Source organism: Magnolia sinica, chromosome 2 (assembly GCF_029962835.1).
Source record: "Magnolia sinica isolate HGM2019 chromosome 2, MsV1, whole genome shotgun sequence".
Lineage (NCBI taxonomy): Eukaryota > Viridiplantae > Streptophyta > Magnoliopsida > Magnoliales > Magnoliaceae > Magnolia > Magnolia sinica.
In genome coordinates this window covers 75,477,925-75,622,103 of record NC_080574.1, presented here as the reverse complement: position 1 = coordinate 75,622,103, position 144,179 = coordinate 75,477,925, and the positions used below count along the sequence as shown (strand labels likewise).

General features: G+C 41.1%; 2 protein-coding genes and 1 non-coding gene across 5 annotated transcripts; 1 reads left to right on the top strand and 2 right to left on the bottom strand.

Moving 5' to 3' along the window:
* Positions 1 to 41,427: 41,427 nt before the first annotated feature.
* LOC131237201 (phospholipase D delta-like) lies at positions 41,428 to 131,390 on the bottom strand. 3 transcript variants are annotated; one of them, XM_058234873.1, is made up of 10 exons: positions 130,195 to 131,388; positions 129,155 to 129,271; positions 126,220 to 126,414; positions 112,106 to 112,387; positions 111,943 to 112,011; positions 111,611 to 111,758; positions 95,207 to 95,355; positions 82,312 to 82,479; positions 77,108 to 77,308; positions 41,428 to 41,924 (listed from the first exon to the last, which is right to left on the bottom strand). In XM_058234873.1, the coding sequence occupies exons 1-10, from the start codon at positions 131,143 to 131,145 to the stop codon at positions 41,631 to 41,633; spliced, it is 2,574 nt and encodes an 857-aa protein (XP_058090856.1). In that variant the 5' UTR covers positions 131,146 to 131,388; the 3' UTR covers positions 41,428 to 41,630. The 3 variants fall into 3 exon arrangements, with proteins under 3 accessions (XP_058090856.1, XP_058090857.1, XP_058090858.1); XM_058234874.1 differs by lacking the exon at positions 126,220 to 126,414 and having other exon boundaries at positions 130,195 to 131,390; XM_058234875.1 differs by lacking the exon at positions 77,108 to 77,308 and having other exon boundaries at positions 130,195 to 131,389.
* Positions 48,326 to 49,832, top strand: LOC131237202 (uncharacterized). Its single transcript, XM_058234876.1, has 2 exons — positions 48,326 to 48,926; positions 49,011 to 49,832. Exons 1-2 carry the CDS (start codon positions 48,659 to 48,661, stop codon positions 49,382 to 49,384), a joined length of 642 nt encoding a protein of 213 aa, XP_058090859.1. The 5' UTR covers positions 48,326 to 48,658; the 3' UTR covers positions 49,385 to 49,832.
* LOC131238223 (small nucleolar RNA R71) lies at positions 86,804 to 86,910 on the bottom strand. Its single transcript, XR_009167631.1, has one exon. It is a non-coding gene; the product is annotated as a small nucleolar RNA R71 (small nucleolar RNA).
* Positions 131,391 to 144,179: the final 12,789 nt, after the last annotated feature.

The following is a 144,179-nucleotide window of genomic DNA, read 5'->3' as shown; positions in this document are numbered from 1 at the left end:
CGAAAGGATAGCCACCCGTTGATGATCTGTCATTAGTGGATGGATCATCCTCTTCATATGATTAGAAATCATACCGTTGTGTGTTCATCTCCATCATTCGATCAGAGACATCCATCTGCTTGCTCATAGCCTCAGATGTTCATCCAGATAGCTGGATTTTAGCCATGCAATCCAAATTTAAGCATATTGCCTCAAAAACTCATTTGCTCGGGCAACCAAGCCATAACTAATCCCATGGATTAGTTTCCTTTAAACCCTCTAGAATAGGGTTAGGAAGGCCTATAAGATGCTATTTTTAGGGCAGTCTCTTACCAAAAATAGAAAGTGAAAAAGAATGAGAGAATGTTGGCTATCTTACACTGCACTGAATTAAGTCGAGCCAGGTGCGCCCGAGCGAGTTCAGATCTATTCTCCCTTAGCTGAAAAGGAGAGGAAGAAGAAAATGAAAAGACATAGAGAGGCGGAAGAAAGGAGGAGAAGAAGAAAGAGAGGGGTGAGTGTTGTCGGATCAAAGCACCAGTTACACACCTCCTAGCTTAGTCGACTCGGTCATTTTCTCATTAGGACAGGGTTAAGTGGGACCATTTGAATCAGGCACGGGACTCCACTCTCTTGTTGTGGCTGAAACACATCTCTTAGTTGTTGTTTTAGTTGGGTTCAAGCCGTGCAACTCATTCCCAAGTTAACTCAGTTTGGACACATAATGGTGGAAGCATTCCCAGAGGAAGGAAGGAAGTAGTGGAGGGAAGTGCACTGTCGTTCTCCCTTCCTCAAGTGAGACTGTCAAGTAGGCAGATCAACTCAGTTGCTAAGTTGGTAATAGGTTGACTCAACTCGTTCCATTAGGTCCAGTAGCGAGTGGATCTGTACGTGTAACGCTCCAGTTTTTGGAACCCGAGTATATGACTCATTCTCCAAAAACGTGAACGTTGGCCTATAAAATTTAGTGTAAATTTAAACCGCTTGTCATTAATCAGATTTAATAGCAACGAAGCTAGAATAAATCATGCATTGAATAAAAATATTCTGATCATCACCAAATTTCCAAATGTGTCACCCATACAGGACTTATACAATCCCAAATACGAAGTTCATTAATAATAAAAACAGGAACCTATCATCTAATGGTGGAGCTCAATATGAGCCGCAGAGACCCCATCTAGCTCCTTAGCTACCCGATCTACTCTACCAACCCGGTGAACAACATCGGCTCACTCTACACCTGCATCAATTGTTATGGTTTGATATCATCAATGGCTATCGCAGTGAGGAGCATCCTCTAAGATTACGCACTCATCATTCATAATCCAATATAGCTCGCAAGTTATGAAAATGGATATATTTTTCAAACAGGGCATTTCGTAATCATACTCAGATATTCAAAGATTAAGCCAATCAATAGAACTTCATCAAAGAAAAGTGTAAATAGCAATCGCAATATAAGGGAATATGTCTAGATAATCAAATAATCAATCATACGACTTTCTATTGCACCCGAAATCACATTGTACGTGAACTACACAAGATGGCTAGAAAATTGATAAACGAACTTCAGCTCCACTAGAAAATCATGGGACAAGCAAAATCAATAAGGTGAATAGAAAATCAACCTTTAAACCTCTACTTCACCTGAGAATCGCATCGTATGTGAACTCCGCAGGATGGTTAGAAAATCAATAAACGAACTTCAGCTCCACCCGAAAATCACTATACGACTGAACACCACAAGATGAAGAGAGTACCAACTTAGGAACCTCGATGTCATTCGGAAATCATATGAACTCTGCAAGATGGCTAGAAAATTGACAAGCGAACTTCCGCATAATGACCCAGAAATCAATAAGATGTGTAAATATAACCAATAAGCCAAGAAAGGGCACCAATAACCCATCAAAGCCACATGGGGCAAATAAACTATCTAAGCCACGTAGGGCAATTATGTGATCCAAGCCATATAAGGCAATGTGCAGTTCAAGCCATATGAGGCAAATGTGCGATCCAAGACGCGTAGGTTAAATATGGACTGCAAGGTAGTAAGATCACGACAAGTTCCATTCAATCCATCAAATGATCGCAAATGACACTCTCGCAATTAACTAACATGTGTATAACTAAAGAAAGCATACCATTATCAATCATTATGATTACAAAACTAGAGCGACATGTTCATTAACTATCACGGGAATCAAGTGCACAACAAATTATCATATTCATATAATAAGATGAATATTTCATTGAGAGGAATCAAGGCATCATATATGTTTAGATTAATGAACTTAAGTGTGAAGCTCAAAGAGTGACTCCTCACCTTATGGATGAATCACCAACACTCGATCTAGTGTGGAGTCAAGGTGAGATTAAAAGTGGGATTTCGTAGAGCGACCCCTATATTTAAACAAAGATGTTAAAGAAAATAATTAAATTTTAATTAGGATAACGATGGAAGTTTTAAGAGGCACATACCCAACGATTCAGTTCTAACTTGTCTTAGCTAATTTTCGAAATCCAATAGGGATGTTGGAAAGCTTCTAATTCCTTCTTCAGAGTAAATCTCGTCTTGTAAGCTTGATTGGTGCTTTAACTGAGTCAACTCAGAACTCTCCTTCCTTCCTTCTTCTTTTCTTTTATTCTTTCTTTTACTCCCTCACACCCACCTTTTGCTGGAATATCCAGCTAGGTTTAGACCAGCCCCAGTCAGACCCGGCTCCAACCGAGTCGACTCGATTCCAACTCAGTAGCCTAAGCTTTCTTCTCTCTCTTTTCTCCCCTTTTTCTTCTTCCTTTCTTTCTCCCTTTCTTCCTTTTTTTCTTCTTCTCTTCTTGTTTATTCTTGCTAGGCATCCAGACAGTGTGGCTGGACCTGATTCAGCAACTTAGCTGGTTCAGAACCTAGCTACCGAGCCAGCCAAATCTAGCGTTGCAATAGCGGCAACTCGGCCTGGCTTGAACTTCCTCTCACTCTCCTTTTTCTCACCTATCTTTCTCTCTTCTCTATTTTTTTCTTTCCTGTGGCAACTCTAACAGAAAAACTGGCTAGCAGTGCCTGAGTTGTGCTCGACTTAATTGTGTTGGGCAGCCACTGACCCGACTCTCCCTCTCTATCTCTCTCTCTCTCTCTCTCTCTCTCTCTCTCTCTCCCGTTCCTCTTTCTCCCTTCCCTCTCTATCTTGTTAGCAAACTCGCACCTAGTGAGTCGCTGTGAAACATGGCGTGGCAGTGTGCCAGTTGAAAGAAAGAAGGAAACGGCGCCGTCTCTCTCTCTCGGTCGCTTTCTATTTTTCTTTTTTTCCTTCCCTTTTTGGATGGCTGCCCTAAAAGGAGGGCTTTTATAAGCCACGTTAGCAACCTTTTGGGGTTTAGAATGCTAATCCGGGATTAGCTATAGTTTGCATTTTCACCCCAACTAAACGCCCTCGAGGAATACTGATCATGTGGAATCCCTTGTGCCTAGTTATAGGGCATCCATGCAGATGGGTTTCTGGCAGAATGGTCCACCTGAAGGACGTCTCAGATATGCAAAAGGGCCTCACCACCTGCTTATGAGTTCTTTGATCGGATGGAGAAGATGACTTCGTTGTCAATGGCAGATTGCCATTGGATGGTGGATTGCCTGATTTGGAATCTTTGGAAGGACCGAATTGGCCCCAAGGGACTTGTGGGACCCACAAAATGAACGCCTATTAGCATTTCTTAAAGGTTTGGATTGAACAGCGGCGGTGAGTGAAAATCTCAAGTTACAACTAGGGACGCCTTATTTTAGAGGGTTGGGATTGATTTTCAATGGACGACTAAGATCCCAGGAGAGGGTTTCACAGGGATTTCTAGCGTGGAAAGGAGAATGAAAGGATATTTTTCCGTTTTCGGAAATAGGTGTGCTTGTAGCCTGATTTGTGGCTGATGTTGTGTGCACACATGTCAGTCTAATGGCTGGATCAACCATCACTCTGGTCGTCCATATCTTCCAAATGAAATGGACGGTTTAGATCAAGCATATGCCTAAACGTGGTGGGCCACAACGCTTACAAATGGACGTTGCCCGTCCAAGCATCGCTGGTGGGAAGCATTTCAAAAGCAAGGAAAATCTTGCCTTTTTCGGACGAGTGCGGGTCAGCACTCGTCTAACCATGCCAGAGATCTGGTGCACTGCGGGTGCACGTGCATGGTGTATGCACACCACACAAAGGTGGTGTCCACAGTGGTTTATGACCCAATTTGATCCGTTCATCTATTTTGTTAGCCCGACTTAGGGTCTAATCCAGAGTATGAGGTAGATCCAAGTCTTAAGTAGGCCATACTAATAGACTTAAGGTTATTGATTGTCGATTGCGTCAATCCAGTGGTCGGATTAGTCCCATCTCGACCATCAACGGCCAAAATGTTCTAAGAGATCAATTGTGTATCTAAGCACTCCATCACATGTTACTATTTGAATAATATATTAATTTTTAATTTTTAATCTCAATTTTTATTATAATTACCCATATATATATATATATATATATATATATATATATATAAAAGTACAATTACTAACATATTATATCTTTTATATTAATAATCATTTATCAATTAATAAAGTATTTAATTGGTAATATTATATATTTTTTCTTTATAAATATCATTAATAATATTCCAAGTATACTATAGTTAATTAATGTATTATTCTTATACATTCATCATAATAAATATTAGTAAATAATATCTTAGATTATATAATAAAAATATATTTACATATTTGTTTAGTATAATACATTAATGGTCATAGATAAGTATTTATTTACAATCATTAAAATTTATAATGTATTTTCATGATTATATATGCACATATAGTATAGTAAAATTAATATTAAGTGATATATAGTATAATACAATAATATATAGTTAAAATTATAAAATATAAATATTAGTTAATGTACATCGATTATATAGTAATGCGTTGGTATGCCATTTATTTTATATGTAGTTTAAATAATATACATAATTTGAATGATTCAAGTAACATATGTATTATTACAAATAATTATAAAATTATTTTTTATTATAATATATGTATACAATTATATCACATTTAAAATAAATTTTTATGGTACCAACTTAAGATATGCTACCCATCTGCCTTTGAGATAGATTTATAGTTCAAGTGGGTCATATTAACTGAAGTATAGCTTATGAGTGCCAACTATTGTCGACCTAATGATGACCTGTGGTTCACTCATGAGATCAGGACCGTTCATCTAACTGGTGAGCCAATTAGGGCCACCATTCATTTTAGATTTAACCAAATGGGTCACACGACATTTATTCTTGGGGTTCGAACTACAATTTTCATCCATCCGACGATCTGATCGAATCCAAACGTGACCATTAGTGATCCTTGGAGTTTGATATCGACAGTGGACTATTAGATCTGTCTGCCAAGGTGATTGAAACACTAAAATAGACTTCTCTTATGGTGTGATGCTCCATCTAAGGAATTTAATGGATGCGTTATGGGTGAAGGTTACCATTAATGGATGGAATTAGGCTAGAGTGTGTGAATAGTGGCATAAGCAGCGATTGTGTTTATACTAAATTAAGTTCTCATGGTAACACCCAAGTACTAAAAGTACGGGGTGTTATAGTACCTGTCTCCTTCCACCAACGATCTATGTGTGGGAAAGTTGGACTCGGTCTAGCTACTCAGAATGCTCCTTCTTCAAGTTCGGACTCCTGTCACCTTGATGCTCATTTAATTTCTAAAATCGTGCTGAGTTAACTTAGCTATATAGCCACTGAGTCTAGAAACTTGTATGGCAGCGACTAGGCCATTCTATGGTGGTTCGGGTTAGGGATCAACTCATCCAGTGGCATCTTACTGGAACTTATCCTGACCCTTGGATTTAACCCGAGAACTGAGTAAATGGGTTCTTCAACTCACTGAGTCATTGAGTTAGTGCCACTATGGTTGAAACTAACTCAGTTTGGGCTTTGATTGGTGCAGGTCCAGCCAATCTAAGGGTTGGGATTGAGTTGCAACCAGGGGAGAAGTTCCACTCAATTAGGTGACTAGAACCAAGTTTGGATCAATTCAAGTGGGTACTTTGCTGAGTCAACTTAGTTGGTGTTACTAAATTATTATTATTTTGTTTACTAATTGAGACTCTTTTGATTCTTTCGAATGCCCAACTAATCTACAGGTTTCAACTTGTATCAAGAGGAATTTATCAAGCTCATTTGATCTCAGGTTTGAAGTTAAACATATCAGTTTCGATGTCGGGTCGTATTGACTCAAGTGCTTGAGGTATGTTATGTCTCTCATAAACTAACTTTAAATTCAATTTTTAGTGGACTTTTAGTTCTATAGTTAATCCAATTTGGAGATGTTTAGTTTTAGACTTTAATTATCATTTGGTGAAAAATATCTTCCTAAGCCCCTTGTCGGTCTATTTAGACCAAGATAGATTGAATGTGGGGATCAAGTTGACTCATATCATGTAGTGAGTTAATCTATAAGCTTTTTAATGGAATTCTAGTAGGATTAATGTAAATTATAGATCATCCGCCATAGTCCCACATCTTAAAACCCTAGGTTATAATATTAGTCATGGATATTATGTAAAATTGGGGTCTAATCGTACAATTTTGTAATTCATGGTAGAATTAAATTCTAAGAGTGCTCGCACTTCTTAGCAACTCTCATAAGTGATTCAACTCAAAAGGTGATGACCTTTCACCTTGGGCTTTCCACTTTCATGTTAGTTTAAGTGATAGTTTCCCTTTTGATTTTGACTAATAATTGATAATTCTATTTTATGATTACTTGTGTTAATTATTAGAATTGATTCTTGAATCATACGTACAACCTTTATCTAGTATAAACTCTTATATGTCGTACATGAATATCTTCTCATATTTGTGGATTGTTTGCAAAGCTTGAATTGCCATATCAGTTAGTGGAAAACTCCACTTATATATGTATACCCAAAATTGGGATGTAAACTTGATTAATTGTGATTATGATGGACCCTCGAACTAGTGGTCATTTTTGTTTAATGTCTAAATGAAAATTTTGTTGTGGACTTATCATCTTATGGTTCATTCGTGCTTATGTGGCTTTGATTGAATATTTTTCCTATGTGGCTTGATTAAATATTTATTCTATATGGCTTCAATGGAATATTTTCCCTATGTGGCTTTGATGGATTATTTTCGTATAACCTCGGGATAGTAAGTTCCACTTGTTGAATTATAATTGGCCATTAGATGAAGAGGTTACCATTAAACATCGTAGTTGTTGGACTCTCATGAGTCGGGGATAGTTGTATGGGATACTATGCCTGAGCTGTCAGCCTATGATGGGTGACGAGTCTCCATAGTGACCTTTGAGATTTCTTAAATTGCTTGTTTGTAATTGGAATAATAACAGTTAGGCTAATCATGTATTTCATGGCATACGGGCGATGACGAGTGGGTAATTTTGGATGTTGTAGCATGTATCCTTTGTCATGGTATGTTTCGCTAACTTCCAGACCACCGAAAATCGACCCAATTTGTGTGAACTAGTCATTATGCACGTACTTGATGTATTTTTGCTGGTAACTTACCACTTGGATGTGGGTTTCACCCCACTCGTGGGTCTTGCCCAAAAGCCAACTGAATGAGCATCCCCAGTTGACGTTCATTCATGCATCCATGCATTTAAATAGGATTTCATTGTAGATTGTTTTGTATGTTTCTTGTTTAAACTATACTTAACTAATGTAGTGGTGTGTAATCTTGAGAAAAATTCACACTGAGCTGGCCACTCATTCTTAGATTATACAATTGTATAGATGATGCAGGAATAATACTGGATGATAGAGCTTATGAAGTGGACCCCAATGTTGATCCCACTGGGGTGGGAGATAGCTCTTTGAGGAGAAGTGTAACACCGCGTATTTTTCAGTACTCGGGTGTTACCACATAAGCTAGTATAAATACAAACCTAACCTACTTAAATATTCATGATCACTACGGTTTAAATCTGATCATTTAAAACAATCCTCGTCCGTATGATAACCCATCCATCCGTTTTGGTTCGAGACGAATCATCACACCATCAACACAACCTGTTGTTAGGACTTCGATCACCTCAATAGAAGAATCAAACCATCTAGAGGTCATATGATATTTAAGAAGTATATTATTTTATACAAACATAAATCAAACTTTATAGATGTATTTTGTATAGAAATAGGGTGATATGTATATATTAAATGTATATGAAATATTTTGAAAATAATAAACATAATGAGTGATAATTTCACAATGTATAATTGAACTATAAATATTAGTGTAGTATTAAATATCTTTTATAAATATGTAAACAAAAATTATTAGATATTTTAATAAAATTGTACATTATTTAACAATGGGATTTCAAATATGATATTGTACAATTTTTAATTCATATGTACGTATAATATGATTTGTATATTAATAAATAAGTGATAAATAGATTGTATATAGTAGTATGTTAATATTAAAAATTATACTTATATACATGTATGAGATTTTAATTGTTTTAATTAATTACAAGTAATATACAAAAGTAATGAAATCTATCTTGATATTAGTATTGGTTAGTAATAAATGTTAAAAGCCTTGCAAATGGCCTTTTAGGACCTTTTAACCATTGACATCCAACTTCGGAATCATCCGACCATTAGATTGACAGGAATCCACCATTAGGGCGTGAAATTTGAGAGTAGGCCCTGCATAGGCCTTAGATCTGCCTGATCTTTGATCAAGGGCCCTGATTAAGAACCCCAAGGTAGGATGGATGGTTTGGATTATACCATGTAAGCTTGTGGACCCCACCCTAGGACTTATGTGTACACCAGTGGTGTACACCCGCGCCGCACCAAGCTTGCAAACCCAGTCAAACTAGGTTTGACCCTCAAATTACAAAAGAGGAATGATTCCTCCTCTCTTTCATTTTCCTGCCGACGACCGAGCTACACTTAAGATTTGAACTATGGCCCACCACCTGTGATCGAAAGGCCGATCAGATCTGTCCATCTGGTGTGGATGTGAATTTGGACCAAACCCCACCTTGTCCCACATTTGGAGGATTGTGTGCATGCACACAATCCTTGCTGACAACAGGCCCTACAAAGCCATTCTTTCCGAAAATGGAAAGCATTCTGGCATGATCCATGTGACGCCAGATCCGCCTATCTTAACCATCAATGGGGAGCTGATCCTAGCCGTTGGAGAATAGTAGGCATTGTTGCCAACTGCTTAACCTGACGATAGGATATTTTTAGAGAGAAAGAGGGGAGGCCCTAAAAAGCATCCAGGTTGTCTATCCTTCATCCGATGGCTCTAGGAGATCCAGGGCTTACTATAAGGAAGAAATAACCTAAACACAGGGGCATGACTCCACTCCTTGTAGCTGCTCGAGAAAACTAATCTGTTTCCTTCTTTATCCACAATGATCGGATCGGAAGAAGATGCAATGGGTGTGAATCTTCCATTGCCACCCACTTCATCTTCCTCGGCGAAACCAGACTCAACTGTGAGCTTTTGCTTGCTATTTTTGGGTATATCTGAGATGAAATAAATGGAAAAGAAGCAGGAAGAGAGGAGGAAGAGAAAAGGAGAAAAGAGAAAGGAAAGAGAGAGAGAGAGAGAGAGAGAGAGAGAGAATGAATGAAGAGAAGGAACTAAGAGAGAAGAGAGGAAAAATGGCAATGCCATTGCTGCACTACCTGTTGCACCACCTCGACTTGACTCGCTGGGTTGCGAGTTAGGCCTGATGCGGGAGGCTAAGTCTAGGTATTGCTGGACCCATTTAAATAGGAAGAAGGATGAAAAGAGAAGAAGAAACAGATGGAGAGAAGGAGAGAGTGGGTTTAAGTATGAGTCAACTCGTTGCCCTTTTGCGGCTTTTGAGTTTGCGTTTGAGTTGAGCGTGGACTCAGTCTAGGTCCAGCTGGGCTTGGGTCCAGTCCAGATATGGCTAGACATTCCAGCAGAAAGAAAGAGATAGGAGGGAGAAAGCAGATGGGTGGTTGTCTTGAGCCGAGTCGACTCAACCCAAACCGAGTCAATAAGGTGAGCCCTCATTGAATTTATTTTTCCAAGTTACCATAATTATCACTAATAGAGCATTATCTAACCATCATCAAATCACTTATACTAATATTAGTATCACAGGCAAATTATAAGTGTTAAACATAAGTGTTTTAGTCTTCACCCTCAAGGATTACTATTGATAGTTATGAACATCATCATTAAATATCATGGTATTAGTATAATTTTGTTAATATGATTATTGGGTGTTAGTCATCATTATATTATGGTTAGTAAAAATCTCAATATTAACGCTTGTATTATATACGAGATTATAAGTCACTATAAGGGTATTAGGTAACGTCAGTATATTTGTTAATACCATTTATTTAATACTTCTATTATGATTATTAGTTCATTCATGGTACTAAAATAATAATAATAATAAACAATAGTGATTATAATCAGAGTACAAATCCTAATAAGCCTAGCACTAAACCCTAGGATAAAACCCTAAGTGGTCTAAACCCTAGGTCAATACCTTGGACATAAATAGTGAGTTAAGTTTGGATCTAATGGTACGATTTCATAACTTATGATAGGATCCAAGTCTAAGGGCGTGCGCTCTTCCTAATAACATTGGAAGGCAAGTCGACAAATAAGGTGATGATTCTTCCCCTTGAGCTTTCCATTTTCCCATTAGCTTAAGTTATAGTTTGTATTTTAATTTATATTTGATATCTCCCCTTTATAATCACATGTGTTAGCTGGTGGAAATTGAATTGCTATATTACATGCTTAATGTTTATCCTGTATATTTGTTCAGGCTTGTGTATTAATTGTGGATTGCTTATGAAATTTAAACAGGTACATTAGTGAGAAACCCCCACTTATAAATGTACACTCATACTTGGGATGTAACTTGATCGACGGTGATTGCAATGGACCTTCAATTTAGTGGTTATTGAGTGGTGGACTAGATGGATCATCAATGTGGGCCTAACATCCAGGGTTGCTGTGTCCAATGGTTTTCAAGGATGATCTTTTATCGCATGGTTCTGATACTCGCCCTATGTGGCCTACTTTGATATCGCCCTATGTGGCTTTGTTCTAGTATTTTTTCTATATGGGTTTGATGTTTTATACTGTACAACCATGCTATGGTAAGCCTCATATACTATAATATGATTGGCCACTAGTCGATGAGTTTTCATTAAACACCCTAAGGTGGTAGTCTCATGAGCCGAGGATGGTGGCCATGGGACACTATGCCCAAGCTGTCAGCCTACGCTAGGCTCTAAGCTTCCCATAGTGACCTTTGAGCTTATTAAACCTGATGGTTGTAAATGGATTAATAATGGTTTGGCTAATCATGCATACATGGCACAGACCAGCATCTATGGCTGTGTAAGTGATGTACGTATTGGTTATTGGATGATTTTTCCCAGGTTCAATGATTGCATGGATGGCGAGCTCATTGTCCACACAGATGAGCATCCCCGGGTCGATGATTGCATACTTCACGCATCCATGCATTTAATAAGACTTGCATCATGTATTGTTTTGTATACTTGATTTATAACTATGCTTATCTAATGTGGCAGTGTGTAATCTTGATGGGAATTCACACTGAGTTGGCCACTCATCTGTCAAATATATAACCATCTAGGTAGTATAGGTGGTTTAAGTGATATGCAGGTTTAGACTGATAAAGAGCAGTTATGATGGTCAGGGATGCATGGTTATACCTGTTAAGGAAGCTGCGCGACCTTGTAGCTTCGTTATATATTTCTTTTATATTTCTCATGTATGTAAATCATGTAATTGTTAGCGTCGAGAGATTGGTTTGTATAAGTCATTATGGGCAGCTCTTGTATGTTTCAAATGTAAATACAAATTTTCCTTTACGTTGATTTGTCCATCCTACGCTCATCTGTTAACTCTAATAAAAGAAAATTATTATCTATTGAATTTGACCATCCTTTAAGGTTAACACTCGGGTTTTTAGGAAACGAGTCGTATACTGGGGTCCTGAAAAGTCGGGGCGTTACAAGGAACCCCATCAAGACGTGGCTAAGTTCTATGGACTCAACTAATAGTTATTAGTTTATTTCCTATCAACAATCCTATTCTAACATTTGATGATCTTGGGTTTGTACTAAGTCCCTAGCTAAGTGGACTAGGATTTCTAGTATTTGATATTTGATGGTATATCATGCTTAGTTTTCTCTCTTGTACTTTTGATGCCCACAGGCTCGTATCATTCATAAATTATGCTTCTCCGGTTAAATACTTGGGTTTCTGTAAATAGAGTTCTATACTCGGGTTATGAAAAATGGGGTGTTACATGAGGCTAGAATACTCAGATTTTCCTATGGTGCTCACTAATGAGGCTTAACCCTATGATATAATTATAAAGCACATGATTGAGGCTGAAATTCTCTAAGCTTCAATTATGCCCAATAGAACATTTTAAGGTCATCTTCTTAAGGTGTTATGGTCTCCCAAATCTCTAGTGAGGGATATTGTGGTGTAGGCTAAAACACGTAAGTGACTAAGGTCTTCAATACTAGAGGAGTCTTCTGAAAAGGATTTGGACTCCTCCGCATGTTGAGGCACAAAAAATATTCCATCTTTCTCTAAAAATCTCATTACATGCCCATTGCATTAGCAGGGGAATTCCATTATGCAAATCCTTCCCAGTGTTGTGCGCCCATGACAGTATAGAAGCTTTGTGAAGCGTTGTTCCATATTAGAAGAGGTTGTGTGCTCCACATTTTGAAAAGGAGTGGATGGGCATTATTTGGTAAAAAAGAGTGGATGGGCGTTATTTAGTAAAAAGGAGTGGATGGGTGTTGCCTTGTATGGGGAGAGGAAGTGTGGTTCTTGTCTTAGAAAGGGATGTACACCACTATTTAAGGAAAAGTAGTTGGACAGCACTATGTAAGGAAGGAGGGTGGAAGTTGTATGAAGGGATAAGTGGTGGTGATCACCACTATTTAAGGAAGGAAGGAGCTTGGGAAGTCTGTAAATACCCCTCCTCACTCCTCATTTGGAGGGAGAGAAGTTGGAGACAAGAAGTGGGGAGAGAAGCTCGTCCACCCCTCCTCTTGTGCGTTCCCCCCCATTGTGTGCCATTTTGAATAGGAGAGAAATAATGTTGGCCCTAGGTAGTCAATAGGTGCACAACAAATGCGGTGCACAACGCCACTTCCAATGGCCTCTTGTCCTAAGACTTACACAACACCACATCCAATGGGCATTTGTCCTAAGACTTGCCTTATGCACCACTTTCAAAGGGAACTTTGTCCTAAAGCCAAGCCTTGTGCGCAATCCTCCTTTGTGCGCCACTTTCAAAGGGAACCTTGTCCCTAACACCAAGCTTGTGCACCATTTCGAATGAGGAAGTAATATGGTTGTGCGCCGTTTAGAATGGAGAAGGAGTAGGAGTGTTGTGTGCACATGTCTAAAAGAGCTTCCCTACGCCACTTAAGGAGGGTTATGTGCTCCTTGTCTTAAGGAATTCCTATGCCACTCATTATGGGGGTTTGTCTTGAAGACATCATTGTGTGCAATCCCATTGTGTGCCACTTAAGAAGGAAGGCTTTGTGTGCTTGTCTTAAGGGAAGGCTTTGTGCGCCATTTTACATCTGTTCTTGTCCTGATACTATGGTTGTGTGCCACTTTGTGTGGCTTCTTGTCTTAAGGAAGGTTGCTCTGTGCGCCACTCTCTAAGGGACTCTTGTCCTAATACTATGGTTGTGCACCACTTTGAGTGGAGAAAGAATAGGGTTGTGCGCCACTTGTAGAAAGGAGACTTGGTGCTCCACTTTGTGTGGCTTCTTGTCTTAAGGAAGGTTTCTTTGTGCACCACTTATAAAGGAGCTTTGTGCGCTATTTGTTTGAAGGAGGTTTTGTGTGTTCCACTTTGTCTAAAGAAGTGGACCTATGCCACTTTTAAATTGACGCTTTGTGCGCTCCATGCTCCCACCTTGGCTCATGTTGTGCGCTCCTACCTTGACTCATGTTGTGTGTTCCACCTTTGCTAAAGCCTTGTGCGCTCCCACCTTGGCTCATGTTGTACGCTCCCACCTTGGCTCATGTTGTGCGCTCCCACCTTCGCTTTGGGTTATGTGCTCCCATCTTCATTTAGAGAAGGCAGTAAGAAAGAGAAGTGCGAAAAGACAGAAGTTAGAAAGTTTCAAGGAGCTCACAGAGGAGAGAGAAAAGTGGCACAACGGAATCATTGCATGACCCAAGTCTGAGAAGTCTCCGTCATTTCCTCAATTGTGTACCCGCACAACCCAAGTTCATGAAGTTTCCAGATTCTCTTAGATTGTGCACCAGTGTTCTTGCCCAAAATGCCCCTTGATCAAGTGCACCAGTTGCCGCATTCATAAAGAGAAACCAAGGGAAATCTGAAGCATAGAGAGAACTCCAGAAGAAAGAAGAGTCTGTTGATATGACTGAAAGGACGAGTAGAAAGACGATCAATGTCTATCACAAAATCAAATCAAGGGCTTCAAGTCTGCACAACCTATCTACCTTTGCGATGAACATTAAAAGCTTCAAAATGCCGCTGAAATTGCCATTAAATTACCTTCTTTTTTCATTCATCGTGTTGATTTGTTGTACTATGTTTTCAGAATCAAGGGAATGTGAGGATGTAAATGAACTCAGAATAAATAGAATACTTTGTGATCATTGTTCTCTCATCCTTTCTTTGTTATCATTAAATGAAATCCCCTAAATCAAATGCATTTGTTTCTTGTCAAAACATCGCATTATCCTATGTTTCATCATAGCCTTGCCTTCAGATATTGTTTTGCTAGGAAAATCGGTGGCAAGATGTCCATAACCTTCATGGTTGTAACATTGGACTGGCTTAAGTTGTTTAAGATATTTTATTTTTATTTTTTAACCATCTTGTCCCTCTTGTCACCACTCTTTCCTTTACTCAATTTGAGGAATTTCTTGAATTTTCTTTTAAAATCATCATCATCATCCTCATCATCATCATCATTATCACTTTCATATTTAACTGTTTTAAGCCTATTTGAATGCCTGTAAGATGTTTTGAGGATAAATAATTTATTTGCTCTAAAAGGTGTCTTAAAGTGTAGTTCATATATTTGTAGGGAACATAAGAGTTCTTCTACTTTCATCTCATCTATGTTCATACACTCTTCTATCGAAGTTATCTTGGGAGTGAACCTATCCAATAGGGATTTAAGTATTTTCATAGATATATGCCCTTTCGAAATCCTTTCCCCTAAACCCCACATGAAATTACAAATACCATTAAGTTTCGAATAAAAATCCATGAAAGTTTCAAACTCTTTCATTTTAATATTTTTGAAATGGGTCATTAAGAGTTGAAACTTCGATCTCTTTATTGTACTAGTTCCCTCGTAGGAGACTTCTGATATGTCCCACGGTTCCTTCCCCATTTCACATGTGCATATACGTTTAAATTCATTAGGGAAAACCATATAGTAAATAGCATTGAGAATTTTGGTATCATATGTATACCATGCTCTCTCATCGACACTCCATTTGGATTTATCTTTGGGAGTGTTAATAGGTATACCATCAAACATGACTTGTTTCATGGGCATCGTCCATCCTTGTTCGATAATTGCCCAAACTATAGGATCAAGGGATCTTAAAAAAACTCCATCTTAGCCTTTAGTCAGGCATAGTTAGACTCGTCAAAATTTTGTAGTCATGTTATGACACACTCATCTTGGATAAACATCATTCTTAAGCCCCTTAGATCAACTCAAGCCAATTAAGCCCTTTAACAACTACCCGCTTTGATACAAATTGAAATTGCATGGAATATGATACCACAACTATGCGTTCAGAAGCTTGACGGATCTATGGAATGAAGGCTATGTTCTAAAGGTGGTGGGGATGATTAGTACCAAATAAAATTTTAGCCAATTAGACACAATTGTCTAACTTAAACTAATATGCAAATTAAACTAGGTAAGGCAAGGCTTCCGAGCTAATAGATGGTCCAACCACATACTACAAATCATATTCTAACGAAGTAACTAGTCTATATAAAATAGTGTACAGTTGTGTATGGGATGTGCTAATTATTAACACCTAGCATTCATTTAATTATGTATATGTATAATTAAACATTCAATCACATAAGAATAATTAAACAAGTTCTCAAAGACAATCTTAAACACAAGCAAAGAAAATCTCAAACACAAGCATATATAGTGGTTCGATTTCCCTGCTCCACTCCCAGCGGACGCACTCAACCTATGAGTGTACTAGATTTCACCATTGAAGGTTTTAAATCAAGTTTAACTATAACATTTACATTCGTACACACTCTCACAAGAGAGTCTACGCAGTTCTCTATAGGTTCGTCATGAACCTCAATCCTACACAAGAACCTACAGGCGTACGCTCTCGTCAAAGACTCCCACAAGAGACCTAAGTTGGTTTTTTATCGGCTAACCAATAACCTTGGTCCTAGTCCAAGGATATACGTTTTCAGGCTGGAGGCTCTCATAGAGATTAACACATACACACCCATGTCAGGTGAGTTCGACCAAACACAAGAACCTATCGAGTTTGGGTCACAAACTCATTCCCTCAATCCTACAAAAGGAAAGAGAGTATGAACTCACTCAATGACACTTGTCGACTTGAGCCCCATTGATGCGCCGTGTTGGTTTGCTTGATCGATGCTCTCTCGTACTTCAATTAGCTCCCATTTTGCTCCCCCGATCATGATGCTGATGCTTTACTGTAACATCCCGGATTTTTCCCAACTTGGCAATGAACGTCCTTGGACGTAAAACTGCCCTAGGACCCTTTTTTGTTGTAATTAGGGTGTAATTTAGTTAAGTATTAATAGCTTGGATCACTCTCTATACAAACTATAAAGACCCGAGTACTACCTCAGGTAGGAATTACCCAGGACCAAAACCTTTAGAAAATTAGGTTAACGTTAGCAAGTGCTAAACTAGAGTGCTTGTGAAATTAGCACTAATCACTTTAAATATGATCTGCAAGACCCAAACTGTGCAGTATCATTGACGCTACATTACCCTGAAATCTAGAATCCGTCCTTAAACCCAGTTGCTCTTGGGAGCATCTTGAAACTTCGTATCGGACCTGGACCGCACATCGAAAGTCCAATTACCCCGAAACTATACGGATATGATCGCATTACTGGACTTGACAACCCCCTTGAAAATCAAGTCCTAACTGTGTCTAGAAATGCACAACTTGAGCCCGGAGCGAAGAGTGTAAGAAACGTGAAAATATTTAGAAATGAAATGCAAATTTAAGTAATCTGAGTCGTGTTGCTTGCGGACCAAATATAAGGATTTAGACCGTCAGAATCTGACCTAAATACACCCTCGGATCAGGAGAAATGTCCCACACATGTCGATGTACTTGTGGCCCTGATCGAGTGACCGTGACCGTTGAATGAAACTAGTCCGCCACGGCTGATCTGTAAATCCGATCAATACGAAAACTCAGCCTGACCTAGATCCATGGTCAGGGAGCTTAAGTCTGACTGCACGTGGAAAAGGGGCCACCAGAAGTGTTTCGTTGGACTGGAACAGTCCGTATTTGGATATAACCTAAGTATACCTTGGCCCTGGGGCCATTTCCATCAAATCTGGGCCTATATAAGGACCTTAAACCCTCTCTCATTCACTCCATACGAATTTGAGAAAAACCCTAGGAGAGAGAAGAGAGTAAAGAGAGAGAACTTGGAGAAGGTTCCTGGTATTTTACCCTGCCTCTTCCCGTGCTTATTCATCACTACTGGATCGCTATTCCAACGAATTCCATTCCGTTCTTAGGTAGGAAAACCTAACCCTAATCTGTTCTAGGGTTTCTGACAGTGTAAGTTATGAAATAGCTAACCTAATTTATGCTATAGGTTACAATCTGCCGTAGACAAAAACTTAGCTTTAAAACTGAGTTCGTTACGAGTCTACCGGCGAAAGGTGCAGACTATAAATGTATAGGTTATGGTTTTCAAGGCTTTCAGTGTCGGTTAATGGTTTAGTACTGATGTGGGTGTAATTTCACATGCAAAATGTGATATTTGTATTGCGTTTCTGATATATATGAACTATATTGAGATTTGTGTATTCCATGTATATGTAGAAAGTATCGTATACGTATAAAATTTGAACATGTGTTTGCCATGATAAATTGTCGTGTGTTTGTGCTAGTTGTATGTGTAACAACTCCTTGGCGAAAGGATTTATCCTAATACGTGCTATTACCAACATATGTCATGTATATTAGAATATGTAGTCTAAATGTTTATAGAAATGTCTGAATGAATCAGTGTGTAATATATTGTACTTTTTATAGGCGTTGAGAAGAGATTCTCAACTACCTTAATGATGTGTATGATTTCCTCCATGCAGCTTACATTCTTTGTCTGTTGTACTTAGACACTGCTTATGTGTGAATTCATGTCTTAGTTGAAATCCATCAATGCTCACATGCTTGTATAATTGAAATTGTTGATCCATTAATGTTCTAATTTACTTGTATGATTATCTGTTATCATTGAATGTGTGTGAGACTATGAAATAGTCCAGGCAATCAATAACAGGTTCTGATTGGTGGCTGAGGTTGTCTCGCCACATAGGACGTGATCGATGGATCCGAACCCTACTTGGGATGTCGGCAGTGGTTAGGCCACATGGAGTGCTTACGCACTTCATATCGATTAACTCAACGTGCGCTCGTATTAATCGAGCTCGTTAAGTAACCCGATTGACCCTATTGTATGTTCACCATGTATGGACGCTACTGCTTGAATCTAAGGTACTAAACTCACCAGTGAAAACCCCTTTAACCTTTGTACCTCGATCCGCTAAGACTCATGAGCCGGGCATGGTGGTATGGGACACCGTGGTCAAGCTGTCAGCCTACACTGGGGTGACGAGTCTCCCCGTAGTGACCAGTGAGCAACCTAGACTCGTGAGCCGAATACGGTGGTATGGGACACTGTATTCGAGCTGTCGGCCTACACTGATAAGGTGACGAGCCCTTTGTAGTGACCTCGAGCGTACACTAAGACTGCGTAGAGGCGACGATCCCTTACGTAGCAACAGGAGTACACTAGGCCTACACTGATAAGGTGATGAGCCCTTTGCAACGAGCTAGAACCGTATCATCGTATGAGATTTACTAGGATTGACGACCCTAGAATGGATCATTGTTTGGGAATTGATATAAGGGAGGTACCTTAGCTTCTCAATCCTGCTGTATGAAAAGGACTAATAAGAACTTGGTAATCATGCTCATGTACCGCATTACGCGTGCGTTTGGCATAGCAGGTCAAGCACTGTGGCAGTGTTGTATGCGCGATCGTAAGATGAAGTCGTTGAGGGAGCATAGGTGAGGGCATGCATCATTATTCATATCATTCTTACATTAATCATAGTACTTAGGGATGTTTGCTTGTATTGCGTTATCATTACTGCTTGACTGAATTGATAACATGTTAACCTTTGCTTTATTGTTCCACTGAGTTGATCACTCACTCCCACGTTATGGGACGGTCTTTTAAACACCCACCAGACCCTATTTTAGTTTGAGATGATGGCGATGCGTATGAGGCAGAGCCAGCCTGTTATGATGAGGAGGAGGGTTTCTCCTATATGCAGCTATCAGGCATGTCTATGTAGACTGTGTTCTGATCGACGGGGCTTACAGGGATGCTGACTAGATATCATTACACTCGTTATGATTGTATTTTGGAGCACACATGTATATTCTTTTTGTACATTTTGGGAGTATACGTATACATGTTTAACCTAGTAACCTGATCATACTTCAGAGACTTACTACAGTTCATATATCTTATACATCTAATACAGTCTTCCGCTTGCAAAATTCACTTGTCTCTGGAGTATGCTATGTTGTTTTGGTATAATTACATTCATGTTTGATGCACTAATATGGACAACATTTAATCATCATTATTTATGTTGCATAAGTGATGCATTGGAACTCGGGAGTCGAGTTTGTGCTTGACCCCCGATTTTCAGGGCGTTACATTTACAAAGGCTTCTTTAAGATCAAATACCTTGCATGTAATGCTCCTTTAAGGTGATTAAGGTAATGGGAGGTTTGTGAAGTCTCATACAACTAGTATGATAGTTGTAATCTTATGAGATTCACCTAAATGGGTCTTCTGGAGGATTTAAAATAAAGGGTATACCAATATGCACTACACCAAAATGACAATTTTGGAACAACAATTTCTTTGGTTTTAAGCCGTTCCAAATTTAGAATAGTTTTGAACTGTTCCATAACAAAGAAAAAACCTATTTCGAGCCCCATGTCGATCTTCCCCGCTCTCTCTCTCTAGCTCCCTCACTCCTAATCTCTCTACCTCTCTCTCTCTCTCTCTCTCTCTCTCTCTCTCTCTTAGCACATGCCACTCCACCGTTGTGTCGTTTGGCAACAACAGCAGTGACAACAAATCTCTTAAAACCATCCCGTCCACAGCTCTTCAATGCTCTTCGTTACTGCCCCAACACCACACCGTGTGCCCCAACTCCCATCTCTCTCATCCGCCACTCATTAGAATCCCTCTTCCACATTGCCATCAATGCCTTAGATCATCCATATCTCATTGCCTCTCACTCCTGGCCTGACCAATACCTCCAACTCTGCTTTCCCTATGCTCCAAAGTCTGTCTTCCTCCCCATCGCCTCCCCTCCCTCCCTCTCCACATCAACAGACGAGTTTGAATTCCTAGTGAAGAGCATCGTGGGGTCCACAACAGAGGCCCTATGTAGGCTCCGAAGAGGGGACGTTGTCAAATTGAGCAGTGTGATCGAGCATGGATTCGACATGGAAGAGATACCGCCTCCAAAGGCGTATCTAACGGTTCTCATCTTTGCAACCGGCTCTGGTATAAGGTGCTTAGAAATGAGGTTTGATTTTATTTTTTTTGTTCTTTCATTCTCTATTTTGCTAAAAAATGTTGATTTTATTTTGTAATTAATCAATTAATAGTTACAAATGGGAGAAATGATATGTTGTGGGTGCATCAATTAGGACCGTGCATCTATTGGGCCATATTTTGGATCGTTGGTGGTTGAAATAAGAAAAAAAATGATACTCTGCCAGAGTGTGATGGATGATACGTATGCATGTAAAAAATTACTTATAAATTGAAAGAGGTTGTTGTAGAGTGAAATGCATTATTTGTTGCTTACTTCTGTTTGGGTAGGCTTGGAACAAACATTGAAGTTTTACTTTCCTTCTGGGTAGCTTTGGATCATGTTTATGTTTTTCACTCACTGTAATGAAAATTTTATTCTTTATAACTGCAGATAATTAATTTGAGGAGTGCGTCTAGACCTTACTTGAACATGTTGGACAATTCCTATCTTGGCAACTCTGATGAGGTGAATTTTGCATTCATCATCCTTTTATGAAATTCATGTGGCTAGTAGTGACTATTTTGTATGATTTTCAACTAATGTCCATCCATGGATATGACTAACGAGCTACATGGTTTGGATTCATTCCCCTTGTTAGATATTTGCCAGTGAGCCCCTTCTTAACCCACAACTATCTCATAGATGGCTTTAAGCTTATTTGGCCCTTTTGACATTTTTCTAGTCATTTTAATTGAGTGGTCTATTATACTTTAGTCTAGGCTTTTGCAACTCAATGCCCTCTACTTCCTTTTTAGATATAGGAAAGTGGCTTATTTTGGACTCCTGACTGTCTCTCACTACATCTCATTGATGAAAAAAAATTCTAAGGCCTATTTGGATGCCTGTAAGTTGGGTTAGTGGGAAGTGACTTACAGGGAAGTCAGTTACAAGTGTTGTTTGGGGGGAGGAAATTCACCTATAAGTCACTTATAGGCAAAACTACCAAGAAACTTCCAGGGGCTGGAGTTGAGAAGTCATTTCCCTATAAGTGACTTATAGGCCAATGGTCTAATTTTTTAAACAAGGGGAAGAGGGGAGAAACACACCTCCATTACTGAAAACATCTGGCCTTTACAGAAGCGCCACTAAGCTCTCTCTCTCTCTCTCTCTCTCTCTCTCTCTCTCTCTACAATGGCATTGTGCACCTCCCTCTCTGCAATTAGTGTTGTTGTGCGCCCATCTCTCTTCCCCTCTCTCCTTCTTTGCATGCAGTTAGGGTTGCGGTTTTCTTTTTCTTTTGTTGGAATCGACAGATTCAGTTAGGCTGTGACAGTGGGGCCCACTATAATTTGTATTTTATTTTGGTATATCTATGCCATCCATCAATTTTCCTAGCTCATTTTAGGGCCCAAGCCCAAACATGAAGTATATCCAAATCTTAGGTGGGTCACACCACAAGAAACAGTGGTGATTGAATGTCCACCATTAAAGCTCCCCACGGTCGGGTCTATTGAGGTGGACCATTTTTATTTATTTTTAATTTTTTAATTTAATTATTTTAATGCACTACACTTTGTACAAGTAAAATATCAAAAATGGCCCACCATGGATCATAAGAATTGACATAAATATTCCTCTTAGTGGGCTTAAGAGTGATATATTTGGTGCCAAGGATTTTTTATGTGATTATAACATATTGAAATGATTCCCTACTCCAAGCTCTGCTTGGCTGTAAATATACAACTTCTTACCTGTAAGTAACTTACAAGCTATCCAAATACAAAAACCAATTTACCTGTAAGTCACTTACAACTTAAAGAACTTACAGGCATCCAAACAGGCCCCTAGGTACAACTCTTCCTGTTGTTTGGGCATGAGTTTTCTTTACAAATCTGGTAGAATTCTGCATTGCTTTGAATTTGATTTGTTATTGCGTTCTTTACATCTTTTTTCGATCAAACCCTTTTTATGGTCAATTAGGAATGGTTTCAACATGGTTTATAATCGTTTCTGTTCATAAGTGTAGAACGAAAGTAAGCTGCATTCTACCCCTGCCTTTTATATGGCCCGTTATGATGTAAGGGTTTTATCCATGCTGTTCATTCATTTTCTTATATCATTTTATGGCATGATTTCGAAAATGAGGCAGAATCAATGTTGAAGTGAGCCACAAAAGTATGGATTGAACGCCCACCATTAAAAACTTTTTGAGAGTTGTAAAAGTTTCAGATCTAGTTGATATTTGTGTTTTCACTTCATCCAGGTCTACTTGACCTTATGAATAGGCTAGATGGTAAATAAACATCATGGTGGCCCCTTCAAAGGTTTCAATGGTGGCTGTCATTATCACTGTTACATCCTTTAGTGTGGTCCACTTGAGTTGTGGACCTGCCTCGTCTTTGGAATTGTTCTATAAAATGATCTGAGGAAGGGGATGAACGGTGTGGATAAAATGCTTACATCACAGTATGCCCCATAGAGCCCTGCCTAGACCGATTATCATCTAGCGGGGTAGGATGCAATGTACGCTGATTTTCTACTAAAGCCTTTCGCGGTTACTGCGTAAGATTGTTGGGTGGGGCCACTGCAATGTAAATGAGAAATCCATTCCGTCCATATGTTTTGCAAGCTTATTTTAGGATATTAAATAAAAAATGAGGTGTATAAGAATCTGAAGTGGGTCACACGAAAGGAAACCATGGCGTTTCAGTGAGAACTGTTGAAACATTCTCATGGCTATAAAAGTTTTGTATCAGCCTTTCTTTATGGTGTTTTCACTTCATCGTATTAAGAATGACCTTACGGTTTGGATAACATAAAAACTCAGCCCCAGCTCTCTGCCTCATCCAAAATCCTAACCTTACTTCCTCAAAATCCTTCCGCCACAACGCCCTCTCCTATAACCTCGTCACCTCCAAGCTCTCCCCGCCAAGCTCTTCCCTGACATGAAGTAGTCTTCCTTTAGATGAAGCAGCAGCACCACCATTTCGTCCCCAAAGAATCCTTCTTCTGCCACGTCATCTCCTCCTATGGATGCTCCTACATGCCCGCCCCGTCCTCCACACCTTCGACCAAATCCCTTCCTTTGGTTCCCAAAGAATTGTAAGGCCTGTATCCTAGTCCATACCGTTCCTTAAACTTCTACGATCCTCCCCGTCAAATTTCAGCAACCCACAACCTGTAATTGGCGTTTGCGCACGATCCTAAGTCGCATCCTGTAGATCAGTGTCGACTCGACCTGAGACTTGTACCATTGTGACCGCGCCGTCGCCGTGGTTCCAACGCCGTGTCTTGCGCACTGATGCAATATTCAGGCTAGGAGTTGTGGGCCCGCGTTTATTTTGAGAAAAATGCCACGCGTTGCAAATCACGAGAGAATCTCTACCCAATTCATCACATCAATCAATCAATCACAAGTCAAGTACATCCCATCACAACCCATACCTAGCCCATCCCTCTTTTACCAATAAAGCATGACACCCATCCCTCTCTCATCCAAAATTTAACTCTCACCCATCCCTTTCTTACACACACCCATCCCCATCTTACACACACACCATCCCCCACTTCCTACCCCCCATCTCTCATCCTAACTCTTCACTCTCCATCATCCTCCATCAAAGTTAAAGCCAAGGAGCTTAGCATTCCAAGGAGCCTAGAAGATTAGTAATCAGTGGGTGTTTATAGGACTAGAGTAGTGATTTTGATGATGGGCCAAGTGGGGCCTATCGATTGATGGTATGGATCTCACTTTAGACCCTATGTGTGGCCGATGGCCCACCATGATTCATATGTTCATCCCATGATGGGGCCATTCTCTATGGACCCCATCATGATGTTTATTTTTTCCATTGAGAAAAGGTCATCTAGACCTTGCATTTTGGTGGAGAAGGGATCTCCACCGTTGATTTTGTTTGTGGGCCCACATGTATTGGGACCCACTTGATGTATGTTTTGTATGGAAGGGAGGGCTCATATTGGCGAAGCCCTCCATCGCACGTCTCTCTCTCTCTCTCCCCTGATTGTATGGCCCACCTATGATGTATGTATTTTATCCATGCCGTCCACCAAGTGGCACACACCCGCTGTCCAATCGGGGCCCACTTTGTTGTCCACCATTCCTACCCATTTGGGTAGGCCCTATTGGAAGGGAAAATAGAAATAACATCTTGATCCAACACATGTGGCCCACTGGATGTGGGACCACCATGATGTAAGCATTTTATCCACCGTCTAGTCCCTAGACGGTGGAAAGCCACCTCTATGTACATGTTAGAATCTAGGCCGTCCATCCAGGGCCTAGACGGTGGAGCGGGTAAGATACAAAATAAATAAATAAATAAATATTTATAAATATGTGGTGGGCCCCACGTGGGACCCACCTTCCGTGGAAACGGACTGGTTGATGTACCTTACATCAGCTATATAGCTATCGTATTGACGTCAGCAAGTTCTAAGGGTCTGATCGTGAGGTATGTGTTATATCCCAACCATCCATCCTACCTTGATGGCACCTGTGGCCCACTAGACGTGGGTGCATGCGATTCATCCACACCATCCACTGCTTGGGATGGTGGGATTCCTACCTTGATGTATGTGTTTTAGCCATGCCGTCCAATCCACTAGACGTGCGACCCAGCTTGATGTATGTGTTGTACATCCATGCTGTTCATCTGGTGGGCCCATTTGGAAGGTGCAGGGCCCACCTACTGGCTGTGTAGGGTCCACCTACTGTGTGGCCTATTGTGATGTATTTGAGGCCCAATGTGATATATATGAGGCCCATGAGTGATGCCCAATGTGATGTATTTGAGGCCCATGGAACATAGCCCATTGTGATGTATTTGAGGCCCATGGGAGATAGCCCATTATGATGTATTTAAGGCCCATGGGATGTTGCCCATTGTGATATCATCCCTCCATTGAGTGGCCCTCATTGATGTGGCCCACTCCCCAGTATGACGTCCACATGTGGGGCCCACTTTATTGATGTTTTGGGGCTGTCGTCCCAGCCCCATGGACCGCCCAGCTAAGACACCCAAGCCTATTGGGCAGCCGTTGGACGTCCTGTCCAGCAGCATGGCCCACATGGTATATGTGTTGTATGCACCTCCTACCTTTAGTGGAACCCATTTTGACATGTATGGGTCACCAGGTAGCAAGAATTTCACTTAAAATAAATAATTGCTGGACTCCAACAGGCCCAGAAAGTGGGTGAGCTGGAATTTCAGTAATAGGCCCAAACTTGCTGCCCATAAGTGTTTGTTTTAGGGCAGCATGGACCACTAAATTTGGAATGTTTGCACACACATCTTACCCTATTTCCTATCATGCTTTGGGCTTAATTAGTGTACATTTGAGGCCCACCCCAGTTGGGTTTTATTGGGTCCATATTTTTAGCTAATTGTTGGACTCTTTAGGCCTTATTGGGGTGGAACTTTCTTGATAAGCCCATTGGACCTTTTGGCCTATATTTACCATATTATTGTGATGATTTTGTGGGCCAAAATACACAAGTAGTTGGGCCTTTGGTTGCCCAATAAATTAACCTTGTACTTGGGCCAAGTTGTAAGGCCCGATTCATTGATTTAAGCTTAAGGATATGCCCGTATGGTTGGAATAACGGGCTGCCCATTTGGCCCACCACAATATGTGGGCTTATGACCTTTATGATTGGGCCCAAACCTTGCTTATGGGCCCACAATATTGCCTATGAGTTGGGCTTTGTATGATTGCCCACTAGGCTGATGTGTTGGTACAGGCCTTGGGCTTTGATTCGTGTTTGATTTTAGGCAAGCTACCTCTTGGAACTAGTTGAGGTTGGATGTCCTCCTTGATTTTTGGCGGGCCACCATAGACCCTTGCTAGGACCGTTTATCCTTTCAAGCTTATGTCTTGTTCTCCTTAGCTTTGTGGGCTAACCCAAAGTATTGGGCCCCCACTAGAGGATTTCTCCTTAGAGTATCTGTCCATATATTTAGGCTTAGTCCCTCCTTGGAAAGGAGTGTATTCTACATCATCATCGACGTATGGCGTACCTATTTCACCCTCATGACCCTTGCGCATCATTGCATGGCTAGATTGTATTAGTGTGGGGTCATTGGGTTGGTATAATAGGGGGATGGAGTTTTCCCCTCTTGTGCACATTGAGTTCTTGAAGCTGGTGCATGATTGGTATGCATGATTCACACATCTGGCATCGCATCTCATTGATATTATCGCCCTTACTTCACCAGGGCCTTGCCTCCACAGGTATATTTGTGGATGGTTGTATATGGACACCGAGAATATATTATTTGAGCATTTGGGGTGCATAGGATATCCTTGGGTGAAAGCCCCTAAACCTTCAAGGTACCTGAAAGACGCCTTAGCGCCGTGACCGAGTGGAAATTATGAGCACCACATGCCTTACACCGTTAGGTCGCATCTCCCACTGTCGTGTAGTCGTTGAAATGGGATGTGGTCTATCCGCTTGAGTGAGTGTGCATTACTAGGCTGAGTCTGACTAGCTCGTGAGTTGGTCTGCTACCGTCAAGCCTCACTAGTGATTGGCTGTCCACATGCGGGTAGTGAGGTCTCCTATGCTCATTTGACTGTGTGGGTCTGTAAAACAGCAGTCACCTGCAGTGTACTTGACCCCGGTGGATTCCTTATGATGGAACTATACTTGATATGTGGATTCGATATGAGGACTAGCATTACTTTGCATTGCATTTGCATTGGCTGTATAAGCCTTATATTGCATCGCCTTAGTATGGCGCCCAGTACTCATGTATTGTATTACATAGCCTTGCTACGGCTTACTGCATTCATAGCTTAGCTTCGGTATGGCTAGCGGTATTGGTATCATTCATATTTCCTTCTACATCCTCCCCTATATTTTTTTGAGCACCATTGTCACACACCTTACACTGCCCTCTAAGCTTTCTATAAGCTTATGCACGATTGATGCGTGCAGGAGATCCTAGGTCAGCGCAGTAATGGAGGAGCCGTGGATTTGGTTGGCGTGAGCTAAGGACCTGTTGCAGACCCTTCCTTCCCTCTCTCTACATTATGTATTTCCTTTTGAACCTTGTACCTGCAAAGTTTAAATTCTTAGTGGATTTTACAGTGTGTTCGTTAGTTTATTTCTGAGATTTACTTGTTATGATCTTGGGTATGCTCTATTGTATTGGAATTGTGAAATGGAAATCCTCCTTGTAGGATCCCAGGATCGGAATCTTGCCTCAAGAGCCAAGAATGGGGTGCTACAGAGGCTATTTCGGCCGGAACCAGCTATCGGGTTCCTTGTGAGTCTGATCACTGAGTCTGGGGCGTGACAGGAGTTGGTATCAAAGTATAGCAAGTAAATTTTGGAATGACTTGGGATATCATTGCTTATCTGTTGCGAGCTTAGTGTCCCAAGAGCCTCCCTTTCGTTTAAGCCTGCAATATTCTGACCTTATACTTCATCGTCCTTATTCTTCTATAGACGATGCCACCTAAGCGGGGCACTCGCGGCCATGGTGCCCCTGGTCGTGGTTCTCTTCCTACTCCAGTGACCCATTCTACCCAAGCACATCCAGCTATCGCTATTGAGGGCCCAGCTCCTGAGGTCCCAATTTCGCCCCTTGTAGCGCCTATTCCTCCGCCCGAGCCTAATGTTCCGGTTGCAGAGGCTGCAACTCCTTCAACCGCACCCGTGCCTGCTGCTCCCATGTTTTCGACAGTTCCAGTCAGTGTTGAGCATTTCTAACAGTTAATGCATGCCGTCACTGCTGCGTTGCAGACCCGTCAGCCTACTACCGCTGAGGTTCCTATGCAGTCTGACCTGCCGCGTGTGAGCGTGATCTTTCATGAGTTCCGGAAGCATGATCCCCCGAGGTTCAGGGGTGAGCCTGTCCCTTCTGCCGCTGAGGCATGGCACACAGAGATCGAGAGGATATTTGACAGCATGCAGTGCCCGGCTGATCAGCGAGTTTCACTTGCTACCTTCCTTCTTCAGAGCAAGGCCCAACATTGCTAGTCATCAGTATCGAGGATGGTCGGGCCTCATTTTGTTTGGAGTTGGGAGGAATTTGTGGTCCGCTTTGACCAGAAGTTCTTTCCCGAGCATGTTCAGGAGCAGAGGGTGATTGAGTTTGAGACTCTAATTCAGGGTGATATGACGGTGTCTCAGTATGAGGCCCGTTTTGTAGCACTTTCCCGATTCGCCCCCTTCCTCGTTGACGAAGAGAAGCAGAGGGCTCGTCGTTTTGTGAGCAGCTTGTGTCCCACTCTTCGTAGCCGTGTGGTGGGACATTGCTTGGAGGCATTCTATCAGGTCATCCATCGAGCATTAGTTTATGAGGAGGATTGGGCTATGACCTAGAGATCGCGTGATCAGAGTTCCGGCAGACACTGGAAGAGGAGGGCCCCAGCAGGCAGTTCCCGACAGCATCATCAGCAGAGGTGGAGGGGCAAATCTGAGTTTAGGCAGCCTGCATCTCAGACAGCGGCCTCTTCATCCTCAGCGCAGCCAGCCACACCTTCTTACGGGTCTTTTTAGGGTGTTTGCTATGGTTGTGGGCAGACTGGGCATCGGAGGCGTGACTGCCCTCTCCACTTGCAGTAAAAGAGGCCACCACAGTTTCCTCCCCCTCATCCTCCTCAGCAGCGAGCGCAACATCAGGCTCACGCTCCTAGGCCTCCTCCTCAGCAGCAGAGGCAGCCAGGCAGGCCTCCACAGCAGCAGTAGCCGAGGGGATATGCACCACCCCAATCCTTGGGTCAAGCATACATTACCGCTCAGCAGGCGTAGACTCAGGATCCGCAGTCTTCAGGCTTGCTTCCTTTGCCAGCTCAGGGTAGATTCTATTTCGCGCAGCAGGCATAGGGTTAGGACCAGCAGTCATCGACAGGGGGAGTTGTCGAGGGTATTCTTCTTGTTTCTGCTTGCATTTCCCATGTCTTGTTTGATTCTGGTGCTTCTCATTCCTTCGTGTCCGAACAGTTTTTCTGATTAACCGGTATTCCATCGGAGTCTGCGTTTGAGGCCTTGACCATTTCAACTCCCTTGGGGAAGTCTGTTGTGTTAAGCCGTTGTTGTCCATCTTGGCCGGTGTTGGTTGGGGAGATGTTGTCACACCCCAAACCCGAAAATCGGATTCACAGGAATCCCGATCGCCAAATCCGGTGCCGACAGCCACCGTAGTACCCCATTCTCGGCTCTTAGCGTCCATACGCCAGATTTCGATCTTGGGATCCTACAAGAAGGATTTTTTTTTAATGTACATTTAACTTGTAATAAGCATAATCACAAGTATACCCAAATTACAAAGACAACATCATCATCACATATCCACTAATATAAACATTTGAGTACAATACTGAAAGGGAAATACATAAATCGAAAGTCAAGCTCCAAAAGATCGCTGCACGCTCCAAGCTCAACACTTCTGCAACTTATCATTATCTGCATGCATCTATCGTGCATAAGCTTATAGAAAGCTTAGAGGGTGGTGTAAGTGTGTGCACAAGGTAAGTGCCAAGTATTTAATACAATGCCATCATCATACAATATTAAAAATACTGGTAATCCATAAATCGTACATTATCGGAATAACCAAAAAGACTGACAAGATCATGAATTATCAGAGTAAGTAGAAATACTGACAAGAACAGGAATTATCAGAGTAAACAAAAATACTAACATGATCATAAATCATAAGATAACAGGGTAAGCAATATAGAACAACTATGCAAATAAGGAGTCATAAAAAGTCAAATATCAGATGCTGAGGATGCGATGCAATATACAATTCCTGATGAGTTCACGAATAGCGTCAGTCGTATCTAGACCATATAAATGCAGAAATGCAGTAACACAAAATACCATATGCGGTGTGAATGGAATGACCATGCCGGAGTGTGAAGTCAGGATGATAGTATGTAGTATCGCAGGCTATGGGGTCCATCACAAGGGACTTCTATCCAAACCAGTCCTATACCTAAATTTGGATAGTCAGACTCAATGTGGTAAACTCCTGATCTCAAGTTAGTCGCACGCCCCAACTGAAATCCTGACCATTCTGAAGGTACACATAACAAATAGTTGCGCACCACCAGCCCGAGTGGATAGTGAATGAATGAGCATGCAACTCCTACTTAATAAGTCCACATATCAATACAATTCCTCTTTGGGATCATCATCGGGGTTTAGTACACTCCAAATGGCACTGCCGTCCTCCCAGCCGCACAGTCCAAGTGAGCGTAAGAAACCTCACTATCCGCCTGGCCAATAGTCTGTCAATACCTATCCGGCACATCGATAGCGGACTCATTTACGACCTGGTCAAACTCAACCTAGCAATGCCTCCTACACTTGGGCTGGTAAGGCCACACCCCCTCCCAACCGACCACGACACAGTGGGAGACGCGGCCTCCTGGTATTTGATACTCGGGCGCTCATGTATCCACTCGGTCTCAACGTTGGGGCGTCCTCTAGTACCAAGAGGGTTTAGAAATTTTCACTCAGGGCCATCTATGGCAGCCCGATGCTAGAACAAATTTTTGGTGTCCCGTCTGGCCATCCACGATATGCATGTGGAGGCTACAGCCCTGATGTCGCTAGGGTGTACAGTAATCATAATGCAAGATACATGAGTCATACAATCCAGTCATACATCAATCCTGCCCATACCATGCGCCCATGTAAGATAACCTTCGCTTATCAGGGAGTCTCATAACAACATGCTCAATGACATATGCAATGATCAACCACATCTCATAACAAACATGCAGATGATGCGTATGGGCATGTATCATGATGTTATGCTATCACATACTCATAATCGGTATCCATAACCGGCATCGACAATTGACCTTGACAATTTGGACATTTAACCAACATTGCCCTCAAGGAATGGCCCACATAGAGCCTAACATATATTGGACCCATGGCCTCACACAAGGGCCAAATATACAACACCATGGGCCTCCCTCAAGAGCTTAACACATCTCGATGGGCCTTTCACATGGGCCTAACATTCATTACAATGGGCTACATCACCTGGCCCTCAAATGTATCACAATGGGCCTCATCACATAGGCCTCGACAATTGGAATCGGCCTCAACAAATCAGAATTGACCTATACAATCGAAATCGGCCTCAACAAATCAGAATTGACCTATACAATCGAAATCGGCCTATACAATCGGCCTCGACAAATCAAACTTGGCCTTGATACTTGGCCTCGACAATCGAAATCGATCGATAATCAGAATCGGCAAATCGGTCATGTCAATCGGCAATCGGTCACGACAATCGAAATCGATTGATAATCAGAATCAGCAAATCGGTCATGTCAATCAGAATCAGCAATCGGTCATGACAATCGGGATCGATCGATAGTCAGAATCGACAAATCAGTCACGTCAATCCGCAATTAGTCACGATAATCGAAATCGATCGATAATCAAAATCGGCAAATCGGTCTCAACAATCGAAATCGACAATCGGTCACGATAATCAGAATTGATCGATAATCAAAATTGATAAATCGGTCTCGTCAATCAGAATCGACAATCGGTCACGACAATCGGAATCGATTTATAATCGAAATTGACAAATCGGTCACGTCAATCGGGATCGACAATCGGTCAATCGGAATCGATCGATAATCAAAATCGATAAATCGATCATTTCAATCAGAATTAATAATCGGTTACGACAATTAGGATCGATCGATAGTCAGAATCGACAAATTGGTCACGTCAATCGACAATCGACCAAGACAATCGAAATTGATCGATACTCAGACTCAACAAATCAGTCACGATAATCGGAATCGGTTGTACAAGGCCTAAGGGAAGGTCACAATGTGGGCATTAAACCATTATTCCCCATCAACGTGGACATTCAACCAACATTGCTCCCAAGGAGTGGCCCACACAAGGCCGAACATACAGTGGGCCCATGGCCTCATACAAGGATTTAATATACATCACAATGGGCCAAATACACGGACCTAATATACATCACCATGGGCTACGACCCATGGTCCTCAGATACATCATAATGGGCTACAACCCATGGACCTCAATATACATCTAGTGGACCGCATTAATGGGTCTCATATACACGACAGGTGGGCCCTGCACCTGGGCCTCCAATATATAGCATGCGGGCCCTACACATGGGTCTCATATATATCTAATGGGCCATGTAGCTGGGCCTAAAATATATCTAAATGGGTTGGGCCCTACTCATTCTAAATGGGCCCATTAATGGACAACTTAGATAAAACACGTATATCACGTGGGGGCCACGTAAATGGACGGTGCGAACAACACATTACAAGGTGGGCCCTATCACATGGGCCAAAATACAAACAGGTGGGCCTCGCACATGGGCCAAAAATACATCATAATGGGCCTTATAGTTAGGCCGCACCAATGGGCCTCAAGTGGGCTACATCAATGGGCCGTACTACATGTCAAAAATAAATCATATCGAAAGATCATCTGGACCGCACTCCAAATAGCAGCGGAGATGATGATTGGAAGATCATCTGAACCATACCACAAATAGTAGTGGTGATAATGATCTCCACCATTAAAATCCTATAGGGCCCACTACAGAAAACTATGGGAGCAGCCACACCCACCGTTAAACATTTATAGGACTCACCGTGATGCATTTTTGAGATCCATCTGTTCATAAGTTAACGTAGAGATAGGTGAAGTGAAACCAAAAATATCAACTTGATTGGAAACTACCTTGGCCATTAAGAAGTTTTGATTGGGGGATATCACTGTCCCCATTAATTTTCAATGGTGGGGTCCGCTTGAACTTTAGATCTGACTCGTTCTTTCGCCCATGTCGTAAAAATGATATTTCAAATTGGTTGGATGGTATAGATACAACACATGCATCATGGTGGGTCCCACCATCCAGGCAATGGACATACATCATGGTGGAGTCTAGTGTGTTACTGTTGCACGTGCAACAGCAACTGGCATCGGCCCACCATCAAAATAGATGGACAGCGGGGAAAAAACACACGTTGTGGACCCCACGGCTACATCAGCAGGGATAAAACACATTTCATGTGTGGGCCCACAAATGGACGGTGTGGATCAAACCCACATGTGTTGTGTGGTCCATACTGATGGACGGTGTGGATCAAGCCACACAACACAGACGTGATACAGTAGCTATATTGTTGGTATGCGGTAGACCATCCAATCCATTCATCAGAGGTGGGCTCCACGTGGGGCCCACCAGATATACATGACATGTATATAATACATATATTATAATATACACTCCTGACTAGAATCGTCATTTTCTGAGACCATTTGGGCATCCGTAAGTGAGATCGTAGTCGTCAGTCCTGAATTTTTCCATCATCTCCTTGTCCAATAGTAACCTTCATAACTCCCTCTTCAGTGGTTGAATTTAGACTATTTTGAGCTCTTGACAAGCTTCCAAATGGAACTAGAATTGGCTAACTTCGAGACCGTTCGATATCCCAAAAGCACATTGGAACTCTTCGATCATCATGTTGCAATTTGGATTGTTAATCTTTCCAAATAGCGCGATCCAACGAAGATGCTCATAACTCCCTTGTTTGATATTGGATTGGGTCAATTTTTGGTCATCTGGAAGGTACTTTAGTGCTCTTTCATTCCTGACTAGAATCGTCCTATTCCAAAACCATTTGGGCATCCGCAAGTGGAATCGCTATCGTCGGTCCTGAATTTTCCTTCATCTACTTGTCCAATAGTAACCTTCATATCTCTCTCTTTAGTGGTTGAATTTGGACTATTTTGAGCTCATTTGAATGGTAACTTGACAAGCTTCCAAATGGGACTGGAATTGGCTAATTTCGAGACCGTTCGATATCCCAAAAGCACGTTGGAACTCTTCGATCGTCATGTTGCAATTTGGATTGTTAATCTTTCCAAATTACGCGATCCAACGGAGATGCTCATAACTCCATCGTTTGATGTCGGATTGGGTCAATTTTTAGTCATCTAAAAGGTACTTTAGTGCTCTTTCATTCCTAACTGGAATCGTCCTATTCCGAGACCATTTGGGCATCTGTAAGTGGGATCGCACTCATCGGTCCTGAATTTTCCTTCATCTCCTTGTCCAATAGTAACCATCATAACTCTCTCATCGGTTGTTGAATTTAGACTATTTTTAGCTCATTGGAAAGCTAACGTGAAAGCTTCTAAATGGGATCGGAATTGGCTAATTTCGACACCGTTCGATATCCCAAAAGCATGTTGGAACTCTTCGATCGCCATTTTGCAATTTGGATTGTTAATCTTTTCAAATCGCACAATCCAACGGAGACGCTTTCGATGTCCCAAAAGCACATTAGAACTCTTCGATCACCATTTTACATTTTGGATTGTTAAATTTCTCAAATCGCGTGATCCAACGGAGACGCTCATAACTCCCCCGTTTGATGTCAGATTGGGTCAATTTTTGGTCATCTGAAAAGCACTTTAGTGCTCTGTCATTCTTGATTAGAATTATCGTATTCCGAGATCATTTCGGCATCCGTAAGTGGGATCGCATTCGTCGGTCCTGAATTTCTCTTTCATCTCCTAGTCCAATAATAACCTTCATAACTCTCTCATCAGTGGATGAATTCAGACTATTTTGAACTCATTGGAATGATAATTTGACAAGCTTCCAAATGGGACTATAATTTGCTAATTTTGAGACCGTTCGATATCCAAAAAGCACGTTGGAACTCTTCGATAGTCATTATACAATTTGGATTGTTAATCTTTTTAAATCGCGCGATCCAACAAAGACACTCATAACTCCCTCATTTGATGTCGGATTGGGTCAATTTTTGGTCATCTCAAAGGTACTTTAGTGCTCTTTCATTCCTAACTAGAATCGTCGTATTCTGAGACCATTTGGGCATCCGTAAGTGGGATCGTAGTCGTTGGTCCTGAATTTTTCCGTCATCTCCTTGTCCAATAGTAACCTTCACAACTCCCTCTTCAATGGTTAAATTTAGACTATTTTGAGCTCATTGGAATGATAATTTGACAAGCTGCAAAATGGGACTAGAATTGGCTAATTTCGAGACCGTTCGATATCCCAAAAGCACATTGGAACTCTTCGATCGTCATGTTGCAATTTGGATTGTTAATCTTTCCAAATAGCGCGATCCAATGGAGATGCTCATAACTCCCTCGTTTGATATCGGATTGGGTCAATTTTTGGTCATCTAGAAGGTACTTTAGTGCTCTTTCATTCCTGACTAGAATCGTCCTATTCCAAAACCATTTGGGCATCCACAAGTGGAATCGCTATCGTCGGTCCTGAATTTTCCTTCATCTACTTGTCCAATAGTAACCTTCATATCTCTCTCTTTAGTGGTTGAATTTAGACTATTTTGAGCTCATTTGAATGGTAACTTGATAAGCTTCCAAATGGGACCGGAATTGGCTAATTTCGAGACCGTTTGATATCCCAAAAGCACGTTGGAACTCTTTGATCGTCATGTTGCAATTTGGATTGTTAATCTTTTTAAATCACGCGATCCAATGGAGATGCTCATAACTCCCTCATTTGATGTCGGATTGGGTCAATTTTTGGTCATTTAAAAGGTACTTTAGTGCTCTTTCATTCCTGATTGGAATCGTCCTATTCCGAGACCAGTTGGGCATCTGTAAGTGGGATCGCACTTGTCGGTCCTGAATTTTCCTTCATCTCCTTGTCCAATAGTAACCATTATAACTCTCTATTCGGTTGTCAAATTTAATCTATTTTTAGCTCATTGGAAAGCTAACTTGAAAGCTTCTAAATGGGACCGGAATTGGATAATTTCGAGATTGTTCGATATCCCAAAAGCACTTGGAACTCTTCAATCGCCATTTTGCAATTTAGATTGTTAATCTTTTCAAATCACGTGATCCAACGGAGACACTTTCGATATCCCAAAAGCTCGTTGGAACTCTTCGATCACCATTTTGCAATTTGGATTGTTAAACTTCTCAAATCGTGTGATTCAATGGAGACGCTCATAACTCCCTCGTTTGATGTCAGATTGGGTCGATTTTTGGTCATCTGAAAGGTACTTTAGTGCTCTTTCATTCCTAACTAGAACTATCCTATACCGAGACCATTTGAGCATCCGTAAGTGGCATCGTAGTCGTCGGTCTTGAATTTTTCCATCATCTCCTTGTCCAATAGTAACCTTCATAACTCTCTCTTCAGTGGTGAAATTTAAACTATTTTGAGCACATTGGAATGGTAACTTGACAAGTTTCCAAATGGGACCGAAAATGGCTAATTTCGAGACTGTTCATTATCCCAAAAGAACGTTGGAACTCTTCGAACGTGATCTTGCAATTTGGATTTTTAATCGTTCCAAATCATGCAATCCAAAGGAGATGCTCATAACTCCCTCGATTGATGTCGGATTGGGTCGATTTTTGGTCATCTGAAAGGTACTTTAGTGCCCTTTCATTCCAAACTGGAATTGTCATATTTCGAGACCATTTCGGCATCCGTAAGTGGGATCGCAGTCATCAGTCCTAAATTTTTCCTTCAACTCCTTGTCCAATAGTAACCTTCATAACTCTCTCTTCAGTGGTCAAATTTACACTATTTTTAGCTCATTGGAATGGTAATTTGACAAACTTCCAAATGGGACCGGAATTGGCTAATTTCGAGACTGTTGGATATCCAAAAAGCACGTTGGAACTCTTCATTGCCATTTTGCAATTTGGATTGTTAATCTTTCCAAAGCGCACGATCCAACAGAGATGCTTATAACTCCCTCGTTTGATGCTGGAATGGGTCAATTTTTGATCATCTGAAAGGTACTTTATTGCTCTTTCATTCCTGACTGGAATCGTCGTATTCTGAGACCTTTTGGGCATCCGTAAATGGGCTTGCAGTCATCGGTCTTGAATTTTTCCTTCATCTCCTTGTCCAAGAGTAACCTTTATAACTCTCTATTCAGTGGTTGAATTTACACTATTTTGAGCTCATTGGAATGACAACTTCACAAGCTTCCAAATGGGACTAGAAATGGCTTATTTTGAGACCGTTCGATATCCCAAAAGCACGTTGGAACTCTTTGATCATCATTTTGCAATTTGGATTGTCAATATTTCGAAATCGCACAATCCAACAGAGATGTTCATAACTCCCTCGTTTGATGCCGGATTGGGTTAAGTTTTGGTCATCTGAAAGGTACTTTAGTGCTTTTTCATTCCTGATTGGAATCGTCGTATTCCGAGACCATTTCGGCAATTGTAAGTGGGATCGCACTAATTAGTCCAGAATTTCTCTTTCATCTCCTTGTCCAATAGTAACCTTCATAACTCTCTCTTCAGTGGTCGAATTTAGACTATTTTGATTTCATTGGAATGGTAACTTGACAAGTTTACAAATGGGACCGAAAATGGCTAATTTCGAGACCGTTCAATATCCTAAAAGAACGTTGGAACTATTCGATCGTGATTTTGCAATTTGGATTGTTAATCTTTCCAAATTGCGCGATCCAAAGTAGACACTCATAACTCCCTTGTTTGATGTCGGATTGGGTTGATTTTTGGTCATCTAAAAGGTACTTTCATGCTCTTTCATTCCTGACTGGAATCGTCGTATTGCGAGGCCATTTCGGCATCCGTAAGTGGGATCGCAGTCGTCGGTCCTGAATTTTTCCTTTATCTCCTTGTCCAATAGTAACCTTCATAACTCTTTCTTTAGTGGTCGAATTTAGACTATTTTGAGCTCATTCGAATGGTAATTTCACAAGTTTCCTAATTGGACCGGAAATGGCTTATTTCAAGAGCATTCTTTTCTGAGCTCTTAAAATTACATCGCAAGAGAAAACATGTGAAAATAGATCAATTAAGTGTATTTATGTTCCCAAAACCAATGAATAACAAGAGGGAAATATATAATATTTGATATTCAACAACCCTAACCCTTAGACCCAAAACAACCCCCTGAATGTTTAGATGATCCTTAGCTTTATAGGTAAACCTTGTTAATCATCCCTTAGTCTTAGAAGCTTAATTAGAATATGATAAGTAAAGCTATAAGAGATGTAAAGCTACTGTGAAATCATATGCCCAAAACATCAAACTTTCGAATGATGCTCGATCTCATCGATTAGTCCTTAAGGGGTCTTTGATTGTAGTCTTCGATAGTATCGAAGACCACTCGATGGAATCAAGTAGAAAACTCAGATCTGTCTAGCAACAATTTAGCTAGAAACCTAATTTTCTCGATGTCATTGAAGCTCTACTCAATGCCATTGACAGGGCTGTTATCCACCCGTTTTTTTACCATTGGAGCTCGAACTCCTTATAAAGGGCATTCGATTCTTGGAGATTTTAATAAGTTTTTGGTGTCATAGAAGCTCAGGTGATTCCATGATCATATCCCTCATCCCAAGTCTCCAAAACAATTAGTTCTACGTTGTCTTCCTTGAGATTAACACTCTAGTGCGGATTCTAAACTCCACCTTAAAAACGTGTTTGAACTCCACCATTTTAAAAAAAATTAGACTCAACCTCTTTAGGTATACTTTTGTCTAAATCTTTTAAAAGACCCATATTGTAAAATCCTATAGGCATTACAACTTCTCATTAGTTGAATGAGATTTTACCCAACCTCTCATCATTTTAGTCACCACAAAGGAGCAATACATGCAAGGTGGTTGATCTTGGAATCGAAGCATTGGTAATGCATCAACACTATGATCGGGGAGTAAGGGGAACCGATTGAAGCACGAGAGAGCATCGATCAAGCAACCTGAGAAGGTGCTACAAAATGGGCTCAATCCGATAAGTTGTCAATTGTAAGAGTCCAAGTATACCCATTCCTTATGTAAGATTGAGTGTAGAGTTTGAATTGCCAAACTCAATTTGGTTCTTGTGTATGACACTGGTTCTTGTGTAGGACCTAAATCAAGTCCTTGTGTGGGCCACCGGTTATGGGTGTGTAGTGTTAGGATTCGAGTAAGCATCTAACAGAAGTAAATGTAATTCCTTGGACTAGAACCGAGATTATTAGTTACTTGATAGAAAACCAACTAAAGTCTCTTGCGGAAGCCTTCGATGGGAGTGTACGTAGTAGATTCTTGTATAGGACCGAGGTTCGTGACGAGCCTATAGAAAACCACGTAGAGTCTCTTGCCATAGCCGGTCCTTATGTAGGATTGTAAAGGTTAGAGGCCAACCTGATTTAAAACATCCGATAGTGAAATCCAATACACTCATGGTTTGAGTACATCCGCCGAGAGTCGAGTAGGAAAACCGAATCACTATACATGTTTAGATTTGGGATTATTTTTGAGCACTTGTTTAGTTATGTTTATGTGATTTTATGTTTAATTATATGTATGCATAGTTAGATGAATGATAGGAGTTGATATGTAGTACATCCCGCACAAAAATGTAAACTATCATATTTATAGACTAGTTACTTCATTAGTATATCATTTGTAGTGTATGTGATTGGACCCACTTATAGCTTAGAAGCCTTAGTGTTAAATTGTTTCACTTAATTGGCATAATAATTTAATTTAAGCAATTAGCTGACATAGGTCCAAACCATCACCCATGAGCTAATGACCAGTCTACAACGAGCCCATTTGAGCCTCGAACACATTCGAGCCGAGGTAGTCTCACCAATCAACAGTTAGCCCGGGCTACTGGGCATTTGGATGCAAGCCCATGTCAAGGCCAGTTAGTTATTAGGGCCTACGAGTTCGACTTGGATCTAACACCCAAATGCTCATTGCCTGGAGAGTACAGGAAAAGGTTGGTTAGACGTTAACTTTGGTCCGGGTGGATGATGACATGCAGTCAGAAATTGAACACTAGCCAGATGCTAAATTCCCCTGAATAAAAATCCGATTCCAATTGGACAGGAACTAGTTCGTTATTCTGTTACTACTTAGGAATTATCAAGATTTTGCTTGTGAGTTAGAATGATCTTAGACTGATCTTGTACTCATCTATGCATCATACTGAGTTGATGAATAAGGGAAACAGTAAGTCGATTCTCACAAACAATTCAGTGTCTTGGTGCCCGAGGGAAAAATCCTTGAAGCAGATCTAGCACTCAACCCGGCTCTTGGAGCAAGGACCGTCTCAGCATACAGCTAACTTAAAACCAGACCTTCCATATCATGAGTCTGATATAGATGGTTCATAGACTGGATATTACAGTGATCTGATATAATCCCAACTGACAGAGGTAATGAAAATTAGTTAAGACTGCCCATATTCATCAAAGAAATGCCCATCAATCAGATGTTAGGATTATTCAATCAATCTTAGGACGGGGACCTATCGACATTGGGTCCAGCAAGTTAGACGGTGTATTTTTTAGTTGATGTATGCCATAGATACATTTTCCAATTTCCTGCATATCAACCATCACATTCTGCCGGAGTAGCAAATTGCTCCGAAAACAGAAATTGTGCCATTGTTTTCTAGTTTTTGGAATGCTCACAACTTAGAACCCACTTTCAGTACTGAAGCTTTTTATTCTTTCGAAATTCTTGAAACAACATATGTAGTACAATTTTACAAACTGCCAGGAATCCAACCCTTCCGCATTTTTTTTCCCGACAAAGGAGCATTCAATTAGTGGACATTTTTTAGGCAAAACAATCAAATTCCAATGCTGTATAAAGCCTTTACAGACAGTAAGATGGTTAGGCTGGAGGCTACACTGTCAAGGCATCAGGAAGTGTGGAGGATTGTCCAAGTACCTTACCATCCACGTCTGGGAAATTCTCGTACCCAGGCAAGGACCCCACCTTCCCGTCAGCCTCCACCTTGATGGGGTACTTGAGAAGGTGTCCTTGCAATGTTGTTTCCTCCACAGATACATACCTCTCCCAGTTATCTTTAGCTATGTCATTCACAGCTGTCACGCACTCCAGGCTGTAGGGTTCTTTGAAGCAATCATCTAGTTTGCCTAGATGCTCTGCCCACAATGACGTCCTGAATCCATATACCTGCAGTAGAAACCGTCCATGCTTCTGCCGTTAATCAGGTTTTTTTAAAAAAAAAATGAACAGAAATAATTTTATTAAATCAGATAATGTCTGCATCCTTTATTCAAAAGGACTGAAGAATTCAATTACTGGAGGGGAGTTGCATTCTAATTTGAGGGTACGCTGAAGATGGGTTTGTTTCCTTTCTTTTGGTCAACTAGTTTTAATCAAGAAATTGAAAGATTGTTGTCCCCTAGTTGTGAATACCAAGACTTAACAGACCCCCCCAAAAAAAAAAAGACCATAGATTCTAAGCAGAACCTCTGTTGTCCCCCCCAGTCCCCACAATGACTGAAATTGTTGCTGTAAACAGAATTGTCAAGCATATTTGCATGACATAAAACATGCAACAGTGGCATGTGTGCAACGATTCAACCATTCATTAGGTGTCATGCTATGAACATGCACCATGGTTTTAAGACCTGAACGAGTCTGACGCGTTTACAAGGAGATTTCCTCTCATGTTACGAAGTTCTCTTTCATTAGCATGATCTTAGCATTGTCACATGCGGATTTAAAATTCTTCCAAAGGGATTGAGGACTGTAGTCTTGAATGCTGACCTGGATCAAGAAATCTGCATGTCTCAGCAAGTAGGTTATTAGGTGAACAGTCATGAGAATAAAGTATGTTGATTGAAGAATCAATATGGGCTGAAACATTCTTTGCACCAATGGTACATGAAGTTCCATCCGTCAGTGACTGCCTTTGGGTTTGTCATGAACGATGAAAACCATTGCGTTTATGTGAAGATCCTATCCTTGCAAGTGGACGATCTTCTTCTTACTAGCAGCAATTTAGAGATAATAGATGCTACCAAGCATTGGATATCTCTGAATTTTTAAAAGAAAGACATGGGTGCAATTGCCTACATATCATATGCTACCACTAGTGTTAATGGATGTCCTCACAGAGAAATTCACAAGTGTATCTGCTTCAAGTCCTCAGGATGCGATTGGAGGCATGTCATCTGCTTGTTGCCTCTATGAAAGACCACTGAATCAAAGTCACCTAAATGATCTCTAATCTGGTTAAAGTAGGGTAACTGTTCATTGACGAACAAAAGATTTAAGCTACAGTAAGGACTTTATCAGATTCGTGGGAGTCCATGAATGCTATACTCTTGCAAAACATTTGGGTAAAGACCCTTACAGACCTAACGCGTTACATGCCATTTGGAGATGGCGGCAGAAAGAATTGCTATCAAAGCTTCGACCACTATAGCCATAACTGAACATCACAAAGTAAGGTGAAGACAAAGCAGGGGTACAAGGCACTACTCTTCGTCTGGGAATGGCCATGATCAGTTGAAACCAATAGGTGACAACACCAAGCATACGATAAAAAAGAAGAAGAGTCCCTTTTACGAGAGGCATTTGATGAAGCTAGGAAGCGTATAGATTGGGAATGAGGCATTTGAAGAAATCCAAGGTGTGAGGAGATATCATCTTTGTGAACGAGGTGGGCAGATGATCCTTCGTTGTAAATTATTCTCTCCTAGCACGAGGAATGCACCGTCGATCCACTACTTTCGTAAGGTTGGTTTTAGCATGGTTTTTTAGGCTTGGTCAATTTCTTTACTTTGACAATGAGTCGCTTATACTCATGGTTTTATGTGAGTACTGCGTATTGAGTAAGGCAACTCAAAAGGTATTATCCAAGGAAACAATATCGGATGGACTGTTCAGTCTATTCTACTCGGATACATGTGGTCCAATGAATGTCATTACTTGTCAGGAGATCTCTTATTGAGTGATTGATGCAAGACAATTAAACATTTGCTATAAAAGCTCGAACTGATAGAGCATGGTGAATCAATCCCTTGATCTCATAGCTTAGGCCCCACATCCTATGAGTAAGGACCTCGCCCGAAACCCCCCTCATGGGCCCCACTTCGCATGGGTTCCGCTTTACACGAGCCTCCTGCCTCACACGATTGGGGTCTACCTCACATGGGCCACTCACCCCGAGTGTGCCCCTGCATCTTACAGGCCACCCCACTCGAGCCCGCTGTGAAAATGCCCCTGCATTAATCACCCCCAATAGGGAGTCTCGAACACGAAACCTCCCACTCTGATACCACTTTGATGCAAGACAATTAACCGCTCGATCTAAAAGCTCAAACTGATAGAGCATGACGAATCAATCCCTTTATCTCATAGCCCAGGCCTACATCCCATGGGTTAGGATCTCAGCCGAACCCCCCTCATGAGCCCCACTTCACATGGGTTCCACCAACCTCACACAGGTGGGGCCCACCTCACATGAGCCGCCTACCCCCAGTGTGCCCCTGCATCCCATAGGCCACCCCACTCGAGCCCGATGTTAAAATGCCCTTGCATTAGTGACACACATGATGACTATTTAAGATATGGTGTCATCAACCTAATCCCACATAAATTCGAGCCTCTGGACTATTTTAAGAAAAATAAAACCTTGGTTGAGAACTAGCTCAATCGAAGGACTAGAGTCCTTAGAATATGTTTCGAACAAGAAACAATTGCAGTTGATTTGGGAAATTATCTTATTTAAACATAACAGAGAGAGTGTATAAAGAACAATCATCGTATTATTAATATTGAGTTCATTTACATCCTCGTGTATCCCTTGATTCTGAGATAGATTATCTAAAATACAGAATTTGACAAGATTTGAATATTGAATCCGAATGCCAAATCCGACAGCATTTCGACTTGTAATTTGATCATCTCTTTAAGAGGAATAATATGCGGGTTTGATCATCTGATTTCCCTCTCTTGAGCTCATATCCTTATGCAAAAGGAGAACTAGAGATTGTGAAAACCAAGATCAACAATTTCGGCAACATGTCATCTCTTAATCATTACTGGCCACGCAACAGCATTGTTGCGCGGACCCATGCAAACCCTTGCATCCTTCTCTTCCAATACCTTCAATCTCCTCTGGAGCTCTGACCTTCTTCAAAATCTCTAACCACCCCAAATGAGAGGGGGAGTGGGGTATTTATAGACCTCCACACGTGCGAACCCTCGATCTTTGTGCCACGGGGCCCACCTTGCATCAGATCTAACCATTCATGCAAAACAACAGATACACCCCTTTGCGCGGCTTGTGCAATCGATATGGTTGTTCGTGCGGACCCGATCAACCGATATGGTTTGTGCAGACCCGCGCAATCATATGATCATACTCTATTTCATCTTTGCTCACATCTTTTTTCTATTTTCTGTCTTTTGATCTTTTTTATGCCTCGACAGATGCCCCCTTGATCCTTTCTTTGTTCTTTAGAATCAAAGAATCAGGATCAATCACCTATTTTTCAATTCTTGTGGTCGTTTGCGCGTTCTTGCGCAAAGGGCGCTAGAGTACCGTACTCAGGCTGTATTCCCTATAAATACCAGCAGCCAGCCTTCATTTCCCATTCTCTGTTTTCTTCTAGCGAAGCTCTGCCCCTTCATTGCTCCCCACGCAATCGACTTCGTTTACACGACCCCGCACAACAGATCTTCTATTCGCACAAGGCACTAAGGCGTTGCGCTGTTCTGCGCAACTAACTTCGTTTGCGCGACCCCGCACAAAGGACTTCTTGCATAATTTGCAGACATTTTTTCATAACTTCAACCTTTTACCATGGCCCGTACTAAGAGGACTTTCCGTCTTATTGAGCCTTCCACAGCACAACCCTCTCACCAGGATTTGCCAAATCCTTCATCTACCCATGCCATTGAATCATCACCATCTCCTGACCAACCATCCAAAAAGCGCTTCAAAACTACCAGCAAGCGTCTTGCTTATATAAAGGAGCCCGTACTCCCTACTTTCAATTGCAGACCGGATCGCCACATTGCCTTCTCCCATCCATAGGGCTAGGTGAGATTGAACGGCTGCCAAGACATGGCCGAGATTTCGACTAGGATGAATGGCTAAAGACAACGACTCATTTGCCGACGATGAGTCAGAAACCGCCAATGAGAGAAGATACTCCACCATCCAGATCAAAGAAGACTCGCCGCAACAAGGCTGAGGAGTTTCAGGAGAAGATCAAAGAGCATAATAAAAGGAGACTTCAGAACTCCTAGGAAGGAATCTGAGTCATCGAGGGTATAATGAAATTTGATAACCCTCATAGACAGGGTACGATGATAATCCCTCTAAGCCTTCACTGCCACCAGTCCATCCTGAATTGTGAGACTTCAGACCAAATGGATGGGGAAAAATTAGCCTACACAGAATCTTGGTCATCAAGGGAACCAAGAATCCTAGAAGGGGTCTTGCTAGCGAAGAAGCCCAGATAACAAATTGGCGACATTCATTCGATGATCTTCCTTACTCTCATAGTCCTCACGCCCTATTTCCGACCGATTTATATGAAACACTCGAACAGCGTTTCAGGGATTGTAAATTTCTTTGGGCCTCTTAACATCTCGTGATTACTACTTTGACTGGGCGACAACAATTTTGGCCAAACATTCCAAAGCGTTAATCAAGATTGACCTATATAATGCAATAGAGGTCACTTCTCAGCATTTCTACAGGGAGACCTTCGTCTTGAAAGGCTTCCTTAATTATTAGTGTCCCACAACCAACTCCTTCCATCTTCCAGTAGGCGAGATGAGCATTAGCCTCTGGGATCTTCATCTAATTGCTAGTCTTCCACTGATCGGGAAATTTTACAACGAATTCGTACCCACGAACACAGAATTGGCGTTCATTTCTTCACCCGGCCGAGTGGCCTCGATTTCGAAAACAACCATAGAACTCTTCAAAGAGAAGTATAAGTTTCCCGCATTCACAAGATCTCACCACTACAATGGCTTGCCCATTTCACTAGGGCCCTTCGGTAATCTTCTTCTTCATAAACCAATTGTTTTCATTGCATCTTCATTTCCATACTTCTCACTATATGTTATCTTTCTCTCCCTTTTCTTAGATTCGGCAGTTGCCATTCACAAGAACTGACAAATCTTCGCGAGAAGATAACAGAGCGTCCAGAGTATAGCCTCGATGAAGAACTTGCAACTTTCCTCGTTTATTGGTTGAGCATGGTGGTTCTTCTGAGTTCAAAATGGGCAGATGCTATTCACCCTACAGTTTTTATTGTTGTTGGTGCCATGGCGGAAGACCACAAACATTCTCTTGCCCCTCCAGTCCTGTGCTCGATTTATAGGGCTCTCCGAGAAATAGCATCTCATGTAAAGAATCCTGTTGTCGGTACTTCTTCCGTTTATACTCCCTGGCACTACATCACGGGCTGGCTAGGTGTTTACTTTCCGTGGACTTTTGATGCTCCGGAGAAGGCATACGTTCACCCTTCACATCTCCCACTATGGTTCTTTCAAAAGAGGGCTATGGTTAGAAGATCATACGACTGGGTTGTCAACACCACCTTGGACACTGATAAAATTGATTTCTTCCAGTTTTACCTGTATCGCTACACAGAGGATACAGATAAGGTAGACACCGGATTGCTTACTTTAGGAGAGAGCATTTTTTCTTTCGATTCGATCCTGCGGCCTCCCATTAAGAGAGGGAGTCGAGTTTTGGAGGGAGCCTTATTATCAAAGCGGTTCGCTCGCCAGTTTGGTTTTGATCAAGCCATGCCAGAAGACTGCAGATTAGTAACAAGGAGAATGCACAGCTATGGAACTGGCCCATGCAACTGGGCGATGATATGGAAGCAGCTACTGGGCGGTCGAGTCAGATCTACTTTCATAATTCCGGGTAGTAATTGCATCACTCACGCTTCGTACAGTCACATAAGGTGGTGGGTGCATCAATCATATCTTGTTAATAAATGCTTACCGGTGACTGAGCCAATCTAGGATTTGCCGCCAAAGCTTAAAGGTCGCAGACTTGAAGAAGGAATAGGCTTTATGCAAGAGACAAGCCATGCCCCCTTTCCCAGTCACCTCTGCAGGAAGATATCTGTGGATGACCCGATTCGCGAGTGAAAACCCGCTAATACCCTAGAAGGATGGATAGCTCATGGGATTGTTATGGACTTTGAGAAAGTCTCACGGGATCGTTCTGAGAGAGTAGTTGAAGAGGTAGCGGAAATTCCTTCTCCTGCTCAAGGGAATGTTGCTGCATCTCAAGAAAATTTGGTTCTTGCTCCTTCTCCTCGACCCGTTCATCCTGGTCCATCTTCTCCGATGGCGAGGTCTCGAATGCGGTCTCAGGCTTCTCTTCCTTCTCCTCAAGGAGTTGTTGCCTCGGCCTCTCCAATCCCATTCGATAAAGACCCTTGACCAAGAAGCAGTAAAATTTCCCCTTCTAAAGGAAAACATGTCTTAATTGAAGAGTGGAGGAAGAAGAACTAGAGGAAGAAAGCACAACCTCGTTGTCTGAAGATACTGCTTCTGTTGAATATGACACTGAGGAAGATGACGAAGAAGCTGATGATGACGATGATGATTTTGAAGAAGTTAATTTTGATAATGAGGATAATGCTGATGTTGTTATGGAAGGTGTTCCTGCTGATGAAGCGCATCCCTCATCGATTCCTCAAAATGTCGAAACTGAAGGTCCTACTGCTGATGTTCCTACAAAAATTCCAACAATAGAAGACGAAGATGAGGAACCTTTGGATTATGGTGAATATGGATATTCACCAGGTAAATTTTCCTGCAATTTTATCATTTAATCTTCCGCTTGCTATTACTACTTTATCATTATTGTTATTTTCTTTATTTCAGGTGCTCATGTTGTCAATACTGAGATGGATGATACTTCCCCTGCAGATCTTCCTCTGGTTGCACCAGTGGTCTTACTGAGGGTCTCACTGAGGGTCTCTTTGACTCCTTTAGTAGCACCAAGGGTGGTGGCTCGTGGAATTGTCTTTCCGGTAGAGCCAACCAATTTGTCAACTCTGAAGACCATAGACTCAAGTACTGAGGCCAGAGCGCCTTCTTTTGCTGAGATGATAGGATTTGGTCCTCCCTCTGCCAGGGAGATGCAATCTCATGTTGCTCAAGTCTTGGTGGAAGGTATATTCCTTTCCTTATTTATACTTTTATATTGCTTGCCTTTGTGATTCTTACCATAACTCTTTCCTTTTTATTATATGACAGGAAATCTGCCTCAAAGCGGCACTGCTAGCTCTAGCTCCGTAGCTACTATATCGGATATATTATCTTTTGAGAAGGTTCTTGCATATAAACTGACGTTGATGAGGAATTCTATGCCGGCAGCTGTCGAGATGTTTAAAGATCCCGATCAATGGTCGGATCTAGTTGTTGCTATGGATGTCTTAGACAATGCTACGAGAATGGCCAAAGTCAATGTCTCTCCTGTGCGCGATGCTCTCTCAAGATTTCATAATTCAATAATTGCTTTGAAGTCAGTTGAGAATATAGTTGTTACTCCGAAAATTTTGGAGTCTGGAAGACAACTAGCATCTTCTAAAGAGAGCTTCCCAGATTGCCTCTGTCATCTCTCGACATGATCAAGAACAGTTATCTCTTCAAGAGCAATTGAAGGCTTCTACTGATAACAAGATAACTATTCAGAGCCGAATTGCTCTTCTAAAGCTAGAGATTATCCAGCTGGAGACACAAGATTGGGAGGAGGATCTGAACATAAGGAAGATACAGGAAAAGATGCAATCCAGTCTTCATTCTGTTGATGCCGAGCGATCTAAATTAACCAAAAATGAAGAATTAATTGCCTCGTTGGAGAGAAAGTTAGTTGGCATTCTAAATCATACTAGAATCATTTCTGAAGCTAAATCGGAACATGTTGCTGCTCAAGTTCATCTCAAGGAAAATTTGCAAAAATACTTAGCAGCACTAGGCAAGGCAGAAGAGTCGTAAAAACTTTATCCTGTTTTCATTTGTCATCATATGTACTTTTTTGAATTGCAAGATATATAAATACATTATGATGTTTTTGAAGACAGTTGTCTCTTTTGAATTTTCTTTATTTTCTTTTTACAGCTTATTCCAGACATGTATGTCCATGCAATTATCTGATTAATACAATATGTTTTATTTATATTTTATTGTGATTGTCAGTAAGGGATTCCCTATATGACTTTGTTTTAGTTGGCGGAACTAAGTTTCAATTTAGTCAGATAGCCACACAGTTTAAGCTCTTGAGTAGTGGAGCAACACAGTTTAAGCTCTTGAGTGATGGAGCAACGCAGTTTTTTAGACTCTTGAGTAGTGAAGTCGGGTCGACGTGATTGGTCTCTGTAACTCTTAAGAGTTCAGTGAACTTTTCACAGCCTAGTGAGTTCACAAACCGCGATCCATCAAAGGGGCCCAGTGAAGCTACCGGGGCCGTGAACTCGGTTGGATTCACGCGCAGGGTTGGCCGCAGTAACTCTCTAGAGTTCACGGGGCTCACAAGGCTACCTTTGGGGTACCAAATCCAAGGCCGTTAGTCCATTGATGAGTAGGTTAAAACCCTTACTCATGAGTTACTACTAAAATCAAGCCAGAAATCTGGGGGGTCTTATGCATGGTTGGCCTATCTATGGACAATGGTCAAAGAGTGCACACTGCAGCCCGCATTTTCTTCGTCTGCAAGGTCGGACCCATTCACGGGAGGGCGGTTTCATCCGTGCCCCGTGATGTTGTCGAAAAGCTATACAGACGGCATTGGTCTCACGCGTGACTGGCTGTTGAGGACTTTTTGGCTTTTTAAGGCTTTCAGTCACTGGCTTCATCCGCTGCCCGCATAGGTATCCATATGATGGCCTAGACGGGCTTGTTAGGGCCACTGGCTTCTCACTGCTGCCCGAATAATAATGGCGATAGGCCTTATGCGTAGTTGGCCATATAGGCTTGGCTAGGCTGCCTTAAATAGTAAGCTGCCATCGCTGTCATGCTAATAATGTCTTGATTGATACATCACTGCTGCTGATAATGTCTTTGAAGATATTCGTGCTATGCTCATAATAGTATATCGGCTTGGTGATGATACCAATTTCAGCAAGGTTTAGCGAAGCTTGTTTGATGATGATAGTGACGGTTACTCTCTTTTTTTTTTAATCACTAATATGTAATCTTGATAAGCTTGGAATTCCTTCTTTATTCAATTATCTGAAGAAGAATACATGACTTCACTTGTTCTTGCCCCCTTTTGATATAGAAGCATTATGCTGATAATCTTCTTGATCAAAATCGTTTCTATCTTCAGGGATGATATTTCTTGATGAAGCAAGCATTGACCGATATACTGATACCCTGTCCATCTTGATCCACAACTCTGTATGCTCCATTGGAATATACTTCTTTTATTATGTATAACTCATCCCATTTAGGCTCAAATTTGTCCCCTGTTCTGCGGGTGACCACTATCGGTCTTTTCAACATTAGTACCATGTCACCTTTCTTGAAAGAGCGATACTTGACTCGTTTATCAAAGGCGGCCGATATTCTTGCCTGATACAACTGTAACCGCTGCTGATGAGCTACCAGGCATTTCTCATCGAGCAGGTCCAGTTCTTCCAGCCTTATTCTTGCATTTTCATCATCTGTAATTGCTTGATGCACTGCCACTCCGAGTGACGCAACCTGTGTTTCAATCGGGATAACCGCTTTTACGCCGTAAACCAATGAATACAGTGTTGCCCCTGTTGCCGTTCGGTGGGTAGTCCTGTTAGGCCACAATGCTTCTTGCAACTTTTCATCCCAATCGTACTTATTTCCAATCACCGTCTTCTTCAGTATTTTCACAATCTTCTTATTAAATGCCTCCGCTAATCCATTGGCCGGCGGAAAGTAAGTTGTTGAAAACGAATGGTGAATATTGAACTTCTGACATAGCTTTTACATGCCTATATTCTTATAAGGGGTACCATTGTCAGTAATGATTTTCTACAGGATGCCATGGCGATATATTATTGCGTGCCGGATGAAATTGACTACGTCCTTTTCTTTGACATTGCGCAATGCGATCGCTTCTGTCCACTTGGAGAAGTAGTCTATTGCTGTCAGAATATATTGTTTTCCTTTGAATGAAGGCAGATTTATAGGACCAATAACATCGAGTCCCCAAGTAGAGAAAGACCAAGAAGTGACTGTCTGATGGAGATCTTCAGGGGGCATATGTATGACGTCTCCGTGGATCTAACATTTGTGGCATCGCTTCACGTAATCTATTGCATCTTTGAACATTGTAGGCTAGTAATACCCCATTCGATGTATCCGATGAAATAAATTTCGGTCAGCTTGATGTGCCCCACATTCCCCGAAGTGAGCTTCACGTAACATCTGACCTGCTTCTTGTTCATTTAGACAACGCAACAACATCCCATTGTAAGATTTTCTGTACAACACTTCACTACATATGATGAACCTGCTCGATCTCTGCTTGATTTGCTGTCTTTGTGCTAGGTCTTCCGGCAAGATATCATATTTGAGGTAATCTATGAAAGGCTAGGGCCAATCATCTGCTGTCACTTCCGAACATGATATAGGGAGCGCCTCAATGACCTCATCAATAACTTCTGAAGAGGGTAAGAACCTTCTTTCCTCTATAGTTACTTGAAGGGGACTTCGGTTCGGATAGGACAGGGTTGCCGCTAGACTAGCTAAAGCGACTACCTTCGCATTTTCAGATCGCGGTGCATGCTTAATTTCAACGTGGCGGAATTGCTCCAGTAACCGCTGTGCTTTTCAACAATACAGCAAGAGCTCTTGCTTTCTTATTTCAAACTCAGTCGTCAATTGATTTATAATCAACTTGGAATCTCCGAAAACCTGTAATGTTTTTATCTTCATTTCCTGAGCAATTTCCATTCCGATGATGAGAGCTTTATATTCGGCTTCATTATTTGTGCATACGGTACCCAATGTGAAAGAATAGGGTAACAAGTCACCCCCTCCGCCTGCTCCTGATACTCAAGAAGCACCATCAAAATACATTTGCCACGGGTTTTGTGATTTAGCCATCATAACCTGCTCGTTGGGAAAATCATCGCTAATGGTTTCGCTTTCCATTACGGGATGCGGTGCTAAGAAATCCGCCACTGCTTGCCCCTTTACTGCTTTCGCCGGCTCATAGGTAATCGTATATTCTGAAAGTAACAGCATCCATTTGGCCAATCTTCCTGATAACATCGGCCTTGTCATTATAAACTTTATCGGATTTGCCCTTAAGATTAAAATTATATCATGAGAGAGGCAATAATGTCTCAATTTCTGTAGTGTAAATATCAGCGCCAGGCATTCTTTTTCAATCGGGGAATAATTGCATTCTGCGCCTATCAGAGTTTGGCTCAGATAATAAAGAGTTGTTTCTTTTCCATCTTCATTTACCTGCACTAATAAGACTCCTAGCGAATTCTCAGTTGCAAATATGTATAAGATAAGTAGCTTACCCTTTATAAGAGCTGTCAATACTGGAGGTTGTCTCAGCGGTTCCTTTATTGAATAGAACGCATTCTGACAGGCTTTGTCCCATACGAACTCTGTTCCTTTCTTCATTAGATGAGAAAACGGCTGATATCTCCCTTCCAGATTTGAAATAAAACGGCGAATATATGCCAATTTTCCTTGCAAGCTTTTCAATTCTTTTAACGTTTTCGGAGGCGGCATATTTTGGATGGCTTTAACTTTCCCTGGATCAATCTCAATTCCTCTGTGCCTAATAACAAAACCAAGAAATTTTCCTGACGAAACTCCGAAAGCACATTTAGCTGGATTCATCTTCAGTTGTTTCTTTCCGAGTCGACGAAAAACTGATGTCAGATGCTCGCGATCTTCCTCATGATTACTTGACCTGACCACCAAATTGTCTACATAAAACTCAAACATGCTTGTGCATCATGTCTTGAAAGATATTTTGCATTGCCCTTTGGCACGTCGCTCCAGCATTCTTGAGACCGAATGGCATAACCTTGTAGCAGTAAATTCCTAACGAAGTTCTGAATGTTGTTGCTTCTTCGCCTTTAGGAGCCATTCTAATTTGATTATAACCAGCATAGCCATCCATGAAGGACATGACAATATACTGTGTCATACTGTCAATTAATAGTTAGGTGATTGGCAATGGAAAGTCGTCTTTCGGGCAAGCTTCATTTAGATCTCTGAAGTCGACACAAACCCTGATCTATCCATTTTTCTTCTTTACTGGGACGACGTTCGATATCCACTTAAGATATTTGACCTCTCTGATAAACCCGACTTTTATTAGCTTGTTTATTTCTTCTTCTATCAGAGGAACCAGATCCGGATGAAATCGCATTTGCGCTTGCTTAATTGGCCTTTTATCTTTAGAAATGTTCAAACGATGCATCGCTACTGAGGGTTCTAGACCTGGCATTTCTGCATACGTCCAAGCGAAGACGTCCTTATTTTCTTTCATGAGTTGGACATCTTTTCGGCTTCTTGCTCGGGGAGGCCGGCACTTATGAACGTTTTCCATGGCTCTTCTTCTGTGCCCGAATTTATTTCTTGCAGACTATCAATCGTCGGCTCCCCCCCGTCTTCTATTTCCTTCGAAGCTATCTCAGGGTGCTTAACTATTTCAGAATCTGTTTCTGGTAACTGATCGATTGTAACCATGTTCACTAACGATTCTGCCCCCAATCCTTGAAATTTTCCTCTTCTTTTCTATCGACTCCAATAGGGATCTGGATTCCTTTCCCGTAATTTAAGCCGGTGGGTTCTTCGTAATCAAAACCCATGCTCTTCATGATTTTCCTACTTGCTGGACTATATTTCTTAAGATCTCGAGATGTCAGCTTTCCATAGTGCACATCATTTTCGACCTTTTCTTCTATCTTGGCTTCTAAAGGGGCGTAAAATTCAATCGGCTCCGGGTACTTCGTACTGGCTTTGACATGAAACCTTTCCGAAACAGCGGGGAATGGCTCATTTCTTTCAGCATACGATCACGGCATTGTATAATTTGACTGTAAGACTTTCAACTATTTAGGCGATAATAACATTAATGGCGGTTGTCCCGGCTGTCTTAAATGTTTCGGTACAAAATAGAATTTTTTCTTTGCTTTTGTAATTTTAGACGATCCTGCCTTTTCAGTCTCCTCCCTCATTACTTGCATATGCGCAATTCCCAGGGCTTTGTTCTCATCATTCTTCCTCTCTTCTTTTCTGGCAAATTCATCGTAATAACTGGCATTTGTGAAGAAGGCTTCGGCTTCTGTATATGGCCTTGCATCGGCAATCACTTCGTGTTGCACCCCATTTTTACGGTACTTGAAACATTAATGCAGGGTAGAAGGTATAATGCCATACTGATGCATCCATGGTCTTCCCAAGAGAAGATTGTATGTTGTCACTGCATTGATGACATGACAAACAACATCAATAGCTAATTCTCCTATTTCCAATGTGACTGTAATTTTATCGAGCGTGCGTTGCCCATCTTGATTAACGCCCTATATCATCATTCCACTAGGGCGTAGATCAGAACGACGGTAGCCCAATTTATTTAGCGTCGTTAATGGTAACAAATTCACTGCAGACCCATTGTCGAGCATAATCCGCTTTACTTCTTTACCACAGATATGGCCCGCTATCATCAGTGGCCTATTGTGTCCTGTATCACAGGTCAGATCATCATCGGAGAAGGAAACCACCGGCATGCAATCCTCTTGTTCTTTGTGTTCTTCATTTTCCATTTCCACAAGCAATGTTTCTCTGATATCAGGGTCGGATAGCGCTTGAATCAGGCTTTGCCGAAAGTCCTCTGATAACCTTAGTGCGTCAAAAACACTTAACCGAGCTGGTATACCCTTCAAATGACTTACTACATCATAAGTCAGTTTTGCTACTTCATTCTTTTCTTCTCTTTTATCACTGTCATGCTGATCCTTGACGATCTCTATTCTTGTGGCTCCAGTTTTCTGCCTTGGGGGGCTTGCCATTTTTTTTCCTGATCGCAATGTGATTACTGCAGCCTCGCCTGTCATCTTATGATTTTCTTTCCCTATTCTCTCACGAGTATTTTCTCGGGCTGTAAGTACATTCACTGTTGCCTTTGCATCTTTTTCTTTCTTTTCCCATCACTATTTCGCCCTTGTTTATCATTCTTTGTATTATACATTTTATTGTGTAACAATTTTCAGTCAGGTGTCCTACTAAACAATGATAGCGGCAGAAATCTCTCTTGTTCTCGTCGCATCTTCAGGGAGCTTGGACGGAGGCAATTCTATCGTACCAGCTTTCAGTAGTTGGTTCATCATAGGAATTCCCTGTCGAATGCAAATCCTTCATGAGATTAAAGTGATCTGGGCCTTTTTCCACTAAATCCGCTTCTAGGACAGTTCGATTCTTCCTTTCGTTCCGTCCTTTTCTCTCTTGATTCTCTTGTATCATGGCTTCTTCTCTTAATCCACGGTGTTTGTGATCAATCTATTAGGTCCTCTCCTTGCCGTTTCATAGTGAAACACTGGCATTTTCCTAGTCATCAGTTATAAGGCATGAGCTTTGGTGGCCAAGTCAAGGAAAGTCTTGATATCGGCACTGATAAGTCCAAATGCGATTCTTGTTTCCATAGAGTTTAAGCACATCTTGACCTGCTCTCTCTTCCGGCAATTGTTTGCAAGAAGCTCCCAATGTTTTCCATCTATCTATGAATTTCTCCACGGGTTCCCCTTCTCTCTGCCACACTGAAGCCAACTCTGTAATACTGACGTTGCGTTCCGATGAGAAGAAATTTGACATAAAGGCGTCTTGCATTTGTTCCCAAGTGTGCATCGATCCCGGGGCCAAGCTGGAATACCAGTGAAACGCCTTACTTGTTAAGGAAGAACCGAACAATCGAAGGCAATATTGTGGTACCGTAGAGAAGTTTCCCATGCTGGTAATGAAATGCATCAAATGTTCTTCGAGCGATCCGTCTCCATTAAATTTCTGAAAATCCGGCAGCTTGAAATTGACTGGAAAAGGAACATCTTCTACCTCTCTAGGATACGACATTCTATATCTGAATCGACCGACATTCTTGTGCTTTCTTTCAGTTCTGACAACTTCTTCCACAACTTGTTGCATTTCCTTTTGTGTTATCGCTCTCGTTGTGGGGGCGTATCCGAACGATCCTGCTCTTGGTGGTTGGGGATCTTTGGGTTGTGGTTCTTGTCCATTCATGTTACCCATCATTGGAGGAACTACTATCTGGGCCACATCATGTGCGAGAGTTGCTAAAGCTTCTCAGAGATTTCTACATTCTTCCATTAACGTTCTCTACGTTTGCGCCTTCTCGGCCATACAATCTTCAATAGTCAGCGAGGGTCCCTGACTTGTCTCGACCATATGTATGGTTGCTTCTCCACTTCTTGATGAAGCTGTAGTTGGGGTGGGGTATGAATATATCAATGTAATGGGCCTAATAAAAAGAGGAGTTTCGTTGGACTTTCCACTACTTCCATAGTAGTCCGCGGACTGGAGCAATAGTAGAGTTGGCGAGCTTACAAGCAGTGCTTTACCCTTCTGCTCCCTTGTCTGTTGAACTCCCACGGCAGGCAAGGTCGAGAAATCATACGATGTCAGCGGAGGAACAGATTTCCTAGGATATAACGTGGAAGGAGCTAATTCGGGGATTTTTCTTAGCTGCATTTCGCATTACTAGTCCTCTGATTCTTCGTGAAGGAGGATTTATTCTGGTTATTACTACATCTCGGGCCTTTGTCTTTCGAGATGTGACAATAATCCATTCATGATCACTTTCTTGTGCTATGGGTGAACCGAATATAACTCCAGTCATCACTGGAGGTTTGTCACCTATACTTGCAGGAGATCGGACTCTATGATCCGATGATCGGCTTGCTGCATACTCCACTACGAACCCAATCGAAGTGAAATAGAAATTCACTTTCTTCGCTAAATTTCCATTGATTGTAAGTTGCAATTTTATCTTCTTACCTTCAGGATAAAACATAAAATTGCAATTATATTTGAATGATAAAGTAATCTATCTAAGAAATGAAGGGGAGGATGATCCCACTGAGAGTCGTCATTTTGGTGTAAAGTCTTGTAACCTTCTCAATGTTAACATTAAATAAGATAATTAGTCCCCAGCAGAGTCGCCATTTTGTTTCGAACAAGAAACAAATGCATTTGATTTGGGAAATTATCTTATTTAAACATAACAGAGTGTATAAAGAACAATCATCGTATTATTAATATTGAGTTCATTTACATCCTCGAGTATCCCTTGATTCTGAGATAGATTATCTAAAATACAGAATTTGACAAGATTTGAATATTGAATCTGAAGGCCAAATCCGGCAGCATTTCGACTCATAATTTGATCATCACTTTAAGAGGAATATTGTGCGGGTTTGATCATCTGATTTCCCTCTCTTGAGCTCATATCCTTGTGCAAAAAGAGAACTGGAACTGAAAACCAAGATCAACAATTCCGGCAGCATGTCAGCTCTTAATCATTACAGGCCGCGCAACAGCACTGCCACGCAACTGATATGGTTGTTTGTGCGGACTCGGGCAAACCCTTGCATCCTTCTCTTCTGATACCTTCAGTCTCCTTTGGAGCTCTTGACCTTCTTCAAAATCTCTAACCACCCCAAATGAGAGGGGTAGTGGGGTATTTATAGACCTCCACACATGTGAACCCTCAATCTTTGTGCCATGGGGCCCACCTTGCATCAGATCTAACAATTCATGCAAAACAACAGATACACCCCTTTGCGGGGCTCACGCAACCGATATGGTTGTTTGCGTGGACCCGCGTAATCATATGATCATACACTCTATTTCATCTTTGCACACATCTTTCTTCTGTTTTCTGTCTTCCGATCTTTTTTTATGCCTCAACAGAATAAACAGAGGAGAGTAAACCATTACTTTCTTCAAAAGCTTTTGTGAGGAACTTGTAATAGAAAAACAATTGACCATGCCTTATTCTCCCCAACAAAATGGAGTTGCTATGAGGATAAATAGGATTAATGAATACGGTGAGGTTTGTAATGTTGCATGTCAAGTAGGCTATATCATTCTAGGAGGATGCACTTTCCACCATGTTGTATATCCTAAATAGGGTCCCTGCTAAATTAGTCCCTGTTACTCCGTATCAATTATGGAAAAGCTACGAGCCTCACCTACCTCATATGAGATCATAAGGACCAATGGGACAACGTAATAATCCCTTTGCATCGTAGAGACAAATTGGTGTCGAAGACAATTGAGTATATGTTTATTCGCTATCCCGAAGACTCTCTACTACATAATGGACTAAGATGTAAATGGAGCCATCGTGAAGACTGAATTTCGAGATTTGACTTCTTTGAAGATCGATCATAAAAGTAAAAGGCAAAGGATGACAATTGAGCTAGAAAAGCTCATGAAAATCCTATGTTAAATCAGATAACTCCACCCATCGGTTGTTATTGATGGTCAGAGCTCATTGTCTAAGAAATCTACACTTACGAGTACTGCATAAGATGGAATTCCTTAGAGATTTTTTCAAAACTAAGGGAAAACACCATACTTACTTCTTGGTTGATAAAGTGAACCTGCATCCTCTACTAGGAAGCGCTTAGTCATTATTTGTAGGTTAACTGGGAGGAAGCTATGGATGAAGAATTCAACTTGATGATGAAAAAAAATGTTTGGGAACTAGTCAACCTCCAACCAGAGAAAAATGTTATTTGTAGCAAATGGATATGGAAATTAAAAAGAAATCTGATAGGAGCAATGACAAGTTCAAAGCCAGACTGTTGTGAAAGGAGTGAGTCAAATTGAAAACTTAGATTACGAGGAGACCTTCCCTCATGTAACAAAGTTCTCTTTCATCAAGATGATCTTAGCATTGCCACACAAAGGATTTAAAATTCTTCCAAATGGATGTGTAGACTGCATTCTTGAAGGGTGACCTAGATCAAGAAATTTACGTCTCAGCACGTAGTTTATTAGGTGAAAGGTCACGAGGATAAAGTACATTGATTGAATGAATCGATATAAGGCTGAAATAGTCTTCATGCCAATGGTACATGAAGTTACATCTATCAATGACTGCCTTTGAACTCGTCATGAACAAGGAAGACCATTGTGTTTATGTGAAGACATCTAGAAAGTTCTTAATTATATCCTTGTATGTGGACGATATTCTTCTTATTGGCAACAATTTGGAGATGGAAAATGCTACCAAGCATTGGTTGACTCTGAATTTTAAGACATTAGTGCAACATTCGACATATTGGGAGTTGAAATTGAATGGAATCCTTCCGAAAGGTTCCTCGACCTGTCTTAACAAACTTGCAAAGTATTCTCAATTGTTTTGGAATGTTAGGTTGTAGCCATAGCTACCCCAACAGAAAAGAGTCTCAAATTGAATGGGAGTATGTCCTAAGAGTGATTTAGAAAAGGAGAAAAATGCATTAGGTTTCTTATATTAACAGTCAACAGTCTCATGTATGCTATGTTATGTACCCATCCTGATATTTGTCATCCCATTGGTTTAGTCAGTCGCTTCCAAGCAAACTCAAGGTTTACATATTGACATGTCTTCAAGAGAATTTTTCATTATCTGGTTGTTTCGACAAGAAACAAATGTATTTGGTATGGGGTATATATAGCATTTCACACATGTGAACACCTCAACATCTTCGTTGCGCGGAACACCATTGTGCGGAGACCACTATTTGCGAAACTCCATTGTGCGGAGACAACCATTGTGCGGAGACCACCATTGTGCGGAATCCTCTGTGCGGGCTCCTTTGTGCGGCGCACAAACCCTGATTGCAGCCTTCTGTTTTTGCAGCGCACAACCTCTAGAAAGAACTCTTTTCCCTTGATTTCTCGTTCTTCTTTTTTTATGCCTCAACAGATGCCCCCTTGATTCTGCATTTTCAATTTTTATCTACAAAACCAAAAAATGTGGGATCAACCTAAATTCAATCAATTTGCATTTTTCTTATCATGCGCAATTTCAAATCTGTGCACAACGCGTCTTGCGCACAACAATATTTGCGCACAACAAGTCTGGAGAAAGTCTATATAAACTCGGCCAGGCCTCATTTCATTCATTCCTAGTTCACAGCTCTCATCCATTGCGCGACTTTCTTTTTCTCTGCACACAACATCCACTTGCGCACAACATAACTTTGCGCACAACAGAATCTTGCACTCAACCAATTTTGCGCATAGTAGAATTTCTGTGTGCAACAAGTCTCTCGCACAACTCAGCTCCTGCGCGCAATAGGACTCTTGCGCACAACCTTTTGAACTTTTGCAGATTTCATACTTCTCCCAGTGTTTTAGTTCGTTTTATTGAACTCCTCCACTGGAACTTTTGCAGATTTCCAATGACCCGTTCCAAGAGACCTCATATTTCCCCAGATGCTGCTGAACCGTCAGACCCCGAGCCACGTGAAGCTCATTCCCATAAGAGAGCTAGATCTTCTGAAGGTTATTCCTCTTTCTTCAAAGTACCAACCCCCTTGATAATCAACTTCGCCGATCGAATTCAGCGCCTATCTGACCCCATCCGCACGGTTGTTCTAATCAGAGAGTTAGAAGGACCGCCCACTGAAGGCCAAGAGTCCAACTGGGAAAATTGGCTGAAATCTACCACTAACTTTCGGACAGACGAATCCCGTCCTGCTCCCGCCGGATCCTCCCCTTCTCCCTCGATTTCGACGAAGAAGAGACAAAAGTGTAAAGATGAAATCTTCCAAGAAAAAATCCGGAAGCATAATAAGAGACGCTTCCAGAATGCTTGGGACATGATCAAGTCTCACGTAGATGCAATCAAGTTCAGAAATCCCTATAAAGATGAGACCATCATCATCCCTCTACACCTTCAACGTCATCTCTCTATGATCCAGAGCAAACCATCTGAATACATGACACAAAACCGGCTTCTATATTTGGCAAACTAGGTCATAAAAGAGCCAAGAATTCTCAAAGGTTATCTCACTGAAAAGTGTCTGGTTCCAAAGACCAGGCAAATATTGTACATGCGTATTCTCACGCCATGCTACAATCCTCACACCCTATATCCCACTCATTATTTCGAGACAATCCAGCAGCATTTTCGCGACCATGATTCCTTATGGGGGAAGGATGAATTCAGGACGCGTGGTCTCTGGGCCGAACGCCCATACTATAGTTCATGGACTAAGGCAATTCTAAAAAACTACGACAAGGTCCTTGTTGCGGCGAACATATACTCAACTATAGAAGCCAACTCCGGTTTCTTTCACAAGGATATTCTGATCTACAAGGGCTTCTTAAAGTATTGGTCTTCCACCACGAATTCTTTTCATCTCCCAATTGGTGAGGTGAGAATTACTTTGTGGGATCTGCATAGAATGGCAGGTCTTCCTACCACTGGGTCCTTTCTAGACGAATACGTTCCTACCAATGAGGAATTCGCCAATGTTGCTCCCGGCAGAACACCCAAGATCACGGCTTCTACTATCGAACTTTTCCGTGAGATGTCCAGTTTCCCTGACATCCACAAAATATCCACTCCAATGGCTTGCACATTTCTCACAATTCTTAGTGTGAGTATTTTTAATATCTCTTCCCCTGTCCTACCAGATACACCTTTATATATATTTCTGTTTCTCATGTCTTTTCTCTTTCCAGGTTTTCCGGCAACCATTCATTGGAACTGGAAGCTGCTCCTAGGAGGATAAGAGTCCAGCCAATTTTACTACCGAAACTGAACTAGCTGCTTTCTAGGCATACTGGTTAAGTTTGGTTCTTTTACCCAGTTCAAAGTGTTCAAATTCCATTTGACCAACTCTGTTTGTAGCAGCAGGAGCTATAGCAAAAGGCAAGAAGAAGTATTCTTTGGCCCCTCCCGTACTATGTTCGTTGTATAAAGCTTTTGGAAATGCTGCGGCGCATTGCTCAAGCCCAGCAATTGGAGCTTCATCTTATTTTACTCTGTGGCACTACTTCTCAGGTTGGCTTGGAGTATATTTTCCTTGGACTTATGGTGACCCTGAGAAGGCATATGTTCATCCTGAACACCTACCTTTGTGGTATTTCCTCAGATGGAAGATGGTGAGGAAGGCATATGAATGGATAGTCGATAAGATTGAAAATACCGAATCCATTGATTTCTTTCCCTTATATCTAGATCATCAGGCTGAGGACAAAGAAGTTGAAGACAATGACAGTTTGGAGCTGATTGAGAGATCTTTCTTTCTTTGCATTCGTTCTTATAGCTTCCCCATGCGAGAAGGGGTGGAATTTCAGAGAGAGCCCTACTATCTGAGTAGGTTTGCCAAGCAATTTGGCTACGATCAGGCTGTGCCCCGAGCAGGAGAGGAAGTTACACGAACGATGAGAAGTTATGGGGTCGGCCCCTGCAATTGGGCTTTAATATGGAAGCAACTTTTGGTAAGAAACTTTGGCTCTCGTTTCCTTCTTCTAGGGTTCAATCATCAGGTAGCGGCTTCCTATTCTTGGATGCGATGGTGGGCGCATCATTATTATTTGGTACGTAATTGCTTTCCTGTCGATCGCCCTATCTAGGTTCCCCCTCCCAAGCTAAGAAACTATAGACCAGAGCAAGAGATCGGATATTTCATAGAGAAGGATCACGCGGCTGTTCCGGGGCAGCTCTGTCGGAAAATCTCTATAGAAGAACCAATTAGGGAGCTAAAGCCACCAAATACTATGGAGGGATGTATTGCTTTTGGATCTCCCCTCGATCTCATAAAACGAAGAGAAAGACAGGCTACCCCTATAGATGAATTTGATACTCCAGGCGTTATTCTATCCTCTCCCACTAGCGAAAGAAGCAATCAACATGATCAACCTACTGTCGTCGTCTCTCCTACCATAGATCATACAACAACTGCAGTCTCCCCTGCTACCGACCATGCAACAATTGCAGTTTCCCCTACTGTGTGTCATACAACAACTGTAGTCTCCCCTGCTACAGATCGAATTGTCACCACTACCTCCCCTATGACTCACTCGCGCACCAAACCATTATCTCCAAAGGTTCTGGCACAACAAGTCCCTTCTCCTGCTCGAAGCACTCATCTTCTCCCTGTGAAAACTATCTATAAAGGAAAACAAACTATCTTAGAGGAGGATAGCTCGTCAAACTAATTAGCAAACACTCCAAGCAACGAAACATCTTCCTCCACGAGTTTGACTGACGAAGGGGATGCTCTGCTGGATCAAGAAGCTGATGCTGAAGCGAATATTGAAGGAGAAGGTGAGGGTAGGGCTGCATCTTCCCCCCTTGAAATCCAATCCAGTCGTCCAAATGTTTCTCCCCCAATTATGGTGACTTCTTTCGAAGAACAACTTGATTACGGAGGGTTTGGTTGCTCTCCCGGAGCGAATATTTTCATTTCTTTTGATGCTTCATATTCTCCATGCATCATAGAAACTACTGATGCAATTGCTCATTAAGCGTCAACATTGAGAGAAGCAAAAGTCCCGCCATCGGACATCCAAGTAGGAGCGGAAAATATATTTCTTCCCCAAAGTGCGGAGGTGAGTTAAGATATTGCAGAGGTCTTGCCAGTGGTCACTGTAACATCTAATGTTCCTGTTCATGCTGATAAATTTCCCATTGTACCTCCTCCTCCGATCCAACCGGTAGCTTTAAGTTTAGAATTCTTTTCTGATCCGGTTGATGTTTCGACTCCGACAACTTTAGATTCGAGTAATGGAGTTCACGACCTTTCTTTTAATGTTGCTGTCGCAACTACGGACATGCTCACATCTTCTGAACCAGGAACCTGTTCCATTCAGGCTACTTCAGCAATTGCCCCCAGAGAGGGTATAATCTCTTCTTCTTTCTTTTACATTACTTGATTCATATGTTCATTTCCCTTCTTTCTAATTGTGTTTTCTTCTTTTTCAGCTACGACTATACCGACTCCAAGTGGCTCTGAAGGTTCCAACTCAGTGGCTACAGTTTTTGATAAATTTTCATTGGAAAAAGTATCACCTCTTATGCTGGTGTTCTTCAAAAATGCAATTTTTGTCATCATAAGCGCCTTTAAGGATCCAGCACAATGGCCTTTCTTGGACAGTGCTTTAGCTGTTCTTGATCATTCAGCTTGCTTGTCCCGTATCAATGTTCATTCTCTTCATGACTCGCTATCGCAATTCTATGATTCCATCAATAATTTAGAAGCAGCACGAAATGTAATTGTTGTTCCAGAGATTTTGGATCGTCAAAGAGAATTAATGCTGCTCAAGGAGAAACTCTCTCGAACAGATGACATCCTCTCCAACTGTGGTGCTGCGAATCAGTCTCTTCATGAAAGGTTGAAAGCTTCCAACAAAAAAAAGGCGATCATTGACAACCAAATTGCCTTTCTTGAGAAAGAAATCGCATTGCTCAAGATTTGAAGAGAGGAAGAGGAATTAAACATTCGCCAAGTCAAAGAAGAGCTCGATGCGAATGCTCAAATTGCTGATATCGAAAGGGCGGAACAGGCAAAGAACAGGGAGGCCGTTGCTTCTTTGGAATTGGAATTGGCCGACGTTCCTGATCAGGCCAAGGTTATCCTTGAGGCCGAGCAAATGACTACTACAGCACAGATTCAGTTGAAAGAGAATTTACAGCGCTATGTAACAGTATTAGGCATGTCTGAAGATTTATAGAAATTGCACTTTTATGTAAATTCCTTTCTTTCTTTTTCTTTTTTCTTTTTTTTTTTTTTTTTTGTGTTGTAGTGTTCGAATGAATTGTGATGTTTTGTTCAAAGCAAATATATTCTTGACAATGCAATCATGGGTTTTGGATACATATTGATGCAATATTTATATAACCATCATACTTCTTTATATCTACAATCCATTATAATTATGAATCACAAAGCATTCCTATGTGATGTTTATTCTAATGGGCGGGGCTACTTCTGTTTTAGAGTTAGTAGAGTTAGTTTTGCACACAGTTTAAGCTCTTGAGTAGTGGAGTAACCACAGTTTTTTAGACTCATAAGTAGTTGGAGTCTGGTCTTATGTGAATGGCCTCTGTAACTCTCTGGAGTTCACGGGGCTTATCACTGCCCGGGAGTTCACAAACCACGATCCATCAGAGGAGCCCGGTGAAGCTACCGGGGCCGTGAACTCAGTGGGATTTACGCACAGGGTGGTTGACCGCAATAACTCTCTAGAGTTCACGGGGCATGCAAGGCTACCTTTGGTACCAAATTCAAGGCTGTCAGTCAATCAATGAGAGGGTGTTTTTAGAGAGACTTTGTCCTCATGAGCTACTACTGAATCAACCTAGGGATCTGGGGGGTCTTATTCTGTTCCCCGTTTTTCTTCGTCTGTAAGGTCAGACCCATTCACAAAAGGGTATTTTCATCCTTGTCCATGACGTTGTCGGAGAGCTGTACAGACGGCATTGGTCTCACATGTGACTGGCTGTTGAGGACTTTTTTGGCCTTTTAGGGCTTTTAGTCGCTGGCTCCGTCCGCTGCCCGCATGAGTATGCCTGTCATGTGGCCTATACGGGTTGTTTAGGGCTGCTGGCTCCACACTGCTGCCCAAATAATATATAGGTCATACATGTAGTTGGCTGTATAGGGCTTGGATAGGCCGCCTTAAATGATAAACTGTTGTCACAGTCATAAAAAATTTGCATGTGCTTGGCCGCATACGTTATCCCACTGCCATAAATGGTGAATCAATAATTGGTACATCGCCGTTGCTTTGTATTGTCGATAATATTCTGATGATATCTGTCTTTCTATCAAATTAGCTTGGCGATAATAACAATTTCGATAAGCGGTCACTAACGATAACGACGATTGCGATTTCAACGATAACCGTTGATACTTAGTCTTGATATGCTTGAGAATTCGCTCTTTATTCATATATGAAAAGCGTTTTTCCTTTTAAGGTTGTTTCATCATTTCACTTATAATTGCCCCATTTTGATGTAGAAGCATTATTCCGATAATCTTCTGGATAAAACTTCTTCCACTGTCAGGGACGATATTTCTTAATGAAGCGGGCATTGACCGGTATACTGATGCCTCATCCGTCCGGATCTATTACCCTGCATGCTCCATTCGAATATACTTCGATTATGATGTATGGCCCATCCCATTTAGGGTCGAACTTGCCCCTTGTTCTGCGAGTGACCACTATCGGTCTTTTCAACATCAAAACCATGTCACCTTTCTTAAAAGATTGATGCTTAACTTTCTTGTCGAAGGCAGTAAAAATCCTGGCCTAATATAATTGCAACCGCTGTTGAGCCGCTAGTCGTTTTTCATCGAGTAAGTCCAATTCTGTCAGCCTTATTCTTGCATTCTCATCATCTGTAATCGACTGGTGCACTGCTACTCTAAGTGAGGCGACTTGTGTCTCAATTGGTATGACAGCCTCTACGCCATAAACTAGCGAATACGGGGTAGCTTGCGTTGCCGTCCTGTGAGTAGTCCTGTAGGCCCATTGTGCTTCTTGCAGCTTTTCATCCCAATCACGCTTATTCCCGGTCACTGTCTTCTTCAATATTTTCACAATCGTCTTGTTGCTAATCCATTTGCTGGTGGATAGTAGGGTGCTGAGAACGAATGATGAATACTGAATTTGAGACATGGCTTCTCCATGCCCCTATTCTTGAAAGGAGTGCCTTTGTCAGTGATGATTTTCTTCGGGATGCCATGACGATAGATTATTGCATGTCAGATGAAATTAACGACGTCCTTTTCTTTAACATTTTGTAATGCAATTGCTTCTGTCCACTTGGAGAAATAGTCCGTTGCTGCCAATATATACTGCTTTCCTTTGGATGACGGCAGATTTATAGGCCCAATAACATCAAGTCCCCATGCAACAAAAGGCTAGGAAGTAGCTGTCTGATGAAGATCTTCAGGGGATATATGTATGATATCCCCATGAATCTGACATTCGTGACATCGCTTCGCATAATCTATAGCATCTTTAAACATTGTAGGCCAATAATACCCCATCCGATACACTCGATGGAATAAATTTCGTCCAGCCTGATGTGCCCCACATTCCCCGGAACGAGCCTCTTGCAATACTCGACTTGCTTCTTGCTCATCCAAGCATCGCAGCAAAATCTCATTGTAAGATCTTCTGTATAATGTCTCATTACACATAATGAATCTCTTCGATCTCTGTTTAATTTGCAGTTTCAACGTTTGATCTTCCGATAGGATATCATATTTGAGATAGTCAATAAGAGGCTGACGCCAATCGTCTGTTGTCACCTCAAGGCACGATATGGGGAGTGCTTCAACGACTTCATTGATGATTTCTACCGAGGGCAAAAATCTTCTTTCTATTGTCACTTGCAAGGGGCTTCGATCTGGGCAAGATAGCATTGCTGCTAGGCTAGCCAAAGTGTCTGTCTTTGCATTCTCGCATCGTGGCACATGCCTGATTTTGACGTGAAGGAATTGTTCTAACAGTTGTTGCGCTCTTTGACAGTACGGTAGAAGCTCTTGTTTCCTTGTTTCAAACTCAGTTGTTAACTAATTTATAACCAACTTGGAATCCCCATAAATCCGCAATGTCTTTATCTTCATTTCGCTGGCCATCTCCATTCCAATAATGAGAGCATTATATTCGGCTTCATTATTTATGCATGCGGTACCCAATGTGAAGGAATAGGGCAACAAATCGCCTTGACGAGTGATAAATATCACTCCAGCACCTGCTCCCGTCGCTCGGGATGCGCCATCAAAAAACATCTGCCATGAATTCGGCGATTCGATCATCATAACTTGTTCATCAGGAACGACTTCATCGTCTGTTACTAAATGAGCCGCCAGAAAGTCTGCCACTACTTGCCCTTTAACCGCTTTCGTTGGCTCATAAGTGATCGTGTATTCTAACAACAACAACATCCACTTTGCCAATCTCCCTGATAACATCGGCCTTGTCATTAAGAACTTGATGGGGTCTACTCGAGATATCAGAGTTATGTCATGGGACAGACAATAATGTCTTAGCTTTTAGACCGCGAATATCAATGCCAAACATACTTTCTCGATCAGCGAATAATTGTGTTCTGCGCCTATTAAAGTTCGACTCAGATAATAAAGCGCCGCTTCCTTCCCATTTTCATTCATTTGTGCCAACAAGGCTCCTAATGAACTTTCAGCTGCTGATATGTATAGAATAAGAGGTTTAACCTTCACCGGAACCGTTAGCACTGGAGGCTGTTTTAACAACTCTTTTATTGAATCGAAGGCATTTTGACAAGATTTGTCCCATATAAACTCCGCTCCTTTCTTCATTAGATGATAAAATGGTTGGCACTTTCCTGCCAAATTTGAGATAAAACGGCGAATGTATGCCAATTTCCCTTGCAAGCTTTTCAATTCTTTCAATGTTCTCGGGGGCGGCACATCTTGAATAGCCTTGATTTTTCCTGGATCAATCTCGATTCCCCTGTCTTACGACAAAACCGAGGAATTTCCCTGACGATACCCCAAAGGCACATTTAGTCGGATTCATCTTTAGTTGTTTCTTTCTAAGCCGATGGAAGACTGAAGCTAGATGCCCACGGTGTTCCTCATGGTCATTTGATCTAACTACCAAATCATCCACGTAACACTCAACATGTTTATGCATCATATCTTGAAATATACTCTGCATTGCACTCTGATATGTTGCACCCACATTTTTTAGAACGAATGGCATAACTTTATAACAATAGATTCCCAACGAAGTCCTGAATGTTGTTGCTTCCTCGTCTTCAGGAGCCATTCTTATCTGATTATAACATGCATAACCGTCCATAAAGGACATAACAGCATATTTCGTTGTACCATCGATTAACAACTCGGTTATCGGCAGTGGAAAATCGTCTTTCGGGCAGGCCTCGTTTAGGTCTTTGAAGTCGACACATACCCTGATTTGTCCGTTCTTCTTATTCACTGGGACGATATTCGATATCCATTTAGGATATTTGACCTCTCTAATGAACCAGACTTTTATTAGCTTATTTATTTCTTCTTCTATCCGAGGAACCAGGTCTGGATGGAATCACCTTTGCGCTTGCTTGATCAGCCTTTTATCTTTGGAGATGTTCAATCGGTGTATTGCCACTAACGGTTCTAAGCCAGGCATTTCTGCATATGTTCAGGCGAAGACATCTTCATTCTCTTTCAAAAGCTTGATATATTGATCAACTTCTTCTGCCAGACTAACACTTATGAATGTATTTCGCGGTTCTTCTTCTGTTCCCAAATTTATTTCTCGTAAACTGTCAATTGTCGGTTACCCCTCGTCTTCCATCTGCTTCGGAGCTGTCTTAGGGTTTCTAACCATCTCAAAATTCGTTCCCTTTGCTTGGTTGACTGTAACTATGTTAACTGAAGCTTCTGCCCCCAGTCCTCGAAATCTCTCTCGCTTTTTTTGATTGACTCCGATCAGGATCTGAATTCCCTTTCCGTAGTTTAAGCCAGCTAGTTCTTCGGAATCGAAACCTATATTCTTCATGATTTTCCTACTAGCTGGACTATACTTCTTAAGATCTTCGGATGTCAATTTCCCATAACTCGTGTCACTGCTGACTATTTCTTCTGTCTTTTACCTCTGAAGGGGCATAAAATTCAATTGGCTCTGGGTATTTTGCACTGGACTTGACATGAAATCTCTTCAGGCTGAGTGGAAATGGTTTACTCCTTTCAGCATACGGTAGTGGTACTGTGTAATTTGACTGCAAAATTTCCAACTGTTCCGATGACAATAATGTTAACAATGGTTGTCCCGACTGTCGCAGATGCTTTGGCACAAAATAAAATTTCTTTCTTACTTTCGTTGTCCCAGACGATTCTGTCTCCTCCCTTCATTATTTCCATGCAAACATTTCCTGGGGCCTTATTTTCATCGTTCCCTTTTTCTTCTTTACTGGCAAATTCATCATAGTAACTGTCGTCTGCGAAGAAGGGTTCGGCTTCTGTATACGGCCTCGCATCAGCTAGCATTTTGTGTTGCACCCCGTATTTGCAGTATTTGAAGCACTAGTTTAAGGTGGAAGGTTTGATGCCATACTAATGCATCCACGGTCTCCCCAGAAGGAGGTTATATGTCATCACTGCATTTATAACATGGCAAACGACATTTGTAGTTAACTCTCCTATTTCCAGATTTATTGTGATCTTACCAAGCGCACGTTGCCCGTCTTGATTAAAGCCCCGTATCATCATTCCACTAGGGCGGAGGTTAGAGCAGCGATATCCCAATTCATTCAGCACTGTTAGTGGTAATAGGTTTGCAGCAGACCCATCGTCGAGGATTATTCACTTGACCTGCTTATCGCGAATATGACCCACAATCATCAACGACCTATTATGTTCCCCATCACAAATTAGGTCATTGTCAAAAAAAGAGATAACAGGCATACAATCTTCCTGTTCTTCATTCTTCATTTCGGTCAGCAATGCCTCTATGATGTCATCGTCAGATAAGGCTTTAATTAGACTTTGTCGAGAGTCTTCTGACAATCTTAGGGCATCATAGGCTGAGCTGGTATGCCTTTCAAGTGGCTTACGATGTCGTATGTCACCTTCCCTGTTTCCTTCTCTTTTTCTTTCTTGCCATTGTTGCTACTGCAGTGATTTTTTATTGTTTCCGCTTTTAGTTTTTCACCTTTCAAATTCGATGGGCTGGCTATTTTCTTTCCCAATCATAAGGTAGTCACCGCAACTTTCCCCGTTATTTTCTAATGATCTGCTTTCATTCTTTCCTGAGAATCCTCTCGCATGGTAAGCACATTCGCTGTCACTCTTCTGTCCATCTCTTTCTCCTTTCCGACTATTATCTCCCCTCTGTTTATCATTCTCTGTATAATACATTTCAACGTATAGCAATTTTCTGTCAAGTGTCCTACCAGATGATGATAATGGCAGAAATCTCTTTCTTTTGTTTTCGATGATTCTTCAGGGCGCTTCGACGGAGGTAGTTCAATTGTCCCGACTTTTAGCAACTGGTTCATCATGGGGAATACGTCCTCTTTCTCGAATGCAAAACCCTCATGGGAATTCAATGATCTGGGTCTTTTATCATAAAATCTTCCCCTGGGACGATTTGACTCTTCTTTCCATTCTGTCTTTTTGCCTCTTACTTCTCTTGTATCATGGCTTCTCTTCTCGTGATCGACTGACTACACTTGTAATCAATTTCCAAGGCCCTCTTCTAGCTATTTCGTAATTAAATGATGGCATTTTCCTAGTCATCAGTTCCAAGGCGTGCGTTTTTGTGGCTAAGTCGCAGAAGGTTTTGATGTCAGCACTGGTGAGGCCGAATGCTATTCCTGTCTCCATAGAATACAGGCACATCTTCACCTGCTCCTCCTCTTCTGGCAATTGCCAGCAAGAAGCCCCCAAGGTCTTCCATCTGTTTATAAATTTTTCCACAGGCTCTCCTTCCCTTTGTCGTACTGAAGCTAATTCCGTGATACTGACATCACGTTCTAATGAAAAGAAATTTGACATAAACGCGTCTTGCATTTGTTCCGACGTTCTCATCGACCCGGGTGCTAAGCTGGAATACCATCTGAATGCCTTACTTGTCAGAGAGGACTCGAACAGCCGTAGACAATATTGGGGCACTGTGGAGAAGTTCCCCATACTGGTGATAAAGTGCATTAGATGCTCTTCTAGTGACCCATCCCCAATGAATTTCTGAAAATCAGGGTGCTTGAAATTGTTCGGGAATGGAATATCTTCTACTTCTCTTGGGTTCAACGTCCGATACCTGAATCTTCCCATGCCGTCACGTTCCCTTTGTCCTAACAACTTCCTCGACGACTTGTCGCACTTCTTCATGAGTCATTACTCTTGCCGCAAGAGCAGAACCGAGCGATCCTGTTCTCGGCGGTTGTGACCCTTCGGGCTACTGTTCTCACTCATTCGCGTTGTCGGCCATTGGAGGTGCTGCCATTTGGGCTACATTATGTGCGAGGGTTGCCAGGGCTTCACGAAGGTTTCTGCATTCTTCCATTAGCGTTCTCTGTGCCTGAGCCCTTTCATTTATGCGATCTTCTGTGGTCGGGGACGGCCCTTGGTTTGTCCCAGCCATACACACAGCAGCCTCTCCGTTTCCTCACGAAGCTGTAGTCGAGGCCAAATGAGAATGCATTGTTGCTATGGGGGTCGCTAAAAGAGGAGATTCATCTGATTTCCTTGTGTTTCCAAAGTAGCCAATTGATTGAGACGATGAAAGGACTGGCGAGCCTATCAGCAACGATTTGCCTTTCTGTTCTTTTGTCCACAAAGTATCTCTAGTAGGTAAAGCAGGGAAGTCGCGTATCGCCAAGGGGACGGAGGTTTTCTCAAGGTAGATTGTCGGTGGGGCGAGTTTGGGGTGCTTCCTGGCTGCATTTCATGTTACCGGCCCCCTAACTCTTCTTGATGGTGAGTATGTCCCGACAACGGTGACATTTCGGGTTCTTGTGCTCCTCCGTGTAACAACAATCCAGTCATTCCTTTCTTCTCGTGTTACCAGCAAGGCTGTTATGACTGCAACAACTATTCGTGGTTCCACTTGCTTGACTGGCGCAGATTTCTCTTTGCGGTACTTAGCCTGTTTATTAGCATATTCGATGACAAACCCTGTCGCTATGAAGTAGAAGACTGTTTCTTTCTGAACGATTGCCATTGGTTGATTATAGTATCTCTGGATCTGTGTTCAATTATACAAGGGAACAGGGATCAGCATTTGAATAAAATTAAGTTCTACTTTGGAGATGAAAGGGAGGATGTTCCCGCTGAGAGTCGCCATTTTGGCATCTTGACAACGCCAAACAGTTTAAGCTCTTAAATAGTGGAGCAACCACAGTTTTTTAGACTCATAAGTAGTTGGAGTCTGGTCTTATGTGAATGGCCTCTGTAACTCTCTGGAGTTCACGGGGCTTATCACTGTCAGGGAGTTCACAAACCGCAATCCATCAAAGGGCCCAGTGAAGCTACCGGGGCTGTGAACTCGGTGGGATTTACGCACAGGGTTGACCGCAATAACTCTCTAGAGTTCACGAGGCGTGCAAGGCTACCTTTGGTACCAAATCCAAGGCCGCCAGTCATATCTCTACACAAGAGATGTTGGCCAACCCATTGATTAGCCACTTTTGCATGATTCTTTTGTGGCTAATGTCAGGGTTAAGGGATTACAAATGATGAGTCTCAATAGTCTTTAAGCCAAGTGAGAGATTGTTAGACTTTGTGCAACCCATCAAACTAATATTGACATGTGCACATATTTATTCATTGAATTATATTAAGATTTTCTTATGTTTGTTTTTGTGTGTGGATGATTGTTCATGACAAACATTCCAATTGGCTATCATGACGAGATGTAGCCAATGCTCGTCAATTAAAGACTTGGTCTGCTTCTTGCACAGTGTAAACTATTATGCATGTATGCACGATAGGAGGCATAGTGAGATTCATGCAGGCCATAGAGATTGGCGTGATCGGCTCTGTGCCCAATCAAATCATATAAGCCTATGTGTTGATCATTGGTTGATTGGAAGGATCTCGCATGACGATCGTGCAGATAACGAATGTTGATCATTCACCATGTAAGAATTGAGCCACACAAGCTACGAGACCAATTACCTACAAGCAATGGATCGATTCCAATCCAGTTGTCAAGCAACATGCTAGTGTCGCAGGTGCTTAAGTGTCCTTATTACTCTACATTACGTGGCAAGGACGTGATAAGGTTACACTACTTTGTTGTGCATTCTCAATGCATATTTTGGTTGTGTTAGAAGCACACTAGGAAAGTGGGGCTAAGTCAAGATCGGGTCATGCAAATGGGTTAGAGGAAGACCACAGATGATCACACAACGGTGATAATGCACATGAGACTTATCTAAGGCGCCAAATTGAATGGACGGTCAAATTTTATTGCAAATGGTTTTAGAAAAATATGTATATGTTATATATTACTATTTTTAACAAGCTTTGATCAATCAAATTTGCAAAAATGAAATCCACTCGATCTTAAAAGTAGATAGTGTGCTTCATGATCGAAGCATGGGGATTTGTGCATATACATATGGAATCAAACGTGCCTGATTGAGTATGATCATATCAAAGTTTTAGGATAAGCGATTGGAGATTGGGATGAATCATTTATGGTCCACTTTTAGATTTGGTGCGATGTCATCCTCTAGGGAGGATTATAGTCTTAAAGGTTTCATATTGGAACTACTTGATTGGAGGTTGTAGATTGGATTTCCTTATTAAGAGATAATGTGGTAATTTTTGTACACCTCATTACCACCATAACCTAAAAGTTATTGGACTTTGTCTTTAATTAGGATCTCTCAATGATGGAGGCCTGTAAATAAGGGTATAGGCTTTGATGAGAGAGATTTCTATCTTCTCTCAAGCCCTAAGCCCCAGAGAAATATAGAGATTCTCTTCCCTCGTGTGGTTGAGAATCGACATCTTTTGTGGGTTTTCCTTCATCTCTATGCAACAAATAAGACAATCATGGTTACACATTTGAGGTAATTTTGTCCCTAGAATTATTTTTTTTTAGTTGGTGCATATTTTATGGTACTTCCACTTTCAAAGGAAACTTTGAGCACTTTTCAATTTTCATATGTGTTATTGAGGTGCCACTAGTTTCTACTAAAGATGGAATTGCATAAGAATTTACAGGCCCTCGATGATCATGCCAACCTATTACTAACATCTCACCAATAAGTGCAAAGTAAAAAGGCACTATTCAATTCTCGAACAGATAGTTTCTATAACCCTTGAGTTTTAGATTTTACTAGTGGAGCCCATGATTCAATGATCCAATCCGTTGATATGATCATGCATGCATTGGATAGTGTAAACACCAAAATCTCTTGGAAGGAAAAATTCTAACAATTCATGTGTCCAACGAATAAATGGTTAAATGTAGCATGGGTCCACATTCAACCAAAAAAAAGGGCAAAGATTTTACCGATGGCATCTTTAATCTTGGGAATTTTTAGAAAATGGACCATTCATGGTGGGGCCCATCATATCAATGGCTTGAATCATTAAACCATGATCTAATTGTACAAAATGTGAACTCGAGTGGACAACAGAAACTCCTAGGCCGAGCATTGTGTAAATACCTCAAAAGGTTTGTAAAGCTTAACTACCCAATATAATGTTTCATGCGGGTGGTAGAAATGGAAACATGCCTTGGGGTTTTATGTGATTGTCATGTACCACTCAAACTAAAAGCTAAATTTTATTGGATGGCTATAAGTAAGGTATTCCATAATGGTAATAGTGCCCGTAACGGGCTATGTCATTACCGTTACAATATGAGCCACAATGCCCATTATGGCTGTTACCATTCCAAAAAAAAAACAAAACAAACAAACACATGATTGGGCCTTGTAACAGACTGTTACAGGCCATTTTTTCCAGTTATAGCCGTTACATAACCATTTTGGAATACCTTGTTTATAAGACCAGCCATCTTTATGGGACAAAATGTCGGACGGTTAAGGAACAACAGTCCATGAGATGAGTGTAGCTGAAATGAGCATGTTGAGATGGATGAGTGACAAGACAAGGATAGAATTAGAAATGAATGTATTCGAGGGAATTTAGGAGTAGCACCAATAGGTAAACAAGATGAGGGAAAGAAAACTTAGATGGTTTGGTCATGTGCAATGGAGACCAAGAACTGTGCCGGTTAGGAGTGGGTACAGTTTGAAGGCTCTAAAAGGGCACGGGGAAGGCCCAAAAGGACATGAGTGAAAGTAGTAAGAAAAGACTTAATGGCCTATGGTCCAAGCCTAATTGAAGCTATAGCCCTTGATAGAGGGGAATGGCAGAAAAGGATGCATGTAGCCAGCCCCAGTTAGTTGGGATGAGGCTTAGATGATGATGATGAATCTTTTAAAACCCGGACTGGATACCCACTCATTTTCATGGTCAGTTCAGTCCAAAACCAGTCGGACAGCCAATCCAACTGGGTGAACCTGTGGCATCACCGTGATGCTACTAAGTTGATTAAAATTACCAAAAAAATCAGAAAATAAAAATAAAAAATAAAAGAGGCTGACAGTTCCAACCTGAACTGCCTGGGTTGAACGAGTCAAACAGTTGGACCAGAAAACCTGTGTTACCCGGGTGGTCCAAATCCAAAAACGGTTCTAATAGATATCTACCCGGGGTAGGCAACTAGTTCAAGTCCAAACTGGTCTGACCAGCTTATCTGGTCTGGATTTTAAAAACATTGTTGCAGGGTAGAGGGTGGAAGGGAGGGAACATACGATGCTTCTAGATTCAATAAAATAAAATAAAAAGAATACCAACCTGGCCACGTGGATGTTTTCTTCTCTTCTCATCCCATGAGTGATGGGGTTGATATGAACCCATAGCAATCTCAGTGTCTCTTGAACCATCCAAAGATCTTTCGTTAATGTTGGCAGACCCCAAAATGATGTATTCATCATCTACTATCATCCCTTTGGCATGAACATAAATCATGAACCGTGGGATCCTTTTGGACACAGCCTGCAGGAATACTTTTATTGGTGAAACATCATCATAGATTTTCTAGCAAAGTACAAAGGAAAAAAAAAAATAAAAATGCATTGAACAGATCTCAGAATTGATCACTTTTAGTCCATAGTCAATCTGATAATTTATTTTAGCAACGTGCCTAAAAGTTCCACTCTATCAAGTGTCATAACTTATTTTACTTATGGTCTAGCTGAAGCTTTGGCCCTTGATAGAGTGGAATGGCAGAATAGGATTCATGTAACCAACCCCAATTAATTGGGATCAGTGTTCGTAATATTGATACTATCGGCCGATATTATCATTATCGCGGGCCAACAATACGAAACCCCTCAGAAGTCTCTCAGATTCGATACTGGCAGCCATCTTTGACGGAGAAGACTCTCTCTTTCTCTCTCTCTCTCTCGACATTTTAAGTTAGGGAGCGGATTAGCTGTTACACGGGTAACAGTTCAGTGGGTGTTAAGCTCACCGTGTGGGACCCATCTTGATGAATGTGTTTGATATCCATGCTGCCCATCCGTTTTCTCAGATCATTTAAGGATGTTATGCCAAGACTTAAGAAGATCCAAATCTTAAGTGGACCACACCATTGGAAAAAGTTATGAATGACCATTAAAAGCATTTTGCAGGCCAATCTAATCTTTGAATTTTCCCTTCGTTCAGTTCTAGTTGATCTTATCAATGGGTTGCATGACAAATAAACATTACAGATCTTCTTGCGGTGAGCCTTGGGAAGTTTTTAATGGTGAGCATTCAATTATCATTGTTTCATGTGGTGTGGTCCACCTAAGATTTGGATGTGCTTAATGTTTTGGACCACATCCTAAAATGGGCTAGAAAAACGAATGGACGGATTGGAAATACAACATATAATCAAGGTGGGCCCTATAGTAAGGGTAACATTGACTGAGTTGTTACTCAAGTAACACCTAATCTGCGCCCCTGGATTTGGTGCAACTCGGTTACACTAAAGATGGTGTGGCCCTCACGGTGGGGTCTACCTTGATTATGTTTTGTATATCCATTCCGTCCATCCATTTGGATAGATCATTTTAGGTTATGAGACAAAGAGTGAGACAAATCAAAAGCTCAAGTGGACCCCACCAAAGAAAACAATGCGGATTGAACATCTACCATTAAAAACTTCATGGGGCCATAGAAGTTTTCGATCAAGCTGATATTCGTGTTTTCCCTTTGTCCATATCTGTTTGACCTTATGAACAGGTTGGATCTCAAATAAACATCATGGTGGGCCCCCACAAATAGTTTCAAGTTTCAACAGTGGGCATAACAATCTCCACTGTTTTCTGTGGTGGGGTCCACTTGAGCTTTGGATCGGCATCATTATTTGAATCATGCCCTAAAATCATCTCTCCAAATGGTTGAACAATGTGGATACAACACATACATCAAGGTGGGACCATGATGGCAGGGTCCCACCCACGTGGATATTCCGTGTAGGCTGCGGATTGGGTACTACCCCCACCAGGACGAGCGCGACTTCAGTGGATTCCCATATCCACCGAGGTGTGTGGAATCCCTGACCGTGGGACTCACCTTGATGTATGTTCCTTATATCCACGTCATCCATCCATTTTGAAAACTCATTTTAGGGCATCATCCCAAAAATGAAGAAGATTCAAATCTCAAGTGGGTCATAATACATGAAACAGTGGTAATCAACCACTAAAAACTTCTCATTGGCCAAAAAAGTTTTGGATCAAGCTGATATTTGTGTGGTCTCTTTATCTAGGATTTTGTGACCTTATCAACAGTTTGGATGGCAACTAAACATTTTGTTGGTCCCCATGAAGTTTATAATCACGACTATTTCCTATGGTATGGTCCACCTAAGACTTAGACTTGCTTCATTTTTGGGATCAAGCCCTAAAACGAGTTTTAAAAATGTATGGATGGTGTGGATGTAATACACATACATCAAAGTGGGCCCCACAATTATGGATCCACCCAAAACCACGCCTAAACGCGGATTGCCTACTAACTTGAGGTGGCTATTGGACGGTGCTCTGTCTACGGGCCCCACCATGATGCATGTGTTATATCCATGCCACAAATCTATTTTTTTTATATTATTTTAGGGCATGATCCCGAAATTGAGGCAAATCCAAATCTCAAGTGGACCACACAACAAGGAAACAATTGTGATTGAACGACCGTCTTTAAAAACTTCCTAGGGCCCACTGTAATGCTTATTTGCCATCCAACCTGCTGATCAAGTCACAAAGACCTAGATGAAGTGAAAACACAAATATCAACTTCATCCAAAACTTTTGTGGCCCGAGAAGTTTGTAATGGTAGGCATTCAAATACCATTGTTTTTGTGGTGGGGTCCACATGGGATTTGAATCTTCTTAATTTTTTGGATAATGGTATAAAATTATTTGGGAAAATGGATGAACATAGTGGATTAAAAACATACATTATGGTGGGGCCTATAGACCACCATCCAGTGATAGCATCAATAGGCAATCCGCGTCCCACCAGGACCTAGCCAAAGACAGACGGTCTTGTGGGGCTTGTGGTAGGGCCCACCATGATGTTTCATACATGTCTTGATATATTTATAAATGCTATGCATTCAATTTGAATATAGTTGCATTAATTTAGTCAGACAACACAGCTTAGAACCTTATATAAAGTAAACATATTATGTGCACCATGTTATGATTTAAAAGTGTGTTTTAAGGTCTTTTTTAACAATCCTTGAAGTTTTATTAAAAAAATCAACCATTTTACCACATTTCCCCATGTTTCCCAAAAAGTAAGCTAAATTATGTGATACAAACGATATATCCCGTGCGATAACCGATATGTGTCTGTATCCCAAGGGTGCGATACATTGCGCAATGCCATTATTTCAAACATTGATTGAGATAGATAAGGCGTATGTGATGATAATGATGATGATGATGAACATGTGTAAAAGTTAGATGTATTATCTATAACTGCATAGGATACAAGTAGACAACCTAGTAATAAAATAGGATGAAGTACAGCTAAAGAGATGCAAATGATTGATAGAGAGAATGAGAGTGAATTTTCAATTACTGGAAATAGGAGGTGATGTTGGTGGTTCCTAAAGTGTCATATTTAGAGTTTGTACATGAAGAGCCATAGGGCCACTTTTTTTATTATTATTATTTTTTTAAAATCTCGAGTTAGTATTTCTATGTAATGTATCTATCCATGTGATAATGATGAACTCGGTCTAACATGAAGAAAGATCCTATATCAGAGAAGCACAAGGGTAGCCCATCAATGGTCATAACAGAAGAACTAAGCAAGTTAGATCCTAGAAACAAGTGATACAAAGGCCTTGTTTGGCAACATGGATTTAGAGGGATTTGTGGGGATTTCATTTTTTAGGTCCCTTTTTTTGGAAAGGTAAAATTCTAAGCACTAGGAGGGCTTGAAACTTTTTTTTTTTTTTTTTGGGGGACACTTGGGATTTTAGATCTAGGTATCGAAAAATAGTGATGTAAAGGCCATTATGTAACGGTAACAATGGGAACCATTATGTGTTATGGGGTCATAATGCTTACAGGAAAAAATGGCCCATTACGAGACCGATATAATTTTTTTTTTTAAATGGCCGTCATGGCCCGTACTGTAATGGTAATTAAGGTGGCCATAATTGTGCCACCATTACCATTATTGGATACCTTGTTTTAGAGGAATCACAATCCCTCACATTCCCGCCTCAAAGTTGATTTGCAAAATCCACTCAATCCCACATGTTTCAAAATCCATTGGATTCCAAAGGATTTAAAATCCATGCTGCCAAACAAGCCCAAAGGATCAGTGGCTTGGAAGTCAACAAACCAATCTTTTGAACATATACATAATTTCTGGAAGGAGCTCCTAATAGTAGCAACCATAGCAAGATCCAAGGACCCTACAAGGAAGAGGTGGCATTTAAGATCCAAGCTAAGTCAACCTTTTTTCTTCTCCTTTCTGTTTTTATTTTTATGAATCTCAAGTTTCATCTACTTTGTCACAAGTATAGCAATAGAGGCAGGGGTACAAGTGAATGGAAGTCTTTTAGAAAGGTTGAATTGGATTTTACTGAGCAAAATTGATTTTAGGTCTAGTTACAGTTTGGTCAAAATAGTTTTGTATCTACACAGTGTAGCTCAGTAGCCGAGTTGGTGTGTACCCGCTCTCCTAAGCCATGGCCTGGGATCAAGTCTCCATTTTATGACGTTTGAGGTGATGGCGCTAACACCCTACCAAAAAAAGAAAGTCAATAACTTAGTTTTCATAAGACATCTATCTGATTCAAAGAGAGCTAGTTTTGAAGAACTATTGAGTGGGTAAGAGGACATTACTATATTCCTGTGTGCAGCTTGACATTCAAGTTTGCCGTGGGACTTTCATGGGAGTTTCTCCTCCAACTCCTTTTGTGCATTGTCTAGGAATGGGTGATTGGTGATCCTTTGCCTTGTTTAAAGGTGGGGAATGCCCCATTCCTCCTAGGTCGAAAGCTTTTTATGCTTAACGGCTATAATGGACAGAAATCTAACATGCGATCTTCTTAAAAAATAGGGAGCTTTAGTTAGTGAATATGTGGAAGATGAGTAGTGGGGTAGGCCAAAGTACCTATCTAACATTTTTTTTTAGTATTATTGGCTTACGGAAAAAAAAAAAAAAAACTATTGAAAAAGCCAACTTGGCGATCAGTTGGTTAGGTAGTCCTCTTGGAGCTAGACGATTAGCATTGTGAGGAATACTTCCACATTTCTCGTGGCACTTGGAAACTGATGGGAATTTCTGAGATATGGTGGCTTCATTTGCAATTGTAATGGGTGAGATTAAATAATTTGATTATAACTTGATGAGAGAATCCATAGTTATACTGATGCATGAATCGGTAACATTTCCTTGTGTCAATTGAACACCACCCATTTCAATGTCAGTTACAGTTTCATACATAATGAACTAGTGATTGAACAAGTCGGTTTCATGTATGTTACCACATCAGTATTATGAGAAAGCTGACTAGTTGATTGTTTCATTTCCTTGGGCAATTCTTCCCGATTTCCGAGGCAATAGAAATTCAAGTACTCTTGTGGATGGGAATTCGAGCCCATGGATCTTAGCTCCTTTGCAACAATACCATACATCATCTGCATCGTCTGGCCCTGCAAAATGAGGACATGCCACAGTGGAAACGACAATGTCAGTAAATTTTTTGTGAGCCCATGGAAAGACGATCAGCACTTCATAGTTTAAAGACCAAAAAACGCAAATAGAGACAAATGTATGCTACAATTAATTTATTAAAACATGAGGCATTTGGACCAAAGAGCTGGTTTCATCAAGATTTCTGTATCAAGTTTTTTCCACCGACCCAAACCCATTGACTCAATGAGACGAATCAATTAAAATTCTGAAGCAAACCATGTTACGGCCACTACGTGACAGTAATGGTGGTACCCATTACATGAAAGAGGGCTGCAACGCCTGATCTGAAAAAGGGGGGGGGGGGGGGGGTTCCCCCTTTAAAATAAAAAAAGAAAAAAATAAATGACCTTTATAGGGCTATAATGGCTGTTACAGCCTGTATTGCAACAGTCATACAGCCGGCCATTACTGTTATCGAATACCTTGATATGGATTCCATGCAACGGTGAGAAATATCTCTTCTTTTCGGAGTTCGTTAAAATAAGAAAGGTCTTGCATTCAAAATTCCAAAATGCCTTCAAAGTATTAAAACATTTTTAGCGGGGTTATATTATATTTTTGGCTTGACACAAGTGATGGAGCTAGAATACACTTCAATTACCTAGGATCATCAAGAAGCCACAAAGTATCAATTATCAAAACATGATGATGCATGATTTCTACTGTATCGAGGAGAAATGTGATGGCCATGCCTGAGAGTAATTTGAATCCTACTTTTCACAGATGTCCAATGTGGCACATATACAGGCATGGAGTTGTTCCACAAGTGGTCCCCACCACTTATGTTTTGTGGCCCAAAAATAAGGCTGGTGCAGTCTTGTGGTGGGTTATACACATGTATGAAAAATGGACAGTTAGCTAGTGCAGATGTGGTGCCCCTGATGACCAGAGAGGCCAGATTTTTTTGTCACATGCATACACTGGGGTCCACGTGCTGAATGGCCTACATCTCACACAAAAACAATACATTGCATGTGCACGAGGATGTTGAGGGTCAAATATTGCATATCAGACCCAGTTATTACCTGGATTTATGAACAGGATACTGTTTAACAGCCCGATTTACTTGTGTTTGTGTTGCAAGGTGACTTTAAGAGCCTGGACTGAAAAAGGGTGCTAAATGCATGGAATGACGCTCCGAATTCACCAAAGCATGAGACGGACCCTGGGAGACCAAGATCGTCGGATTTGCACGCCAGATATCTGAGAAAATCGAGAAACTGAAGCTCAAGTGGCCTGAAAGACGTCCAGAATGCAAGATCACAAGGTTCCCAGCATCCGTTCAGTTTGAAACTCCATACATGGCCTGATGACCATAAATTAACCATACACGTCAAATTTCATCTGTTCTATCCCTGTGGAAGTGGCCCAATGGATAGATCAGCCCCTAAAACTCTGATTTTGGGCCCACCTGCTATCTGGATATGTTTCAAAATTGGTATCAACGCGTTAAATGAGATGAGAATACAGATGGACGGAGCGGATTTCTCACAAACATCTTAAAAGGACCTCATGTACATCACGTGTGCACGGTAGACAAGTGCACTAGCCGTGCACTAAAATTCTCAAAGTCAGCACACGCTGACCGACTCCATCTTCTCCAAAGCAAAAAAGGACACAGCATCCTGCCATTGTCTGTCCGTTTTTCACTAGTGGGCCCCACTCGTCATCCTTTTGCAGAATCTGGACCGTCTATTGCGTCCATAGGGAAGGCTGGACCCTCACCAAGGTGACCTTTTGGTCTCATGCACCCGATCACAAGAAATATCCGTTCAACATCAAGATGGACGGCGGAATGAAAATATCATGGGGCACCACGGTTTAGATCCAAAACCGATCAAGTCTACATGTTTTTTTAAAGGGAAATACACTGGGCGGCGTGGATTTTCCTCCTGACGTCAATCTGGGACCCACCAACCATCACAGCACTGTATGCGCAGGCTCTGTTTCGCAACAGAGCCTGCGGACGAATCTTGTGGGCCATCACCGTGCGTCAACGGTTAGATCCAGACCGTCCAAGAGAGTCCCTCATTCCATCTCATTCACGCCTAGGTGACGGGCTTGAAAAAGACAATGGCGATTGGTTTTCAAACTTTCAAATGCCAGGTAGACGTCACCAAGGAAGAGTCCGTGGGCCACACCAAATTGGAGCCAAAATCAACATATCTGACTGGATTTTCGAGCCGCATCCAATGGACGGAGTAGATTTTTCCATCGACTGCAATTATGGGCCCTATGACGCACCAGCGCACGTATCTTGTGTTGCTGATGCGTAAAACGTCCGCACCTGCTGTGTGTAAAGAAGACGCCATCTCCACCGCCTCTCTATGCGGAAGTTCTCACCGACCGACTTGTTTGTGTTATAAAGAGAAGAGAGGGGAGCTTAAGGCAGGGGGTGAAGCACAAATCCACGGCTGAGAAGTTGGACGTAAGAGACAGAGAGAGTATTGTTTTTAGAGTTTTTATTTGTTTTTTTTTATTATTATTTTTGTGAGATCTAGTCCAATCATGTTGGGCTAAACCTCTTAGCTAGGGCTAAGAGGAGAAGCTTGTAGCATGATGGGAGAAATATTTGCTTGTGCCTTTTGTTTAGACTGAACTGATGTTGATTTTAGTTTAATTAAGGGAATGTTTTAAGTTTTTAATGGTCTGTTATGACTAAAATTACAATGGGTCTGCGATAGCTTTGAGCATGTTCCTTTCCTTTTTATGTTTATGACGTCACGAAACCCTATTGTTCAACATCGTTTCCTAGGCATGGTCGGATGACGGTACCCTTCCTAACCTTCATAGCATGTTGATTGGTTGGTAATTAGTTTAATTCTGTTGTTGGCTTTGTCTCCTGGGCATGGTTTGGTGATGGAATCCATTCTAATTCATATACTTTTCATCTCTTTAAAATTATATCAGAGGAAGTTCAGTTTAATTTCCATGATTTTTGAAGCAGGCATAAGATCTCCCTGATCTCTACAAGTGGATCCTCTGAATCCCTAGTTTCTTATCTCTGATTTCTCTTAAGTTTTACATTAATCTCTCACCATTATTCATCAATTTATATTTGATTTAGATTTCATCTTATGCTAGTTCTATTTCTACCTAGTTTCAGATTACGTACAGGTATCAGTCCCTTGGGATTCGACCTCGGTCTCACCGAGTTTATTATTACTACATCACAACCCTATACTCGGGGAGTGAACAAGTTTTTGGCGCCGTTGCTGGGGATTAACGGTTACGATTCTTTGAAATTAATTAGTTTTAGAATTAGTTTGAGATTAGGATTTTACTAACTCTAGTTTTAGATTTTTATTTCTATTTGATTTCTAGAACTAACTTGTTTCCTGCTTTGTAGGATCCTGACATAAACTTCTAAATTGGTAATCCTTTTCTCATTCATCTACTTTTTCTATTTTTAGAATTAGGGCTTGAGTTTTAGAAATTTTCTAATTCTAGTAGTTTTCTATTTTTAGGAAATAGTTTATTTTTAGAAACTTTCCTGTTTTGTTTTTAGAAACTAGGTTAGTTATTTCCCTTTTTAGAAATTCTTTCTAATTTTAGAAACTAACTTTCTATTTTTGTAGGCTTTTAAGATAGAAATTTCTAATTTGGTTTTTAACTTAGGGAATCCAATTTGGTAACTTCTTTCCAACCCTCTCTTTCTTTTTAGATTTTCTTTTCCTTTCTTAGGATTAGGTTTCGAATTTGATTGAGGGTTGCGAGTGTTTTATGTCTAAGTGGGCCCATGACAACACTCGACGTCTCTTGACTGAAGGAGGATTAGTTGAGGGGTTAACTATCCATCGCAGGACTAAACACCACTCGAAATCCCTTGAGTTAATTGAAGTGATGGCTGAAAACCAACCTCTTCTACCCCAACCTATGGTGGAGGACATTCAGGATGAGAATGAGGTGCATCAAGCACCCCCGCCTCGTACTTTACGAGATTATTTACAACCAGCAGGGGTGCGTATGCCCTCATGCATGATTTTTCCTGAAAATACAGGACATATGGACATCAAGCCAGGGGTTATCCAACTCCTTCCTAAGTTCCATGGGCTTGAATCTGAAGAACCATATCTACATTTAAAAGAGTTTGATGAGATCATAGTCACTTTATATTTTCAAAATGTGTCTGAGGACACAGTCAGGCTGAGACTCTTTCCTTTTTCCTTAAAGGAGAAGGCTAAGACGTGGTTACATTAACTGTGTCCTAGATCCATTGGCACATGGAATGATATGCAAAGGGAATTTATAAAGAAAATTTTTCCACATCATAAAGCGATTACCCTTAGAAAAGCAATCATGAACTTCACCCAAAAGGAGGATGAAACATTTTACCAATGTTGGGAAAGGTTCAAGGATTTGGCCAGTTCATGCCCACAACACGGCTTTGAAACGTGGCGCATCACAAATTTTTTCTACGATGGACTGACATCTTCCATGCGCCAAATGGTCGAGACAATGTGTAATGGAGAATTCATTAATAAAAATGTTGACGAGGTATGGGATTACCTCGATAGTCTTGCTGAAAAAACACAATCATGGGACTATTACCTAAAATCGAATACCACGTCTAGGCCGACTCAATCTAAAGAGAAAGGTGGATTGTATCTCTTGAAAGAAGAGGATGATCTCAAGTATAAAGTGACTACGCTCATAAGAAAAGTTGAGGCCATAGAAGGAAAGAAGGATAAGGTTAATGAAAGTGTTTGCGGCATCTGTGATTGCAACATTCATACAATTGAAAATTGTCCTACGATACCCGCCTTTCGAGAAGTGTTGAATGGACAATCCAATGCCGTAAATACTTATTAAAGACCTTTCAATGGACTGACCTCTAATACGTACAACCCTGGTTGGAAAAATCATCCAAACTTTAGTTGGAGAAATGGACAAACTGCTACCCCTCAAAGTTTCTTCAATCAAAATTCAAATCAGGGGAAACCTCAAGAAGAACCGGTTCAAAATTCCATGCAAAAGCTGACCCAGGCAATGCGAGATTTTATGCAAAAGATGGATTCACGTATGACGGTTATAGAAAAGGGGATGCTTCCTGCACAACCGCTCCCCAATCCTAAACCACAAAACGAGATAAGTAATCCCAGCTCTTCAAATCAAATGGAGCACGCTAAATCCATCACCACTCTTAGGAGTGGGATTGTCATTGATAAAACCCTTCCGGTTAGGCCCGAAAAGCCTCAAGAACCAAAAGATGACAACAATGATGGATCTAGTGAGGCCCCACAAAAATTAGAACCAGAACTTCTAAAAAAGCCAGTTGCTCCATTTCCCCAACGGTTGGTCGCACCAAAACCTCTCTCTAACTCTCAGGATATCCTAGAGGTGTTGAAACAAGTGAAAGTCAATATTCCTCTACTTGATGTCGTAAAACAGATACCTTCATATGCTAAATTCCTGAAAGACTTATGCACGACCAAACGACGGCAGAGTATTCAAAAGAAGATCTTCTTGACTGAGAAAGTGAGTGCCATCCTAAAGCAAGACGTGCCACAGAAATTCAAAGATCCCAGTAGCCCAACCATATCATATGTAATCTGGGACCATCGAATTGATCATGCACTTCTTGATTTAGGAGCGAGCGTCAATCTGATTCCTTACTCGGTATACAGACAGTTAGGTTTGGAGGAATTAAAACCCACCCTAACCACACTACAACTTGCTGATCGCTCTATTCGTGTACCAAGAGGGATAATTGAGGATGTGTTGGTCCAAGTTGATAGATTTTACTACCCTGTAGATTTTATCATCCTGGACACCGAACCCATCAATAACATGAACACTCAGATTCCTGTCATTCTTGGTCGCCCATTCCTTGCCACTTCAAACGCAATTATCAATTGCAGGAATGGTGTCATGACTATGTCTTTTGGGAATATGACATTGGAATCAAACATCTTTTTCAATAACGGCAGAAACTTAGAGGATGATGACGACTTCCATGACATTAACATGATTGACTCTTTCGTGGAAGATACGACACCTCTGACCTTATCCTCTGACCCTCTAGAGACGTGCCTGGCCCACTCCCATGATTTTGATGGTGACATGATTAGGGAGACGCGTGTCTTGCTTGATACTGCACTAGTACTTGAAGTTAACTGGTGGAGGCCACAATTTGAAGAGTTGCCCCAAACTGATGTAGTGCCTCTACCGTCTAACCTCAAGCCACCGAAGCTTGACCTAAAACTTTTGCCCTCTGATTTGAAATGTCTTTTAGGTCAAGATGAGACATACTCAGTGGTAATCTCTGCCCACCTGGAGAAAGAACAGGAGAGTATGCTCATATCTACTCTCATTGAGCATAGGGGAGCCCTTGGATGGACGATAGCGGGCCTCAAGGGAATCGACCCCTCGATTTATACTCACCGCATATATCTTGAGGATAATGTGAAGACTACTCGGCAATCACAACGTAGACTAAATCCAAACATAAGAGAAGTGGTTAAGGCCGAGGTTCTTAAACTATTGGATGTGGGTATCATATACCCCATATCCGATAGTCAATGGGTGAGTCCAACTCAGGTAGTTCCTAAGAAGTCCGGGATCACCATCGTAGCCAATGTCAATAATGAACTCGTGCCAACTAGAGTTACTAGTTGGAGAATGTGCATTGACTACAAGAAGCTGAATACCATCACGAGGAAGGACAACTTTCCTTTGCCCTTCATTGATCAAATCTTGGAAAGACTAGCTGGTCATTCCTATTACTGTTTCCTTGACGGATATTCAGGCTACAATCAGATTGAAATCGCCCCTGAGGATCAGGAAAAGACCACATTTACATGTCCCTACGGCACCTTTGCCTACAGAAGGATGCCATTCGGATTATGTAATGCCCCTGCCACCTTTCAGCAATGTATGACGAGTATCTTTTCTGACATGGTGGGGAAATATCTAGAGATCTTCATGGACGATTTCTCTGTTTTCGGTTCATCTTTCAGCAAGTGTTTAGAAAGTCTTAAATGTGTGTTGAAAAGATGTGAAGAGAAGAACTTGGTACTTAATTGGGAGAAGTGTCATTTCATGGTTCATAAGGGAATTGTCCTTGAACATATTATCTCGTCCAAAGGAATCGAGGTGGATAAGGCAAAAATTGATCTTATCTCTAACCTACCTCCACCCAAGAACATACGGGACGTGCGATCCTTCTTAGGACATGCTGGGTTTTACAGAAGATTCATAAATGACTTTAGTCTCATCTCTCGTCCTTTATGTAATCTATTTCAAAAGGATGCACCATACGAGTGGACTGAGCCATGTCAGGAAGCTTTCACTAAGCTTAAGGGCATGTTGACTAGTGCACCCATCATACAACCACCCGATTGGAGCCTTCCTTTCGAGCTTATGTGCGACGCTTACTGATTATGCTCTTGGAGCGGTTTTAGGTCAGAGAAAGGATAAGAAACCTTACGTCATTCATTATGCGAGTAGGACTCTAAATCCTGCCCAAGTGAACTACTCGACTACGGAAAAGGAACTCTTAGCCGTAGTGTTCGCCTTGGACAAATTTAGGTCCTACCTGATCGGATCTAAGATCATTATCTACACAGATCATACGGCACTCAAGTATCTTCTTTCTAAAAATGATTCTAAGCTCCGCCTGATAAGATGGATCCTTCTACTCCAAGAATTTGATTTGGAAATTAAAGATAAAAAGGGAGTAGAGAATGTAGTGGCCGATCACCTTTCTCGCCTTAATACCTCTGATTCCCTTGAGGCGACCCATATCAATGATATGTTCCCTGATGAACAACCGTTCAGAGTCTCCCATTCACTTTGGTTCGCTAATATTGCTAATTATCTTGCCACAGGTTCCATACCTACACATTGGACTGCGCAAGATAAGAAGAAATTCTTTATCAAGGTACGCAACTTTTTCTGGGACAATCCATATTTATTTAAATATTGCCCAGACCAAATCTTAAGGAGATGTGTGCCAGACGTTGAGCATCAGAGTGTCATCTCTTTCTGTCATTCACAGGCCTGTGGTGGTCACTTTTCTGCCAAAAAGACCACAACCAAGATTTTGCAGTGTGGCTTTTACTGGCCCACTATGTTCAGGGACACTCATGAGTTTTGCAAAGCTTGTGAGCGTTGTCAGAAATGGGGAGCGTTGTCTCGTCGAAATATGATGCCCTTAAATCTCATTCTTATCATCAAGGCATTTGATTGCTAGGGCATTGATTTCATGGGGCCATTCCCCAATCTTTTGGAAATCTATATATTTTGCTCGCTGTAGACTATGTCACTAAATGGGTTAAAGCGATTCCGTGTCGGAATAATGACCATCATACGGTCATTAAATTCCTAAAAGAGAACATCCTTTCCCGATTCGGAACGCCTCGAGCTATCATTAGTGATGGAGGCTCCCACTTTTGTAATAGGCCATTCGAGAGTTTAATGAAGAAATATGATATCTCTCATAAGGTGAGCACCCCATATCACCCACAAACAAGTGGGCAAGTTGAGATTTCCAAGAGGGAGATCAAACACATTTTGGAGAAAACGGTTAACCCTGACCGTAAGGATTGGTCAATCCGATTGATTGATGCCTTATGGGCTTACCGTACTGCGTTTAAAACTCCTATTGGAATGTCACCCTTTAGACTTGTCTTCGGGAAGGCTTGCCACTTGCCTGTGGAGTTGGAACATAGAGCTTACTGGGCAATCAAAAAATTGAATTTCAATCTGGATAACGCTGGCTCGCTACGCAAACTTCAGTTGAATGAACTCGAAGAAATCCGAAACGATGCATACGAGAACTCGAGAATTTATAAGGACAAAATGAAGGCGTTTCATGACCAACGTATTCTATGGAAACCATTCACACTTGGTTAAAAAGTCCTTTTGTATAATTCTCGATTACATCTCTTTCCAGGTAAGCTTCGATCTCGTTGGACTGGCCCTTACATTGTGGTCACTGCGTATCCTCATGGGGCCATTGAGATAAGAGATCCTGACAATGGCAAGGAGTTTAAAGTAAATGGACATCGCTTAAAGCCATTTGTCGAGAAATTTGATTCAGAGGACATGTCCATACCTCTGACTGATCCTGTTTACCAGGATTGATCTCCTAGTCTGATGGAGATATATGTAGGTTTTCTGTTTTTATAGGACTAGGGTAGTTTGCTTTATGCTGTTTTAAGTTACTTTGCTTTCTACATTGTTTTAGGATAGTTTGCTTTTGTGGTTTCTCTCTTGGGCTAACCTGCTCTGATATCTTTGGAAAGCCTCGTGATTCTTTCATCCAGGTACTATCTTTCCATCACTCTTCTTTTACTTTCACGGTCCCATGTGCACAGCATGCTAACTTCCTTTACATTGCGGACAATGTAGGTTTTAGGTTGGGGGTAGGAGATTAGGTTTCCTAATCAGTGTTTTCTTGGTCTTGAGCAAAAATGCTTGTGAATTTGAAGTGATTTTGACGGCCATCTAGGGCACTTAAAAATTCAAGATACGTGATGTTGGTAACTTATGACTTTTGGATTCAGTATCTGTCAGATTTCACAATTAAGTTTGAATTGTTAATCCAGAATTAGAACTTGTAAACATTGATTGAGTCATGATTTCACAAGACACATCTCGCTTGCACATTAAGGTTCCGGTTCGATATTGAAGGGATAACTGGGTGACTATTAAGCATGGAAGGAACTAACCTGAGGAATTTGTCCATTATGTTCAAAAAAAAAAAAAGAAGGTGGGGGGGGATTGGGCGAATGGTCGTCACTATAGGTTTGCTCCCTATAGATGCGAACTCAAGTCCATAAGATTGATATTCGGGACAGGTTGGGTGTACGGTCTTCACCATAGGTTTGCTCCTTATAGGAGAGGATTCGATTCCCCTGCTCATCGATGGAAAAAAAATCAAAAGTTGGAAAAATAAAAAGAAAAGTGGTAAGGAAAGTTCTGGTTTAAGTTTGGTTGTCCTGAATGCTCATTCAATCATCAATATATCATGGAAATTGACAATTGGATCTCTTTAATTGTGATGAGTCGAGGTTGCACTATACACCCATGGAACTCAATGTTTAGAATTTTTCTAATTAAAAGTGTTAATACTTTGATCTTAATTATGAAGTTTATCATGCGCCTGAGTCCAGGAGGAAGTAATACCCAACATTCATGAATCTTAGAATTCTAATACCTGGATTATTTTTCAAAAATCACTCGAGTTTATAGAAATTGTCCTGTAATTCTCAACTTATTTTTCGCATACCTTGCTCGGGACTAGCAAAATGCTGGTTAGGGGTTGTGTTGAGGGTCAAATATTGCATATCAGACCCAGTTATTGCCTGGATTTATGAACAGGATACTGTTTAACAGCCCGATTTACTTGTGTTTGTGTTGCAAGGTGACTTTAAGAGCCTGGACTGAAAAAGGGTGCTAAATGCATGGAATGACGCTCCGAATTCACCAAAGCATGAGACAGACCCTGGAAGACCAAGATCGACGGATTTGCACGCCAGATATCTGAGAAAATCGAGAAACTGAAGCTCAAGTGGCCTGAAAGACGTCCAGAATGCAAGATCACAGGGTTCCCACCATCCGTTCAGTTTGAAACTCCATACATGGCCTGATGACCATAAATTAACCGTACACGTCGAATTTCATCCGTTCTATCCCTGTGGAAGTGGCTCAATGGATAGATCAGCCCCTAAAACTCTGATTTTGGGCCCACCTGCTATCTGGATATGCTTTAAAATTGGTATCAATGCGTTAAATGAGATGAGAATACAGATGGACAGAGCGGATTTCTCACAAACATCTTAAAAGGACCTCATGTACATCACGTGTGCACGGTAGACAAGTGCACTAGCCGTGCACTAAAATTCTCAAAGTCAGCACACGCTGACCGACTCCATCTTCTCCAAAGCAAAAAAGGACACAGCATCCTGCCATTGTCTGTCCGTTTTTTCACTAGTGGGCCCCACTCGTCATCCTTTTGCAGAATCTGGACCGTCTATTGCGTCCATAGGGAAGGCTGGACCCTCACCAAGGTGACCTTTTGGTCCCATGCACCCGATCACAAGAAATATCCATTCAACATCAAGATGGACGGCGGAATGAAAATATCATGGGGCACCACGGTTTGGATCCAAAACCGATCAAGTCTACATGTTTTTTTAAAGGGAAATACACTGGGCGGCGTGGATTTTCCTCCTGACGTCAATCTGGGACCCACCAGCCATCACAGCGCTGTATGCGCAGGCTCTGTTTCGCAACAGAGCCTGCGGACGAATCTTGTGGGCCATCACCGTGCGTCAACGGTTAGATCCAGACCGTCCAAGAGATTCCCTCATTCCATCTCATTCACGCCTAGGTGACGGGCTTGAAAAAGACAATGGCGATTGGTTTTCAACCGTTCAAATGCCAGGTAGACGTCACCAAGGAAGAGTCCGTGGGCCACACCAAATTGGAGCCAAAATCAACATATCTGACTGGATTTTCGAGCCGCATCCAATGGACGGAGTAGATTTTTCCATCGACTGCAATTATGGGCCCTATGACGCACCAGCGCACGTATCTTGTGTTGCTGATGTGTAAAACGTCCGCACCTGCTGTGTGTAAAGAAGACGCCATCTCCACCGCCTCTCTATGCGGAGTTCTCACCGACCGACTTGTTTGTGTTATAAAGAGAAGAGGGGAGCTTAAGGCAGGGGGTGAAGCACAAATCCACGGGTGAGAAGTTGGACGTAAGAGACAGAGAGAGTATTGTTTTTAGAGTTTTTATTTGTTTTTTTTTTATTATTATTTTTGTGAGATCTAGTCCAATCATGTTGGGCTAAACCTCTTAGCTAGGGCTAAGAGGAGAAGCTTGTAGCGTGATGGGAGAAATATTTGCTTGTGCCTTTTGTTTAGACTGAACTGATGTTGATTTTAGTTTAATTAAGGGAATGTTTTTAGTTTTTAATGGTCTGTTATGACTAAAATTACAATGGGTCTGCGATAGCTTTGAGCATGTTCCTTTCCTTTTTATGTTTATGACGTCAGGAAGCCCTATTGTTCACCATCGTTTCCTGGGCATGGTCGGATGACGGTACCCTTTCTAACCTTCATAGCATGTTGATTGGTTGGTAATTAGTTTAATTCTGTTGTTTGCTTTGTCTCCTGGGCATGGTTTGGTGATGGAATCCATTCTAATTCATATACTTTTCATCTCTTTAAAATTATATCAGAGGAAGTTCAGTTTAATTTCCATGATTTTTGAAGCAGGCATAAGATCTCCCTGATCTCTACAAGTGGATCCTCTGAATCCCTAGGTTCTTATCTCTGATTTCTCTTAAGTTTTACATTAATCTCTCACCATTATTCATCAATTTATATTTGATTTAGATTTCATCTTAGGCTAGTTCTATTTTTACCTAGTTTCAGATTACGTACAGGTATCAGTCCCTTGGGATTCGACCTCGGTCTCACCGAGTTTATTACTACATCACAACCCTATACTTGGGGAGTGAACAGAGGATGAGTAGGAATCCTACTCTAGTAAGGAGCCATACCTGGGTTCTTATGTCAAATACTAGTTGAGAGGCTCAACAAATGAACATTAGATGTGAATTTACAATTTTTAATAATTCAATCATCCAATATAAAACTAGCACCCCTCTTGAAATGTTTTAAACTTGTACAATTCAGGCAGTTCAAAAATTAGTAAGAAAATAACACCTGCCAAAAAAGGATTTCTTGCACAGCTGCACTCGTAGGAACACCTTCAGGCCACATCGGAATGACAATGTACACTGCAAATCTCTCCTCTGCTCTAATTTTACTAGCAATCTTTAAGGCCAATTCCATTGGGACCAGATTATCGGCACCTGCTCATACCAACAAAGCTGAACTTTAGAACAAAGGGCAAAAAAAAAAAAGAAGTAAAACATAGAAAGAGCAAGAAACACAGTTATGTCAGTTTGTGATAATGACAGGAAAAGCATAAGACTTGGCACTACAAAAGCTATGAATGCATGGAATAACATAAGATGTGCAACTACTCTAGATTAAATTCAAATATGCACATGAAGTGGGAAGGTATAACTGAAGGAAAGTGGGAATTCCAAAAGTCATTGTAGGATGAACTATGCCTTGTGGAAAAAAACCATAGGATGGTAATTGCATCATCATCATCATCTCAACCTTTTCCCCAGAAACTGGGTTCAGCTTTTAAATGGTGAATTGGCAAAAGTTACAATCAGACATCAACCTTCCTCTTTCACCCAAGCTCTGGAACTGGCCCCAGAAAAGGCCAACAATCACATGCCAAACAGTCCCACCTAGTTCTAACCCACAGCCCAACTAATAAATGCACACCCCAGAGGACAAGCAAGCCTTTAGTGAGGTAACAAAACTTGATCTGTTATCACAAGATCTAGTGTGGAAGCAGAGTACATGTCTATGGAACTGGGGCATGAAAGCTATTATGGTTGAAAATATTGATGTGAGAACTGGGTCTTCCTGTGCAAGGCCCAATTAATTCATATTGTGACAACAAACTGGCTGTCAATATAGCTCATAATCCAGTTTAACATGATAGGCATTGAGGTTGATCACCATTTCACTAGAGAAAAAAAGCATTGAAGTTGATTGCCATTTCACTAGAGAAAAAGTCACCTCTAGAAAAATTTCCATTTGTGAAGGCTTAAGAGCAACTAGGAGATATGTTGAATAAAGCAGTAGGAAATGCACGATTATATAAGATGCTTGGCAAGCTAGGCACCGTGGATATCTATCACAAGAACTCAGTGAAGACTTTTTGAGAACTCATCTCACCTGATATGAACCCAAAATCTGAACGGTCCACGCGATGCAACACCCCATCAAACCCCCAGGGCCCAACTTTTACCCTGATCCAAAACTGCGGTGGGCCATGGCAAAAGGAAACAGTTTCAGTCCTTTGATTTGCCTCTCTCTTTGCTACGGCCCACCAGAGTTTTGGATCGGGTTGAAAGTTGGGTGTGTATGTGTGTGTAGACTGTAGAGAGAGAGAGAGAGAGAGAGAGAGAGAGAGAGAGGAATGCTCACCTGCGCACCTTCTTACGTGAGCACCCGTGTGCACCTTTGCACACGTATCATGGACACAGAATCTGAACGTCCACTTGATGTGGCACCCCTTGAAACTTTATGAGCCCAACTTTCAACCCAATCCAAAACTCTAGAGGGCCATGGCAAAGAGAAATGCAAATCAAGTGAGGAAACTATTTCCTTTTGCCATGGCCCATTAGAGTTTTGTATCAGGCTGAAAGTTGGGCCCATGGAGTTTCAAGGGGCGCCGAATCACGCGGACCGTTCAGATTCCATGTCCATGACATGAGTACAAAGGTGCGCACGGGTGCTCACGTAAGAAGGTGCGCAGGTGAGCATTCCTCTCTCTCTCTCTCTCTCTCTCTCTCTCTCTCTCTATATATATATATATATAAAGGGAGCCAAAGGCAACCCAAGATACAAAACAAAGCCGATGCAAAAAAAAAAAAAAACAAAAACAAACACAAACACAACCCAAAAACAAAGGGAAACATAATAAAAGAAAACCTACAATACCAACTATACAACTCAAGACAAAAAGAACACCCAAAGCTAACAAAGCAAACCAACACCATAACTAACCAAGGAGGGAAGAAATGAGACTATGGTCTGACCAAGAGACTAGTCTCCCAAGTCCGAAGTATCAGATCCGACACCCTAGTTGTCGGAGAGATGTCTCGGAAGCAGCGCTTGTTCCATTCTCTCCATAAGGCCCAACGAGTCACCAGCACAACCAAACACCAAAGAGCTTTAAATTCTTTACCAACACCACCTCCATGCCAGCAAAATTGCATGCCTTGGCCAAAATGGGGAAGACAGAAGCAAGAGGGTCTATCTAATATCTACCAGTCTAACCAAAATCTGATTTGACTCCCATCTACCAAGACAAAAGAGATCCCTTCCGAGAAAAGAGAGGCTTAATGGCAGCAATGACTTTCCAAACTGTCGACATTTTGTAGAGGGAGGAGGATTTAGAAAACCACCCTCCTCATCAGAACCATATTTGCAAGCTATAATTTCTCTTCACCACTTACCCACCTCTATGCCAAAGCGTGAGAACCATGTATTTTGAAGAGCTTAGTTAACATCTACTAGAAAACTGATGCCCCCCTCAAATAGAGCTTACAAACCACATACCAACTGAGCAAATGAAACATGTGACTATCAAAGTTTCCATTCCAAAATCTCTCCTTAGGCAATGATAGAGAGAGAGAGAGAGAGAGAGAGAGAGAGAGAGAAATGAGTGGGGAGATTAGACAGAGCCGCTTTGATAAGGGTAAGACATCCCCTAAGGGACATATAGCGACTTTTCCAAGGGGATCATTTCCACTCCTCTCTCAATGACCATGTCATAAAGATGATTGGCGGGCTTACCAATGCAAAAGAGGAGACTAAGTTATAAAGATAGGAATTATGTAGCCTTACAACCGAACATGTCCACAAGCCTAGAGAAACAAGAAGCGAAGAGGTTAGTGTGTAGCCTTTCGCTTTTGAGGAGATTAATCTTGAGATCTGAGATGGCCTCAAAACAATGAAAAGAACTTTTCTCAAGTTATCAATAGCGGCTTCAGAAGCTTCTCAAAACAGAAGCATATCATCTACAAATTGAATATGGGTGACAAAAGGGCTAGAAGGAGCCATTTTGAAGCCACCGAATAGACCAATCAATTCTCCTTTCCTCAACATTCGACTAAGACCTTTGGAAGCAATCATGAAGAGGAAAGGTGAAAGCAGTTCTCCCTTCCTGAGGTCCCTGGAGGTGGGAAAAAGCTTTTGGAGGAACCATTAACAAGCATAGATAAGGCGAGGAAATGCAAGTTTGAATCCAACTACGACATCTCAAGCCAAAGCCAAGACAACCCAGAATATAATCTAAATAATCTCAATCAACATGATCAAAGGTTTTTTCTATGTCTAGCTTACAGACTAAGCCACTCTTTCCTTCTCTATAGTGGGAGTCAATACATTCATAAGCTAATAGAGCACAGTCAAGGGTTTCCCTATCAGCCAAAAAGTCCCATTGAGCTTCAGAGATAAGCTTAAAGAGAACAAGCCCTAGTCCGGAAGCTATAATTTTCCCCAGGATCGTATAGGGTGGGAAGAAAATCCTTGAGCTTTGCCGCTCTATCAATCTTGGGAAGCACGACAACGAAAGAAAAGTCCCATGGCACAAGAGAAGTTGCCCGAGGAGAAATTTTCCATAAGGAAATCTACCAAGTCCTTTTTCAAAATGTCCCGAAGGAATTGAAAGAAAGCTAAAGGAATCCCACAGACTTGGGGACTTGTCCTTGCCAAGGAAAAAAGTAGTCGCTTTGATTTCTTCATCGAAAAGAAAGGATCTTTGAGAGCATAAGCTTCCATGGCAGAGATCTAGGGAGAGTCCAGATTGTCCAACCTAGGCCTCAACCAGCTTTTAGCGGAAAGCAAGTTAGAGTAGAAGGAAACTATGTGGTCATACGCTTGCTGCTTGTCCTCAATTTTAGAACCATTTACTGAAACACTAATATCTTGTTAGAACGAGATCTCGCATTTGCAATTGAGTGGAAGTAGTGAGTATTCTTGTCCTTGACTTTAAGCCAAAGAGCGTCTGACCTCCAACTCCACGTAATCTCTTCTGGTTGAACTATTCTACAATAATAAGCCCGGAGAGAGTCCCTAAGAGTTGTCCTCATTAGATAGGGGACCCAATTTCTTCCTACACATCTAAAAGCTGAATAGTTGAGAGGGAGCTTGTTGTTGCTGCCTCGAGATCATCTTGAGTCTCCTTCCGCCAATTAATGAGGTTAAGTTTTAGAATTCTAGGCTTTCAACTTCAGACGAAACCCGTGCTACCCAATACCAAGAACGATGACCATTGACCACTAGTTAGAATCCAGGGAGGGAAAACCTTCCACTTCAAGGGACTATAGCTCAAATACAAAGGGCTTAGGACCCAAGCTCTCCTCCATAGAGTCCAGTAAGATGGGACAGTGGTCTGAAACAAGGCGGGGGAGACCACACTGAGAGACCACAGGGAAGGCTTCTAGCCAATCCGGAGAGACTGGTGAACTTCACTCCAAGAGGGGAAGGCCAATAATGTCATTACCACCCACCCAATCTGAGAACATCTTCATACTTTTGGTAATACGACTACCACTTGATTTTTTAAAAGAGAAATGATTGACATTGAAGTCTCCTCTGAGACACCAGGGAAGGGACCATTTATGCCTACGCAATCTAAGAACATCTTCAAACTTCTGGTAATACGACTACCACTTGATTTTTATTTTTTATTTTTTAAGAGAAATGATTGACATTGAAGTCTCCTTTGAGACACCAAGGGACCATTTATGCCTAATCACATTGAGGTCGTCCCAAAGAAGGTGTCTCAAGGAGGCATTGCAAGGGTCGTAAATAGAAGAAAAGATCCATAGAAGGATTTTTTAAAAACCACGGAGACCAAGAAGGCTACTACCAGGGAGTCCTCAACCCAGGAGTTGGAATCCTAGGCCACTGATCCCCCTTGAAGAGCCTTCTGTGGCAAGAGAGACCCAATCCGTATGACAAAACTCCCCATATAACATCAAGGTCAGGGCGGCTTATAGATTGAAGCTTTGTTTCATATATCGTTATGATTTGCGCTTTGAATTTGCGAAGGATGTCCTTGACAAGGGTTTTTTTCTCCCACAACCAAGGTCACGAACGTTCCAGAAGATGATCTTCATTAGCAAAATAGTGCACCCCTTCTACCTTTTTTCGAGGATTTGAATTAGAACCTGCCTCTTAGTGGATTGAGGACTCAAGACAGGCTAGGTCCCTCCACCCTCTAGGAGATTTAGGAGCCTTTCTGATAGTCAAAGCTACACGAGTACCATTTTCCTTAATGAATTGGAAAAGAATAATATAATATTCATCCTTATCCCCAAAAGACATTCTCATTGTTCTCCCAAATTCTATAAATGCCTCTTTAATCCTATGGGGGTCCTTGAATCTAGATAAGATTGAGTTAATACCCCAACTAGGAGAGGCAAGGAATGCCAAATCGGTTACGTACCGGCCGATACGGCCGATACGTAATGGTAACGGTACGCACCGTTACCCGATTCGGGGCCGAAACGGCCGATTCCAGTTTTTGTACCCGTATCGGCCGATACGGGCGTAACGGTCACCCGTAACAGTCGAAAAACGGCCATTTTTTTTTGCATTTTAAGGTCCGTTTTTTATGTTTTTTCGAAACTTCTTGCTTCCAAACTCCTTCTCACTCCTTCTACTGCTAATTTCGACCAACCTTGGCTGGATATTTGAGGAAAAAACACATTATATTGGCGGATTTTGTTGAATCAAAGCTTGGTGGGCCATTTTTCATAAATTTGTCAAAAATAGGTATTTATACTTTTTTTAATATGTTTTGTTGTTTTAATTATCTCATATGATGTGTTAATCATGGTAGAACATGTTAATATCCATTTTACAGATTTGGGGTGCCATTTAATATTTTTTTAATATTTTTTTCTATTTACGCATGAATTTTGCCCCTTTTTTTTAAAATTCAAAAAATCAATTTTTAATGATTGTTTTGCTGTTTTAATCACTCCATATGATGTGTTAATCATAGTAGAACATGTTAATGTGCATTTTACAGATTTGGGGACCCATTTTATATTTTTAAATATTTTTTTCTATTTACGCATGAATTTTGCCCCTTTTTTTAAAATTCAAAAAATCAATTTTTAATGATTGTTTTGCTGTTTTAATCACTCCATATGATGTGTTAATCATAGTAGAACATGTTAATGTGCATTTTACAGATTTGGGGTCCCATTTTATATTTTGTAAATATTTTTTCTATTTACGCATGAATTTTGCCCCTTTTTTTTAAAATTCGAAAAATCAATTTTTAATGATTGTTTTGCTGTTTTAATCACTCCATATGATGTGTTAATCATAGTAGAACATGTTAATGTGCATTTTACAGATTTGGGGTCCCATTTTATATTTTTTAAATATTTTTTTCTATTTACGCATGAATTTTGCCCCCTTTTTTTAAAATTCGAAAAATCAATTTTTAATGGTTGTATTACTGTTTTAATCATGCCATATGATGTGTTAATCATGGTAGAATATGTTAATGTGCATTTTACAGATTTGGGGTGCCATTTTATAATTTTTTAATATTTTTTTCTATTTACGCATTAATTATGGCCCTTCTTTTTTAAATTTAAAAAATAATTTTTTAATGATTGTTTTACTGTTTTAATCATGCCATGTGATATGTTAATCATAGTAGAACATGTTAATGTGTATTTTACAGATTTGGGGTGTCATTTTATAATTTTTTTCTATTTTCGAATTAGTGACTTTATGTTTTTATTTGCTTATATTGGACAAGTTTTGCCTTGGAGCTTCTTAGGGTTTAGTTAGAATATAAAATCATCTTTATTAACATAGGTCATACACTCATACTCAAATCTAATTATCTAGTGTCTACCTAAGCCTAAAGAAATGTCTGGATCTGGCCAACAACAAGTAAGTGATGATATTGGATGGCAACATTGTGACAGGGTTGGTGGTACTAGGCACCAAATGAAGTGCAAGTATTGTGATAGACTAGTGACTGGTGGAATTACCCGTCTCAAACAACATTTGGCACATCGAAAGGGTCAAGTTGCGCCATGTAGTAGAGTACCGAAAGAGATAATGCTTTTAATGCAAGCTAGTCTGGATGAGTCGAAGGGTAAACGTGCTGCTGTACAAAAGAAGAAAGATGATATTTTGGATGCAGCTCGACAGGAAGTGTTTGGTCCTGAATATATGGGCATTCGTGATGAAGATACTATTGATTCTGACGAAGATTCAGATTGAGAACTTACTATAGCTAGGAGAGAGAGCTTGCGTCTAGCTCGTGAAGAGGAAGAACGTCGCCGCATGTTTGGCACGCATGGGTCAGTGCGTGATACAGGGGCGGGGAGTGGGAGTGACAGGGGGTGCAGTGGGAGTAGGATTACTTCTGCAAGTGGGGGTGGGGGTAGGTTTGGTGGGTTACGACGTATGTTTGGGAGCCGACGACAGACATCTTCACATGATGCTCCTATACGTTTGGATGAAGAAGTAAATGAGCCTAGGAGACCCTCTATTGATCCAATCCTATTTAGGAAAGAATCAACTAAACAAAAGAAGATAAAACAAATATGGAGTAGAACTGCCGTTGAGAAATTAGGTAGAGCAGCAGCAAAGTTATTTATACATGCCAACATACCTCCTAACGCAGCCAATTCTCCATATTGGCAGGTGGTAATTGATGCAGCAGCAGAAGCAGGTGAAGGAATAAAAGCTCCCACGGCTAAGGAGATTAGGGGGAAATGGACAGATGCAGAGTATGCGGATGTGAAAGCATACGTGGGTATCTTTAAACCTGTATGGAAAGTCAGAGGATGCACGATCATGTATGATGGTTGGACTGGCCCAACCAGACGCAGCATGATCAACTTCATAGTGTACCGCCACTTAGGAACTATATACCACAAGTCAATTGATGCCTCAGGAGGCAACCAAAAATTCTACTTATATTAATGAACTAATGGATAAAGTTGTGGACGAGATTGGAGAGGATACTACCGTGCAGATTATGACAGATAATGAAGCAACATATAAGCTTGCAGGACATATGTTGATGGATAAGAGAAAACATCTTTTTTGGTCACCATGTGCTGCCCATTGTATTGATCTTATATTGGAAGATATTGGGAAGAAGAAGAATGTTAAGGAAATGGTCGAAAGGGCAAGGGAAGTGACGACGTTTATTTACAACCATAATCAAGTAGTTGCAATAATGAGAAAGTTTACGAAAGGACGAGAGTTGTTGAGGCCTGCGGCGACTAGATTCGCAACAAACTTTATAGCATTAGAGAGTTTATTCCAGCATAGAGAAGAGTTGAGTGAGATGTTCGCTTCCCGAGAATGGCTCAACACAAAACATGGGAAGAAGACATCAGGAATACCGGTCGAAGTTGTGAACACCATACGGGACAACAAATATTGGAAGAAGGTCAAGGCGATCCTAAAGGTGATGGAGCCACTAATGAGGGTACTCCTTCTTGTTGAATCCGATGAAGCACCTACCATGGGCTTCATATATGATGCCATGGATAAGGTAAAGCTTGCAATTCAACGTGATTGTAGAAGTTGGCAGACTTATTGGAAGATGATCGACAAGAGATGGACAAACCAACTCCATCACGATCTTCATGCAGTAGGTTACTACCTAAATCCTAGGTATAGATATGCCCAATCATTTGTTGCGGATGATGAAGTTCGTGTCGGGCTAAAAAATGTGATAAAGAGATTAGAGCCTGACTTAGATCTGCAAATAAAGGCATTAAATGAATTAGATACATTTGGAAATCGCCTTGGTAGCTTTGGAGATGCTCTTGCACAGCATGCAATATCTAGATTGCAACCGGCCAAATGGTGGATTAATTTCGGAGAGAGTACGAAGGCTCTCCAAAAAATTGCAGTAAAAGTTTTAAGCCAGACAACATCTTCATCTAGCTGCGAAAGGAATTGGAGTTGTTTTGCGCTTATTCATTCAAAGAATAGGAATAGATTGCAGACTAGAACATTAGATAGACTTGTCTTCATGCACTACAATATAAAACTAAGAATGCGACGACATCATAGGATCATTACAGCTGTCGATGACGGAGACTACTGTCCAATAAACTTGGACAATATTTATGATGAGGATGACCCACTTCTACCTTGGTTGGAAATAAGAGAAAAGCAAATTGAAGAGGATAGTGAAGAATTGGAAATTGATGACCTAAAAATACGCAGAGCGCAACAAGAGAGTCGTGCAGATGTGTTGGACCCAGCAAGAGGGGCAGCGTTTATGCCACATACGGATACAGCTCAAGATCAACAAAAGAGTACGAGCAGTGGTAGCGTGACCGTGTCGGATGATGACGATGACCCCCTTGCCCCTGGTGTTGCTCAGCGCCCTATACAGCCGTCTACAGATCACGATGTCGATGAACATCGACGAGGTGGTACACGAGGTCGGACTTATCAGTGTACCGAGTCACGATACAGCCAGCAAGAGGTGGGTATATCTAGTGGTGCACCGGGTCCGGGAGGTTCGGAACATCAGCAGGCTCATGGTCTTGGTTATTATGATGGATATTCTTATGGTGAATTGAATTATGATGGTTATACTGAGCCTGTTCCATCACATTCATGTTGGAGTAGCCCTCTCGATCAATATCCATATGATTATAGATATCCAGATCCAAATCCAAGTTACTCATCACAGCAGACGCACTCTCAATCTCAAGATTCTCAACAGCCTGAGTATGGGCACCAGTATGGCTATTCGACGGGCACTGGTAGATATCCTTATTCCGGGTCAGAGTCGTTGCCTAGTCAGGATCAGTCATCCTCTAGTTTCGTTGATCTAGTATTTCCTTCTGGCACTGGATATTATGGATATGTAGCACCTACACCTATCGGACAGCCTCAGCCTGATGGTGACGATGACGATGATGTGGAGGTCGAGCAACCACAAAAAAGCAGATTTTCATTTTGGTGGTGACTTGTGATTGTGACTTGTGAGTATATATTTGTGTTAAGGTAAGTATTTGTTGCAGCAGACAGCTCACAACAGTATTATTGCAAGAAGCCATGCACACACTTGACACTGCCGAACTTGTATTTAAAATAGCTCCCCTGACAACCAATCAAGTAATCCTTAATCAAGTTGCAGGGGAGTATATCAGACACTACTAATTATTTTTTTTAATATTCTTGACTTGAGGATGACAGGTCATAGACAGGAATTACACTATCACAGTCACGTGCATGGTGCACCACACTGCACAGGACCACAGGTATGTTCGAGAAATTCCTCAAAAATAATTGCAAACACCTGATGTAAGATATTTTCATTTTACATTCATTCTAATATATCTATCATTGATAGTAGATAGTTAGAAAATTAAATATATGATCAAATTCAGGTTATCTGGTTCATAAATTCATCAGACAGTCCGATACAACTTCTCACCAAAGAGTGGACCGTTACACCACCATAAACATGTGCCAATTTATAAATGAATGCATATTTGGAATGCTTAGAATATTCTGGATTTAATCCATATTTTTTCATATTTTTTTGGCAAAAAAATTTTTTCCTCCTTTCCCCAAAAGACATTCCCATTGTTCTCCCAAATTCTATAAATGCCTCTTTAATCCTATGGGGGTCCTTGAATCTAGATTAAAGGAGGAAAAATCATCTGGAAGAAGAGGGAAAGAATGAAAAGGGGGGCGAAAGAAGAGAACAAGCCCGTGATTAGCAAACACGGGAACCCACTCTAGGACTTTCAAAAGGGGAAGAGAGGAGGAGGGGATGGAGGCAGGGAGATGGCGGAATGAAGTAGGAAAGGAGTGGATGTCCAAAGAAAGGGGAGACTAAAGATGCTAAGAGAGGGGAATAGAAGAAACTAAAGGGAACTCTACTAGGATAGGATGCGAGGGATGAGAGATAAGAAAGTCTTGGGGAATGTAGGAGTTGCAAGGAGGAAGAGGGAGTACTCACACGGTTGATGCAGGACATGAAATTTAAATATGACATGCAAGATTTCAGGCTTAGATCATACTAATTCAGAACAATCACATAATAATTCCACATCCAACCCAAAAGCTCAAACATTCAAGTAAAGGGGAATCTGCACGAGTCCAGGCCTACACAGGTTAGGACTGGATCAATAAAATTATGGACCAAACGATGCTCAAAGGGAAATAGAATTCAGCCACACATGCACAGCAATCAATCCCTAATCCAAGGGATTCCCCAATTTCAATCCAAGGAACCCTAGGGTGAGAAAAGGGGCAAATAAGTTAGGGATAATACAATCTAGGGTTAGGGTCATGAAAAACTAGTGTAAAAAGGAAAAATATGAAGAAAACCTGAACCAAACAACAGCTCTCACGTGCGGACCGCGGCCCGGGCCTAACGCACGTGCGCAGGAGGCTAGTTGCACGTGCACTGGGGGCTCGAATCCCAAAACAGCCTTCTAGGCTCTGGTCGACAAGGGGGGACTACAAACCCTGCAAATCTTGTGGCGTTCCGACGTGCGGTCGGGGCGCAGTGCTCCGTCGAAGTTTCGGCCCTCCTGCAAGGCCAGATTCTAGAAACTGGCTGCAGGAAGATGAACGGCTCCAAAACAGACGGATTTGATGCGAGGATGATCGTAGAATGTGAGAAATATGGATGATATGAGATGGGGGCGGATTGGGATAGACGTGGCTTCGCACCGTGGTAGTTAGCCCTTCGAAAAGGGAGGGCGTCGCACCCACTTGAATTTTTTCCACAACTCAAAAACTAAGAGAGCAGAAAAAACAGGCAGGAATTTTTTTATTCAACTTTAATGAATCAAAAGAACTACAAGGGGTGCCTATTTATAAGAAAACTCTATACCCCAAAACGCAACCTATTACTTGGGGATGAAGTAAACCAAAATAAAAACTAATCAAAGAAATCTAAAGTGTTCATGATATTTTAAATAATCAAAACCTAAAATATGAAATCAATCCGACTAGTAGGCCCCGATCATGAAATCCAATGATAAGCTTTACTTGATTATCGGGCTCACTCTAATGAACCAAAACTCCGTCTTCTAACTAGGAGGCCCTCCCTGGACGTCGTCATAGAGCCAGATCGACTGTAGGGCCCTCCCTCTCCTTCCGTACGTGCGGGGGGGGCAGCGTGCATGCGTGTGTGCGCGTGATGTCCCCATCAATTCTCCCCGGTTGCGAAGATTTCACCACTAGCGAAATAAAACTCCTGAACCGCTCTAGGATGTCAGGATCAAGTATCTGAAGCTCCTCCTCAATGAGTCACGTGCTGTCTGAAGCTAGGCGTGACTTCCGTTTAACCAGGTACTTCTGAAACCCGCCATCCGACGTTAAAACTATCTGATGGTCCAGGATATCCTCTATTTCCTTTCTAGGTGTGTGAAGGCTAGGTATGGGAGATAGAGGCTGGGAAGAAAGGTCAGGAAGAGTAGGTATGGGAGGTAGAGGTCGGGAAAATAGGCCGGGACGGGTAGGTATGGGACACAAAGGCTGAGAAAATGGGTCGGGAATGGTAGGTATGGGAGGTAGAGGCTGGGAAGATGGGTCGAGAGGGGGCATGGATCAAGGGAAAGGTCTAGGGAATCAGGATGGTTAGGCAAAAGGCTGGACAATGCATCAATGGCCCCTTGAAATGCAACTAGATCTTCCACATTGAATGTGGAACTAATTCCCATGAAAGGTGAAAGATTTGCCACATACGCATTGAGACCGTTTCGTTTATAATTTTGAAGGGTCCAATGCTACGCACGTGTAACTTATGAATGGCCACCGAAGGATACCGCTAGGCCTAATGCGGACCATAACAGAGTCCCTTACATTGAATTCCTTGAAACATTTTGTAGGTCTGTAGAAAATTTGTAATATTCATTACTAATAGTGATCTTCTACCTGATTTCTTGATGTCATGAATGAATGTGATGCACAAAAGACTCTGCAGGCTCTGACAGCCTATGGGACTGACATAAGGACAAAATCAATAGGTTTCTCAGGTTTATAACTAGTAACGACTTCATAAGGACTGAGACCTGTGGACCCATCGACGGAACTATTAAACGCAAACTCGGCTGTAGGTATTACGGTGTCCCATGTTCTGGTGTGCTCTATATCCCTCCTAGGGAGAAACTCATCCAGTAGATCATCAGGACAGACATCACGAAACTCATCCGCTACCAGAATGGCCTTAGTGGGTAAGTTTACACTAGCCTCTTGTGCACTCTCTCCAGCCACAAGGCCGCACATGTTGTACCCCTCAAAATAGTGGTCTTGATGTCCCTCATGGGGTGGGTACACGGGTGCACGCCCATAACTAATTTCTTGGCCAACTCCATTCATTGGTCTACCCTCCTGGCCACCTGCCTGAGATTAGACATCCACCCCAATGGTAGGGTTTGTCCCAGCGGAGGCCTTTAGTTGGGTAATGCGCATATCAAATTGATCAAAGCGTTGGTCTATATGTTGTTCCCAGCGCTTACCCAAAGACTCGATCTGCTAGGACAGTTTGTTTAATGACTCTAGCAGTTGCTTCATGTTTAGTGTAGGGTGCAAGCCAAAACCATGACCCATACGTGTGGGCATACACTTGCTAACTCCACCTAAGGACTTTTTATGACAACTATATGCAACTAAATAGGACTAAATGATCCTATGAGACTCTATATGAGGGAAACTACGCAGTGCTACTAAAATCCAGCAACATAGTTGTCGAAATAAGGGAATAACAGAAACTTACAGCATGTGAATTGCTAACTTCCTGCTAACAGAAATTTCAGCAACTAATATCAAGGACTACGGACTTCTAACAGCTACATGTGATGAACTAGATGCATGGACTCGAACAAACTAACCCTAACATGTAATGCATTCCCCTATAAGAACCCTAAGCTCTGATACCAAATTTGATGCAGGACATGAAATTTAAATATGACATACAAGATTTCAGGCTTAGATCATACTAATTTAGAACAATCACATAATAATTCCACATCCCACACAAAAGCTCAAACATTCAAGTAAAGGAGAATCTGCACGAGTCCAGGCCTACACAGGTTATGACTGGATCAATAAAATTATGGACCAAACGATGCTCAAAGGAATATAGAATTCAGTCATACATGCACAACAATCAGTCCCTAATCCAAGGGATTCCCCAATTTCAATTCAAGGAACCCTAGGGTGAGAAAAGGGGCAAATAAGTTAGGGATAATACAATCTAGCGTTAGGGTTATGAAAAACTAATGTAAAAGGGAAAAAATAGGAAGAAAACTTGAACCAAGCGACCGCTCCCGCGTGTGGACCGCGGCCCGGGCCTGATGCACGTGCGCAGGAGGCTAGCCGCACTTGCGCTGGAGGCTTGAATCCCAAAACAGCCTTCTAGGCTCTGATCGACCAGGGGGGACTACAAACCTTCCAAATCTTGTGGCGTTCCGACGTGCAGTTGGGGCACAGTGCTCCATCGAAGTTTCGGCCCTCCTGCAAGGCTAGATTCTGGAAACTGGCTGTACGAAGATGAACGGCTGCAAAACAGACAGATTTGATGCTAGGATGATCGTAGAATGTGAGAAATGTGGATGATATGAGATGGGGGCAGATTGGGATAGACATGGCTTCGCACCGCGGTAGTTAACCCTTCAAAAAGGGAGGGCTTTGCACCCACTTGAATTTTTTCCACAACTCAAACTCAGAGAGAAAAAACACGCAGGAATTTTTTTATTCAATTTCAATGAATCAAAAGAACTACAAGAGGTGCTTATAAGAAAACTCTATACCCCAAAACTCGCACCATGTGCGCAACCTATTACTTAGCGATGAAGTAAACCAAAATAAAAACTAATTAAAGAAATCTAAAGCGTTCATGATATTCTAAATAATATAAATAATCAAAACCTAAAATATGAAATCAATCCGACTAGTGGGCCCCAATCATGAGATCCTATGATGGGCTTTACTTAATTATCGGGCCCACTCTAATAAACCAAAACTCCGTCTTCTAACTAGGAGGCCCTCTCTGAACGTCGTCATCGAGCCAGATCGACGGTGGGGCCCTCCCTCTCCTTCCGTACGTCCATAGGGGGCGGCATGCGTGCGCGTGTGCACGTGATGTCCCCATCAACGGTCCTTAAGAAACACACAAAGTTAGGCTTTCCACGTCGCAAGGTGAGAGAGTGAGAGAGTACAATGAAATCAACGCACTCGTCTATAGCTAACGAAAAGGTCAACTGAGCCAAACTACGTGCCTTGGAAAGAAATATCTTTTGACATAACATCAAAATCGGGGCTCAAGAAGGCCAATTGCCTCGTAAGGGATCAGAGTTAGATGGATGGAGAGGTGTCAGCATGGGTGAGAGGATGATCGACACTTGTATCTAAAGACTGCATAAAGCAACCACACAATGAGGACACGTAACTTCAGGTGTCTAAATCGTTGACGTAGATATTCGTGTCATAAAAAGAAGAGATGGACGGCTTGGGGGATGGCGGTGGCAGGTTGTGTCACCATCTACCTGGCTTCGACAAAGGAAGCATTAAATGGGGCACGACTTCGGTTTCTGGATTAGCTGACAAAAGCGTATCACGCTCCTGTGGAGGAGCGTCCTCAAAGACTCCGGAAGGGACTCTCCTTTCTCCACATAGCAGGGGATGGCAGTTTTCGCTGCCAAAGGAAGATAGGTGCCAACTTCCCTCGGCGAAGTCTCTCCAGCAACTGCGGCAGATGCCTTGAGGGGGAACTCATTCTGGACGCGTGTCTCGGCTGAGCTAGAAACGTGTGGAAGGGTCTGGATTAGAAACACGTGGCAAGATCATAGGAGAAGAAGGGGGATGATCTGAACCGAAAAATGCTGGCAAAGGGTCTATGTCAGGATCAGATTGTGGACAACAGCTAGTTGATTCTTTGTAATAAAGGTATTTTGTCAATGTGTTATTCCCCTAACCTGGAGATGGAAGCTTCTAGGATTTGCCCCACTCTCTGAACTACGCTTTCCCTTTTGTTGGATCTGGCATTGAATACCCAGCTGCAAGTACTCAACTAATAAAAAAAGTTTGGGCTTCAATAGGGACCTATTCCATGCCTCTTCATCCTTTTCCTCTCATCCACTCTCTTGTTTCTCTCTCCTTTTCTTCCTTTATTTATGTGATTTCCCATAGATTCATTTAATTCCTTGGAATACGGAAAGCATCCTTATCAAGCCCATAGATGAAATTTTTAGTACAGTTGTTACGGGACAATAGTCAAATTATGAGTTTTAGCAATGAAGAAAAATTCCAAATGAAAAGAATTCTTTACAGAATAAACAAATATCTCTCTCTCTCTCTCTCTCTCTCTCTCTCTCTCTCTCTCTCTCTCTCTCTCTCTGTGTGTGTGTGTCTGTGTGTGTGTGTGTGTGTGTGTGTGTGTGTGTGTGTGTGTGTGTGTACAGAATACAGATACAGAAGACAATTATCCTTGACCTGCATTTTTGTAAGATGGCCACCCATATGAAGAACCAAGAAAATACTGATTTTCAATATATATGAAGCGTTGGGCAGATCTGATTGCCTTTACATATGCCATGTGTATGCTCTTATCTATTACCAGGTTCTTTCTGCAAACAAGATTCTGCAATAGAAAATTGTTACAAAAAAATTGATTTAGATCTCCTGAAAATATTTATGCATGTTTACCGCAGAAATCGAACACAAATTCAACATGAATGTGAGCATGGATAATTCTAGATGCACAACATGGCATGAATAAATGAACTAAGTCAATCTAAGAAACAAAACTTTTTCAATTTATAAACCTGAGCCTCAGCTTCTGTAGTGCTCTTTGGAAATCCTGTTACTGATCCAGAGTCGATAGATCGAAAAATCTAAAAAGTAAGAGAAACCCAATCAGATTCAAGAACAGTACGCAATATAATCAAATAAAGCAAGTTGCACTCTGGTGCAAAAGCATACTCTAACCTGCACATGCCAGTTTTCAGGATCCTGCTCATTGGAAACCCACAGGCTAGGATGATTATCTGGTACAGTTGGGGAAGGACTGAGTATCCATGAGATACGTTCTAGCTTTATCAAGGCATCGTCATGCCAATGACGTTCTTTTTTAAAACACCGTCCAAATTCCCACCATTTTGTTGCTTTTCTCCACCGTTGCTCGAAGTTTTTAAGCACATCATATGCAGCAGGCCCTTCAATTTTACAGTGTAAATCATGCCATGGTTGTCTTGGGCCTTTGCCTTCTGTCTAAACACATAATCATAGAAGAAAATGGAGCTGATAAGAGTACTTGGCATCACATGAACAGCTTCAGAATATCAAGTGTTTAAAACTATTCAGCACTGGATTGGCTTCTCAAGCACCACCATGAGACATAGACCTGGATGATCATGTATTTTTGCAAAAAGAGGTACGATACGGCTGTTGAGTTGCAAGGTATCAGTACCGGGTGACAAGAAGTATCCGTGGCATGCTGTGAAGGTGCAGATTGGTCAGACACACATAAGATGAGGGAGACTACTAGTGTAGATATTAGGGCAACCTAGACTGGCACTTCATATACAGCTTTGATATAATGGCGTACAACTTTGATGTTGGCTGAGCCAGTTATCCAATGTCAGGCAATGCACAACTCTCCACGTACAATACACCTAGGATTTTGGATGCATGACATGGAAAACCATCTGTGCTGCCTTAATGTTTATTTTTATATACCATTAGACCAACTATATCATTTTGTTATAAGCATAGTATCTGCAACTTATTTTTTTCATTTCCTATCTTGCTCATCTGTTTTTTTAAAAATAATTTTCAAAATTAATTTTTTCCTAATGTATTCTTTATATGTAATTACATGCTTTGGTACTCAGATATGGCACATTTGCAGCATCAATAGAGCATGAGAACAGATTATACATATAAATTGAAACATAGACATGATAAAATACGATACCCATTGTGAAGGAAAAACAATGACATGGGCATTGTCTGTAACCATTCAAATACAGCCCCGTCCCTCCTGCCAAAGTGTCACTTATGTTGAATTCCAAGAGGTGCAAAAAGCTGGGCTACACAATGACAATCACTTGGCATGAAAATCAGGCTGGTATGGTCAATGGCCAGGCAACACACAAGCCACACTGTCAAAATCAATGGAAAGTCAATGTTTTGACTCAATACACAGGTGTGCCCTATTAAATATTGATTTTGTATATTTTCCCTATTATCCTCCCATCACTAATATTTGTTCCTTTTTTTAAAAAAGATTACAACTGATTGTACCCAATTGATGGAATCCAAATATGGTGGATAAACGGAACTTCGTTTGATTGTTCTGATGCAATGACTGGTATGGAATAACATAGATAACCTCTACGTGTGTGATGCAGGCCCACGACCCAGTAGGGCCCAACATTTGCTGATTTTGGACTATTTATTTATAGATTTGATCAGTGTTTTAAATAGCGGTAGCGTGATGCATGGCGCTCAGCCCTCTTTAGCGTGTAGTGTAAGCTACACAATACTTCTATTTTTTAATTTAAAAATAGGACAAATATAATAAATAGTGGAAAAAAGGAAAAGAAAAATATATAAATGCCTAAAAGATGATTCATTTTATCAATTATAAGCATGTTCAAATGATTTATTAGTTATCATTTATCAAAAGCCAATCCACGTATATAAGCCAAATCAAATAATTATCACATCAACAATTTTCTAAGCAAACCACTTTAATTAATAATATCTAATTGAAACCATAAGTCACAATTATGAAAAGAAATAAAAATCACATAGGTTAAAAGTATCAAGTACAATACAAGTGTCACATTCCTCAACATTAGATACAAAGAAAACATGAAAAAAGTAATATAAAAAATAAAATAGTAAAAAATACATTGTAGCTTACGCTACGTACGCTACATAGCGTACGCTACAGGGGATTTACACTATTTAGGACGCTACGTAGCGCTACAACCATGCTACGCTACACAGCATACGCTACGGGCGCTATTTGAAACACTGGATTTGATGCCTAAATATCAAGATTTGCAATTTAATGTGTGAAAAATATGGGGGCAGATTTAAAGATGAAATTGAAAATATGGGAAGATGTATAGGAGCTAATTTGAAGATGTGATTGAAGATTTGGAGGATTATTTCCTAAATTTTCTTATTAGGCTTTTACCATCTTAGATAGATTACATCGATTTGAAGTCAATCTCTCAATTGGGGGATTTTCAAGTATTGCAAGAAGTTTGATATCAATAAAGTATTTCTCCCTCTCTACTCAAAAGTTCTTGTGGGTGCGCTCTCGTGCATTTTTTTTAATAATTCGGGTGTCGATATCTTATTGACTCGATAACTGGGTTACACAATTTTGGTATCAGAGCGAGTTATTGTTGGGGAACTATCGGCTCTACATCATCTCCTAGTGACTTCGGAGGGAGGGACACAAGAAAAGTTTGTTCAAGTAATCTAATTGATCCACGCACTTATAGAGCAAGTAGATCAACTCACGCATGCAGTGGGCAATCTCAATAATTAAGGGAGCTCTGGTGTTGAGATAATCCAGAGACTGAAGTTGGAACATGTTAACACGTAGGGGAAGGTCCCCACCAAGGTCCTAACCAATAGTGGGTAGCTTCGGCTTATGAAGACACCAATGATCAAATCCTTTAATTGTTAGAACATAACAAAGAACCTAAAAATAAAGTAGAAATTTTGAAAAGGATGAAGAGATCCACAAAGTCAAAGAAAAAGTTGACATCTGAAGTGCTCGGTGCATTGATGTTGGACCTAACTTGAATTTACTAGTAGATAAATTAATGAAATCGCTAATAGTGGCAGTCACATTGATAGATATGCAAATAGGTCTCAACTCTCAAAATTGAAACACCTTTGTAAAAGATGATTGAGCACGGAAAATAGGACAAATGTTTCAGGATCCACGAAGAACTTTATAGTTACAACAGACAAGTTGGCACCCACAAAAGCGCAAGCGAAAGAGACATCTAGTGGACTCCAACAAAGGTTGTGTCAAGCCGACACTTAGGGTTGCACCACTAGCTTCTACCAAAGAAAAAGAAGAATCGTCTAGAGGTAGTACAAGTCAAAAGGTTTAGTTTGTTTCCAACGGACGAGTTCTTTCAAAGTCAAGGAGAATTGATGCAAGCCCACGACCCACCATAGGGCCTAACATGAACTGATTTTGGACTGTTTATTTATAGATTTTGGGGCCTAAATATAAAGATTTGCAATTTACTATTTGTGAAAAATACGAGGATGGATTTAAAGATGTGATTGAAGTATGAGAAGGTGTCATTGAAGATATAGGGATTAATTTGAAGATGTGATTACAGATTTTGAAGATTATTTCCTAGATTTCCTTTTATTATTATTATTAAGCTTTTACCATCTTAGGTAGATTAGTGTAGGAGGTACGCATTCCAATTTTCCTAAGTATGTGTTTTTTCTTAAATATTATAAGAAGAAGTTTGATATCAATAAAGCATATCTCCCTCTCTACTCGAATGTTTTTGTGGGTGCACTCTTGTCCATTTCTTTACAAATAGGGTGTTGAGATCTCATTGACTAGATGACCGAGTTGCACCATGGTGTCTTAACTTTGTCTGTGAGCTAAATTCGCCTAAAATGCTTCTCTTGCCTTCAGCTCTACTCAAGTTAGTTTCGGCTATTTCAAGAGTTCACTAAGCTGCTAGTGGAATCAGAGGATCAGCCTGATTTTCATGCCAGCTGATGTTCATGGTGGGGCCCACCTTTTGCACATTTTGGGTTTCCCGCACATGTGATGCATTAGCAGGAAAGATGGGCTTATAAGTGAAAGTTTGCATATGGGATCATTTAACATTTTGAAGCATACTCTGTTTGTGCAAAGGAATGGAGAAGTGTAATCATGCATGGAGCTGACTGTATATATGATGAATGGGTGCTCAGTAGACTGCTCATACAAGAATCAAACAAGCCAAAAATCACTCTCAAGCAAGGTATTCAAAAACAGTTACGTAACGCCCGTAACAGTAATGGCGATGCCTGTTACACGATACCAGATCGTAACGAGTACTCTTAGAAAAAGGTGTCATAACGGCCTTCACGAGGCATACTGGTCAGATTCCCCCCATAACAGTCCAAAAACGGCTTTTTTTAAAAAAAATTAATTCTTTTGCTTCAAAAATCCACATTTCTTGGGGTTTTTTTTTTTTTTTTTTCCTTAGATTATTCCTAAGGCAAATCCAATTGTTTGTGTGCATTCCTTGGGGATTAAAACATCAAATCGAAGCTCGAGTGGGTCATTTTGGGAAATTTTGAAAATAAGAGGTAACTTAGTATCTTTTTTTGTGATTTGTTGTTGGAGATAATGAAATCAAAGATGAAAACACCAAATTAACATTATCTTGCTAGATTTTTTGTCGCTTTGGTTTTTTTGTTTTTCATTATTTTTGGAAATATAATCCTTCAAATATATATATATATATATATTCAGAAATATACTTCTTTTTTAAAGAAAAGAATAAGTAGGGGTTTTTTGTTCGAGTTTGATGCTTCATAGTTGGAATACATGAACAATGGTTGCATCTACAATCACATGCACTAGATCAGTAGGAAGAATGCAATTTTATTTTTCTTTTCTTTTTTCAGATCAATTTTTTAATAAATATTGAAATTTTGAAAAAGAGAGAAAAAGTAGGTTTTTTTGTTCGAATTCAATGCTTTATTGTTGGAATACCTATACAGTGGTCGCATCTACAATCATATGCAAAAGATGAGTAGGAAGTATACAAATTTCCTTTTGTTTATTTTCAAATGAACTTTAATGAATATTGAAATTTTCCAAAAAGAAAAAAGAAAAAAGAAAAAGCAGGTATTTTTTGTTCGAATTTGATGTCTTATGGTTGGAATACATGTAAAATGGTTGCATCTACAATCACGTGCACTACATGAGTTGGAAGAATGGAATTTTTTATTTTTTATTTACATATGATTTTTTATTGAATATTGAAAAGTTCTAAAAAATTAGAGAAAGTACGGGGCTTTTTTTTTGTTCAAATTCGATGCTTTGAGGTTGGAATACATGTATAATGGTTTGCATCTACAATCATATCCAATAGTGAGTTGGAAGAACGCATTTTTCTTCTTGTTTCTTTAATTCTCGGATGAATCTTTTTAATGAAATATTGAAAATTTCAAAACAATGATGAAAATTAGGTCTTTTTTATTATTCAAATTCGATGTTTGATGGTTGGAATACATGTACAATAGTCACATCTACAATCTCATGCAGTAGATCAGTTCCAACAACGCAATTTTCTATTTTTATTTTTCAGATGAATTTTTTAATGAAATTGAAAAAAAAAATTAAAAATTTAAAAGAAAGAAAGAAAAACTGGGATTTTTTTATTTTTTTTTTGGTTCAAATTCGATGCTTTAAGGTTGGAATACATGTACAATGGTTGCATTTACAATCACATGCAATCAGGAATTTAAATAGCATGCAGCGTATAGCGTAAGCATTCGACCTCTATAGCATGTAGTGTAAGCTACACGATAGTTAATATCTCGTAGGGATTTTTACAAAATAGTACCTGATTCATACGGTAAATATATCCCAGTACCTTTTTAAATTAAGTTTTCACTAAGCCACCTCATTATCAAATTATTGTAAAAGGGGTAGCTTCCGTTAGTTTTCCACAACTTCAGTCAGTTTAAAGTATATTTTTTTTCTTTAAATGACAAAAAAGCCCACTCATTAATGAGGTTGTTAAGAAGAATTAGAAAGTTACCCAGATGTCAATACCGATAATGAGGTGTTATTATCAAAAAATTACTTCTAAAAAATCCAAGAGTTTTCTTTGATGTTGATTGCATAGGGACGTGGCTACTGGTGGGTGCCCTGTGGCCCCATCATGATATATGTGTTTTATCCACGCCGTCCATCCATTTTTCCATATCATTGTAGTGCATGAACCCTAAATGAGGTAGATCCAAATCTCAGGTGGAACACACCATAGGAAATAGTGGTGATTGAACGCCCACCATTAAAAACATCCTAGGCCCACCATAATGTTTATTTTCCATCCGATCTATTGATTAGGTCACAAAAACATGGATGAATGGAAAACACAAATATAAGCTTCATGCAAAACTTTCATGGCCCCCCAAGAAATTTTTAATGGTGGGCGTTCAATCACCACTATTTCTTATGGTGCGGTCCACCTAAGATTTGGATTGGCCTCTTTTTTGTTATGATACCATAAGATGATCTAAAAAATGGATGGATGGTGTGGATAAAACACATACATCATGGTGGGACCCACAGTATTGTAAGCAATCCGCTAGATGGACCAAAAATGAAGCAAATCCAACTCTTAGGTGGACCACACCACTGGAAGCGGTGCTGGTTGAACGCCTACCATTAAAAACTTCCTAGGGCCCATCATAATGCCCACAATAATGTTTATTTGCCATCTAACCTATTGGTAAGGACACACAGACCTGGATGAATGGAAAAAACAAATATCCGCTTGATCCAAAACATTTGTAGCCCACAAGTTTTTAACATTGGGCATTCAATGACCATTGTTTCCAATGGTGTAGTCCACCTGAGATTTGGATCTGCCTCATTTTTGGGCTCATGCCCTAACAGGAGTTGGAGAAATAAATGGATGTTGTGGATTAAACACATGCATCATGGTTGGGCTCACAAATCACTGACCAATAGCAAGACAACTAGTCGGCTGAGAGAGACAGAGAGGCGGAAAAGAGAAAACGGATGTGGATTGGCTACTGACCCTGCCTTTAGCAAGTCGCTACTAGTCAGTGCTCTGTAGGCCCCACCATGATGTATATACTTAATCTGTGCCATACATCCATTTCTCTAGCTCGTTTTAGGGCATGAACCCAAAATTTGGGTAGATTCAAATCTCAAGTAGACCACACCGCAGGAAACAGCGGTGATTGAATGTCCATTGTTAAAAGCTTCTCATGGGATACAAATGTTTTGGATCAAGCAGATATTTGCTTTTTTCCCTTCATCTAGATATGTGTCCTTCTCAACAGGTTGGATGGCAAATAAACATTATGGTGGGCCCTACGAAGCTTTTAATGGTGAGCGTTCAATCAGCATCGTTTCCAGTGTAGTCCACTTCAAATTTGGATCTACTTCGTTTTTTGGATCATACCCTAAAATGAACCGATAAAACAGATGGACAGCGTAGATATATAATACATATATCAAAATGGGCCCCACAATTAGGGCCGCACCATGTTGGGTGAGGCCAGGGCACACCTAATCCGGAAAGCCTTTAACTCACCGAAGCAAAGCCTTTAACCTCAATGAGGATTACATACAGTGCAACGGGCCCCACCATGATGTATGTGTTTTATCCACGTCGCCCATCAATTTTTCTGGATCATCTTATGGCATGAGCCCAAAAATGAGGTAAATCCAAATCTCAGATAGACCACACCATAAGAAACAGTGGTGTTTGAATGCCTTAGATGAAGCTGAGATTTGTGTTTTCCCTTCATCTAGGTCTGTGTGATCTAATCAACAGGTTGGATGGAAAATAAACATTATGATGGTCATTACGGTGGGCACTAAAAAGTTTTTAATAGTGGGCGTTCAATCACCGTTGTTTCTTATGATGTGGTCCACTTGAGATTTGGATCTGCCTCATTTTTGGGCTCATGCCCTAAAATGATCTGGAGAATTAGATGGTCGGCATGGATAAAACACAACATCATGGTGGAGCCCGCATAGGACTGACTGATAGCCACGTCCCTATGCAATCTCCGTCAAAGAAAACTCATGATTTTTTTCCAGTTTTAGTTTTTTTTTAATTTATTTTACAATAACACCTCGTTAAGGGCCTGTTTGGTACGTGGGCTCAGATGGGATTGGGTGAGATGGAATTGCATTTGGTCCCGTGCAAATTCAATCCGACGTTTGGAGAGGACAAGAAAAGTTAGGATTAGGTGGGATGGAGTTGCATTTGGTCCCATGCGGGATTTCCGGTGGATTTTAAAATCCACTACACATGTGGGCCCAACTATTTTTAATGGCGAGCATTCATGAACACTATTTCTTGTGGTGTGGTCCACTTGAGATTTGGATCTGCTTAATTTTTAGGACCATGGCCTAAAACGAGTTGTAAAAACTGATGGACGGCGTAGATATACAACACATACATCAAGGTGGGCCCCACGATCAAGGCAATATCCACTAACATGTTAACAAGGTAACACCCTGTCAACCACCAATCTTGACGGACTTGGATGGGGGTAGCATAGAACACAGCACTAAGGTAGGTGCCGTGTTGACGTGGCAAAGTTAAGTGGGCCCTACCATGATATGTGAGTTAAATCCACATAGTCCATCCATTTTGTCAGATCATTTAGGGCATGAGCCCAAAAATGAGACAAATCCAAAGCTTAAGTGGACCACACTACCAAAAATAGTGGGGATTGGAAACTGGGGCCATAAAACTTTTAGATCAAGTTGATATTTGTGTTTTCCCTTCATCGAGGTCTGTGTGACCTTATGAATAGGTCGGATGGAAAATAAACATCATGGTGGACCCTAGGAAGATTTCAATGATGGATGTCATCATCCCCATTACTTTCTGTGGTGTGGTCCACTTGAGTTTTGGATCTGCCTCATTTTTTGGGTCATGCCCTATGATGATTAGGAAAATTAGATGGACGGTGTGGATATAACAAATACATCATAGTGGAGCCCATAGGACTTCGTCATGTCAACATGGAGTCGGTTACAGAATCAAATCACATATAGAAGGGTCAAGGTTGTCATTTTTAGAAGAAAAAAAAAAAAACCCAAAGCCACTTACCGCATTCCAGCCGCATCACTTACCACTTTCGGCACATACACCACCCCTAAATTAATTCTGTGATTAATTTTAATTAAGGACTATTTTTAAGTGTGTTAAACAAACACCCAAAATAACATATTAAGTGGTCGAAATCTGTTTTTAAGATTTCAGTGACACATTAACAGGTAAATAAACAACCCCTCATGAAAAACTAACGGAAGATACCCCTTTGACAATAACTTGATTAATGAGGTAGCTTAATGAAAACTTCATTTAAAAAGGTACCGAGATGTAAATACCATATAAATGAGGTACTATTTTGTAAAAATTCCAATTTTTAATTAAAACAATTAAAAAAATGATAAATAATCAATATATATAGCAAAAAAAAAAAAAAGAAAATAGGCTGCATACAAAGGTCAATAGCTGGTCCACACAATACAAAACAGTGGGCCACACAATTTGGATGCCATGTCACACACAAAATAAAGTAGGCTGCACATAACAAATGCTTGTGAAACAAGCTTATTCTACAACAAAACATAGAACCAACATTCTAAAGAGGGAAAAAATGAAAAAGAAACAAAAACAAAAACAAAATGGCATCCCAAAGAGAAAATAACTGACAAAATATATCTAAATCAATCATTTAATTAATCAAAATAAAATAAAAATGATTAATTGAGGTCGGTGTTTTAAATAGCGTGTAGCATATAGCGTGGCGTTTGACACTATAGCGTGCAGCATAAGCTACATAGCGTGTAACGTAAGCTACACAATTTTTAACATTTTTTTATTTAAATTAACAGAAAATATGATAAAATTTACAAAATGCATAATTTTTATGAGTTCTTGACTATGAATCTAGACCATCAACCACTTATTTCCATGAAAATCTCTCTCTCTCTCTCTCTCTCTCTCTCTCTCTCTCTCTCTCTCTCTCTAGACATCTCTAAGTATGACTTTTTATTATTATTGAAACATCACAAATTCATTATATAGACCACAATTTGGATGGTCCGAAATGATCTAAGTGCTCTACCTATGCTGTGGACCACAGTTTGGATGGTCCGAATTTATTTAATGTAGTCATAGGTATAAGTCATCACCATTTTAAAATAGGTGTTAAACTAACATAGAAAAAACACTTAAAAATGAGATTTTAGGTAGCTTACGCTATCCACGCTACACACTACGCTATGCTACATGTAGCTTACGCTACATACCCTGTAGCTTACGCTACACGACAACGCTACTGAAAACACTAATTGAGGTTAAGAGTTAGAAATGTACCTTTATTTCTCTTCAAAATCAAGAAAAAATAAAAAATCTCAAGCTCCACAAAAGTACAGACATGAAATGAGAAAATTCTTACTTCTCCTTTGTTTGGGGTCCACTACCACTCTACCGGTGAAATTCTAGCCACGCAATCCTCTCACAGGTTTGATCAAATCCTTGAATTCTTTTATATTTCTTAATGGAAGTTGGGTTTGGTCATGCGAGCAAGAGGTCAACAGCTTGGGTGGGCCCCACCGTGATGTTTATATGAAATCCATATGATCACCAAGTGTGTCACATCATGTTAGGCCTAGGGCTTAAAAATAAGCCCCATGCGTGATTCAGGTGGACCACACAATTGTAAAAACTATACAAGACAATGCTCACCCTGCACATTGTTTCCCTTTATGTAGCCCACCTAAATCACGAATAGGTCCGATTTTTTAGCCCAAGGCCTAAATTTTGGTTTGAAATCTAATGGTTGGGGTGGATTTCATATAATTAGCATGGTAGGCCCTGTAAAAATCAAGGGTGGAAGTCTCTCTCCCAGCTATCTCCTCTGGTGTGTCCCACCTGAAATCACAGGTCAACCTGATTTTTATTTTTTTTATCCTAAACCTAAAGTGGGATTATACATCTAATGGTCCGAGTGGATTTCCCATATACATTATGGTGGGCCCCTTCAAAAATCAATGGTGAGAGATATTTGTCAATGGTTGCTAAATTTCCATGGTAGGTTGGAAAAAGAGAAGGTCGTACGTCTAGCTAGTTCAACCACAAATTACAGTCCATCCAAAAGATACCTTCCACCGTTTCATATGTGTGCAACATCCAACCCGTCCAATAGGCTAGAATCGCCATGATTTTTTTCATGCAAAAATCAGTCACATCTACTCATTTACTGGACCTCGCTTGTATTTTGCTATTTATCAATGGTTAAAATTGTTTTCCATGATCTAGCCAACCAAATGATTAGATGGGGCTGATTTTTCATTAGGTGATCCTTATTGTGGAGCCAACCTATTGAAAGGGAGGGATGTTGATTCTATTGATAGGTTGGAAGTTATCCAATGGGTGGACCATAACTCTTGGTCCAACAAACTTGACACATTCCCTTAAAAAAACAAAAAAAAAAAAAAAAAAAAAAAACCACATTTGTGAAGGCTAACCCTTGCTTTTCGATGGGGCCCACCTACATGTGCACGAGAGATCCACGTTGACAATTAGACGTGTAATTCCTCCAAGGATAAAAATTAGGCTAACATCACAACAAAGGAATCATTTGAGAGAAAGACATTCAACTTTGATTTTGATAGGGCCTACCGTAACGATTATATGAAATCCACTCCAACCATTAGATTCCAAACCAAAATTAAAATCAGACCTATCTGTGATTCAGATGGGCTACACCAAGGGAAATAGTGTTGAGGGCGAACATTGTCCTGTACACTATTTCCAATCTTGTGGTCCACTTGGATGGCTGGATCACGAATGGAGCTGATTTTTGGGCCCTGGGCCTAACATGGGGTGACACACATGGTGGTCGGAGTGGATATCATATAAATATCATGGTGGTGCTCACCGAAGCCACCCAACCCTCGCTAACTCTGTCGAACTCCAACTTCCATTAAGATAATCTAACAGAAGGTACTCATATGATAATTACTTGAATTAATGGGGCAGCTTATTGAGGTACCGAGTTATAAATACCAAATTAATGAGGTAGGTTGAGTGGATTGGGAGAATGAAGCAAACGACTTTGTTTCTTCTTTTTTTTTTATTGTGTGTGTGTTTGTGTGTGTGTGTGTGTGTGTAGGGGGGGGGGGGGAATTTTGTTACCTCGTCCAATCCTTTGCTGAACTAATAGGCCAATCATCTTAACCTTTCATAATTCAAAAATTATTTTTGCCGAAGTACTTCTCAATATCATACTTAGGATTGGCAGCCATTGATACTCACTTTCAGATTCAAGCCTGCGCCCTAACATTAACTCTGATACCACTTGTTGGGGGACCACGAAAGCACATAGAGATGAATCAAGTGAAGTATTCCAATCGCACCAATCAAGCATAAACACAAACACTTCGATTTTTACGAGGAAAACCCCTTTTAGGAAAAAAACTAAGGCACAAAGCGACAGATAATCACTATGAAAGCAAAAATTACAAGAGTTTAGAGAATACCCGATCCGAACAACCTCGAATCACCCCAAGCTACACCCTTGAAACCCTAGGAACGATTTGGAAAGCTCTGAGATACACCCCAATCCCGATTACACCCCTATATATAGCCTTAGGAAGAATCACAATCGAAATCGGAAACAAATCCCGCAAATACACAACTTTGCGTAACTCTGCGATACGTTCAATGGGACTTCGATGTCATTAACAGACCGTCAATGGCATTAAACCCACTTTGATGGCATCAAAATAACACCAAAATAGTCCAGAGACAAAACATGGAAAATTGGATTTTCTCAATTGCACTTGGATGGGTCTCGATGGCATCGAACAGGTACCCAAATAGTCTAGTAACCAGCTGAAGAAATTTTGAAATTCTCGATGGGATCAAGCAGCTATTCAATGGCATCGAACAGTCTGTCGATGGCATCGACAGGCCCTATTTTTAATTGACTTAAGACATCAAAAACAACAGTTTTAGGGTCACCTAGGTACTTGGTTCACTTAGCTTGTTGAATCGAGTTGGGGGAAGTGCATTTCGGTAATTTTAGAGAAGAAGAAGAAGAAGGAAGAGGAGGTGGCGACAACAACGGCTCTGAAGATGATGGGTCTCACCGTGGATGATGGATGACTGAAATACCTTCTAGATTAAAGGATCCTAATCCAAAATCTTGAGATGGGTCTCACCATCGACATCCAAAAACCTTTTAGAAATGGAGGTTCCTAAAATTAATTTTTTATGAAAAAAATCTTGACTTGCCTAGTTGACTCGGGACTCGCCAAATTGATTTAAGTAGTGTCTAAGCGACTCATGAGCCTAGTCCTACTTTCAAAACTACGGTCAACGAATCGAAGTGGCAGTGTGGCACAATGGAGGCAATGTAGGGCTAAGGTCGTTGTGTGCAATAATTGTTATTGTAGGAAATGACCTCATAAACATGGTATTAAAAAATTGTTACGAAATGACTACCTCGATCGTATTGTAACTCACAACCGTATTGGCCACCCATATTACATGAACAAGGATAAATTAATCTTATTATAAACGATATGGGTAGTATCAGCCAATATTGCCAATATGGACCATATCAATGTCGTCATGGAGCCAACAAAGGCAAATATGGTCATTAAAGGCCCCCTTCCTTTTTTCTTTATCTTTTATTTTTTTTAATTTTTCTCTCATTTTTCCACTTCTTCATTTTAACCATGAAACAAACATAAAAATTCATTTTAGACTAGATACAGGCCTATTTTGGTGATTAAAAACACAAGATTTGAATGGGATTTGATGAAACGAAGTGTAACGGACCATTTTGAGAAATTTTGAAAGAGGAGGTAAACCATCACTTTTTTCATTTTTTTTCATCTTGTTTTTATTGCATTTCAAATTTTGATGCAATGGGCCTGATACACCAAATCATGATTGATTTTGTGATCGATTGGGGCCTATTTGATTGACAAAGAAATTCAAGCTGACATACAAGTATACAACATTCATACCAATGAATGGTCTAATGCACCATTGAATTCATGTTAAAAAAAAAAAAAACACATACACACAGAAAGAAAAAGACAAATTCTATTGCTTTGCATTTTTTTCCTACTTTAGCAATAACTTTTCAAAAAATTTTAGGTGAAAAAAGTTTCATCAAACATGGGCCCATATCATCTGATAGAGTCCTCGACACGCACATACGGGGTGGACATATATTTAGAGGAAAAAAAAAGGACAACAAAAAGTTGAAGGACAAAACAATAGGAACAGAATACTCACTGGAAATGTAGGATTGTGGTAATCATCCCTAAATACAGTATCAAGATTGCGATATAGTCTATGCTCAGGAGTATCGTAGCGCCCATCACAGAGATCAAGACCTCCAATAAAAGCAGTAATCTTTCGGTTATTTCCAGAAGCTTGTGTATCAACAAGTACACATTTCTGATGGTGGGTAAAGAGTGTTCCTACAACCTGAATGCAGCGATTAACAAAAACAATATCATCAGGTAAGCTTTATATTTTAAAAGATATTTAGCAAGGAAAAAATTCCCATATGCAACTTAAGCTACGACCAAAGAAGCATTTTTTCATACTAGTCTCTCAACAAATTATTAACTGCAATGCAAGATAGGATTAAATTGATTAAACTGTGTGATGCAGGACAATTAACCACTTGCTCTAAAAGCTCGAACTGACAAAGCATAGCGAATTAATCCCTTTATCTCATAGCCCAGGCCCCACATCTCATGGGTTAAGACCTTAGCCGAACCCCCTCGTGGGCCCCAAATCACATGGATACCGCCTCACACGAGCCACACGCCTCATACAGGTGGCGCCCGCCTTACATGGTCCGCCCACCCCGAGTGTGCCCCTACATCCCACAGACAACCTCACTCGAGCCCGGTGTGAAAATGCCCCTGCATTACTGTGGTACTGCAAAAAACTTGCAGTGATATGTTAACCAGATCATGGGAAAGAGTGGTGCATGATTTACTTCCAGGCCAAGTGGAAGACATTTGGCTATTGTGAAGCGTTGCAGGCATTGTAATATGGGGGAGGGTTATTTATATGAGATTACACATTGACGGGGAGGAAGGTTTGTACAGTAAGTTAGAAGCTTTCAGTTTGTAAAAGCAGGACCCATCATTCAGTGACCCAAATGGTTTGTATGATGGATATCACAGCAGATGACAGATGCATCAAACTTCGCAGACTGAAAGATTCTAGCAATGGAACATTTAGCCCTTTCTTGACTGAATGTGAACCACTGCTGGTTTTTTTTTAACCTTTTCTTTTCTTTCTTAACCATCTATTTCTTGGCAGGTTATTGAAGAGACTTGCAACTTCTCCAATATGGGGGACTTTTTCTGGTTCTTGAGCTGTCCATGGTGAGGTCCATCCTATCAACAGTTTGAATGACCAACCATGGGCCTCATGTGAACATATGGAATGCCCAAATAGTACTGTACCCCAAATAGCACTGTACAAATATTCGTTCTGAACATTGCACAATATCTCTATTTATATCCATGCGTTTATTCATGATCATGACATCCATGTGGATTTATTTAAATGTAAGATTTATCTGCATATTAAGCCATGCTGATTGCATGGTTCATTTCTTATCCGTGTAGAATAAATAATGATAATAAATCATTGTACCATTCACCAATTGCAGCAACACAATAAAAAATTGGCACAGAATTCAAACTAGGCCAAAACCACAATGACCAATGAGTATAGATTCTCAAGCATTTCTAGGTTTCCAAAATAATGAAAACAAAAACATTGTATTAGTCACCGAATTGTGGTACCACAATAAAAATAAAATAAAAAATGGCACAGAAATAAAATAGCCCAAAAACACCATGAACAATTGAGTACAGGTTCTCAAGCATTTCTAGGTTCCAGATATATTGAAACGAGCACAGCTCAATTCTCCAACAAGATATAATAATCAGCCACCAAGAATCGACATACATAACTATATCAATCCCTAACACTAGTTTCAACACCCAGAATCTCTACAACTTACACACAAAACTAACCATAAAAAGGAAAAAACCTAAAATCCCAATTTCACCAATAAAACTGAACTCCAGAAAAAATTTGAAGCTTGAAAGCCATGAACCGTCAAATTTGATGAAAATAACTTATCAAAAACATGGGTCTGCTCAAATAAATATTGATAGACAACTGTTGCATGATATTCACACACCCGAGTGCGATGATCTGACAACATGGTTGGCATTGTATATTTGCATCAGCTTCCTAGCTTAGTCTAAGACATTTAGAACTCACTATGCACTACATTAGGTCATATTGTCATGGAATATCAACAAGTGTGTGACACCGTTCATCAGTAGAACATGAAACCAAAAATCTCAAAGAGATTTGTGACCTTTGTCCATTAGAACATGATACCAAAAATCTCAATGAGACTCAAACACCTATCGAATAAGATTTCTTTTCCAATTAAATAAATTTGCAGGAAGAAAGTGAGAGAAAAAAAAAAAAAAAAGAAGGATCTAAATAAGCTAAGAAATAAAAGGTTGTTTTACTAATCGCATCTATTAGATACTCATTTGTCCCCAAGTCTAGTGAAGTAACAAACAGAACCATTTTAGATGCAAGATATTACTTCAAACAACTTTCATATAATACAGACTGCATATCTACTGTATTAAGCACATAATTTGAAAACCCAAAAAATTGTCTCAATTCAATGTTTGGCAAGATCATTCTACTTGAAGACTCTACTCAATATTCAATAATTACAATTCATAATACTAGGTGTACGAATAGATCTCAAAAATAGTTAAAACTGTGTATGAGTAATATAAAATAGACATGTTGTCATCAAATTGTTGGTTGTGCTCTGGTTTAGAGCTTTACTTCATGTGGCTGAGGTTGTGGGTTTGATTCCCACCTCCCTGTAATCTTATTATTAATAATAACACTGAACTCAATGAGTTGTTTCAAGTTGACTTGAGTCTTCCTGAGTTGTGATCAAATCAGACCAAGAACTGAGTTGCAACTTGCGAGAGGCTCGGTGAGGTTTGGTGGAAACCTTACCAAGTTGAGTTGACTCAGCTGTGTTTCGAGCTGAGTAAGTGAGTTTTGGAACTATGATTAAGCAGACCCAATGAATGTATAATAACAAGGGCACTAGGGAAATATAAAAGAAAAAACTTCAGGCATGAACACCTACCGATTGCTTGACGATGCTAAGCTTACTGCTGCCATAACGAGGGGATAATACACACATAACTGATGAATGCTTGAAAAACTTCCGCGTTTCTTCATCATGGGTTTGCATCACTCCTCCCTGCATCCAGTACCATGTCACATTAGCTCTACTCTTTTAGCATCAAAGAAAACCCATTAGCAGAGGATGGGAATAGACAGGACCAAAGGCCCAGACAAACTGAAATAAATTCATGGAAACCCATTTCAGCTACAAAATGTCTCTATAAAATCACCCGTTTGACATTAGGGCTGGCAACAAAGGCAAAGTTTTTCTTAGGCTTCTCAGCAGTTCAAAATTCAGGCCCAACTCAAATCTGCCCCACCTATTGCCACCCCCTACTCAATACCTGTCTACATAAGCATACATTTGAATGTTAGATGGAGCAGAAAGATGTTTTACCAACACGAATCAATGTCCATTACATTTCAGGTCCTAGATGAAACGCAATGGATCTTGATTTGTGTAAAAAAAAAAAATACACGATAAACCATTCCTATATAATGCAGCTTCATTTTTTGCCTCGCTGCAGCAAAAGCACGGTAGAACAGATAACCACCTGTTACACCAGAATATATCTTTTGCATGCAGTTTGGAGTACACCCAAATCCCGCCTTAATAAATTCAAATCCAGGGAAGAATTGAATTCAAATTTTGTTTAACTCAATACAATAGTCCATCGCAATTATCTACATTTACCTGCACAATTATAATTCAAAATGCAAGAATATTCTTTCACGCCCATTTTTGATGGACTCGAACTGAGGGGCATAACTAACACTTTCTTCCCATAGAAAATGCGCCTTTTTTCCAATTTCAAATTACAGAAATGTGGGCCACCCAAAACTTCTTTTTTTTTTTTTTGGTTCTTTTCCTTTTCAAGTTCTCATGATTTGGGGTTAGTCAAAAATACAATTTTTCTTTCCAAATTCTAGTTAGAAAAAAGCACTGATCCATCCAAATCAAATTGAGGCAGACATCCAAGCACACCCTTAACTTCTTACCGTAGTGACAAAGAACTTGCTGTGGGAAGTTTTGTCATCCCAAACCAACAAGCACACCCGAACTCCCTCCTGTGACTTGTACTTTAGCAATTCCCCAAGCGTGAGATTCCCACAATTCTCACCCGTCCGCCATTCCCTCTTCGACTCTCTAACCAGCCTCACCTTGTGATAGATGGACCACCCCACAATGTAAATCAGATGGTGTGCTCCCAATATCGCATCGCAGATATCCTCCCAACACTTCTCATGCTGAAACACCTTCCCGTTCTCCAATTCAATGGTCGGAAGATTATCTTCCTCTCGGACATGCGCGTCCTGATAAAGCGTCACCTTCCCTCCCTTCCGCAGTGGGAAGTACGTACCCGGGATCCCCTTCTGTTCAGGGTCCCCCGCGATGCCCCGTTTGTACAGGGGATTTTCATCGAATGGCTTGAATTGCATAGAGAGGTTCAGAGCTGAGCCGGGTTTGGGTGGGCTTCCACTCGGACCAATGATGTCGAACCACCCCTCGATCCTCTCCCCTGTCCGGACCAGCTCAGCGGAGATCAAAACAATGCCGATCAGCTGCGCGCCAAAGATGTCATTGTCCTTCACGTGGAACTCGATGCAGCTGACAGGGTGGGCCACGGCGATGTCGAAGTGCTCGTTCCAGATGGGGTCCTGGGAGTTAGAGCAGACACGGGTGCAGGCCACGGTAGCCCCGGCGAGGCAGACCTTGACGTAGGGATCGCTGGTGATGATCTTGTGGTGGTGCTGCTGCTGCTTTGGCTCCTTGGAGCGGAACGCAGTGTCGATGGCGGCACGGCAGGGGGTGAAGCAGCGGCGTAGGCGCTCAGAGAGCATGTCCATGTTGGGAAGGCTCCGGGCCTTAATAATCACAACGTCGAGATCGCCGTGGAGGAAGATGGACGCATCTGAGCCACTGGATTCCTGTGGCGGTGGGTTTTCCATGGTAGGAGACAAGAATGTGATGGATTTTGTCACAAGAGAGGAGAGATTTTATAGAGAGAGATAGAGAGATTGCTTTGGGAGTAGGGAATTTTGGAGCGTTTGCTTGCAGATTGAGTTCTCTCTCAACATCCCCTGCATGAGATTCTGAGACTCTGCTTTGGAAAGAGAATTTTTCAAATTGCTTTTTTAATAACCGATACTCTTTTAAAGCGCCGTTTGGCTGTTGAAAGAGCAATTGGGAAATTGGGATGGGGAGTTACTTGATACTCTGACACAGCGAAGTGGTTGATATGCATGCACTTTTTGTAGACATTCCTGCAATTGAACTGTTCAGATCGTGGGACCCAGTGTAGATACATCATTGTCCCAAATCTGATTGGTTGAAGAATCTTAGCCTCTGACTCCACATTGGCTTGGCTATTTTCATCTCGACCGTCCAATAAATATCCACCAATTGACTAGTTAGGTGACCAAATTAGTTTTAACTTTCAGTCTATGATCCATCCAGGAGTGGGAATCACCATTTGGACTAGTTAATTTGACGTACGTCATGTCATGTGTACAATAGTTTAGTGCCTGTGTATCAACTACCCCACTCTACCGGAGTATCAAAAACCTTATCCAGTAGGCTTACAGACAACAGGTGTAAGGTTTCGGAGGAATACGCGTCGTTGTTATCTTCAACGCCTCTTTCGCCCTAATAACTGTCACCGCCTAACTCACGAATACAATCATAGATTTCTCACCGAACAACAACAACAACAACGTAGTCAGGTCCTCCGTCTCAATTTGGATCTTACGTAATTCTTTTCTCTTAATGGTAAGCTGGCTTTTGCTTTGTACTAGATATAGAAGACTTCTTCCTTATATTGAACTGATTTAATCTAACGTTATTGTCCACTCACATTAGTCTTTAGAACTTCACCCAATGAGAATGAGAAGTCAAAGGCGAATATCAATGACAACGTTGTCAAGTCCTCACTCTCAATTTGTATCTTACGTAATTCTTTTTCTTTTAATGGTAAGCGGGCTTTTGCTTTATGCAAAAATTCGAAGACCTCTTCCTTATACTGATCTTTATTTAGTCTAACCATGTTGTACACTCATGTTAGTCTTTATAACTTGGCCCAAATGATAATGAGAAGGAGTCAAAGGCGAATAACTCTCTGCCAGAATCAGGCCATCGGCCTCAATCGGCAATGGAACGTGTACTTTATACTTTATCCGTTGGGTTACGGGTAGACATTTTACCAGAAGTAGAGGTTTTTTTCTAGTCGCTTTCTACTGTTACTGTATGCAGTAGACGGACGGATTGAAGTGGCACACCTGCGAACATAGCGCCACGTGTCAATTGAACCAATCGTCAAAGTTAGCATGGGCTGGCGTAAATGGGCACGGATTAGATACTGACAACGTCAGTAGCCAAATGGCTACTAAAGTGACGTCACCCAGTTATGTGGACCTCACCATTATGTATGTGTTGTATCTATGCCGTCTATCCATTTGGAGATATTATTTTATGGCACGAGAAAAATAACGAGATAGATCTAAAGTTCAAGTGGACCCCACCATAGAAAATAGTGTGGACACTGACATCCACTGTTCAAAACTTCCAAGGGCCACGGAAGTTTCTGATCAAGCTTATATTTTTGTTTTCACATCATCTATCTTTATGTTAACTTATGAATAGGTTGGATCTTGTAATGATTCGGAAAATTTCGTACTAAGACCCGAGTACTACTTCAAATTCTTGAGAAGTTATTTATGGGTTAATTAGCGCTAAACTTGATTTCTTGTGAAAATTAGCACAAATCACTTTAAATTTGATCTGCAATACTCAAAACCTATAGAATCGTTAGCGCTATGTTACCCTGAAATCTAGGATTCAACGCTAAATCCAGTTGCTCTCGGGAGTACTTAGAAACTTTGTATCGGACCTGGACCGCGCGTCGAAGTCCGATAGCGATGATCTTAGACATATATGATCACCTTGTTGGGCTTGACCATCACCTCAAAAATCAAGACCAGATGATGTCTTGAGACGATTTGCTTGAGTCCGGAGGAAGGAGTGTGAGAAAGGTGAGAAATTAATTATAAATTTATGAAATCTGAGTCGTATCGCTTGCGCGACGATTTTAAGCAATCTGACCGTTGGATTCTAACCTAAATTTACCCTCGGATCAGGGAAGATGGCCCAGGCATGTCATAGTGCTTGTGGACCTGATCGAGTTTCGGTGACCGTTGAATTGAGATTGGTCCGCCACGGCTGATCTGTAAATCTGATCGGTACCGAAATTCAACCTGACCTAGATCCATGGTCAGTGAGCTTAAGTCCGACCGCACGTGGAAAAGGGACCACCAGAAGCGCTCCGTTGGATCGAAATAGACCCGATTTGGTTATAGCCTAAGTATACCTTGGCCCTGGGGCTATGTTCATCAATTTTAGGCCTATATAATGACCTTAAAACCCTCACTCTCAATTCCATACGAATTTTCTAACCCTAACTAAAGGAGAGAGAGGAAAAGAGAGAGAAAGTGAGAGAGAAGTTGGTGAATCATCTTGAGATTCTTCCCTGTTACTTTGTGTCTCTAAACCATCACTTCTGAATCGTTATTCCGGCGATTCTAAGTTCATTCTCGAGTAAGTCAATCAAACCCTAGTCTGTTTTGGAGCTTAGAATAGTCTAAGTGTTGATGTAGTTCATTTTATTCATGCCTTAGGTTTTCTAGTCGCCGTTGACGAAGACTTATCATCTAAATTAGATCTGTTGCTCATTTTCTGGTTTAAAGTGCGGACTATATTCGTATAGGTTATGGTTTAAGGCTTTCAATTTCGGTTAATGGTTTATTCTTGTTGTGGGTGCAATTTCACATGCCAAATGCGATGTTTATATTGCGTTCCTGATATATATGAGTTATATTGAGATTTGTGTATTCCTTGTGTATGTAGAAAGTATCGTATACGTCTAAAATACGAGCATGTGTTTGCCATGATTAATTGTCGTGTATTTGTGTTAGTTGTATGTGTAGCAACTCCTTGAGGAAAGGAATTGTCCAAATGTGTGTTACCACGAACAAACATCATGTATGTTGGAATATGTAGTCTAAGTGTTTGTAGAAATGTCTGAATGATCAAGTGTGTTATATATGGTACTTTTTATGGGTGTTGAGAAGAGATTCTCAACTATCTTATTGGTGCGAATGATTTCCTACATGCAATTTACATTCCTTGTTGTTTTAATTCGGGCACTACTTATGTGTATATCCATGTTAAGTTGATATTCATCAAATGCTCATATACTGTATGATTAGAATTGTTGATCCATTACTGTTCTAAATTGTTGGCATGAATATCTGTTATACTTGAATGTGTTTGGGACTATGAAATAGTCCAGGGAATCGGTAATAAACTTTGAGTTCATGGCCGAGGTTGTTTTCGCCACGTAGGACGTATTTGACGAACCCGAGTCGTATTAGGGTTGTCGGCAGTGGTTTGGCCACACGAAGTGTTTGTGCACTCTATGTCGTTCAACTCAACGTGCGCTCGCGCTAGTCGAGCTCGTCAAATAACCCGATTGTCCCGGTGGATGTACACCATATATGGACGTTATTGTTTGAATCTAGGGTACCAAACTTATCGATGCAATCCCGTTAACCATTGCACCTTGATCCGCTAAGACTCATGAGCCGGGCATGGTGGTATGGGACACCGTAGTCGAGCTGTCGGCCTACGCTGGGGTGACGAGCCTCCCCATAGTGACCAGTGAGCACACCAGACTCGTGAGTCGATTACGGTGGTATGGGACACTATATTCGTGCTGTCGGCCTATATTGATTGGTGACAAGCCCTTTGTAGTGACCTCGAGCATACCTTGATACTGCATTGAGGCGACGAGCCTTAGCGTAGTAACTAAGGTATGATAGGCATGCATTGATTGGTGACGAGCCCTTTGCAGCGACCTAGAACCATATAATCGTATGAGACTGTCTAGGACTGACGACCCTAGAATGGATCACTGTGTGGAAATTGATATGAGGAAGGTACCTTAACTTCTCAATCCTGCTGTATAAAAAGGACTAATAACAACTTGGTAATCATGTTCATGCACCGCATTGCATGTGCGTTGGTGTCGTTAGCACTGCGGGAGGTTGTCATGCGTACCGTAAGATGAAGACGCTGAGGGAGTGCAGGCGAGAGCATGCATCATTTCTACATACATCCTTACATTAACAAGAGTAATTATCAGTACTGCTTGATTAATTTGATAATATGTTAACTTTTACTGTATAGTTCCATGAGTTGATCACTCACTTCCACATTCTGGGACGGTTTTTCAACACCAACCAGACTCTGTCTTAGATGCAGATTATAATGCGACCCCTGAGACAGAACAGGAGTACGAGGACAACGAGGGCGCGTTTTCTTTTATGCAGTTCTCAGGCGGGTTCATGTGAGCCGCGTCCTGATCTACGGGGATTCTGGGTTTTCTTTTGTAATAGATAATTTCATTTTGATACTTGTATTTTGAAGACAAACACTTGTAATTATGACCTGGCAAAGCATACATATCACAGGGACTTGCACATGTACACATATATTTCTTTAAGTCTTCTGCTGGCGACTTTCACTTATCCCTGAATTATGTTTACAGTTTGGCTTAATCTATTCCATGTTTTATGCACTCATACAGGCAACATACATCCATCATTGCATATGTTGCATAAGTGATGTTTTGAAACTTGGAAGCTGAGTTATGCTCGACCCCCGAATTTCAGGGCGTTACAGATCTAAAAAATATATCATGGTGGGCCCTATAAATGTTTCAACGGTGGGTGTGACTGATCCCACGGTTTTCTGTGGTGGGTCCACTTGAACTTTAGATCCATCTTGTTCTTTTTCTCATGCCATAAAACGATCTCTACAAATGGTTGGACGGTATGGATACAACACACACATCATGGTGGGGTCCACAGAGCTTGGTGATGTCACTTCAGTAGCGATTTGGCTACTAGCCTTGTCAGTATATAATCCGTGCCCGGCGTAAATGTCGGGCCGGTTACCTAAAGTGGGACACATGTGCGTGAGGAAATGGATGGTTAGCAAAACTGGATTAATGGTCTAACTTTGACATACTTATGTGGCATTGATGATGAGTGAGTGGGACTGGTTTCTGGGATAGGAAACGGATTGGCTACTCCCCCTGCCACCAGCCCCGTGGCGGGTGGTCGGTGCTCTGTGGGCCCCACCGTGATTTATGGGTTCATCCATACTGTCCATCTATTTCTTCAGATAATTTAATGGTATTATACCAAAAATGAGGTATATACCAATCTCAAGTGGACCACATTACAGGAAACAGTGTTGAATGAGCGTTGACCATTAAAAACCTTTTGGGGCCCATAAAAGTTTTGGATCGAGCTAATCTTTGTTTCTTCTTTTCATCTGGGCCTGTATGACCTAATTAACAGATTGGATGTCAAATAAACAGTACAGTGGGCCTTATGAGGATTTTAATGGTGGATATCCAATAAATATTGTTTTCTTGTGGTGTAATCCACCTTAGATTTATATACCTCTCATTTTTGGGATCAAGCTCTGAAATGATTCGTAAAAATGGATGAACGGAATGGATGAAACACATACATCATAGTCGGCCCACGGAGCACCGACTACCAGCCACGGGGCTGTGGCAAGGGGAGTAGCCAATCCATTTCCTTTAGGATGGGGCATTGTCGCGCCCCAAACTCGGAAACCGAGCTCACAAAATTTTCGATTGCTGAATCTGGTGCTAACAGCCTCCATAGTACCCCATTCTCGGCTCCCAGCGCTCATACGCTAGATTCCAATCATGGGATCTTACAAGGAGGATTTTTAACATGAATTTGTTTCTTAAGAAGCATAACCACAAGTATACCCAATCATAAGAACAACATCATCACCACATATCTACTAATATAATCATTAGAATACAATACTGAAAAGGAAATACATGCATATAATAAAATCTCCAGAGGCTCTACTGCACGTTCCTGCCCCAGCTCGACTGCGTCCTATCCTTACCTTTACGCATCTATCGTGCATAAGCTTATAGAAAGCTTAGAGGGTGGTGTAAGTGTGTGCATAAGATAAGTGTCAAGCATTCAATACAATGCCTTAATCATATAATATCGGAATTACTAGCATGAATCATATGATATTAGAGTAAGCGGAAATATTACAAGTCCATAAGAATATCATTAACCACATCCAGGATATGCGATGAAAAGACATAGCAAGTCAATGTCATATACTGAGAAAGTAATGTAAATCGGCTATGTAATGCGGAAACACAATGAACCAGATATCAGATATTGAGGATGCAATGAAATATGCAATTCGGGAGAGCTACGAATACCATCAGCCTTATCTAGGTCATATAAATGTAGAAATATAGTAACCTAAAATGCCATATGACATAGATGTAACGCGATATACGGTGCGAATGGAATGACCATGCTAGAGTGTGAAGTCGGAATGATAGTACGTAGTATCACAGGCTATGGGGTCCATCACAAGGGACTTCTATCTAAACTAGTCTCATACCTAATTTGGATAGTTAGACTCAATGTGATAAACTCCTGATCTCAGGTTAGTCGCGTGCCTCAACCGAAATCCTGGCCATTGCGAATGTACATGTAACAAATAGTTGCGCATCACCAGCCCGAGTGGATAGTGAATAAATGAATGAATGAATATGCAACTCCTGCTCAATAAGTCCACATATCAGTACCGTTCATTTCTGGGATCATCACCAGGGTCTAATACACTCTACCCCAGCTTGCCGCCCCATCAAGCGCACAACTGGGTAAGTGGAAGAGACCTCACTATCTGTTTGGACAGTAGTCAGCCAATATCTACCCATCACGTCGATAGCGGACCCATTCACGAGCTGATCAAACTCAACCTAACTATGCCTACTCCCTCAGGCGGGTAAGGCCACACCCCCTCCCAACCAACCACGACACAGTGGGAGACGCGGTCTACTGGTATACGGCCTTCATGTGCTCATATATATCCACTCGGTCTCGACATTGGGGCGTCCTCTGGTACCAAGAGGGTTTAGAAATTTTCACTGAGAGCCATCTATGGCAGCTCGATGCTAATAACAGATTTTCGGTGTCCCATCTGGCCATCCACGATGTGCCTGTGGAGGCTACAGCCCTGATGTCGCTAGGGCATACAGTAATTACAACACACAATACAAGGTGCATGAGTCATACAATCCAGTCATGCATCAATCCTGCGCATATCGTGCGCTTATGTGAGATAATCTCCGTCTATCTAAGAGTCTCATAACAACCTGCCCAATTTCATATGCAATGGTCAACCACATCTCATAACAAACATGCAGATGATGCGTATGGGCATGTATCATGATGCTATGCTGTCACATACTATAATCTGTATCAATAATCGCAATCGACAATCAATCTCGACAATGTGGACATTTAACCAACATTGCCCCTAAGGAATGACCCACATAAAGCCTAACATATAGTGGACCCATGGCCTCACACAAGGGCCAAAAATACAACATCATGGGCCTCACTCAAGAGCTTAATATACATCACGATGGGCTTAACATACATCACAATGGGCTTTATAGCCTAGCCCTCAAATGCACCACAATGGGCCTCATACAACCATAATGGGCCACGTCACATGGGCCTAATACACATCACATGGGCTGCTCACATGGGCCTATATACATCGGATGGGCCACGTCCCACGGCCCTGAATGTAAGACCCGTATTGTCATGCCCCAAACCCGAAAATCGGATTCACATGAATCCTGATCACCGAATCTGGTGCCAACAGCCTCCATAGTACCCCATTCTCGGCTCCCAGCGCCCATATGTCAGGTTCCGATCTTGGGATCCCACAAGGAGGATTTTCTAATGTATATTTATCTCATAAGAAGCATAACCACAAGTTTTGTAAGACCCGTATCCTAGCCCATACTATTCCATAGGCTTCCGCGGTCCTCCCAGTCGAATTCCGGTGACCTGCGACTCGTAGACAGCAGTTATGCGTGATCTTGAGTCGTGTCCCGTATATCAAAGTCGGCTCGACTCGAGACTTGTACCATTGTGACCATACTGTCGCCGTGGTTCCAATGCTGTGACTCGCGGACCGATCCGATACCCTGGTAGGGAGATGTGGACCCGCATTCAGTTCGAGGAAAAATACCCCGCGTTGCAAATATCAAGAGAATCTCTACAAAATGTCTCATCAATTAATCACTCAAATCAATCAACCAATCAATGCTTTCTTTCTCCTCAAGTCAAGCAACCCCAAAGTCAACTCTTTCTCACCCTCTCTCTTACACACCCATGCTAGTCAAGTACACCATCACCTCACATCCATCAACCATCACTTCTCTTACAACAACCCTCTCTCTCTCTCTCTCTTTCTCTTCACACATTTCCCAAGCAACAAAGGAGAGAAAAATATGGACGTCCAAGCATCCCAAGTGTGAGAGAAAAGTGATTTTGTGTGGCCCAATTTTCCATCCCAAAATCCTTCATCCTAGCAATCCATTTCTCATCCTCTCCATCAAAGTAAAGCATAAGGAGACCGGCGTTCCAATGGACCGAGAAGATCGAACGGTGGGTGCTTCTATAGGCTAGTTTTCATGTTTTTATAATGGGCCAAGTAAGGCCTACCAATCAATGGTATGGATCTCACTTTGGACCCTTGATGTGGCCGATGGCCCACCTTGATTTTCATTATCATTCCATGATGGGGCCATTCTCCATGGACCTCATCATGATGTTTACTTTTCTAAGATCTAAAGAGGTCATCTAGACCTTCCATTTTGGTGGAGAAGTAATCTCCACCGTTGATTTTTGATTTGGTGGGCTCATATGTATTGGGACCCACTTGATGTATGATTAAATGCTTAAAAGGAGGGCCCATAGTGTCGGGGTCCCTCCATCACACGTGTGTCCCACTTTCTCTCTCTCTCTCTCTCTCCCTCTCTCTTTCATTTCTTCCTATTATATGTGATAATGTGGCCATGTGGCCCACCCGGATGGACTCCACCATGAAGTATGTATTTTTCCCAATCCATCTATAGGTGGGGCCCACTTTACATGTGTTATACCCACACCATCCATCAATTGGTGGCCCACCTGAGTAGGGCCCACCTTAGTATGCGTTATGCTAGACCATCCAGTGTCAGGGACGTTGGACGTGTAATAAAAGTAAAAATATTGGCTTGATTCACAAGCCTTTGGGTGGGCCACTTATACAGGCCCCACCTTAGTGTATGTTTTTAATCCAAGTCGTCCATTCCATTCTTTAGATCATTTTAGGTGTTGAGCCAAAAAATGAGGTCAATCCGGTTTTCTGGCGGGCCATAGCATAGAAAACAGTTTCTTTACCATTGAAAAACCACCATGCTGTTTCTGTACCCCGAAACACACCAATATTGGGCTTGTTTGGTCTATATTGAACAGTAAAAACCAATGGGTGGGGTGGATTTTGTTGATATGGGCCCCACCTATAAAAAACCTCAGAAAGACAGTTTTTTTAAAAAAAATAAAAACAGCAGCAGGTTGCTGCTGCTGTGAGAGGCGCAGGCAGCGCCTGCTGCGCTGTGGACGGACGGGCAGACCCAGGTGTTCCATACGTGGGCCCCACCTTGATGTGCTTTGTGTATCCAAACCGTCCATTTGCCAGGTCTCCTTTGGGACAGTGGGCCCCCCCAAAACCAGCCGTATATTCAACTCAGGTGGCCCACATCATAGGAAACAACGTAATTGAACATTTACCATTGAAACCCTTTTCTGGGTCACAGAAGTTTTGGATCCCGTATGAAATTTATTTTTCCTATTCATTTGGGTCCGTGGGACCTTATCAATGGATTGGATGGTATATAAACGTTATGGTGGGCCCCACATGGGACCCAAAAAGATGTATGTGTTTTATTCACACCGTCCAGGCGGACGGTGAACCCACCACGCTGTATGTGTTTTATACACGCCGTCCACCCATTCTGTAAGGGCAGTGGGTCCCACTGCTGTTGACATCAGCAAGGTCTGTGGGACCCATGTATGATGTATGTATACCACACCGTCCATCCTTATGGGACCCACCATTGATGTATGTGTTTTACTCACACCGTCCACGGCTGTGGATGGTGGAAACCACCATGATGTATGTTTGTATATGCACCATCCAGTTGCTGGACGGTGCTGTGTAGGCCCCACCTTAGCATCCATGCCACCCACCTGGTGGGCCTCTACCATAATGTAAGTGTTTTATCCCTACCGTCCATCTAAGCTGTGGACTACACCATGACGCATGTGTTACATCCAAACCGTCCAACCTTTTGGCAAGCTCGTTTTAAAGGCCTGAGTTCAAAAATAAGACAGATCTAGGATCACGTGGACACACTATAGAAACAGTGTTGGATTGAATGTCCACCATTAAAACCTTTGGATTACAAGGTTGGGCAAATATGATATTTGTTGTTCCTCTAAATCCAGGTCCTGGTGACCTTATGAATAGATTGGACAGGAAATAAATGCTATGGTGGGCCTTGGGAATTTTAATGGTGGAAGTCATCATCACCATTTGTATTTGGGTGTGGCCCATTTGATATATATGGGGCCAATTGGTGTGGCCCATCTGATATATAAAAGGCCCATGTGATTAGGCCCATTTTGATGTATTTTAAGGGCTCATGGGTCGAGACCCATTTTGATGTATTTTAAGGGCCCGTGGGTTGAGGCCCATTGTGTTGCATTTTGTAATGACCCGGAAAATTTTATGCAAAGACCCAAGTACTACCTCCATTTTTCTTAAAAGTTTAATGTGAGTTAATTAGCGCTAAACTCGATTGCTTGTGAAATTAGCATTAATCACTTTAAATTTGATTTACAGGACCTAAAACCTGTAGAATCGTTAGCGCTATGTTACCTTGAAATCTGGGATTCAACGCTAAATCCAGTTGCTCTCGGGAGTACTTGGAAACTTTGTATTGACTGGGACCGTGCGTGGAAAGTCCGATAGCGATGATCTTAGACAATTATGATCTCCTGGTTGGGCTTGACCATCACCTCAAAAATCAAGTCCAGATGATGTCCTGGGTCGATTTGTTTGAGTCCGGAGTAAAGAGTGTGAGAAAGCTGAGAAATTAAACATGAATTTATGAAATCTGAGTCGTGTGGCTTGCGCGCTGATTCTAAGCTTTCTGACCATTGGATTCTACCCAATTTCACCCTCGGATCAGGGAAGATAGCCCTGGCATGTCGTAGTGCTTGTGGACCTGATCGAGTTTCGATGACCGTTAAATGGAGATTGGTCTGCCACGGCTGATCTGTAAATCCAATCGGTACAAAAACTCAGCCTGACCTAGATCCATAGACAGTGAGCTTAAGTCCGACCGCACGTGGAAAAAGGACCACCAGAAGTACTCCATTGGACCAATATAGACTTGATTTGGTTATAACCTAAGTATACCTTGGCCCTGGGGCTATTTTTGTCCATTTTAGGCCTATATAAAGACCTTAAAACCCTCACTCTCTATTCCTTACGAATTTTCTAACCCTAGCTAAGAAAGAGAGAGGAAAAGAGAGAGAAGTGAGAGAGAAGCTGATGAATCATCTTGAGATTCTTCTTTGTTACTCTGCATTCCTAAACCGTCACTTCTGAATCGTTATTTCGGCAATTCTAAGTTCATTCTTGGGTAAGTTAATCAAACCCTAGTCTGTTTTAGGGCTTAGAATAGTCTAAGTGTTGATGTAGCTCATTTCTATTCATGCCTTAGGTTATCTAGTCGCCGTTGATAAAGACTTATCTCTGAATCAGATCTGTGCGCATTTTTCTGGTTTAAGGTGCGGACTATATTCGTATAGGTTATGGTTTTCAAGGCTTTCAATGTCAGATAATAGTTTATTATTGTTGTGGGTGCAATTTCACATGCCAAATGCGATGTTTATATTACGTTTCTGATATATATGAGTTATATTGAGATGTGTGTATTCCTAGTATATGTAGAAAGTATCGTATACGTATGAAATACGAACATGTGTTTGCCATGATTAATTGTCGTGTATTTGTGCTAGTTGTATGTGTGTCAACTCCTTGGCGAAAGGAATTGTCCAAATGTGTGTTATGTATGTTGGAATATGTAGTCTAAGTGTTTGTAGAAATGTCTGAATGATCTAATGTGTAATATATTATCCTATTTACGGGCGTTGAGGAGAGATTCTCAACTATCCTATTGGTGTGTATGATTTCCTACATGAAATTTACATTCTTTGTTGTTTAACTTCAAGTACTACTTATGTGTAAATCCACCTTAAGTTGATATTCATCAAATGCTTCCATATTGTATGATTAGAATTGTTGTTCCATTACTGTTCTAAATTGTTAATATGAATATCTGTTATAATTGAATGTGTTTGGGACTATGAAATAGTCCAGGAAATCGGTAACAAACCTTGAGTTCGTGGCCGAGGTTGTTTTCGCCACGTAGAATGTATTTGACGAACCCGAGTCGTATTAGGGTTGTTGGCAGTGGTTTGGCCACATGGAGTGTTTGCGCACTCTATGTCGTTCAACTCAACGTGTGCTCGCGCTAGTCGAGCTCGTCAAGTAACCCGATTGTCCCGGTGGATGTACACCATGTATGGACGCTATTGTTTGAATCTAGGGTACCAAACTTACCAATGTAATCCCGTTAACCATGGTACCTTGATCCGCTAAGACTCATGAGCCGGGCATGGTGGTATGGGACACCGTGGTCGAGCTGTCAGCCTACGCTAGGGTGACGAGCCTCCCCGTAGTGACCAGTGAGCACACCAGACTCGTGAGCCGATTATGGTGGTATGGGACACTATATTCGCGCTGTCGGCCTACATTGATTGGTGATGAGCCCTTTGTAGTGACCTCGAGCATACCTTGATACTGCATTGAGGCGACGAGCCTTAGCGTAGTAACTAAGGTATGATAGGCATGCATTGATTGGTGACGAGCCCTTTGC

Coding starts and splice junctions, on each gene's coding strand:
- LOC131237202 (XM_058234876.1), top strand. CDS start 48,659: ATGGATGATACTTCCCCTGCAGATCTTCCTCTGGTTGCACCAGTGGTC. Junction 48,927..49,010: donor TGCTCAAGTCTTGGTGGAAG/GTATATTCCTTT, acceptor ATTATATGACAG/GAAATCTGCCTCAAAGCGGC.
- LOC131237201 (XM_058234873.1), bottom strand. CDS start 131,145: ATGGAAAACCCACCGCCACAGGAATCCAGTGGCTCAGATGCGTCCATC. Junction 95,356..111,610: donor GCCATCTTACAAAAATGCAG/GTCAAGGATAAT, acceptor TGGTATGAGCAG/GTGCCGATAATCTGGTCCCA. Junction 77,309..82,311: donor TTTCTCATAATACTGATGTG/GTAACATACATG, acceptor GTATTCCTGCAG/GCTGTGTCCAAAAGGATCCC.